The sequence below is a fragment of the Natator depressus genome, chromosome 4 (genome assembly GCF_965152275.1).
Source record: "Natator depressus isolate rNatDep1 chromosome 4, rNatDep2.hap1, whole genome shotgun sequence".
Lineage (NCBI taxonomy): Eukaryota > Metazoa > Chordata > Testudines > Cheloniidae > Natator > Natator depressus.
The window spans coordinates 44,031,130-44,175,308 of record NC_134237.1 but is presented as its reverse complement, the minus strand read 5'-3'; the positions used below and the strand labels follow the sequence as shown (position 1 = coordinate 44,175,308).

At 40.4% G+C, this 144,179-nt stretch overlaps 2 protein-coding genes across 5 annotated transcripts; both read right to left on the bottom strand.

Moving 5' to 3' along the window:
• Positions 1 to 5,555: 5,555 nt before the first annotated feature.
• Positions 5,556 to 19,855, bottom strand: SLC25A31 (solute carrier family 25 member 31). Its single transcript, XM_074950026.1, has 6 exons — positions 19,590 to 19,855; positions 15,946 to 16,073; positions 10,854 to 10,971; positions 8,212 to 8,366; positions 7,809 to 7,934; positions 5,556 to 5,756 (listed from the first exon to the last, which is right to left on the bottom strand). Exons 1-6 carry the CDS (start codon positions 19,804 to 19,806, stop codon positions 5,556 to 5,558), a joined length of 945 nt encoding a protein of 314 aa, XP_074806127.1. The 5' UTR covers positions 19,807 to 19,855.
• Positions 19,856 to 26,974: 7,119 nt separating this feature from the next.
• Positions 26,975 to 134,951, bottom strand: INTU (inturned planar cell polarity protein). 4 transcript variants are annotated; one of them, XM_074950837.1, is made up of 16 exons: positions 134,474 to 134,951; positions 121,474 to 122,066; positions 97,981 to 98,066; positions 87,414 to 87,617; positions 81,062 to 81,180; positions 71,775 to 71,864; positions 70,178 to 70,255; positions 66,507 to 66,696; positions 48,154 to 48,207; positions 46,444 to 46,506; positions 44,634 to 44,855; positions 43,508 to 43,999; positions 42,112 to 42,209; positions 38,531 to 38,720; positions 29,928 to 30,085; positions 26,975 to 27,925 (listed from the first exon to the last, which is right to left on the bottom strand). In XM_074950837.1, the coding sequence occupies exons 1-16, from the start codon at positions 134,584 to 134,586 to the stop codon at positions 27,814 to 27,816; spliced, it is 2,862 nt and encodes a 953-aa protein (XP_074806938.1). In that variant the 5' UTR covers positions 134,587 to 134,951; the 3' UTR covers positions 26,975 to 27,813. The 4 variants fall into 4 exon arrangements, with proteins under 4 accessions (XP_074806938.1, XP_074806937.1, XP_074806940.1 ...); XM_074950836.1 differs by lacking the exon at positions 134,474 to 134,951 and adding an exon at positions 126,875 to 127,014; XM_074950839.1 differs by lacking the exon at positions 134,474 to 134,951 and adding an exon at positions 126,875 to 127,008 and having other exon boundaries at positions 43,577 to 43,999.
• Between the last annotated feature and the right edge of the window lie 9,228 nt (positions 134,952 to 144,179).

Sequence of the window (144,179 nt, the reverse complement as noted above, 5' to 3'; positions counted from 1 at the left end):
CTCCCAGCTGGCTGCCTACACAAGGATTGGGGAGCTGAGGCCAGAATCAAACCCAAGTCTTCTGTGTAGCAGTCCAGAGCCCCCTATTGGGCCAACTCCAGAAAGAACCGTGCCTCCTGGCAGAAGGGAGTCAGGCATCACTGCAGAGGTGAAAGCACATCACACTTGCAGCTTCCTTTCTCCATTGATCCTCAGGGGAAAACTATCCCAACATCTTCTGACCTGTCCAAAAACTACCGAGCACACTCTTGTTTCTCTCTCTCTCTCTATATATATATATACACACACAAAATATTTAGATAATATAATTAATAACCTGACCCTCAACATGCCATCTAACACTGATGAAAGATGATCCTACTTGAGAGAAATTAGAAGGGTTTGGATAGACAATGAAAGTTGCTGTTTTTTAATTAATTAAACTTAATGGGCGAGCGCCCTCCGGCAGTCAAATCTGGAAGTAGGAGAGTTTCCAAAAAGCAAGAAAATGGAGCTATTGAGAAAAACCCAAGACAAGCTCAATTGTCAGGCCTGCCCGCCCCTGGGCCCTGCGGCCCATCGGCTTGAGAGTGACTAACACTCAGGGAATCCTGAACCATGCAGGTCATGACCTCAGACAGGTAGTCAGCTGGTGAAAAGGAACATTTAGGAAAGTATATAATTACAGGAAAACTTAAATTACACCGATTTTGGGAGGAGTAGCTAAATCCGGGCTTATGAAACTGAGTCATTTCAACATACATGTGTACCTGGTTGGATGGTCTCTAAACTATGCTGTTTAAGACCCTCTTTCAAGACTTTCCAGGGCTTGGCCTTTATACCTGGGCAGAGGAAGAGTTCTGATCTTAGGTTGAAATAATCCTGGGAAATGTAGTTCCGCAAGCAACTATAATAATTTTCATTTGCTGAATTGCAGCATTAAATCTGTGCCATTATCCTGAGCTACATTGTCTCCGACATTGTCTACCATAAAAGATCCCACATTCCTTCCGCCTTTGAAAAACATAATTAGGGCACTGACAAACACTTAGCATCAGATTTTCAAAAGACTAGACTATTGGGAGCTGGCAGGTAAGGCGAACTTTTGAAAGTCTGGCCACTTCACTAAAGCATCCAAATGGGAATTGAGATCTTGAAAATGTGGTAACAAGGGATTAGTTTTGCTACAGCACTCCTTTTAGTATCTTATTAGTCAAGTTTCCCACTGAAATCAGGGGGATGACTCATGGAATGAAAGTAGTGCTCAGTGAAAGTAAAGGAGAGAGGAAGCCAGCCCTTAATGCACAGAATGTGCCTTTTCTAGTTTGGAGTTTATTTATTGTTCCAAGGCAGCACAATCTATGTAGAGAAAAAAAAAACAAACAAAAAAAACCCCCACACACCACACAACCAAATTTGGGCTAGGCCAGGAGCTAAGTAAATTCAAATCTGAACAGTACAATGATTATATGACTTACCAGCAATACTTATCCCATCCAAAAAAGAAGTTTCAAGTGGGCAATCTTTGATTTCATTTTGTATGAAATTTGTTCCAAAGGACTTATGGAATATGGAAGTAAAGATTTTAAAATCAAATGCAACCTGGAGTGATTCTTCCCACCCCCTTAACCTTGTATCCGATATGGACGAAGTAAATCACTTCATGTTAATTTGCTGCGGAAAGAATCCCTTCTGCAGATAGGGGTCTGGCAGCACACGTACTCACGCAATAGAAAAGTGGCCAAGGACAGTCACTCATTTACTGTTTGCCAAAGGTACTATCATCAGTGAGACTGACTTTGAAGGAAGGAGCTGGATGTAGACTAAGGCTGAGATACAGTGGTTGACATGAGGTGTAGGAAAAGAGAGAGTGGACAAGGAAAACTACAAAAATATAGTTGTTTCAGACATGCTACAGTTAGAGTAATGTAAGAAAAAAGCATTGTAACAGGGTTTACTCACCACTCTGCACTTCCTCATGGCCAGGCATGGCATGAGGGTGTCCTTGTCAGGTAGCAGCCCTTGTCAACAGTAACTCTGGGGCTGTGGTGGTTTCTTTCAGAGAACTCATATCCCTCCAGCCAGGGCACAGTCTTTAGCCCATTCCTTCCAGGGTCAGCTATCCAAACTAAAGTTCAAAACTATCTTAACAGAAATAAAAAGCTTCCATCCACTCCACAAATCTTCTTCAGCAAGGTCACATTCAGCCTGCAGCCCCCTCGCTGGGGTCAGCTATCCTTTTACACCACTTCCTTGGGGCTGGTAGGGGAATCCAGTCCCAACCTCAATTCTAGGTTACAGTCCAGGGCCCTGTACGCACAGCTAAATCAAATCCTCTACCCATAGTGCAGTTTTCTTTCATCCCACCCTTCCTCAGCTGGGCCCACTCAATGGTTAAACCTGGAATCACCTAATTTCTCTCAGGTGGGGCCCATTCTGTAATCAGGGTTGGCTTAGTCAGTCAATCACCCCACTAGATATAAAATTGTTCTTTTGTGAAAGGAGTTGTGCTGAAGGATTGCCATGTTGTCAGAAGTTCAGATGAATATATTGAATAGCACAAGTCCCAGTACAGATCCATGAGGGGACCCCACCATTTACTTCCGTCCACTGTGAAAAATGACCATTTATTCCTACTCTTTGTTTCATATTTTTTAACCAGTAACTGATCCATGAGATCACCTTCCTTCTTATTTTATGACTGCTTACTTTGCTTTAGAGGCTTTGGTGAGGGACCTTGTCCAAGGCTTTCTGAAAATGCACACACACTATAGCCACTGGATCACCCTTGTCCACATGCATGTTGACACTCTCAGAGAATTCTAATAGATTGGTGAGGCATGATTTCCCTTTACAAAATCCATCTTGACCGTTTCCCAACAGATATGTTTGATTGGGTTATCTTTGTCATGTATTGAGGATTGACACTGAATTTATCTTTGTTGCTTGACTTGTGTTTTAAATTAGTGTTGAAAGCACGAAGTGCCTAGGATAAGTGCCTTTTTACTTTTTTTGTACATCTAAATAAGTAAATAAAATAGATGACTATGCCACAAATTTTCAAGTTTCAGCATAAAAAAAGAGTACTTCTTAAAACTGTTGCTTTTCTCTTTTAGAAATGAGAAAAGCCATACAAACTCTTAGCAGATCGTAAGATTTGACTCTTGATGTCTGAGATCTGAGTCTGTGTATGACCTATGAACCTTTTAAATGTATATTTTACAACAGCAGGATTTCAGCAGACACTCAGCTTTGTGTGAGATTATCATTATGTCAGTCTGGTTTATTTGATTTTGCCATTTCCAATAATTCACATGAGCAGTTTCTCGTCTTACTACTATGACAGTTCTTATTTCATCATCTCTGGATCAGTTTTCTTTGCTGGCAGCTCCACTAGTAAGAACTGGTTGTACCTTGTAATTCACAGCTATGGCATCATTTTACATATATTCTATTGTTTAAAATTCCAGTGGTATTTGGAACACGCCTTTTGTAACTATATTGCATCAAAAGCAAATCAACTTTGTCTGATTCACCTGTGCATAGGGTTCTGAAAGGAAAAGATAGAGGCAAAGCTCAGTAGAAAAGTGATGTGCTTGTGGCAACATTTGTCTGGGAGGCAACCATGTTTTTCCAAAGACATTGCTGCAGTGATCACAGAAAGTAGAATAGTGCTGGTTTACTTACAAGCAACTGGAGTTTTCTGAATATATTATCTCCACAAATCCCCGCTTTCGGTCACATGCTGTATCATGTATATTCAAAACCACAAAAATTCATAAAACTTATTACTGGAGCAGATACAGTTCTACATATGTTTCCTTTCCTTTTAAAGAAAAAGTGGAATTCAGTGCAAAAAGCCATTTTGTTAATGCAGTGTTATAGATGAGTGAGATTCATCCCTACTGAGGCAGAAAGGTCAATATAAGAGGACCTATAGTATTTCCAATTGATAAACTGAAGTCAATGGGATTATCCATCAACTTAAAGTTAGGCATGCACAGAAGTGCTGTGTGGCACCAGGCCATACAGTCAGACATTAATTATAATGCCATGCACAGTCATACACAATAAAACCATGTGCAAGAGAGAGTTACACTTGCAGAAATAATTATAACCTTCAATTTCTAGATTTCTTTGCATTCAAATTGTAAATCATAATATTGCATTCACATATTTTGCATTGACTCAGTTGTAGTGTGATCCTGCTGTTTCTTGCTGCTAAAGAAAGCCTAACAACTACATGGACATAATTCTTTTCATGAGCTGCAAAATAAACACTTTGGTCCAGATCACCTTCTGAAGATTCACATGCAGAGAGGTCATCTGGGTGAAAATTCCTCCTTTTCACATGGAAGAGGAGACTTCCCATTCCCTCCCTGGCCCTTCACAGACACTCCTACTCAGGAGCTCAAGGGATTTCTGGGGTCTGAGGGACTGGAGCAAGGGAGGAGGTGCTCTCCACAGCAAGCTCTATGCTCAGATTTCCATGTGGAAGTCACAGTCAGATTACCTATGAGATGAATCCCCTTCTAATTAGTCCTACATGAAATTTCTATTGAGCAGCAATTGGACTTAGATCAATTGGAGATCTAGGCAATGGCAGAGTGGCTCCTGTTGGAGGAGGGAGCCAACAGAGCAGTAGCCATTTCTGCAGGACTTTTCCTGGCTCAGAGGAGAAAGAAGGATTTCTAATGGAAACATGGGGATGAGGAAAAGGAAAGTTTGCCCTCCCTGCCAAGTTTTCTGACAAGTATGGTTAGAGTGTTTTTGCTCAAATAATGTACTCATTTATTTTTTCCTAATTTTTCTGATGTGATTATGCATAAACAAGAGATTATTTTAAAAAAATTGAACAGTAAAAGAAATCCAACTTTTTAAAAAAGTTAATGGGCTCAATTTGTCCTCACCATCTCACAGATATGATTTGCATTCCCCTGCACCACTGGAGAAACGCACCCAGAAGAGAAGGGCAGATTTAAGAGCAACACTGCCCTTCACCAAGGGAGAGCAGATTTCAGTTCTTTCAGAAGCTGTACAGAAAGGTGCTGTAAACTGCCTAGGAGAATGAACAGACACATCTCCTGTATGTCTCTCCACAATCCATTCCAGACAGCCCTGCCCACTTTGTTAGCTGTGCCAGCCAGCTCTGACACACAGGAGAGTATCAGATATAGGGCTATTTGCACTGATGCAAACCCACTCCTCCCTTGGCAATCTTTCCTTTATTGGAGGCCTACAAGCTGAACCAGGGAGGCAACTAAGCTCATTAAATGTAGCATTTAATCTCAGTAATTATTCTTTGATGACAAAGGGGCATCCTGAAATATCTATATTTCATAGGTGATTATCTTTTTTGTGTATCATGCATGTTTTATTTCTCATTATAAAAATTGAAAGTTCAGTATTTTAAACAAAAGAGCACAATATGCACAATGATTTGGGGGAAAACAAATAACTCTTCAGTTTTTATTACAGCATTAACGGGACAATAGTGAACTACTAACATGTAATCCAAATGATGAGACTTGAATCATTATATGTTATACAAGCAAAATAGATTCTTATCCATTAATTTAGTCAGATGATGAACTCTTCGAAACATCCAAATTGAAAAGTTCCTTAATTTTGTCATAAAGCACCAACACTAACGCACCTCCGGTTCCACGAAGGATATTGGAAAAGGCACCCCGAAAGAAAGCCTTAAGTCCCTCCTGTTTGTATATCTTGAAAAAGCAGTCAATGGTTCCTTTATATTGACGTTCAGCCTCTCCACTCTGCATGCAAATAATAAAAACAAAACATTCATGCAATACAGTGAGAAAAATGTTTATGCTTAGCACACTGCAAATGTGTTTTTTTCTTCCCTCAATAGTAATGAACGTTTAGGTATGATAGTTTGGGAACACCTTTTCCTCAGTTTGCTTCCTGTCAAATGCGAGAACTTGAATTACTAAATACTTCTTTGATGTAATGCTCATTTAGCTAGTTCTCCAAAGCTACATTTAGAAAGGCTGCAATCCTTCTTGTGATGCTTCATTTCAGATTTAGTTGGCAAGTGGATAGCTTAGGAGTTAAATGAGGTCTCTCCTACCCTAAGGGTGCCTTGAACCACTCTGACACTATCAAAACTTCTGCATCACATCTTTTTTTCCTCCTTTAGTGCCACTGAATTCTTGTATAGCAAGAAGACCTCAATTCTCTATTAATTAACAGAGTTCATCCAGTGTATATATATTTACACAAAATTCCTTTAAAAGAGTGGTAAGGTTCTGACTCACATAAAAACCCAGAACCACAGGGCGGATGACGAGGAGTGGAATCTCTGCTGCTGTGGCTCAGTCTGTCAAAAGGTGGAGGATTGAGTCAATATATGTTCATCCTCCAACCCTACAAAAGTATGAGTACAAAAGTACTCAGTATGAGCAGGCTCCCATGAGTTTCAACGGGTGAGGGCATGGGTGGTGGAGCCAGAAAACAGCTGATTCAGTATCCCCTGAAAAGCCACAGGGATTTACTGGCCTAAGGGATAGACCCTATAGAGGCACAGTATTGGAAAAGTGTAATCTAAACATGAGTCATGCAGTACAGCTTCTTCTCTTCATAAAGGTGCTGTAACATATGAAAGTGAAGCAAAAAGGAAGACTTGTTAAAGGTTTGCAGAGGCCTCAGTGCCACATTCATTGGGGACAGTTATAAGTGATTACAGCTGAAGGAGAAAGCCTCTGAGCAGTGAAAGATTACATAAATTTGTCTGACTGCTTGTCCACCTGTCAGTAGTGACAAGCATAACTCTCTCTGTATCTTCTCTAAGTGTCGTCATAATGGAAAATCATAGAAGTTTACTGATCAAGAAAGCATACCATGCAGATGTTGTGCTTCTCCATCTGATTGAAATGTTAATATAAGTTGTGGACTGGCTGCTATTGTAGACTTGTATATTGCAATATGCAATATAATAGGTGTAGCAGGAGGCATAATAGAGTTGCAAACACTGTTACCCTATCTGTACAGGATCTGAATCTACTTCAATATATTCAAAGGATACTGGTGGAGGATATTGATGTTGAGGTAAAAATTCTTCTCATTTTTAATAAAACAACTAACTTGCATTGGAAGCAGTAATAGTACCGTCCCCTAGTTACTCCAGGAAGTTGCCTTCAGAGCCAAATTTATTACTGGCTGGAGAAACAGAAAGTATTGTATCAAATGCTTGGCATTAGTGGGGTATTCTGAAGTGCCCGAGCAGGTTAGGTGCCTAACTCCCATTGACTTTTGATGCATCAAAATTTTCTTTGATGCTATGAGAAGAGCAAGTACTTTTTAAACTTTTTGGAACTGCCATCCTCTGTTCTAATACCAGATGGTCAAAGCCTCCCCAAAGATCTAGGGAAGGAGTTCCTGTTTTGTCAGGAGCATATTTAACATTTTTACTTTTTGGTTGAGGCTAATTCCTGATAGTGAGGATTTGTTCTCTGAAGCATTCTTAAGACGTTACTTCAATATCTTAAAATACCTGGGCTCCAAGGAGGAAAGAGAACGAAGTTTACTAGAAAAAATTTAAAACTATCTCGAATGATAATATATATTTGCCTGGATAATCACAAGTACTTTGAAGGAATCAATCACTACATATCAGGTAAGCTGTCACTAAGAGGGAGTAGTCAGACTTTTTCTTCAGTTCTTTGGGAGCTGTCTCATTGATTGCAGCTGATGAGAGATTTTTTTACCTCAGATGAAGAGTGCGATAAAGTCATGTAATAGTGACATACCAGATTCTTTTAATCCAACATGATTTTCAAAAAATAATAGCAAAATATATTGCTTACTTGCATCATCATACGCCTTCTGACAGTGTCAAAGGGATAAGACAGTATCCCAGAGAATGTAGTCACCGCTTGGGCAATGAGAAAGGACAATACGAATGGTGTTTGTTTTGGATTTGGCAATAGCCCCTATAAAGAAAGAGAAAACCAACAGATGACCATGTAATTTCTGATCATCTAAAGTTAATGTCAAAATCAGTAGGTGTAAAGTGTCATTTTCCTAGATTTCTTTTGTAATTACTGGAGAAAGATTATTTGAAATTTTATACCTCCTTTGTAAATAAAAAATTAAATATAGTTTTGAGTATTTAAAATTAAAGACAAAGAAAGAAATTAACATTTTTATTAATTCCTGATGAATACTTAAAATATCTTATAAGCATGTGCTTTTATCCACAAGAGTTACCTTAATGGTGTCATAACATCCAAAATAGGAAGCTCGGTACACAATGATTCCCTGTACTGAAACACCAAACCCCTGGTACAGGCCAACAAGTCCGTCTGACTTTGCAATTTTAACAATACAGTCACCAAGGCCCTTGAACTGTCGCTCAGCAAGACCTAATATAAAATAAGTTTTCTATTAAACAACATGCATATTTGTGTCTTTGTCAGAACTGCTTTAAAAGAATAAAATTTTGCATCATTTTGGGCCAAAAGACATTGCTAGACATGAGAATCCATTAAATTTCTCTTTCACACAGTAGAAAAACAGAGTGCTGACAGGGGAAGGAAAAACTACTCCTCCTCTGCCGATATGCATCACTGTCCAGAAAATGGCACAATAATATCTTCAAATTATCCAAACTTCCCAATCATTAATTAAAGTTAGCTGATTCTGTTTCTTCCACAAATTCAACATTTGATCAGGGCACACAGAAGAATGAAACACAGACCCAGGGATGGATTTAAAGCAGCAAGCAACAACTTTATTAACTTTTAAATTTAATGGGAAGAGGGCTATCCATCCTCTCCAAAAAAATCAGACATTGACTAGGGTACCGTGCAGTGTTAAATGGTCTTCATGCCAAATATCCAATATTCAAGGTTGGCCCCTTTCAAGCTAACCCTTGAATTCAGCCCGCTCTGAATCCTCTTGCCCTTTCCCTGCAAAGGGGAATGAGGGTGTACCTGCAGGGTACCTCTCTTTGCAAAAACTTAAGGCTTCCTATTCTCCCTCCAGGCTAAAAGGGCCCATCAGTTATCTCCTGATACTCATATTTATCCTCAGAGCTTATCCCTTTCAGCCTTTAGCCTGCACTGGGTTATTGGATGTAGGTGGTGACAAAATGACAAACTCCGCTTTTTAATTCCTTCCTTCCTCCTAAAACCAGGCTCCCAGAATTCTGTAGGGAAGGTGAAAAACCCACCAGACAGGCCCACCATTCTCTCCTTAAGGAGAAAATTCCTTCCTGATCCCCAAAAACTCTCAATCTGGTCAGACCAACAGCTTCCTGATAACATACCTCAACTATGGGCAGGGAGGGCACAGCAGCAATCGGGGCAAGATGGCTGCTGCATGCCCAAGAACCCGGCACACAGCACGGGGATGGGGGGGAGGGGCAGGGGGCACAAAAACCCAGATTCCTCTGTCCTCCACAGCTTGGTCAATGGACAACAGAGAAACGTCTTTTCCTCTTATGTCCCCCAGGCCAGACACAATTTCCATATATGTTATGAGCAGGGAGGGCCCCCTAGAGTGGCTGAGCCTGCTCTCTCTTTCTCTGGACGCCAGTACTTGCCTATTCCATGATGATACAATCAAACATTCCTCCCATTCACCCCACTGAGACATGGAGAGGCATTTTCAGCAAGTATAGAAACATGAAGCTATTTTACGATATAATATGCCTAGGCCCTTCTTTAACATAACTCTATTGTGTTTGCCAATCATTTTCCAGCCTTCAGGATACTGAATCCTCAGACAATTAAAAATAGCAGTTTGGACATTACTGATGTTTATTCTTAGAAATCTCGTTCTTTTTCCAGCTTAAATGGGAGCTGCAACCATTTTGCTCTCCACCAAACTGTAACATTTCACACAGGCTGTCTACGCTGCCTTGCAGTTTGGACTCTATGGGGGTGTGAATAGCAGTGAACTCCCCCCTGTGGATGCGGCAGGTGTGAATTAAAAGATTCCTTGTTCACATTAAGGTAATACTCTTTAATGAGAATGAGGAACCTTTTAGTTCTCACCCACAGAGTCCACACGGAGGAGTTACAACTGTGCAGCACTTTTGGTGCGCACTGCTACTCACACTCCTGTAGTCATAACTGTGGAGGTTGGTAGACAAGCACATGGTCAGAACACCACTGCAGTCAATGGAGTGATGCTGATTTACATAAATTGTGAATCTGACCCTCTGATTCTAAGGGAACATTCTTGGCATTCTGTTGACCGTAGCCACATTACTGAAGAAAAGTAGCAATTTGGGACATAGTGATATGGCACCCCAGTGTCAGTTGTCCACTTTTCTTCTGGAGAATAAAATCTAAAGGGGTATGTGAGTATACATCAGAGCAAAACTTAAACATCTTTAATTTAGTCTTTTGAGAGACTTCTAAGACACATATCTAGGGACACATGCTACCTTTAATATATGTACAAAATTCCCATTGATATTCTTTGTATGGACCAGAGGTGCCCTGTGAAGTCTATGCCATTAGAGTCATAGGATTACAAAAATAAAATCCTACAATTGTTGACATTTATATCTGGCAAAATCCAGTGGAGTAGCTTAATGTGAATGTGAAAAATTAAGCAATATATAAAGGCAAAACTGTTGAAATTTAAGAATTATGCTCTGTAGTTGTCTCCAAAGATTTCCCTCTCCACACACTTTCTCTCCCTCATTTTCAATAAAGACCATACAACCCTTAAATATATTTTTATGACTTTTTAACTGTTTGGGGCATTTTTCTAAGTAATGCAAAGAACTGTAATGCACACAGCTGAATAATGATTTGGTTGTAATATACGGATATATATAAATAATCTGAAACGCATCTAGGGAAGAATTAGAAGGGTAATTTAAGAGAATACACTACCTTTCCCAATGTCAGCAGCTAATCGAGTTCGTGCAAAGTCTAGTGGATATACTACACACAAAGATGTTGCTCCAGCCGCTCCACCAGAAGCTAGGTTTGCAAAAAACCATTTCCAGAACTGAAATACAAAAATTACTGCATACAGTTATGAAAATATAGAATTACAACCCCATCATAGTGATCTCCCCTATGGCTATTTAAAGAATTAATGAAAATTATTAGGGCTGTCTGTGATGTTGCACTCCATATGAAAATGGAAGCTTTATGAAAATATACTTGTAATGTGAATATAATGTAACTGGAATATACTTTATGCAAAAGGTCTCTTGTAAGGTATCATTACAAATCTTATAATCTACTGAGTGTGTTCATCCTGTTTGTATGAATGTATCATTCTTGTATCTAAAACTAGAAATAAGAAGTGTTACTCTGAAGTCCTATTGTAATTATGCAAAGTGTGGGCCATTAATAGTGGTTTAGAATCTTGATGGCCTCCATTAACCAGGACAATTGGTTGTAAATGGCTCCGTTTACTTGTAAGCCTTCCTGTGTTCATGTGAGTCAGGCCAGAAAGAATGGAGGCTTAGGATCTCACAGAACATGTGACTGTGTCACCGGGTACTGGAATCCATCTCAAACCTGGTGCTTTTCCATTTAGAAGGAGGGGTGGGGACCCAGAGACAAAAGATTCTCGCCTTGTGCCAAAGCTATAAAAGGGGTTGGAACAGAACAAAGGCGGCTGCCAGTCATGAGAAATCCCCTAGTTACCACCTGAGCTGACACAAGGACTGTACCAGGGGAAAGGATTGGGCCCAGACTAAGAAGGAGTCTAGTCTGTGAAAGAAGCTTACTGGAACATCTCTGAGGGTGAGATTTACCTGTATTCAGTTTCTTAAATCTATTAGGCTTAGACTTACGTGCTTTGTTTTATTTTGCTTGGTAACTTACTTTGTCATGGGATAAGAGGGAAGATCCTTTCATGGACTGAGAAATGGTTAAAAGACAGGGAACAAAGGGTAGGAATAAATGGTAAATTTTCAGAATGGAGAGGAATAACTAGTGGTGTTCCCCAAGGGTCAGTCCTAGGACCAGTCCTATTCAACTTATTCATAAATGATCTGGAGAAAGGGGTAAACAGTGAGGTGGCAAAGTTTGTAGATGATAGTAAACTGCCCAAGATAGTCAAGACCAAAGCAGCCTGTGAAGAACTTCAAAAAGATCTCACAAAACTAAGTGATTGGGCAACAAAATGGAAAATGAAATTTAATGTGGATAAATGTAAAGTAATGCACACTGGAAAAAATAACCCCAACTATACATACAATATGATGGGGGCTAATTTAGCTACAACTAATCAGGAGAAAGATGTTGGAGTCATCATGGATAGTTCTCTGAAGATGTCCATGCAATGTGCAGCGGCAGTCAAAAAAGCAAACGGGATGTTAGGAATCATTAAAAAAGGGATAGAGAAAAAGACGGAGAATATCTTATTGCCCTTATATAAATCCATGGTATGCCCACATCTTGAATACTGCGTACAGATGTGGTCCCCTCATCTCAAAAAAGATATACTGGCATTGGAAAAGGTTCAGAGAAGGGCAACTAAAAGGATTAGGGGTTTGGAACGGGTCCCATATGAGGAGAGATTAAAGAGGATAGGACTTTTCAGCTTGGAAAAGAGGAGACTAAAGGAGGATATGATAGAGATATATAAAATCAGGAATGGTATGGAGAAAGTGAATAAGGAAAAGTTATTTACTTGTTCCCATAATACAAGAACTAGGGGGCCACCAAATGAAATTAATGGGTAGCAGGTTTAAAACAAATAAAAGGAAGTTCTTCTTCACTCAGCGCACAGTCAACCTGTGGAACTCCTTGCCTGAGGAGGTTGTGAAGGCTAGGACTATAACAGGGTTTAAAAGAGAACTGGATAAATTCATGGCGGTTAAGTCCATTAATGGCTATTAGCCAGGATGGGCAAGGAATGGTGTCCCTAGCCTCTGTTTGTCAGAGGGTGGACATGGATGACAGGAGAAAGATCATTTGATCATTACCTGTTAGGTTCACTCCCTCTGAGGCACCTGGCATTGGCCACTGTCGGTAGACAGGATACTGGGCTGGATGGACCTTTGGTCTGATCCAGTATGGCCATTCTTATGTTCTGTCTGTTATTATTTGAAACCACTTAAATCTTACTTTTTATACTTAATAAAATCACTTTTGTTTATTAATTAATCCAGAGTAAGTGATTAATACCTGGGGGAGCAAACAGCTGTGCATATCTCTATATCAGTGTTGTAGAGGGCAGACAACTCATGAGTTTACCCTGTATAAGCTTTATACAGCGTAAAACAGATTTATTTGGGGTTTGGATCCCGTTGGGAACTGGGTGTCTGGGTGGTGAAGATAGGTAACCCGCTGAGTGGTTTTTTGTCAAAGTCTTTAGCTTTGGGGGCATGGGCCAAACCTGGGTCTGTGTTGCAGCAGGCTAGCATGTCTGGCTCAACAAGGCAGGGTTCTGGAGTCCAAAGCTGGCAGGGAAAATGGGCTCAGAGGTAATTCCAGAACGTCAGGTGACAGTCCCAAGGGCATCTCTGTGACCAAACCCAGTTAATGAAAATTATTAGGGCTGTCAATTAATCACAGTTAACTCACGCGATTAACTCAAAAAAATTAATCGCAATTAAAAAAATTAACCATGATTAATCACACTTATAACAATAGAATACCAATTGAAATTTATTAAATATTTTTGGATGTTTTTCTACATTTTCAATATTGATTTCAATTACAACACAGAATACAAAGTGCACAGTGCTCACTTTATATTATTATATTTGATTACAAATATATGCACTGTAAAAATGATAAACAAAAGAAATAGTATTTTTTCAATTCACCTCATATAAGTACTGAAGTGCAATCTCTTTATCGTGAAAGTGTAACTTACAAATACAGATCTTTTTTGGTTACATAACTGTTCTCAAAAACAAAACGGTGTAAAACTTTAGAGCCTACAAGTCCACTCTGTCCTAATTCTTATTCTGCCAATCGCTAAGACAAACAAGTTTGTTTACATTGACGAGAGATACTGCTGCCTGCTTCTTATTTACAATGTCACCTGAAAGTGAAAACAGGCATTCACATGGCACTTTTTTGCAGCTGGCGTTGCAAGGTATTTACATGCCAGATATGCCAAACATTCGTATATCCCTTCCATGCTTCGGCCACCATTCCAGAGGACATGCTTCCATGCTGATGATACTCGTTAAAAAATAACGCGTCAATTAAATTTGTGACTCTACTCCTTGGGGGGAGAATTGTATGTCTCCTGCTCTGTTTTACCCGAATTCTGCGTATATTTCATGTTATAGCAGTCTCGGATGATGACCCAGCACATGTTGTTTAAGAACACTTTCACAGCAGATTTGACAAAACGCAAAGAAGGTACTGATGTGAGATTTCTAAAAATAGTTACAGCACTTGACCCAAGGTTTAAAAATCTGAAGTGCCGTCCAAAATCTGAGAGGGACGAGGTGTGGAGAATGCTTTTAGAAGTTTTAAAAGAGCAACACTCTGATGCGGAAACTACAGAACCCAAACCACCAAAAAAGAAAATGAACCTTCTGCTGGTGGCATCTGACTCAGATGATGAAAATGAAAATGCGTCAGTCCGCACTGATTTGGATCATTATCAAACAGAACCCATCATTAGCATGGAAGCCCTAAAAATTATCTAAAGAATCAGATAATGTTGCAAATTAACATATAATAAATGTTCATGCAAGGCTCAGAGAGTATGTGTAGTAGTATTTCATCCATATCGATTTGACAAGATTCCATTTCTGTCCTCCCATTCACTACAAAATATTTATCAGGTCTTCCCCTGATCTATTTTTAAATTTTAAAGAGCTTTTGTAATTCTCAAGAGCAAGCAAAAAAACACTTTATAATATATTAGAATACGGTTCTGGTCCATGATTCTCCAAACCCACATTACTGCTGGCCTGATGAGACTTTCTGATGACGGTACAACTGTGCACCAACTCCAGTGGTGCTCAGTTGGTACTACAACAGAAAAAAAGTCCCTATGTCTCATGGGCCAAATTGAAGTCAATGGACTTACATCAATCTGGTTCAGAAAATTTAAGAGGTGCAAGGAAAAAACTAACAGGAGGGGAACAGATTAAAACATTTTGCGTCAGATTGGTGAAAATTGGCTTAATTCCACTGATTTCTATGGAGCTACAGCTAACGATCTAGCACTTTAATTCCCACAACCTCTTTTATTGCTTTTAATAGATATATACATATTTTAACAGGTTTTAGCTCGCAAGGGAACTATAGCTTGTAGTTCCTCTTTAGGTTTTCCCACAACACAAAACATATACAAGGGCATCCCAATGGACTGAGCTTCAAAAAAAAAAAGAACACACTGATTGTTTAAAAATGTGCTAATTTTTAGAGAACTGAATCCTGAGCATTGTTTCATTTACAGAAATGTTTGTAAAATTTGAGTCCCAAAAACATGAAAATGCATCCCAGCTGGGTACATTTTTATGAGAAGGAAAAGAGATTTAAAGAATTGTGAATTCAATATAATTTACACCAAGCATAGCTCATTTTTTCCATTGTAAAAAGGTGAACTTGCAAACTGAAATTTCTTATATATTTATTCATTTTGAACAAAAGGGACCAGATTAAGAATTACCATGCAATACAAAGAGACGAATCAGAGAATAGTGCATGTCCAGAGTTCTTTCAGGTCAGTACCAACAGGAAAGCCTGAAGTTGGAATTGTTGCTGGCACTGAAGAAAAAGCTGCCAGGAAGAGAAGCAGAGAACACCATATTTTTTTGAAATTACAGAAACCCACTACAGAAATCCGAAAAAGATAATGTAAGACAGATACAGATAAAAGGGATGTTTGAGCTATTTTTTTCACATGAAACAAATTAGATAACTAATTTCCTGTCAAACATTTAGATTTAATCAAATCAGCATTTTCCATTGGAAAATTTTCAATCCGCTCTAGGCCATACCAAAACAGGTTTACTTATTAAAGTGATCAAATCTGCTAGAGCACATTCACCTGTTTGTCTTTATCCAGTCCAGATATGAAAATCTGTTTGTATTTGTCTTTAAAAGCAAAGTTTAGAGCCTGTGTTGGAAAGTATCGGATAACATTTGCCAAATTGCCACGCCAGAAGCTCAAAAATCCTGTAGGAGAAAACAGATTATTAAATTACATTTACAAAGTTTGTATTATATCACCCTGAATAGATTATATTACATTACTGTTGTTTCTAGTTTATGATGAGTTGTAAAAGTGGCCAAAAAAATTCCGATGGCACTGGAAATCTGAATTTTTTTCTAACATTAACCAACAGATGTCTGTATTAGTAGGCAACAATGAGAAATCTCAACTCTTGAGACCATAAGAGAAATGACAGTAACATTCAGAAATGCTGAAGGTTCCTAACTTCCTTACCTCATAAATAAAATTTGGGATACATATTTTTAATGTATTTGAAAAAAATCTCATAACTCTTTACTGGGATATATATACCAATCATGTTCTTTATCTCATTTAAGTGTGGCTGCATGTGTATTTTAATCACCACAGAAGGAGCTCAGGCTCCATGTACATGGAATGGTGAAATGTTTATGAAACATAGTGGGAACTCAGCATGTACAATGACCTTTTATCATTAGATTCCTGAAAACATTAAAAAAATGATCCCTTTGGACAATATAATTAAGTTGTTAAGGAGACAGGCAAGTATGTCAACTTACAGCACTACCAAGGTGCAAATCCTGTCTGGATGTGTGTAATTCTATTTGACATGTGGAGAAGTTTGCACGCAGTCTATTTGCACAACGAGTGCCTCTAACCAATGCTGTTATTTTTCTCAGGGCAATGCTGCCAAAATGACCCCCACAATACCAAGATAGTGTCCAGCAGAATGAAGTTTAACGCTTTCCAGGAGGGATGGGGGAGGAGCAGGGAGCTGCGTGCTCAGGGGAGGAGGCGGAGAAGAGGCGGGGCAGGGGTGGGGATTTGGGGAAGGGGTTGGAATAGGGGCACCGAGGGGACGGAGTTGGGGTGGGGACTTTGGGAAAGGGGTTGGAATGAGGGCAGGGGAAGGGGTGGAAAGAAGCTGGATGGGGTGGGGCCTCATGGAAGGGGTGGAGTGGGGGCGGGGCCGGGGGCAACAGGGGCAGGTGGTGTCAGCGACGCGGCCCTCGGGCCAACGTACTAGTCCTCATGTGGCCCTCCTGGTGATTTGAGTTTGAGATCCCTGTTTTAAGTTTCTACCTTCCAACGGTGAACTAAATGTCATTATTGTCTTGCTGGCAATCTGGATTACTCCTGACTGTTGCAGTTCCACAAAACACTTTAGGGTGGAATGGCACAAGCCATCACAGTATTGCCAGCTTCAAGCATTCAAAAATCATGAGTCAGGACCCAAAATTTCATGAGATTGGCTTAAAAATCATGAGAATTTAAAAAATAGTAAGTTTGGGATTCTTTTTATTAGCCTTTTCAAGTCTTTAGATTTCATGCTTTTGTGCTTCTCTCTCCAACGAGCAGGGCCAGGGACTTCCTTTTCAAATGAAAGTTGAGTCTCACATAATTACATGACTCCAGGAGACACGGTTTCAAGAAAAAAAACAACAACATGAGAGTTGATGATCAGTTGGTCTCAATATGAAGTCAAAGGGACTACATACATATTTAAAAGTTAACCGTGTTCTTAAGTACTTTGTTGGACTGGAGCAAGAGTGCTCAGCACAGAAATGAGCCATAAAATTGCAAGCAATATGGATATAGGGACTGACAAATTTATCAGAGATCTGCCTGCTAGAATCTGCTCGGAAATATGAGGAGGTTGTGAGAAGGCCACTAACAAGAATCAGGGCAAACCTTCAGTGCTTTAGCTGTTGCTCCTGGCTTTCTTAATCACCAGCTGAACAGTGAAACTGAGGCTACGTTTACAGTGCGCAATTTACAACAGCATGGTTGTGCCCCCCAGGTCTCCTGGCGACAAAAAAATCCTACCCCCGATGAAGGGTGGTAGTTTGTCGATGGGACAGCAGCTCCCACAGCCAAAACGCTGTCCACTCCGGTGCTCTTTGTCATTAAAAATTTTCTCATTCAGGGGTGTGTATTTTTCACACCCCTGAATGACAAAAGTTTTAACGACGAAAGTGCAGTGTAGACAAAGTCTGACATGCATCAATTCAGACTTGCCTCACTCATCTAGGTTGATTTGGGATGAGTATGAAAGTCCATTCACAAAGGGGAACCCTCAAAGTTTTAGGCTTCCCAAATCCCTTTTTTTAAACATTGTTTTTATGGGTATTAAGATTAGCATGCCAAATAGTTGCAACTATTGATAAGGGAAGAATATTAAAAATACCACCCAAACCTAAGATGTCTTATGCAACCCATATTTACGAACACACACTTTTGCTATCACACCATGTAAAGATGTGTCTGTAGATTAAATGAAGTGTCACTTCTGATTTTTTTATTACTTTTTTGATTTATAAAATACACTCAATTAAAATTGCTGAGCGTATGTACCTAATGTTATTAAAACACAACAGTGTTTCCTCAGAAAAATGCAATAGCAGTGATCAATTGAAAAAGAAGAGTCAGTTAGGGAATCCTCAACTTCATTCCAGCAAGAAAAACAAAAGTTAGGGTAGGACACGGTGAACTGAGGCCTGGTGGACAAGGAAGTGGGAGGGGGCGGCAACAAAATGGGGGTGGGTTTGGTGAAGAAGTACTTGGAGTGGGGGGATTGGTGGTGAAGTGGGTGAGGCGGACCCTGGAGCAGCAGGGAAGGACTGTCAGTGCTCTCTTCTTACCTTGTATTGTGGCTGCTACCTGCTCCTCTCCTGCTAGCTGCAAGCCAGCAGGGGAGCAGAGGGAGAGAAGGCAGCCTGCACACCAGGCCTCACATCATCATCTAGTGACAGGAGGCTGAGCTACAAGGGAAACCCTGCCAAATGTCTTCAACTATGCTGGATGCAGGAAATGCCAGTAATAGCATAATATGAGTGATAAAAGCAGGAGTGTAATGCGAGATGCATGACTCCTGCAAACCCTAGAATTGGAGGAGGGTGTGGATCGAACAAGATTGTGTGTGGGGAATCTACACAGTGCTCCATGTAGATTCACCCAAAGTAGAGCGCTCTGGGGGCAGAGGGGTGTACATACCCTGCTCACTGGGGAGGCGCACAAAACGGGGGGGGGCAGGGGTTGCTGGGGGTCCATACCCCGCTCCTTGGGGATGCGCACGAAGCAGGGGGCAGGGGTTGCTGGGCGTCCATACCCCGCTCCTTGGGGATGCGCACGAAGCAGGGGCAGGGGTTGCTGGGGGTCCATACCCCGCTCCTTGGGGATGCGCACGAAGCAGGGGGCAGGGGTTGCTGGGGGTCCATACCCCGCTCCTTGGGGATGCGCATGAAGCAGGGGGCAGGGGTTGCTGGGGGTCCATACCCCGCTCCTTGGGGATGCGCACGAAACAGGGGGCAGGGGTTGCTGGGGGTCCATACCCCGCTCCTTGGGGATGCGCACGAAGCAGGGGGCAGGGGTTGCTGGGGGTCCATACCCCGCTCCTTGGGGATGCGCACGAAGCAGGGGGCAGGGGTTGCTGGGGGTCCATACCCCGCTCCTTGGGGATGCGCACGAAGCAGGGGGCAGGGGTTGCTGGGGGTCCATACCCTGCTCCTTGGGGATGCGCACGAAGCAGTCTATCATGCCCTTGTACTGCTGGTCAGCGCGGATCTGCTTGGATGAGGCCTGCACCTGCAGCAGCAGCTTCACCCGCTCGATGGGCGCAACCGTGGTCTTGGAGACGGCGGCCGCGATGCCCCCAGCCATCAGGTCTGCCACGAAGGAGATGGGGTCGAAGAGCTGCTGGTTCTCCGAGGCCTGCATGGTGCAGAGAGGAGAGGGCAGCAGCACTGGCTGGGATGGGGCAGGAGCTCCAGACAGCAGGCTCCTCCCAGCAGGCCAAGGCCAACTGCCACAGCTCAGAACCCACCCCTGCAGGTCACATGAGCTAACCACACGGCGGCCAAGGGCTAGAGGCACAAAGGGAGGAGCCACGGCGAGGGGCTGGAGCTAGGTGGCTGGGCCTGAGACCTGGAGCCTGGAAGTGAGGAATTGGAGCTGGGTTGGCCGCAGGCTGGACTAGGCAACAAGGACTGACTAAGGAACCAGGGTTGGGGAGCTCCTGAAATCATCATAGTCGTGCTGGGAAAACCTTTTCCTGCCCAGCAGAGAAAGCTTCAACCAATGATCAAAGGTTCCCTGGACAGCACAATGCTTCTCATGTGAAGCTCCAGGAGCCAGGCATCATGTTAACTTGGAGATTTACAAAGATCAAGCACCCAAGGAACCTTAACTCTGCTCCTGAATTTGTGTTCCTGTTTTAGTGCCTGATCCAATTCCCATTAAAATCAATGACTTTGATTTTACACTACAGCAGTGTTTTTGTGGGGCACTCTGGAGCCTGCTGTGATAGTACAGTGACCTCACCAGCACCTAGATTAATAGAAAAACTCAGAAATAGATAGAGTGTAGGGAATTTGTCACCATTTTAAAAAGTTCTTAAATGCAGCAGAAGTGGAATCTGAAGCAGATTAAAGGGCAATTTGGGTGCCTATCTAGGTGCTCAAGTGGAAGCTGAACACACAGGAATTTTCAAAGCTGGTGTTTGTCTGCATCCATGTTGCCTGAGCAGAAGGGGCCAGATTTTTAAAGGTCCCTAAAGGTGCGGCTTTTGAAAACCCCATTAGGCACCTGTGTGCATTTTTAAGCACCTACATACCTTTTACAAATCTATCCCCTTGTGCTCAGTGGGCGTTTCAGAAGCACCCATGCAGATTTCCTGGATGCTCTGAGCTGAGGAGCAATGCCAATTAAATGCATTTTAGCATAGGTAAAATAGCACTTTTCATATGCTAATTAGACGTAGGTGCCCCGTAGTGAAAGGTGTAAAAGCAGGATATTTTCGGACACTATTGGGAGGTGAGCAAAGTCACCCTGTGAATATCAAGCATAATAATAATAATAATAATAATTGACTGCTGTTGGAGCCAGGGTACTAGACAAGCTGGTCAGAATCCACAATGTTTGTATCACATGCTATTCTGAAAGCTCAAGATCACTTTCTTAATGATCCCTAGGTTTTAGGCTTTTCAGATGTGATATTGTCACTATACCCACATGAAACCATAGTCCTTTCGTAGTGTTATAAATTTGCTCCTGAAAGGGCACCTATTTGTAAGGTACTTTCCTTGTGTTTCAAATGATAATTGGTTGGCTGCATTTTCATTGCAAGTCTCTGAATATAAGGGGCAGTTTGGGAGGCTTTATATAATTCCTGAGGTGTATGATCAATTTCTGTTTTGCTATCAGTTGGTTATAACTATGAAACTTCTTAGGCTTATGTGTACTATCATCATTTGCACAGCTTGTGTAATAGTAACTAAGCAACATTCTTAATGTTCTGAGGCTTTTCATGGAGGTATCCATAAGAGCTTTGAAGTTTATGACTGGATTAGAAAAATTCAAATTCTAATTCATCTTACATCCTAATTCACTGATTAAAATTTGCATTAACTGGATCCACCCATGTTATGAATTGTCACTTTCCATAGCTTAGCATTGGCATACCACTATATTATTCAATGAGCTTTAATTAACTAAGCCTTATGTTCTTGCTTACAACAGTCTCAAATAGCATTAACATATACTTAGATGCCTTCATATTTATACCTTTCAATAGCGTATCCTTCATTAGTTCTATGAAATATTTCAGGTGCAGCACTGACACCAAATGATAATCTGTGGGAGGAAAAAACGTAATCAAATGGTATTTTGAATGTGTAAATCTTGACCCTTTGATTATTGAGCTTCAACTGCTAAAGCCACACGTCTCTCTTTCAGAAGTAACAAGCACCTGCCATTCCATTCACGGGCAGTATGTCTACAGCATGGCATGCTTTACAGACAAAGAAGGCAGAGCTGTACCCCAAGCAATTTGCAGTCCAAAAGCAACTCCTGCAAGGAATCGAAATGTGGAAGTTGCACAGTAGTCAGTGAGAGTTCCTGTGTGGAAGCTTTGCAGAAGCAGGCATCCCATCAGACAGCAAGGACTACCTCAGTAAAAAACTCTTATGTGTCATGCTCCTGTTACTAATACACCTTGATATCTTGTGTGTGTTTAAAGAATATTTAGCTGTGGTAGTTTGAAATGTTAATATGTTTGTAGAAGGATTAGAGTCCAGTAAGAGGGTGAGAATGGGAGACAGGGCAGCAATGGAAAGTGAGCCTTGTGGATGGTCGAGAGTGAGGTTATATGGTACATAGGATGAGGATATGGTTAGTCCTGCACCTTAGGTATGTACATGAGCAGCTGTCATGGCTTCACTGCTATTGTTACTCACTCTAGCTTTGATCTAGCTAGATCAAAGATAGATCAGGTATGTCTATACAGGCTGCAATCACCCCCCTTGATTGCTGTGTAGACATACTCTATCTCTGCTCTTCTCCCTGCTACCCCTATGTGCTGATAATGTGACAGAAGACAAAGAAAATGGGCTCTCTCTCCCATCATGCCTCTGACCTGCTTGAAGTGAGGGTGGGGATGTAAGTAAATCCATTTATTCATGTCTGAACATTGGTGACATTATAACAGAATTTAACACTTTGCCTCTGTTCTGCCATAGTTCTCATGGGAGAAAAGAACAGAGGGTGGTTTCCCATTGCCTTCCTCCGGTTGGTGGCTGCTGTGTGTTAGATCCATTATTTAACTCTTTTGCCGTTTGATAGCATTTCCTCCATCAAGAGTTCCACTACCCTTCTCATCTGCCCAAAGCCATTGGCACTTCCTGAGGTTTGCTAAGTTACTTGAACACCACGCAGCCAGTTGCAGGTGGTACCCTCTACTACCATTACGGTAGCAAGCTTTAATGTAGCCTACCCTGATATGGAGAAAGAGAATGCCAAATCCTCTGCTTGGTGGGAGAGAGAGAAGACAGGGACATACTACTGCATTTCCTCTCTCTCCTTCCTTGTAGTAGCACAAAAGGGTTGGCAGTGATGAGAGTAGTGGTAGAAAGGCAGTCTTGGCAACAGGGTCAAGGGAACTAGAAAACTAGTACTTGGTGGCCCACTGATCTCTGCCGCAGAACTCTGCCCTATGAAGCATGCAAGAAAGAGAGACTGCAGTTGGGAACCTAAAGCTATAATTGAACAGGAAACAATGCAATGCTATGTGTATTGATCCACTAACAAATAATGCTGTGCTGAATAACGTGGAAGAAAGGCTGTTAAATCTCTCCCCCTATTCTTGGCTAGTCTATAATCATTTTAATCAGCAAGTGGACTTACCAGAAAGCAGGGAGTAACAGCCCAAAAAACTAATGTTGCTGTCTGAGCTGTTTCTCAGGTTCTTTCACAACAAGCTGCTCATATAAACATTGCTTCAATTATGTCTATTTCATTTACAAGCCAGACATATCTATTCCTCTTAGGTTTACTATTAGTAAAGCAAGATTTTTAAGTGATTTTTACTACCTTTTCCCCAAGTTCCTGAAACTATTCTGGCTGATGAAGGTATCAACCAAAGAGGAACCACCATGTTTTTTTTACAGTCAAACATTTTGCTTGTTTATGGATTTAAATACTATTTCTAAATGCTGACAATTTCTTTTCTACTTCCTATAATTTCTTGAAATCTAATCATTTAGACCCTGGCACTTCACCAAATATGTTGCATACCTGCTCCCCTGTAAAGTTTTCTATAAGAAATTGTATAAAGGCAATGAGGGAAGATCACATTTCTATTGTGGCATGAAACTTGAGTTCTGACTCCTTTAGTAGCTACTTTCCATTTCTTTTCCTTTTGTCATCAACTTCATGTACCCTGATTCATAGCTATAAATTTCCCCAAAGTTACAAAAGACAAGAGCTGCACTGAACATATCTGATAAAGATCTTCCCTGCTGTGTTCTATATTATATCCTCCCCTCCTTTAGGGCCCTCCTTAAAACATGCTTCTAAAAAAATCTACAAAACCTAGTTCTGTACTTTGAACAGTATTATCAAACAAGCAATAAAAACCCTCTAACAAAAATGGAGAATTTAACAAGTTCCATACTAATTTCAGCACTCAATCACATAATTGCTGTTGCTCCTCACCCCCCTTGTCTACGCAAGGTCTGTTTAGATTGTGCAGTCTTCAGAGCAGAAACTTTGTCTAAGTCTTGTTGAACACCTAGCATGCCTTGGGTGCTATGAAATTATAAACGCCATCCTTCATAAGGGAGAGATGTGATTAAATATCAGCAACAATTCCCTTGTTTAACTGCCATTTTCAGCTTCTTCTGAGTGTGCTGATGACTGAAAATGCCTTTTGACTTGTGATTGTACACAGGATGCTGGTTTTAATTTGTCAGATTCTTCACTGGTCCTGGAATAGGTAGAGATTTACTATCTGGTTCCGGTATGTTACCTAGGTAAACTATACTATTATCACCCTTACTTCTTTGCTGCAGAGACAAAGCTGAGTATTATCTACTGCAACATAGGAGGCACATCTATTCTTTAACTGGAATGTTGTAGCTAGGATTTATCCACTCTATTTCTTTTTGAATTTGTCTAAACGAGTTTGTAGGAAATGCCTATAACTAACTGGTATTTTCAAGAGGATAGACATTTTACATCAACAATTTACACCAACAGCTTAGGGGTATCATAGTGCAGTTAATTATTATGCAATTATTAACACAGTTCAGAGCTCCATATGGCTTTCACGCAGTTAATTATTATGCAATTATTAACACAGTTCAGAGCTCCATATGGCTTTCACTTCCATCTCCAACAGATACCAAAAGGCAATACATACCCCAACTTAAGCAAATTTTCATTCTAACAAAAAATCTTAACAAGTATTAAAGCAAAGTAACTTCCAAAATGCATGGAATGTGAAAAGCATATGAGGTCACAGTTAATGTTTCGCATTACAGTGCTCGGTTGCTGAAGCTGGGATATCTACTGCCTAGAAATATCTGTTGGGGATGGAAGTGAAAGCCTTATGGAACACTGGAGTTCGGTATTGACAGTGCTATACCTAATATGAAGGTGGAAAGGAATGCAGTAGTCTTTCCCCTTAACTTCTTATTTCCATGCTTCTAAATTATGGGTAGATGGGGTGTGTCCTGTTGAAGTCTTAACCTTAAATGTAGTTTTTGTTTGGTAATATGACATGGAACACACCACAAACGTGAACAGCAGTTTAAAAAGTTATTACATAGGCAGCCATCTAAAGGTAGCTCATTGTGTTGCTAAATGGAGATCAGATTGTGCTGTAAGCCTGGCTCTCTGTGCCTGGGCTAGCAGGGATTAGAAAGCAGCATGGCTAGCCTGAGGGTTTTTTTGGGAGTGACTTGCTTCATTTGTACAACTCTAACTATTATCCAAGTAATGGATTCCAAAGAGCTTTATGTCTAGTCTATGGCTGGACTGGGGAGGGATCCCCATGACATGGGTGGGGCTGGGTATATGGGGGGAACATCCCACACAGTAACTAAAAGGATAAGGCAAATGGAAACTGAGCTAATAGTTAAAAGGAGGCCTTTTCTGTTTACATAAGTTTTATATGCAGCTACAGTTTGCAATAATCAACCAGATACTGAAGACTAATAAACATTTTATGCACCTCTACAAAATGCTGAGATATGTATTATGAAGAATGTTTTATAGAAAAACACTGTTCCATTTTCCAGCAGGACCCACAATATCAGCACATTTGAAAGAGTATGGATTATCATCATACCAGATGAAGGATTATAGTTTAACTTTTATTTAGCTCAGGCACAGTCTTGTATACCAGCAAATAATTATGGAACTATTTGTCTTACTGAGCTAATACTTGAATTTTCCCTCTGTTTCCGTAGAGAGTATGTTTAAATTTATTCAGTACAATAAATGCAGCCAGATTTTAAAATGTATTTAGGTGCCTTTCTCCCATTGGTTTGGGAGTTAGGCACCTAAATACCTTTAAAAATTTTATGGATAGTCATCAACTGGGCTTCTTCAGCTGGAAGTAGTGCAGTAAAGATTGTTTTCCTTTTTTCTAAGCTCCTTCTTCCATGTGCAAAACAATCCCTCCAGTTTAACACTAAGTAGTTTTAAAGTAGTGTTGAAGCATTTTGCCTTTCCAAAATGCTGTACACACATCAATAATAGGACTATATGTACTTTATAAACAATAAAGTAGACCTCAGATCATGTCTGTGGCTATCATCATTCTGCAAATGGGGAACACAGATGCAGACAGATTAAGGCCAACATTTTCAAGATGGCCACTTTCATAAGTATCACCTGACTCTAGCAAAGACATGCTTCTGTTTGTACCCCTCCTTTTATTTCAGCATACAAGTGCCTTATCTTGCCTAATATGAATCGATTTAGTTAAATTGGTACAATTTTCTCACGCAGACAAGACCCAAGAAATATATTTGATAGTGATAGCCAACTGAAATTACCTTTGATTTCTTCAACATTTTTCTTCAGCTTGAGTTATCCAACTGTACTGCTTAAAATGCAACTTTAAGTTTCATCATACACTTTAATAGCTTGCATTCTCATGCTGGGCAAACCATGAAAAGCAACCAGCGATGACAGAACCAGAAAGAACAGTTCAACTGTTGACATGGAATGTGATGAGATGCTCCCCAAGAAGCCAGCACCAAGTGTTAGGGTTGGGGGAAAAAAAAAGAGAAAAGGGGACTAAAAATATACATTCTAAATAAAACCAGCTTTTAAGAAAACTGTTGAAAATAGCAGGCCTGTGAATTACAAAACTTCCAACAGTTTGTAGGAAATATGGGCTTTGTAGAAGACATCTTGATTTTGCAAGAGTTTTGTTTCCATTTGCCTCATAGAACCTTTTTTATAGGCTAGCCAATAGGTATATGAAGAAAAATATCCTACTGTAAACCATAACAAGGCTAACCAAACTAATATTGCCTAATGTGACAAACCAGAAAATGGATGAGTGTGTACAAGAAATATAGAAGGCACACTGTTTTCCCCCTACAAATATACAAATTTCTTTATTATAAAAGCATCAACATCATATAAAAATAGCTATGTTCGTGCCTAGCTTTCAGAAACAAAATTGCCAGTTAAAGTCTTTTTTCACATACTTTCGTACCTATTATACTTTCATAAGGATCAAAATTACTCTATAACAAATGTAGCACTTTGTTATTTACAATGCCATTCATGAAATCTATTAAAATATCAATATTATTATAGCCCTTGGCTGTATGAAAGATCACAATGGATAAAAAAGATAACATGCTAATTTTGTGTTTTGTAGCCCCTAATCCAGATGCTACTGGTTTCCCCTTCATTTTGATTAACAGAGGAGTACTAAAACCATCCAGCAATTGTTCATGCCATCAGCGCTTCATGTGCTTAATTACCAGGGAAAGTTATGTTTTTTCTACTGCTGACTGCCAAATATCTAGACAGTATATCAAGTGTAATATCTTGCAGTTGATATTAAATATTGGACATTACTGGAATGTACATGTTATGCTAATATTTTATGTAGTAAAGCTACACTCAGGATAAGTAATTCCATCTTTTTATTCATCATGATCCATTTGACTGTATCTAAAATTAATGTTTTTTGCTTCTCCCAAAAACATCATCTCCCGTACGTTGCTGCTGATGTAGTAAATCAGCAGTAACGTGTTACTTCAGTGTTTAACAGAGCTAGTCCACAAGGCAGATTTATTTTTTTAAAGCACTTCAAAAGAACACAGAGAAGGACATCATGATTTACTCAGTTTCTGTTTATATTTAAGTGCTTTAGATGGATTCCAGCACTGTTCAGGACTGCTGCTTAGTCAGGAAGCACATCTATGTAGCTAAGCCAAAGGACAGTTTAAAAGCCAGTTCAACAGCAACTTCTGTGACTGAATCATGAAAACAGACATAAAACTCCTGAGGTTTTGGATGTAGGAAGAGTCTCCTGGAGAAAAACAAAAATCCAGTGTCAGAGGGAGGTGGTCAATGTTCTAGAAATTCTATTTGTGTTTGACAAGGTTTCAATAGCAAGTTGAAAGTAATTGCAAACCAAGACTAATAGCAGATTTCCACAGTTCTCCTGGAAATCTTTTAGTTCCCATTTATTGGATATTTAAAACAATTTAAATTTCACCTCTACTCAGTTTTCTTCAAGACTCTGTCGGGCAAAAGTTCTTCATGTTCTCAATATTCATTCCCATGATACTGGGTTCTCTGCAGTATTTCAAATCTCAGTGCTCTCCAGCTACACTCACAAGAGTGCTTGAGAAGAAAACTATAGTATTCACATCCTTTTAAATTTAATATTGTTTTAATATTCCTACATGTCAGCTCTCTGGTTGCCTACCATGTGGGAACCAAAACCATGAAATTATTAATATGTGAGCACAGTAGTTTTCTCCACAAGTGGTACTGAGTTTCACTTGATGTCACACATTGAGCATGCTGAGACTGGAAAACTGAAGCTTTTCTCAACAGGGACAGCAACAGTTTAAACAGTACCCAAGATTTTAACCTGTTAAATCTTAATAGCATTTCAGCTGCTCACACACTGTAGTTACATACACTTATTTGTCTTCAGTAGTATATAGGAGTTTTTCTTTTTTTTGAATATTTGAGTTGAAGGAAAATTGGCAGTACTATAAATTGACATACTTTGTAATAAAGATGAGAGTGGTTCAGGAGATATTAAGAATTTCTAAAATTATGATTCCAGACCAAATCCATTATTTATTAATTATTATTAATTATTATTATTTGGTTACATTCACCATAAATGCTTTAGAAACAAGAGTTTGTGCCACATACTGAAATGCGGTGTTGGGAAGATTATTCAATGGTAAGCTGGTTTGTGGTCCTCTTCTCCCAAGCTAGCTGGGCAAAAGTCTTTACTACTGGCTTTATAGCTCCACAATTGAGGACACAAATTCAGTGAGTCAATCAACTACAGTAAATAAACTCCAAGCCAGCCCCTTGCCCTTAATTATTAGCTGCTGGCATGCTGAAAGTATGGCTCAATGGGAACCTCAGTCTTCCTTCTTCTTCTTCTTCTTTTTCTATCCTTCTAACAAGGACACCAAAGATAGAATGAAAGAGACAAAGAAGGAAAATTACTGTTGTTGATTAACAGATCGTGATCGTACTTTCTGATTACTGAAGCTATAATGCTGACAAGTAAAGGCTGTGGCCTGCTAGGGTGGGAGAAGAAGGATTTCGACAAGTGGTGGTTATAGAATATGGCCAAATGCCGAGGACCTAAACAATTATAAGATTTGCTATAGTCATAACTCTTTCAAGTTACACTATAATTATCTTCCCACTATAAAGTAGGTTTGATGTTTAATATTTACTTCACAAACTCTAGCACTGTGTGGTGCCAGGCTATACAAATAAGCATGAGACAGTTGCGCAATAAGGACCATACCCACCAGAACCCAACTGGAGATCAATTTGAAAAATCACTTAAGAAAAAATAATTAACACTTAATATAACCAACAACAGAAAAGTAATTATAATCCATTTATAATGATAATGGCAGAGTTTAATTTCACGTGTTTGTATTTGAAAGCACATTAAAATAAAGACTGCTTTACAAAATGTTGCAAGTCGATTGGTAGTTTAATATCTCAAATATGTTCTCCCCAGTAATAGTTAAATTTGTTCACTTCTCTTTTCATCCCCTCTGAATTTTGTGCATTTCCATCGTTCGTTCCCCCACACCACTGAATAAGAGTTGTGTGCTGGAATAGGAGCACAGGTATGATTCACTTGCAAAGTGGGGACAATGCAGAGGTCTGAGAGGTTAGGAAGAGAACAAAGAAAACACAAGATAGAGCAAGATACCAGAATATCAATACATAGCTACAATGGTGGTGGCTGCCATAGAAAACTCTACGATAGATAGATACATCTGAATTTAAACCTGAGTAAATTTCTTTCTACTTACCCTACAACCCAGTAAGTCATAGTTGGTGGTGGTTTCTTCTGGTCAGTCCAGTTATCAGGAGAACACTCAAACAAAACCCCATGTTCTCTCACTAGATTGAGGTCAGAACTTGCCTTTCTGGAATCTGAATTGCTCCCACTGTCTGCATTTTTCTTTTTCTGTAAAATAGTTTAAATGTTAATATAGTGTGAAATATTTTTTCTGCATAAACAGAAGGATAATGAACTGCAGTGTGATTCATTTGGGAGGAACAGGTAAGTTGCTGGTTCTGTGTAGGATGATCTTGATATCACAATTACTATATCCTGTAAAACAAGATTTGGAAGGTAAAATTAATTTCCTAATGTGTAATTTTATTTTCTCCAAGTGGCTACACACAGTTCTGTTAGCTTGATAGTGATAGTCTTTCAGACTTTGTTCCACATAGTGAGAAGGATACAAGCTCTGTTTTGTGATTGTTTTTCCTCTCGAAACTGAATGCTCACTCTCCCTGCTAGCGCATATGAGGTAATACAGCCACACTGAGAAGCAAGGCATGCTGCCAAAGCTAAGGAGAAGCAAGAATAACAACAAAAATGTGACAAAACAAATAATAAAACTAAATACTGCACCAGAAAAGGACATTTGAATGAACTTGCTTAGACAGGAGTTTCTTTTTTAAATAAACAATTGAAATAGGCAGCAGGTTTAAAAGGCAGCAGGTTTAAAACAAACAGGAAGTATTTTTTCACACAATGCACAGTCAACCTGTGGAATTCCTTGCCAGAGGATGTTGTGAAGGCCAAGACTATAATAGGGTTAAAAAAAGAACTAGATAAATTCATGGAGGATAGGTCCATCAATGGCTATTAGCCAGGATGGGCAGGGATTGTGTCCCTAGCCTCTGTTTGCCGGAAGCTGGGAATGAGCGACAGGGGATGGATCACTTGACGATTACCTGTTCTGTTCATTCCCTCTGGGGCACCTGGCATTGGCCACTGTCAGAAGACAGGATACTGGGCTAGATGGACCTTTGGTCTGACCCAGTATGGCCATTCTTATGTTCTTAATACCTTGCTAAAAGCACTTTTTCTCTCTTGTTCCAAACATTCCATCAAAAAAGGGTATTCCTGTGCTCTGCCAAGTCAGTAAGGATAAGAAAACCTTTGTAAAAGTGCAGGATGTTTTCTCATTGAACAGCTGGCACCCACATGGAGAAGATAAAATTATATGCAAGGAAACTAATTTTCTCTTTCTCCTGAGAGAAAGTACCCAGTGTCCTGTTATTCCAGTATAGATGATGGCTTCCCTCTCACAAAGGGGAGGCAAATCAGATCCCAGTAGGGATAAAACATTCAGGGTGGGAGTTTCAAAAGTGCTTAAAATGGCCTAACCCTGCTTCTGCTGAGGTTACTGGGAGTTTTTAATAAGTAAAACTAGCGCTTAGTAAAGGAGTGCCCAAGGAGTGACTGAAGATCAAATTGTTACATGGCAGATCTCACTGTAAGATGCTCTGAGCTGCAATGCCCGTTAGGTAGACAAGAATCTGGTGAGTGGGCCCTTACTGTTGCAAAGAGTTTTAACTAGACCAGGAATAGGCAACCTATGGCACACATGCCAAAGGCGGCACGCGAGCTGATTTTCAGTGGCATTCACACTGCCTGGGTCCTGGCCACTGGTCCCAGGGGCCCCGCTGCTGTCCTGGGGTACCTGCTGCCAGCCTGCTGCCGGCCGCGGGTTCTGGCCACCGGTCTGGAGGGCTCTGCTGCCCGCCTGGGGTCCTGGCCACCGGCCCGGGGCTCTGCAGCCACCCCCAGCTGTGGCCCACTGGCCCCAGCCTGGGGCAGTGAGGGGTGCAGACAGGGGAAAGAGGGGTCACAGCTCAGCACCCCCACCTTAAAAATTGTTCCAGAGCCACTGTACTGGGATATTTTTAAGTCCTGATTTGCTGCTTACATCACTATCATGCCATGTGGAACAGTGCACTGCGTATGACGTTGAGATTAGAAATGTACATGAAAGAACTGGAATCAGAATTTTCTGACAGATTTCAAGATTTCCAGTGATTTGGCCCAATGCTTCCTTTTCTAATTAAACCTGAAAAGTTAAACGAAAGTGACTTGGATTTGTCTGTATTTCAGTGGATGGGTGTTGAAGATTTTGAAATGCAGCTCATTCAGTTAAAAAGCTCAGAATTGTGAGCATCAAAGTTTGGAGATCTGCGGAGTGCACTTGAAGCTACCGAGAAAGATCATGGGGCCTCTATTCTGACCTGCTGGATGTGCCTGCCAGTGAAATTTTAAGTGTGAAGAAAATTGCGTTTGCAATGCTTTCAGCATTTGGATCCACATACCTGTGTGAACAGGTATTTTCACACATGAAATCTGTCTTCTGTCCCTCTCGGAGCTGGTTAACAACTGATCACTCAGAAGCCTGTGTGCAGCATAAGTATCCAAATACTTGCCAGACATTGGAAAACTCAGCAAGGAAAAGCAAGGGTAAGGATCACACTAAACTGATAAGATCTGCATTTTAATTTAATTTTAAATGAAGCTTCTTAAACATTTTAAAAACCTTATTTACTTTACATACAACAATAGTTTAGTTATATATTATAGACTTATAGAAAGATACCCTCTAAAAACGTTAAAATGTATTACGGGCACTCAAAACCTTAAATTAGAGTGAATAAATGAAGACTTGGCACACCACTTCTGAAAGGTTGCCGACCCCTGAACTAGGCCATCTGTAGGTCTTAAAATAAAAGTATAATGACATGAGGAGAAACTGAAGTGCATATTCCTCTGAACTGGGTTCTGCTTCAACAACCAAGTAGTGTGGAGGAAATGCTAAGCTGGGGGGAATTCCGCAGTTCCTCTGGAATCTTGCAAAGACCCCTTCTCCTTCAGAGCTGTTTCTATGTTGAAGGCAGAGGAAAAGAGGCCTCCCTGGAAAGGAAAATATACAGAGGAAGCCCTGAGGAACTTCTGTTTATCTTAGGCAGAAATAGATGACAGGACTTTCAACTTGGCTGTAGTACTGCAAGTCTGCCAACAGGGGTGGAAGACATTTAACTTGCTGGGTTGGGCGGGGCTGGGGGGAAAAAGATTGCTGATGGAAAATATCAGAAGAGGAACCTCATATCTACCAGCAAAGGGAGGGACAAAGATGTAAAGTCCATCAGTACTGGATTAACAGAACACTGGGTACCCATGTGGTCGAAAGGTTTTTAACTGCTCAGACTGTGCTGCTTTTCAAAGTTGATACAGTAAACTTCTGAAGCACTGCTCACTAATGCAATAGTGGAGAATGAAACAAAGAGTATGGGACTTCAGACGCAGCCCCTCCCTAGAGTGTCTACCATTACTGCAGAGAAGAGCTGCCTCTCACAGTCTGGTCATGCTGATGTTGCCACGTCGAAGACCTAAGGTCACTAAACAAGCTACAAATATATGTCATCTAGCATTCCAAATGCTTCTCTCAAATAAAAATGTGTAGTTGTCTTATCCAATTTTCCTTTTGACATTTGTCCACCATCCATAATTTGGCATCATTTACACTACTCATTCAGAAACTAACGAGGACAGGAAGAGCAGGGAACTTGTAAATCAGGAATAAGGTACACTGGCAGAGCTATGTAGGCTATTAGTCCTGTACTTTCATGAGCATTAAAATTCCTTCCCCTTCATATTTATACACAGATCAGAACTGTGACACACTATACCTCAAAGTAACACCCTAGAACCCCCATATTCAACACTGTGATATGATTATGATATGTTTTGTACAAAGTATGCCTTGTGAACCATCATTTAAGAAGTCTTGATTTGCTGAACATTAATACCCTGTTGGATTGTATGTACCATCATTGTATATGAAGTTATGAAGTATTGCTATATGTATTACTGAAATATGTTGTGAGGTTGGAAAACACCCAAAGCTGGTCTTTCAATTGCAACAAAGGAGCAGCTATCACTGGCCAGACAGGCATTAATGGCCCATCAAGAAGAATCCACTCTCCCAGAGGCTCCTTAGAGGGGGCACATATGCAACAGAGACTGCCTGACCAATGGGGACTGCCTGATCCCCACATCACAGCAAGGATCTTTCTAGCAGCTGGAAGAAGGTATAAAGAGGGACAGTGACATCATCACTTGGCCTCTCTCCCCTCCCATCTCAACACATGGAAGATTGACTCTAGAAGACAAAGATTTTGAGCTAGGGAGATTGGTCCAGGCGTAGAAGGGAGTCCAGTCTATGTGTTGAGGAACTGTGAGCTGCCTGTAATGTGTCTGTTAGGGTTAAGAGACTGCTTGATCCAAATCTTGCTTAAGGCAGGTCCACACTAGAGCCTAAGTTGATATAACGTGCGTCGTTCCGGGGTGTGAAAAAGCTCCCCCCACAAAGCAATGCAAATTTCACACTGTCCACACCAGCGCTATGTTGGCGGGGGACACTCTCCTGACAACATAGCTTCCGCTTCTCACTGAGGTGGAGTAATTATGACGACAGGAGAGCACTCTCCCGTTGGCATAGCATGTCTTCACCAGACGCGCAACAGAGGCGCAGCCTGTGCTGCTGTAGTGTAGACTTGCCCTAAGTCTGTTAAAGTCAGAATTTAGACTGCATTTCTGTTTTACTTCTTAGGTAACAAACTTTGATCACTATGCCTGCTGCTTATAATCACTTAAAATCTATCTTTCTGTAGTTAATAAATCTGTTTTATACTTTACCTAAAAGTGTGTTTTTAGTTGAAGTGCTTGTGGAATCTCAGCTCAGGTTAACAAGGGCTGTTTCACGTCCATTACCCTTTCGTCAGAGTGGCAAACTAGTTAATGAGTTTGTATTGCACAAGGGAGTCTTGAGCAGTGTAAGACAGTATATTTCTGGGGTGCAAGGCTGGGGTGATTGACTGGTGCCTATCTCTGTATGATTCATGAATGGCTCAGGGAGCATTCATGCAATTTTGCTGGGTGTGAGACAGCCCAGGCTGGAGAGTTAAGGGAGCACAGTGGTCCCCCAGTTCCAGGTTGTACCCCAGGGATCCTGTACAAGAACACATTCATTTCAGATGCTGAAGAAAAACATCAGAATCTAAGTTGCCTGTCACCTACTGTACAGTATGTAGGGTTTCTAGTTTTCAGTGCTTATTTTTCCCCGTTCCAGTGTTTATTTTGAATTTTTGCATACATTTAAAATAGTAAATATCAGTGATTTTTCAGTGTTTAGAAAATGGCCCAAAATTCATTATTAATCAATTTTATTACCATCATTTTGGTCCAATATTGTGCATATCTATAAAATTCCAAACCACAGCAATATTTTGTTGATCTAAAAATCATACAATGTGAATACATATTTCTGTGTATCTTAGTTATCCATTTATCATGCACTGTAAACTAAATAGTCCAAACTTGTCTTCTCGAGCCATAGCTTCCAAATGCCAAGCAGACAGCTACAGCGTATGTTGCTGGACCAAATGCACAAAAACTGTCTGTAAATTTTCTCACAGGAATAGTCCAGTCCCAAAATGTTATAAAACTGAGTTACACGTGTGCCTGATTCTCCTCAACAAGAAAATCTTTGTTCTCCATAGCATATTCATCAGTTCTTTTTGACCTACAGGGCGTTGGGAGCTCAGCTGGCGTCCACTGTAATGACATGTGGCTGAAACAGGCAGGAAGGGTGCATGCTGATGTCGCTGTGGCCATAACAGATGTTTTCACTTTCAGACGCATGTATCCAATTTTTATTGGTTACACCTGGAAATGCCTACGCATGTGTCAGTGGTTTCTTTATCCAGGTATTTTTGGTGTAAACTAACAATTGGAAACCTCATGTACTTGTTAGTTGTGACCAAAGGCAATCTGAACTTAAAAGAAAAGGTTTTTCAACTCATGTTATTTTAACTGCTTATATGCAAAACCAACATTCTCCTTTTTTCAGCTGCATTTTCTGCTTGCTTTTGGATTTCTGTACCTCCCTATAGAAGTGTCAAAGGTATAAACTAATTTTCAGCCAAGATTCCAGTCAACAGAGCATCAATTTATGTACAGTTGATGAAAAAATTCTCACTATTCAGGTATTTTTCTAAGTATTAAGCAATCCTAACAGACTTATGTCTGGGAAACAGTCCAATCTGAAAAGACCTCTTAGGTACACATGCCTCACACCTCCAAACTACAAACAAACTTGAAGGAAGATTTCACTGCTGTTTGCAAACTGCATTCATCCACTCTGTACAAGTGCTTTCCATTCCTCACCATTTGTGAGAATTAAAGTACAGTTTTGCCTACAGGCAGCATGGTGAGGAAATGCCACCTGGTCAATAGCTTGGGATTACTTCTTTCTCACTAACTGCTCTGTCTGCTACTTCTAAGAGCTTAAAAAAATGGTACACAACATCCATGTATATTTATGTCAAAATGTAAAGTTTTTGCCCCCAAAGGAGCTGGAGAGTTCAAGGAATTAGTCATGGATTATCAGCTATTTGGTTCAAATCAGTAATGACTGACAGTTGCTACAAACAAACCAGGACTGTAGAAAAAAATTGTACTGCACACACATCAGTGGATCTATTTATAATCCAAGTCTCTAAAGATGTGACATTCATTTATTTAGTTTTTTTGTGTGTGCATTGACTATTATCTTGCATCTAGGTGAATTACATACAAAGTAAAACTAGGACTGTCAAGCGATTGAAAATATTAATCACAATTGTGCGATTAATCTTATTAAAGAATAACAGAATACCATTTATTTTAAATATTTTTGGATGTTTACTATATTTTCAAATATATTAATTTCAATTAAAACACAAAATACAAAGTGTACAGTGCTCAGTTTTTATTTATTTATTACAAATATTTGCACTGTAAAAAACAAAAGAAATAATATTTTTCAATTTACCTCATACAAGTACTGTATATCAGTGACAAATTTAATTAGCGCATTATTTTTGTAACGAGCGTCATCAGCATGGAAGCATGTCCTCTGGAATGGTGGCCGAAGCATGAAGGGGCATACAAATGTTTAGGATATCTGGCATGTAAATACCTTGCAATGCCGACTAAAAAATGCCATGCAAACGCCTGTTCCCACTTTCAGGTGACATTGTAAATAAGAAGCAGGCAGCAGTATGTCCCATAAATGTAAACAAACTTGTTTGTCTTAGCGATTGGCTGAACAAGAAGTAGGACTGAGTGGACTTGTAGGCTCTAAAGTTTTACTCTGTTTTATTTTTTGTATACAGTTATGTAATAAAAAAAATCTACAGTTGTAAGTTGCACTTTCACGATAAAGAGATTGCAGTTGAGTACTTGTATTAGGTGAACTGAAAAATACTATTTCTTTGTTTATCATTTTTACAGTGCAAATATTTGTAATAAAAATAATAATATAAAGTGAGCACTGTACCCTTTGTATGCTGTGTTGTAATTGAAATCAGTATATTTGAAATTGTAAAAAAAATCCACAAATATTTAATAAATTGCAATTGGTATTCTATTGTTTAACAGTGCAATTAGAAGTGTGATTAATCAAGATACATTTTTTTAATCACGATTAATTTTTTTGAGTTAATTGTGTGAGTTAACTGCGATTAACTGACAACCCTAAGTAAAACAAATAATCTGGCATCAGATTCCACCCAGATAAAGCTTGCAGTGACTCAGATAATCACAACTGCCATGATTTCACAGGGCAGAGAGATAACGTCTCAAGTGGACGAGGCCCATATGCACACAATATGATCAATGACAGTTGGTGCAATGATATATAGATCTCTAGGAGTGTGTTAGAAAGTCTCATGAAGGGGAAAAAATCCTATTAGAGTTGTAATAAATGCTGCTTGCAAGAAATTGGAAGAGCATACCCCTTGTGTGCCTGTCTCACACCTAGAAGAGATTACTTGGCAACATGCCTGAAAGGAATTGGTAGTTGCAATGTGTTTTTTACTGGACAGATGTCCACATTAAAAACTCACCATTACAAACATTAGTGGCTGGCCAATTTGTTGGCAGTTTTAACAGGAAGGCCAAAGAGACTGAGAATGAGCTACCCTCTCACCTTCAGAGATAGTCTCTTCATATCAGGGTTGAAACACAGTGGCGGGGGGGGGAGGGAGGGAGCTTAAACTGTCACTGCACATGCCATACACTTTCTGTGAAGAAACAGAGAACTTAAATCTCCCGTGTTGTCAAGCTAGCATCCTTCAAAAGCACTACATTAACAACAAAAAAACCTGTTTTTGTAGAAGGCAGGAGAGGGTAAATGATTTTAGTTCCTCTCTTGCCATTCTCTCCTAGAGGCCTTCTGTGAAACTCTTTGCTAAATTATGGACAGTATAGGAGTCATAACACCACATCCCACAGAGCAATCTAATTCTCTGATTCTCAGAGCACTGTCTTGCGGAGGTGAAGCCCTTTTGATATGCATGATTGGTTGGACAGTCTGCCCATATAAGTAAAACACTTAGTAAATTAAAGAGAAAGCTCACAAAGAATCTTCTACTGGGGGACTATTTAAACGCTGAAGTGATAGTAGTCTTGAAAATATTAAGTAGGAGATTAAGTAAAGAAAAAAGTAGACGAAAACAATTCTGTTAGGAAGACAAAGTTTCTTACTTCTTTCATCACGGCCTGCTGGAAAATGGAGCGAATTGAAAGACAGCAACGATGAAAATTCTTGATTAGCTGAGGGTGGATGGAGCCACTAAGCTGTTGTACTTCTTTATGCGTTGGAGTAATAAAGATTCCTTGCATTGTTTCTAAAGAAATATAGTGGAAGAGGGTGTTCTCAGGACCAGACGTCAACCTTCAAAAATTAGAATAAGTGATTTTGAATTAAACCTTGTCTAGACAACACACTCTCTTACACTTGATTGCTTTCTGCTGGTGGTAACATGGTATGAGAATGGAAACAGACATTGTCAAGATTTTCCTATTTCTACACAAGATACATTTCCTTCTAATTAAAACTGTTAACACTGATTATTTAAAAAAAACAGTGATCATGGAGGTAAACTGGGGGTTACTGCCCTACTCCAAAGAGGTAGTATTATCCAAAACAAAAAAGAAAGCATAAATAAGTAGTTCACTCAAAATAGAAAAGACGTTTAAGAAGGACATATTAGTCACAAAGTCACCTCTGTGCTGTGGGTTATAAAGAACATAGCTGTTCTTTAAACCAAACTACTGTTCTTGTTCTGTTTTTAAAGCTTGAAGACAACTGCACTTCTAATGTTATTCTCTAATATCACTTCTAATGTTATTTTCCATTAAGTATTTTCCCCACTAATACCGTGGGCTAGCACCCATTTTATTTTCATATACAAGTTTCAGTTTTGGTAAGCGAGACCATAAGGACTAGTCATACTTTCCTTGTCATACTTTATTGACTGAAAACAGTGAGTTACTAGTATATATCCAACCATCTTAATTAAAAGAAACTGAGTGTGATATGTTTATATAAAATAATATTTATATATAAATGTGTACATTTGATGTTACAGTGGTTTTTTTAGTCATACAGAATAAAGGAGATGAATAGAATGTTGCAAACAGCCAGGAGGTTTCCAAGAACAAGTGAAAATGAATGAGGGAAGTGGGAGGATAGGATGGTAACATTTGAAAATAATCTGTTGACAGCGGTTATATTAAGCCTGAGGTAACATGGGAGACTAACAGAATAGGAGTTAAGAGACAAGACAGTGGTTACAAAGGAAAAATGTAATAGTTCCTCTGTCAGTCAGAACTTCTAACTCCTCAAGAGAGTCATCAGGAAGTGCCTTAATGGAAAAAATAAAATAAGATTAAAAAACCCCTCCAAAACCCGGAGGCTGAGGCTGGATTTCCAGACAGAAGGCCAGATCTTCAGTTGACATAAACTGATGTAAGTCCACTAACATGAATAAGAGCTACATTGATTTATGCCAACAGGGAGTATGATGCAGAGATTCAGTTATAGTTACATTGTTAATTAGTAAAAGTACACACACAATTTAAATTATTAAATACACTTGGTCAAATTCTCTAAGCACAGACACAAAATTGAAAATATTGTGTTAAACATACTGTTTCATATTTACATTAAAATTGAAGATTATTTTAGATGCAAAACATCACTTATGACTTTTTTGTTTTTTAAAGACTACATTTTCCTGATCTCCCCTTTTCATCAGGACACTCTTAGGCCAAAAGCATAGCACTAATGATATAGCATGGATTAAAAAATCATTGGAAGATGAGTAAATGGAATGTACACACTTCCTTGCAATTTTACATTTTACTGATGGACCTTCTTAACTAGAGTGGCAGAAGAGAGACGCTACCTGCAGTTTGGAGTTTGGACTCACCCATGGGATGGAATAATCATCACAGGAGAAATTAGTCTCTGTGGAAAAGGCCAGCACAAAGCCAGTGCACCACTTAAGTTTTATTTTTGAGGGTTGATGTGAGACTTAAGTGGGATACTGGCATTGTGCTTGGCCTCTGCACAGAGGTGAAATTCACTCTAACAAAGGCTAGTATTCAGACTGTAAAAAATTAATGTAAGAGGTGTGGCTAAATCCCCTGCACTGCTTTGAAAACTGGGGAGGGCTGTGATGAAATACACAAAAATTCAGAGATTCACAGAGTTTAAGGCCAGAGGGGACACTAGTCTGGTCTCCTGCATATCACAGGTCATTTAATTTAATCCAGTAACCCCTGCATTGAGCCCAGTAATTTGTGTGAACTCAGGCTTGTTTGTTCCACAGGCTTGATTTTTTTTGAGAAACTGTGCCAAATACCGGCATACAATAAGTAGCCCAATATTAATTTTGAAACATTCCTCTAGTGTGACAACTTGATTAGTTGACTCCAAAATCCCTCACAATAAGAATGCCCTCCTCACTTCTGCAGCTTCAGAGGTGGGGAGGCTTTGTCTGGGCCAGCAGGGAAAAGAAAACCTTGAGGTCTCTTTAAGGATTGTCCCCCTCTAGTGAGAACTCCATTTCCTCGTCAGTTTGAGGAGCAAGAGTGTGGAGGGAGAAGGGGAGCTTCCTAGCTCAGTGGCTGGATTGAAGGGTGCAGCAGGATTAGGGGAGGGTATCACCTAAAGAAGGTAGGGAGCTGGGCTGCAGCGCCTAATGTCTGGTAGGGGCCAACACCTCTCCCCCCATACCCTTAACCCTCAGGTGAGGCGAGGGAAGTGGGGTCACAGCAGTGGTGTTGGGACCAGTGTAAAGGTGTGGAACGAAGTGGTTAGGGCAGCCTTCCCCCAGATGGCAGGAATTACAGAAGGAAGAACAACCAGCACTAGATAAGTTATTGCCAGGTAATTTCTCAGAAATGTTAATAAAGTTGCAGCCTAGTTAAAATACATTCCTAGTGTCTTATCCCTCTATGTGTGGGGTTCAGAATAATGCATTATGGGAGAGGTAGTGTTCATCACTAAGCATATTTAGATATATTGTAGGAAGTAAGGAAAACTGGTTACACAGTAATGTAAAAAAACCCCCCAAACCTTGGCTCTTACTGCAACTGTTCTCCTGCTTGACCACAGTGACTGTGTGTCCTCTACATCTACGAATATGTCACAGAGGTCGCGGAAGTCATGGATTCTGTGACTTTCTGCAATCTCCATGGCATTGGGGCTCTGCAGCAGCCCGGCCGCCACAGCAGCAGAGGACCTCCATAGCTCCAAGCCACTGTGGTGCCCGCCCCCCCCACCCCACCCCAGCTCCCAGCCCTGCAGGGCAGCGGGGGATCCCCGAGACCTTCCCAGCTGGCAGCGGCAGCAGGGACCCTGCAGATCCCAGCCCTACTGGTGGCAGGAGATTCACAGTTCCCAGTCATTGCAGGCGGTGTGGGGACCCTTTCCCCAGCTCCCAGCCCTGCTGGGCGGCAGGGGATCCCTCGCAGGTCCTAGCCTTGCGGTCAGGGGTCCCTCTCAACTCCCTGCCACTGCATGCAGTGGGGCAGAGTGCTGGACCCTCCTTTCTCCCCATTTTGTCAGGGATGTTTTCAGTAAAAGTCAGGGATAGGTCACAGCTTCTGTGAATTTTTGGTCATTGCCCATGACCTGTCCATGACTTTTACTAAAAATATCCATGACAAAATTGTAGCCTTACATAGAACCTTTGGTGATTTGCATATGTCTTTGGACAAAAATGGTGAATGTGATCTGAAAAATAAAATATTTAATAAAACCAATAATCTCTTACTTGACAGCATTATAGAGTTCCATATCTTTCTCTGAAAGATTCTTTTTCAGGTTTCCTAAATGAAAAGGATTTGGAAGGGTATGTTTCTTTTTAGTGACCTAAAAAAAAAAAAATTGCACAGTAAACTAACATAATAAGGACATTTAATCAAGGACCAAAATCCAGCCAATGATATCATTTATTTAAAATGGAAGTATTAAAAAAAATTAAATAGTTTCAGCAATTTGTAGAATGTACTTTATAGGGTAAAGTCTATTTCAGGCTAAAACCAATCGGTAGCATTTGTTCAATGTATAACAAGTTTCCTTGGTCAATATTGCTTATGCTTTTATAATCTTTGAAAAAATTCTCCAATTACTTTTGTAGTTTTCAACACAGCTGTGCCCAATTTAGTCATCAGAAGGCCAAATATTTAGATGAGATGATGAGCCAGATGAAAGAAACAGGTGCTAATTGTGGTCCTAATCCAAAGCTCACTGAAGTCAAGGAGAGTCTTTCAACTGACTTCAGCATGCTTTGGATCAGGCCCTTAAGCCCCCAACTAAGCAAGGTGCTTAAGCGGCTGCCTAACTTTAAACATCTGAGTAGTCTCATTGATAATTTTAGTTCTAGTTTTAGTTAAGAACTGAAACTATCCTAATGAAACTCAGGAAAACCAACACTGACTTCTTAAGCACCAGGAGTTGCATTATATAAATCCAAAACAAATAAATACATAATTATAGCACTAAACTAACTTTAAAGTAATCAAGCATAATTTATAAAAAATATAAAGAATTATCCTGTTTCCATTTATACAGAAAAATAATTCCCAGTGAATGAGTGAAATGCGTCAGTTTTTGTTCATTTTTTCATAGCTATCTCCACGGTCACAGAATGCAACTAGAATCCGCAACCTTACCGTACATTTCTTAGGCTATGTCTACACTATGCACCTTTTAGTGACACAGCTCTGCCACTACAGCCATGCCGTTAAAAGGCACGCAGTGTAGCTGCTGTTTGTCAGCAGGAGAGAGCTCTCCCACCTACAAAATACTTCCGCCTCCAATGAGCGGCGGTAGCTTTGTCGGCAGGACAGCTCTCCTGCTGACAAAGCGCTGTTCACACTGGTGCTTTTAATCGGCAAAACTTTTGTCATTCGGGGTGTGTGTGTATGTTTTTTTTCACACCCCTGAATGACAAAAGTTTTGTGATTCAGGTTCCAGTATAGAAAAAGCCTTATTAATAACTTTTTTTTCCTCAGTGAATATCAGTCTGCCTCACATTTATTAAAACATTTACCATAAGAGGCAAACATCCAGAATAGCATTGGTTAATTTCTGAACATTCCGTTGGCTGTACCTACCTTCAAAAGTTAAACAGTTTAATACATAATACATTGTAATAACAATAATACCTTGAACAAGCTACCACTTCCCTCAGACCCGCCAAAACCTTGGGATTCTTTTCGTTCGTGCTTTCGGACCTGATCTAGTGTAGCAAGTGGGTTAAGGCCTCCACCTTCTTCAGGACCTTCACTGCCATTGTCAGATCCTCCACTGCTCCTTGAGGGACTGGGCTTACGTGTCCTTAAGGAGGAGTCAGTGAAGAGTGTTCTCTTGCTTGTTGTAGAGGTTGCGGATTTGGAAGTATTTTGCAGTTTACTAAGGATGGGTGGGGTTGTAAAGCTTTCCAGTTTGTCACGTGATGCAGGAAGGAACCAGTCAGCACAAGATAGACATGGTATGGAAGGAGATTCTAATCTTTCCTCTATGCTAGAATCTATGCCTTCCAACTGAAGTATAGTTGCTTTGATCTGATCAACGTATATACAATCTGGTCCTGGATTCCCAATGGCTTTGGAAGTGCAGCCCCCTGTCTCCAGCAAAACACACAGCATAAAGTGTCTCTGTAAAACAAATGGGTATAAAAAATTAATCTTTGATTTAAAATACTGCATACTGTAGAATCCATTCTATATTACACTCCTTATCAAATCTAATATGGTATCTCAGCAAATTACAAAGATTTGCAAAACTGGACAGGTCCCCTGCCCTCCAACAAGAGCCACTTTATGTCAAAATCATTCCTTAGGGCTTTTTTTCCCCCCCTATTACAATCCTCATGCAAATGAATGTTTATTTAATCATAAGTTATGAAAATTAAGTTACTGTGCATATGAGAAACTGCCTCTTAAATAGTTATTTGCTGGTTATTTTTAAAATAATTTCCGCTCAAAATGGATGAAGTATCTGAAAAACATCAGATTATAAAAGTAAATATTTCAACTTAAGTGAACAAAAGAGCATCAAAACCATGACAATTTTATTTATGCTTAATTTTATAAGCTTTATGAATATTAATAATAATTGTATTCCCCAGCTGAAAAATTCTACACCAATTCACAGCTGCAATAAGGATGTTTTTTAAATGATGAAATCAGTGTATGCTTAGTACTGGAAATATGTAATAACATTTTACAATGTAAAGGCAACAGCAGAACAGACAATCAAACCATGGGTGCTCTGGAAATTGTAACTTACCAAACCAACTATTAGTAAAAAGTATCTTGCTTCAGGCTCCCTGTATCCTGTAACACCTGAAGCTTCACTTGGTTGGAGGTGATGGTGTGGAAATACTTCTCGCCATATCACTAACTGACCAATCCTCTGTTCTGCTGCCAAGGGTAACAGGCAATATTGTCGACTATATAAAGCTATATCAATAAGATCCTCCTTTGGTAAGTGATTGCCAATCAAATAACCCTTAATTAAATCACAAAAAAGAATGCACACTCAATAAAAATAACAATACTTTTCACTATATAGTGTCTTTTAATCTAAAGATCTCAGTGTTTTACATATTAAAATCATGAGCTCTTTGGGGCAGGCAGTGGGGACTATCTTTTTATATTGTGTGTGTATAGTACCTAGCACAATGGGATCCTGGTCCATGACTGGGGTTTTTAGGTGCTATGATAAAACAAGAACAAACCAACAAATAAGCAACACTCCTGTAAATTATTATTCCAGTTTTACAGAGGTGTAAAACTGAGGCATACAGAAGTGAAGTGGCTTGCCAAACACCTAGTTGCAGAATCAGTAATGAACCAAAGAGTTTTAATTCCCAGTCCCCTGTGTAACTACCAAAAAACACTAGCTCTTTGACTGAAATTAATGTGTTTCCCAGACAAGGACAAGAACTGAATATACCAAAACAAGGATTTAAAATATGACCCTCATAACTGTACATCATAAAAATTACATAGTATTAATTAAGTCCTGCTATATTTCCCTTTAGAACAACAGCTTAAAAGTATTGCCGTCTGAAGGCTTTATTCTGCTAGCTACTGAGCATTTCCTGCAAGGTACTGAATATCTCAACTCCTAGGTGCCTATCACCTCATGAGATTGGACTGGTGTTTGAATGGTCACTAGCTTTTCACCCAAAACAGAATTGAGATTTGTTGGCAGGCGAAGTCTTCTGCTAACACTGCCCTTTCTGTACCTCTTTTGATTTTCCACATTACATTAAAAAACACGCACACAGGAGACCAGCTGCATGAGTTTTTCTAGAGCAGGTCTGGATGACATGATGGTAAAAATGCCAATGGATGGTCTGCACTAGAGTTTCCATTATTGCTAGCATTTTGCTGGTATTGCACTGTTACACCAGTCTCAGTGTAGACAGGACTTAGCCTTGTACTTTAGTCATGCAAGTAGACTTAATCCATGGGACTGCCTGCATAAGTAAGGATTGGATGACTGAGACCTTAGAACATAAGCTCTGTAGAGTAGGAGTTGTAATTTACTTTTTGTTTTGTATGGTTCTGAATATACTGACAATGCTCAATAACTAACATGTTTACAAATACCAGAGGCCAAGCTGAAAGAAAGTTATTGATTCAGTTTCTCAAGTCTTAATCTGGATAACAGTTACAACCAGAGGCCTTCAGTTAGTGACAGGGATGGGCAAAGAACAATGGTATCAGAATACCACACAGTAATTCTCTTATCAATTAATGTGGTAATTCATCACTGACTCCTGTACCTCTTCATTCATCTCTTCACACACCACATTTTGCAAGATTGTTGTTGTTACTGGTTTCATAAAGATATTTTAGTGCTACAGATCATACAGTAAGAATTGTTTTAAGACTTTAAATATTTTATTTGCATCTGTGAAGTAAATGGTTTTGTTCTATTCTTTGAGTTCAATTATGTCTGTTAAACAGACAAAATGACCACACATTGTTCATATTTGTCAAGCTCAGGCAAGTGTCAATTCATGCTTGGCTTATGTTTCTGCTTGGTGCATTTTTCAAAACTCCATGCTGTACTCAAACGGTCTCACCTTATAGAAGAGACAAGATCCCAGAATCATATACAACCGTCTCATGTCATAGTAATCTTCAGACTGCAAACAAAAATATAGTACATTTATAACTCCTGATTGTTACATGACTGAGTGAAGGCAAGTGAAACTAATTTTAATAAATAACAGTCAGTGTTATTTAATACTTCAATTTTTCAGAGTGCCTTCTTTAAATATTAATTTATTAGCAGCTGAGCATCAGAGAGGTGAAGTTAGAACAAACAGCTAAATAAAATATGACACTTAGACTTTATTGTTGGTTTTCAAGTCACTGCAGAGTCATTTTTATAGTTATTTCCAGCACAGCATAATAGGTACTCAGATTTCCTACTCAGTTCTAATCTATCTGTAAAGCAGATGGCTTTTTTATAGGGTTCTCTAAGTTTCACAGGTCATAACAGCCAGCTAGCTGTTGCATAGCTCTTGCCACCAGAGGGACCTCATATAGCAAATCTAGGAAGACATACCAGTCCTTTTTCACAGTACCCGGAAATACGTTACCCAACATTAACTCGTTCCATTCACCTTTTAATTTAATTGACAAATGCTCTCACAATCACAACACAGATCTCAGCTGGGCAGCTTTAATTTTAAATGTAGTGGATACATATAGCTCTGCTCAATAAAACAGTATTTATAAATATAATTTTCAATAATCACTAGGAAATGATTTTATTTAAGAAACAAATGGCTTGGTTCCTATTAGACACAAACAGTAAAGTTTAACAAGAAGTGAGACTATAGACATCCATCTGCCTTGTATTTATAGTCCCGGACATTTTATTAGTTAAAAAAAAAAGACATAAACCCCAAAATGTTCAGTATTATATATATTCAATAATATTTTCTTTGCATGTGCGCATAACAGATCCAGTTATGACTTCATTTTTAAAAAAGTTTCTTCTGAAGCAAGAATTTAAAGAGGGACTTTCATACTGAGGAGAAAACTTTCAAAAGTATAAACATATTTACCTCTCACCATTTGATATGTAGTAAAGGAAATATACAAAAAATGATGCTTGAATGACTTGCTTCTTTCAAGTTTGTTCCAAGATAAAACTTATTGAAAACTGTGAATGTGTATAATTGTACTGTGTAGAGAAAAGCAGCCAGTTCTGTACACACAATTTTATGCCAATGATATATCATCATTCTCTAACAAGTATTAGGCTTACATCATTAAGTGTTAACACAAATGTGGTAAGAACAATGTCTTATATTGCACCACATAGCCTTCTAGACTTTCTGTTACTGAGACTTTTAGTTGCTTTCTTATGATTGGTGAGTTTTGTTCTTAATGCTGTACAGCAATTTTAAGGACTATCCATAACTACTTGAAAGAAAGAGAAAAAGGTGATTTTTACTATTAATTGAAAAAGAAAATATCCCTGTTACAGCAAAGAGTGGCTTTTTAGCTGAGCTAAGCATCAGTCAAGCTTGCAATTATATCAGATCTAGTTTCCACTCAGTGTCCCTATAATTACTGGTGTAACTGCAAAAAGAAATTCATGAAAAAAGGAAAGTTCTTTAAACTTTTACTACAAATCAAGAAAAAATAACACCATTGTGACATAGCTTGCTTTGACTTTCAGTTGGTTAAGAAAACTTACGGGCTTTGATCCAAGATTTCTTCAAACTACTGAATGTGAACAGCACAAAGCGCCTGCCCTATAAAAACATGCTCCTTACCAGCTCTGCAAAATCAGCTGCCTCCAAATCACTCAGTGCTGTGTCAATTTCCATCTGAAATATTGAAATGGTGGATACGAACATATTTTTCCAAAAAATATACTGACAATTACAATAACATATATGACATAGTACTAGTAGCCTCACAAGATTAAGAGTCATTATTCGTTACTTTATAGGGAAATGGTAAAAAATTGTACATACTTTTTGCATTAATAATATCAAACATCACGAACATCTGAATTCTCCAAAAGATTAAAGAAAAATCTTTTCCAATTTCTGCATATTTCCCTCACTCTGTTTGTCTGTCTCCTGAACCCACTGTTTTATATAAAGGAGATGTCAATCTTACTTTCTTCATGGAATAAAACTTGAAGGCAGGAGGCTCCCCTGAAAGCTGGCAAAGCTTTAGTATCCAACTGAGTTATTAGAAAAATCTTTTTCACTTTGGATTTACTTTTTGTCTCTATGGAAGTTTCCAAAACTTTCTCACACTTTACCTTTGTTCTACTCAAACAGCAATAAGCTTGCATATTTTTTAGCTTCAGGAGCTGTTGATTAATGTAAGTTTTACTAAAAATACTTTTAGTTAAAGAACATAATAGCAGCCACCCAGGTTCATGACAAATATGCTACTTAATGAAAAGAATTTTTAAAAGGCCATGGCACCCCTTTTGGGCTCTGTAAACAAGCTACCTCTTACTGAGATAAAGTAAATTTTTCAGATTTATAGAAATGTTAACCATGCTGTTGTCAGTCAACAAATAATCATGCCTCTCAACTTCTCCCTTGGTTTAGAACTAAATTATACATCTATCCCACACAGAACTGATATTCTTATTTTTATTATTAAGGAGGATTGCCAGTCCTTCCCTAATTAAGGTTGAAACTAGCTTCCAAATATAAACCCAATTTTTAACCCACTCCCAACTTCACCAAAACCAATCCCCCAGAAATTTCAACTTGTTACACAGTATCACTTTTCTGAAAAATGTGGGCACAAAGAATTTCAGAAGCATGGGGGTTTAAAAATGTCCTTATATACTTTTGAAAGATTTTCCTGCTACTTTCTTGGCTCTCTCTCTCCAGAACAGAGTCACATAGAAAGTTCATATTTCACTTCCCCAAGAGTGTCAAACTCACAGAAATGCCTTTCATATATTTTCTTCAGGGGGACAGATGTCAGAATTAGAGATTAACATGAGAATAAAAAAACCACAGCTATATATACAGTGCTTGAAAAGTCTGTGGTAAGTAGAAAGCTTTCCCAGGTAAGCGCCTTCATTTCTGCAGAATCCAAGCTTTTGTTTAAAAAACAAAACAAAACAAAATAAAACCCCAACAAACTCAAATTTCTAGCCCTTACAGTTGCAAAGATAACTTTCCAAATATGAACTGAATGTAAGTACTGCTGTCTTCCTTAATTTTCAGACAGAGAACTACACAATATGTCTGCTGCTAGTCAGAGGTTTCACAAGTTGCAGGAGAAAGAAAACTGACCAGTATATTGCCAGTTTTCACTACTGATAATGGGAACCCAACCGGTAGCAGTGAAATTGGGAAGAATCAGGTCAGGTAAATTTCATTCTATTGCTACAGAGGCTGGCACTGAGCTTTTCACAGTGGAGGAGTACTGTCATAAATATAAAGGGAAGGGTAAACACCTTTAAATCCCTCCTGGCCAGAGGCAAAACCCTTTCACCTGTAAAGGGTTAAGAAGCTAAGATAACCTCGCTGGCACCTGACCAAAATGACTAATGAGGAGACAAGATATTTTCAAAGGGGGGGGGGGGGGACAAAGGGTTCTCTCTGTCTGTGTGATGCTTTTGCTGGGACCAGAGCAGGAATGCAGGTCAGAACTCCTGTAAAAAGTCAGTAAGCAATCTAGGTAGATATGCGTTAGATTCTGTTTAAATGGCTGATAAAATAAGTTGTGCTGAATGGAATGTATATTCCTGATTTGTATCTTTTTGTAACTTAAGGTTTTGCCTAGAAGGATTCTCTATGTTTTGAATCTGATTACCCTGCAAGATATTTACCATCCTGATTTTACAGAGGTGATTCTTTTACTTTTTCTTTAATTAAAATTCTTCTTTTAAGAACCTGATTGCTTTTCATTGTTCTTAAGATCCAAGGGTTTGGGTCTGTGTTCACCTATGCAAATTGGTGAGGATTTTTATCAAGCCTTCCCCAGAAAAGGGGGTGTAGTACTTGGGGGGATTTTGGAGGGGAGACATTTCCAAGTGGGCACTTCCCCTGTTCTTTGTGTAACACTTTGGTGGTGGAAGCCTTTAACCTAAGCTGGAAAGAATAAGTTTAGGCGGTTTTCATGCAGGTCCCCACATCTGTACCCTAGAGTTCAGAGTGGGGAAGGAACAAGTAGAGAGGCTGCGGGAGAGGTTGAATACTGGAGACACTCCTTCCAGGAGCCAAGAGAAAAGTAATAGAAATGCCCCCCACAACTGCAGCAGTCAGGACTAGCAGAAACATCCCACCTTGGCTGCAGCCAGAAGGCTCTTGGGTGGGAGGGAGGAGGCAAACAGAGACGTCTCCCTTTCAGAACCCATGGAGTCTTAGGTAGGAATTCCAGCAACTGGAAAGTGGTGGAGATTGGCTTTTTACTTAAATGTTGCTCCTGGATGGTGGATCTCCCTACTCTTTTATCAGTCTTAACTAGTAGGTTTAGTCCTCTGAGTTTTAGATGTCTGATACATTTCCAACCCTTATGTATTTCTAAGGGGGTGGTTGAGAGAGTTGATGCAGGTGTGTGTTTGGGTTATGAGGATGGGAGAGAGAGAGACTGATGGGAGACATGAGGAAAGAAGAAAGGAAGAGAGATTTTTGGGGAGAAGAAGGAGATAAGATATAAGGGGATGCAGAGAACACAGTGAAGAGAAAGAAAAAAGAGTAAACAGGCCCTGAAAACAGCAGAAAAAATACATCTTTGTTTATTAGAGAGACAAAGTGGGTGAGGTAGTATTTTTTAGGCTACGTCTACACTCGAAACCTTACAGCAGCAAATCTGCACTGATGCAGCTGTGGTCTATAAGGTCTCCTGTCTAGCTGCTCTATGCAGATGGGAGAGAGCTCTCTCGTCAGCATAATTAAACCACCTACAACGAGCAGCAACAGCTATGTCAGTGGGAAAGTGTCTCCCACTGACATGGCGCAATCCACACCGTTATGTCAGTCAGGGTGTATTTTATTGACAAAAGTGCAAGTTGTAAACACAGCCTTATTGACTAAACTTCTGTAAATGAAAGAGACAAGCTTTCACGCTTCACAGAGTTGTTCTTCAGGTCTGGTAAATGTACTCAGAGTGACACAGCTAAATAGTGAGTGGAACAGATAAGGAGTAACTATTCAATGTGAAGTGGGCAGTTAACACCTATATAGTTATGGATCACTTCATTCACAGATCTAGTAACCACCCCAAACACATCAAGAAATCTGTTATCTACAGACAGGCACTCAGACATCACAGAACATCCTCTGAGGAGAAAATCTGCGTTACACACCTTAACACACTTAAAGTTACCTTCACCAAACAAAGACACTCCACTGAAGACGGAGATTGCATATGCCAGGAGTGGCCAAATTTACTGACCCTCCGAGCTGCATACAACAATCTTCAGAAGTTTGAGAGCTCGGGCACACTTGCCAGGACTCTGGCTTCAGCCCTGTGGGAGGCGCCTGACAGGGCTTGGGGTTTCATACCTGCTCCTGCTGAAGCCCCGATCCCCAGCAGGTGTGCCCCACAGAGCTGAAGCCCTGAGATCCCCCCACTCCACGCTGGGCAGAAGCTCCAAGGCCTGTGCTCCCCACTGAGCAGAAGCCCCTACCCGACCACCCTGCTGCATGGCAGAGGTCACAAGCTCTCTTCCCTCCCATCAATCTGGTAAGTGGAGAATGGGGGGGAGGTTTAGGGGGCTTCGCAAGCCGCACTTTAACGGTAAAAGAGCTGCATGTGGCTCACAAGCCACAGTTTGGCCACCCTGGCATATGCAATGGGTCACCCAAATACTATGAGAGACCCTGCTTCAAAAAAGGGGGGAAAAAAACCCCTAAGACCATACACCCCTCATTGTCACCTACCACTCATACTGGAACCCATATGTATCGTTAAACAGTTTCAACCCATACTCAGTAGAGACCACATCTTGCAAGAAGTCTTTCCTGAACCCCCTTTTCTGGTCTTCAAACAACCCCCCAACCTCTCTAAGCTCACTGTCAGAAGCAAGCTGCCCACAGACCAAGACACATCAACTCAAAGAGGCTCCAGCCCCTACCAGAACAACAGATGCAAAACCTGCAGACATATCTTCAGTGCTACAATGATCAATACGCGCCCCAACGTGCCCTTCAAGATCCATGGGTCCTACATATGCCTATCACAACATGGGGTGCACCTCATCCGGTGCACTAAATGCCCCAACAACAACTATGTGGGTGAAACAGAACAATCACTACACTTTTGAATGAACTCTGTACCAAAAATGATAAGACAAAGACCACCATATTACACGTGGTTTTCATCTTGCAACATGTGTTAACACCTTATTGGTTCCACCCTTGTATTGTATCGGTTCCACTCTTGTGACACATTTGAGTGCCTTTCCCAGACCTGAACAAGAGCTTTGTGTAAGCTTGAATGATTGTGTCTTTCACCAACAGAAGCTAGTTCAATAAAAAGACATTACCTCACCCACCTTGTCTCTCCAATATCCTGGGACCAACAGGGCTACAACAACACTGCAAATAACCATTATTTATTACAGAAAAGAAAGAAAAAGTGGTGTGAAGCCCGGAAAGGAAAGATTATAAAAACAAAAGAGATTCAATAAATTACCTTTCAAAATGTGTATTAGGTCACTGATTGACCATGTGCTAGACCTGAATATACTACACTGTCCAGCATATAACTATTCTTTCCCTTTAAATTACAGGGGCATGGCTTTCGGAAGTGGGGTAGAGGGCAAAGGTGTGCAGCAGCACATGTATTTTTCATTCTGGTTAACACGTATAGTTCTTGGTGTAGAACGTGTCAGATAAATTTTTCATGACCTGTATATATACACACTTCAAAAGATAACCCTGTATATATTATGTGAAGTGAAATGAACAAAAAAAGGGGGAAAAAATCAAATAGGTCCACTAAGCCTTACAGCTGTGCTTGGCTCATGGTATCAGACACTTCTTAAATCAAAATACAATGTAAAAATTATTACAGCATACCAAGTCCAGTAAAATGTGCACATTGATGAAGGTTATTTCAAGATTTTTTTCAACTGGAAATTGAACAGAGATAATTTTTCTACTAGCTGTAAAAAGACTGCTCCAAATTCGAGTTATTTTACTTAAAAATTGTGTCTGTCTTTTAAAAAAACATTTAATTTATTTAATAGCCAGCTGCTTATGTGGCCATATTTTTGACTCCCTGGGTCTTGACATTCTTCCTACCAAAACAAAACCTTCAAGGTTTGCTTGTAAAAGTTAAGAATTTTTAAATAGGTGCTAAAAGAGGATGAGTGGGCTAGAAATATGCCCTGTTGTAAACATCAGAACAGGAGTTTTATTGAATTCACGCAATAAAGACCAAAAACAACAATCTTGATCTTTTGAAGTCAACATGCCATTTTCCAAGGTAGCAAGCACCCTTCATTCTCCATTACAAAGGCTCTGTTTTGTCAGTCTGATTCAGTGCAAGCTGCTGATTTCTTGTGGGCAGCTACAATGTTTAGGATCCTACAGGGATTCAGTGTTTTTAGAGCTTCATCCTAGAACCACAGTAAATATTCACATTTAAGCCTTCAATTCATTTCCCTAACAACATTTTTGGAAATTAGTGTCCAGTTGTATAAACTGAAACCCCCCACTCCAAGTTCACATAAGATTGTGTACGTGCGGCTGGTACACATCTGATCTATAAGAGCAGTTCTAATAGGTAAGTTCAAGTCATAATAAATTTTAAGGCCAGAAGGGATTATTATGAACAAATGCAGTATATAGTGGTAATAATATCTCCCTATTTCTACTTCATATTCCCCTGCTTATCCATCCACGGATCACATTTTTATTTGTTAGCCACTGCATCGTACAGGTAGTGCATATTTGGCTGGTTATTCATCATGACCCCTATGTCTCTGATTTCCAAAATACAGTCCCCATCCTATACGTGTGACCTGCATTCTTGGTTCCTGGATGAACAACCTTGCAGTTAGCTGTATTAAAGCACATGTTGTTCCAATGAGCCTAGATCATGTGATCTAGAAAGATCACTCTGTAGAACAGATATGTCCTAATTAACTCTACCAATGTTAGTAGCACTGGCAAACTACCAGTAAAGATTTTTTATTTCCTTACGGATAACTGATAAAGATTTTGATATTGCATTTGTTCAAGAACAGATTCCTGTAGGATCCCATCAGAAATGCCCCACAGTATGATGACTCTCTATTTACAATTACTTTGAGATCTATCAGTTAACTAAGTTTGACTTCATTTTATACGAAGTATACTGATTTTTTGCAGTGACAGCTTTTTAATCAGAATTTTGTATGGTACTAAATCTTATGAACAGCACAAGCTACAAGATACACCTTAAGATCAGCCTCTTTAGTCTATGTCCCAGGCAGTGACTTGTGGATCTGCTTCTTGACCCAGGTAGGGACTGACAACTCCTCTCTTCCTTCTCAACCAGGGAACTTAAGCATGTGTCCTGGTGGATGGGGATAAAAGACTGGCAGCTCTCAGCCTCATTTGTACACTGATCCCCTGACTCCAACAAAAAGCTGCCTTTAAATTTTGGCATAAGTTCCACTGCACATAAACAAGAAAGTGGTATATTAAAAATAATAAGGATATATCTCATTCAAATTTTCCCTACTACTTTTTCCTTTGTTTTCATAAGCCTATGGCTAAGTGGTAAAATAATATGCTTAATGGTTCCTGACATGTGTCTACTGCTGAATTAATTCCATGGTCCAAAGCCTGTCAACTAATCAGATTCTCCTTTAATCTAGGTTATTTTAGAAATGCTTATAATATATATGGTAGATAGTGGAAATAATTGTTGAATAAGACATCCTGGAAGCCATAATCAAGGGGTTTAATACTATAATTCCATTGATCTGACATCAGACTGGATTACAATTTTTTTTAAACTGAGTAGGATTTTCAAAATCAAAACAATTAAAAGTCATAGCAATAATAATGCTCAGCATGATCAAGAATAAAGCCATTGAATGCATGAGTGTGTTAGTAAAGCTACATGTCTGGTACAGTACTCCTGCAGCCCTCATTGTTCAATTAAATAGACATTTGTTCAGTTTAACATGTCAGATAAAAGGTTAAAATACTAAATTAGATGAAGTGCTTTTAAAAATTAATGAGTTTCCCTGCTCTCAGGGATACTGCTTTATAGGCTAGCAATGTTATAGATGACATATAGGAACTGAGATGCTTTAAGAGGTTATATGGTATAGTATGCAATTTTCACAGGTTTAAACAAGACTAAATTTATTGCTAAAAGTATCTCTATCATTTGGCATCATTATACTAAAAGAGAATCCGTATTACTTCATCCACCAAGCCATAAAATCCCCTACAGCACAGGTGGGCTGTAAGCATCCTTATCAGAAGTTAGGGGTTAATGACTTGTGTAGAGCAGGAATGTCTTTATGACACAGGATCATTTTAGACCACAACGTAGGATCATTTTAGACCATGTTCAATACAAGAAGTGTTCCTGTAGGTGGCAATGTACTGAAACACGAAAAAGATCTGCTTCTTCTCACTTGCATTCACGATGTGATAACTGCTCCAAAATAGCCTGCTTTTGGTCATGTAATAAGAATCTTTTAAAGTGTTTGATTATGTATTTCTGTATAATGAGTTTCTTCATATTTTAAGGATATACAGTCTAAACTGGCTTTATTTTGGAGATGCAAGTTATTTGACTGAAGATTTAGTAAATATTACATACACAAAAATCAGTGAAACAAGACATTTTAAACTAAAGTGGAGACAGTCTCTTCTGTAAAGCAAATGTTTTAGTTTGTATTAAATTGTATTAATTGTTTTTAATACTTTAGTTCATAGATAGTAGTGTGTGAAGGAGCGCAAAGGAAAGAGGCTATAGCCCGCAGAATATACGCATGTATTGCCATTACAGCACACCTATTTGATTGGATACAAAAGCGTTACATATTTAAAAATAAACATTTCCTACTTTACATATCTAGATATTCATTATTCAGGCTCTGAATTTGGTAGATATTTGTAGTTCATCTATACAATATTGGATTTTTTCTTCTTACAATTGGAATCTCTCCTTTGCATAACAGAATCTAAGAAAAGGTACAAAATATGAGAAAAAAGTGCAGCAGGCTGAAGGGGGACAGGACATGACATATCTCTTCAGGGAGAGAGGCTGGGATTAGTGCTGGCAGGGAAAATGCAGTGGCTGTGCCTCTTAACTATGTAGAACCCAGTGATTCAAGGGAAATCTTGTCACCAACCCCACAGATGCTGGGGCATTATATGCAGTCTGCTAGCTCCTTGCACATTGTCCGGATCTCCCTCTAGTCCTGTGGTAGCATGACTGGCTCTATGGACAGGGTGACATTGGTTCTTTGTCTGCTGATACATGCTATCACCTATACCTTCTTGCTTGGAGTAGAAACCATACACTGCAAATTTATGCTACAAGGAGCAGATTTAACTCAATGGGGACATAGATAGATTTCCAAGGGGAGCATGTGATCTCTAGAGTAACTTTTCCTCAGCTCTGCCAGGCCATCCCATCCCTGCCATTGAATCATGTATAATCTGGAATACCCTGTGGTCATGCAGAGGAACTGCTGCCATTCCAGGAGGAAGGAGAAGAATGACATATGGGCTTGTCTTTTCCATTATTGCTGCTCCATTGGCTTCTCTCCTCACTAGGCATGGGCAGTGGGTAGAGCCCCCCTTTGGGGAGGCTAGCCCCTGGCTCTACCCCTTCCACCCGCGCCCTCCCCACAGCTGGAGCCCCGAGACCCCCTGCCACCCCTCCAGCAGATCCACAAGCCTGCCCCCCACCGGGAGTCTCCCCCCGGAGCGCCCCCCCCTTGGCTGGTGAAGCCAGGGCTAGCCACAGCTCAGAGCACCCCCCCGCCCTAGCTGGCCGAAGTCCTCAGCCCCGCCAGGAGCCCCAGGCTGGCCAAAGCCACGCCGTGCCTCCCTCCTCTCCCCAGACCCAACCCACCCTGGGGAAAAGCTTCTGTTACCTAAAAGACGCTTTTGATATGCCCCATGCAGGTTCCGGGGTGGCTGAGGAAGCGGTATGTGCCTCCTAAACCATCCTGGAACTTGCATGGGGCATATTAAAACAAAAACTTCACCGCCAAACCCTGCAGCCGGAGGTCCGGGTGCCGCGGCTGCGCCAGGGGAGGCAAAGCCTCCCCTGGCCTACTATACCCACTGCCCAGGTCACTAGACATGAGAGGCCCCCTGTTTATTAGTAATATATTCTTTCTATTGGTGCCTTTTTCTCTACTTGTTAAATTTAACCCCGTCTCCTGCCCCACACCTGTAGAATCAACAAGGCGCAATAGTGAATGTCTTCCAGCAGAAGCACTGCACTCTGCATTGCATAGGTGCTGGAACTAGGGGTGCTACCGCACCCCCTGGCTTGAAGTGGTTTATATCATGTACAGGGTTTAGTTTAGTTCAATGGCTCTCAGCACCTCCACTATACAAATTGTTCCAGCACCCCAGCTACATTGACTTGCTAAGGTAGCAGGGGGAAAAAACAGAACAGAGCCATGATCTTGGGACCTCTGCTCCTAGCAGAAACTAACAAGAATTCCTGGAGTTAAGATTCTTAAAGCCACTGAGACTGATTCCCCAGCAGGGAGTACAACATATCACCCATTTCGTGAAACTACATGGGTCTCTTACCATCAGCTTCTTTTGAGTGAATATACAAAAATACAGCCAAATCAAGCTTTACAACTCCATGAGGTAATTAGGTAGGTGAGCATGGATCTGTAATTAAATACCTTCACGGGGGCAGACTGATAAGGGACTTTATTTTTCCAAATATGTAGTCAACATGTAGTCAAGCTCACTACTGTAGGGAAATGTGCTCTAGCAGGGGAGAGTGTACAGGGTTGAAAGTCAGAATACCTGTGTTCCATACCCAGCTTTGCCATTTAGTTGCTGTATAACCATTTGGCATTCATTTAACCGCTCTCTGTTTCCATGTTCCCATTTACAGATTGGGTATAATCATGCTTACCCAGCTTTCAAAAACATTTTGAGGTCTGTGGAAGAAGAGAGGAATGTGCAAAATATTTTATTATTTATTATCTTCACAATGCTACCCCAAGCTGATTAGCAACACAACCATTTTATCCAGATTAATCTTAAACCATCTGTTTTAGGGCTTGCTGGCAAAGTGCATTAGAGGGGTGTGATTTGTAAAGTGCTCTAATTGGCCTGTGTAGACCCTCTTGGCACATTCTAAAATGTGTTAACAGGACAATCAGAGTGCAACATGTTAGGGTATGTTACAAATCACACCCCTCTGGCGTGCTTTGCTGTGCCATGTAGACAAGCCCATAGAATCAAAAGCTCCAGGAATGCTGCTGTGCGAAAGAGGAGCAGATACTAAAAAAACCTTTGAAGAAGGTAGAAAGAAGCAGCTATTGATCCAATAAAGTGAGGCAGCACCTTGCATTGAAGCTAAAAAATAATTAGAAAAAAACAATACAAACTCTAAAGGAAGGAAAAATAGGAAGCATTATCAAAAAACACCAAGCTAACCTAAGAAGAAGGAAAAAAGACACCCACGGGCCATAGAATTAGGGCATTTTCTGTAACACCAGTAAGCCACATTTAGGGTATGTCTACACTGCAATGTAAGCCTGGGCTCAGAGTCAGGCTCCTTCTGTCTATACACAAATCTCTCAGACTCAGGCTTGCACTGAGAGATCTAGGGCCTCACAGAGGTGGAGGGTCTGAGCTCAAGTCCAGCCAGTACCCCAAGCTCAAGCCCTATTGTTTTGCCGTGTGGATGCAGCCACATTGGACTCGGGCCCTGGGAGTCTACCAATGCTATCCCACAATCCCACAGGATGGTGTTCTGTGTCCTCTCTATCCCACTTCCTATTCCAGGAAATGCAGACAACCTGCCTTTATTCAAGTACAGCTCAGTGTTTAGGCACTTCCATTTTATTTTGGCAGCTGAGCTGCAAACATTTTGAGATCTGTGGAAGAAGAGAGGCATGTGCAAAACATTTTATTATTTATTATCCTCAGAATGCCTCTCTATGCTGATGAGCAACACAACCATTTTATCCAGATTAATCTTAAACTGACTGTTATAGGGTTTGTTTGAACCTTTTCCTGAGTTTGCAATGGCCACTGACCAGAAGTCCTTTGCCAAGCATACAGCTTCCTGGTTGAGGGAGCATAATGCGATTTTGGTGACTCTCTGGTGTGAGGTGAGCAAAACATTTGATATTAGTAAGAGTGCCATGAATGATTATGCCTAACAGCAAATAGAGAAGAAACTGGTAGCACTGGAAATTTACCAGACTAGTGACCAGTGCAGGGAGCAATTAAGTGGCTCAAGACAGAAAGCTGCAAAGCCAGGGACCAGAACTGCATTTCTGGGAACTCATCATCATCAAGCCAGTTTTACAAGGACTTTGGCAGTGCTGGGTACTGCACCTCACATGGAGCCAAGAGCGGTGTATGATGACCTAGTCAGCCAGGATGGTGACCTGCTGACCCCAGAATCTAACATGGGAAGAGATGGGATCCAGCAGCAAGAGCCGGATGAGGCCACCAAAGTGACTCTGGTGATGAAACTGGTCCCTGAGGAGGCTTTGCTGCACGAACAGCTGCAGCACATCCTGGGCCATACTTGAAGGAACTTTCTGATGGCTCACTGGAAGAGCAGTGCACCGTGGAACTGGCAGCAGAAAAGGAAGAGGCAGAAGTTTCCCTGGATCTGGTAAGTTTTTGGCTCAGTTTTTGTGTTTATTAATATAGTTACAGTATGAACCAATGCAAAAAGTTATTACAAGCCCTAGGTAGCAATGTGTATCTGCTAATGGCAGCTGCACACCAGCGCCTTGGTGTTCCCTCCCCGACCCACCAAGTGGAATTCAATATGGAAACACGCGAACAGTGAAATAAGCCTCTAAAAGTGAAGTTTTACTTGAAAAGCACAATTTTAGCAAGGAGATTCCGGTTTGTTAAAAATAAGAACCTTATATTGCCTTTCCTGTTAGCACGGTGCGCCGTACCTACTTAATGGTGTAATAAGCCACCAGTGAACTGGGGGAGGGAGGTTGAAATGTAGTCCATTTATAACTGTACAGTAGTCCATTTCAGTTAACTGTAGTCCATGTGGTTGATGTGTGATGAAATCATTTGTCTGAAATACAGTCCAGAAATGTGCCAGAAATGGGGGCTTGGGGACGGGGGGAGGAAGGGAGTTGCCAGCGGAGTTCTATATGTTTGCATGCAGTCATAACAGTATATATCAGAAGCTGTGCAGAGGCACCAACCCACATGGATGCTAAAGCAACATCCTGTTGATTCCCTCATGAATTTTGCCCCAATCCCAGGTGCTGATAGCTGCAAACTTTTCCTGTAGCGGAACCTCCACATAAGTAGTCACATTTCAGAGAAGGGCATATTTTTCAGGGCCACCTCGGTAGCTGACCAGCTCTCTCCACTCATAGCAGTGCTGTTCACTCACCACATGTTTGAATGTTTCAGTGGCATACCTGGCTGTCTTCCTACTGGCAGATTTGAATAAAACCTCTTTTTGTCAATTGGGAACCCAAGAACTGTTACATCTTCCAAAATGTGGAATGCCTGAAATGATAGAGGAGGCTTATGTAGAACACCACGGCAACCGCTCTCCCCCAAATCCCAAATTGGACTGCAATTAAAAAAAAGAGAAAAAAAAGCAGCTGTGATTTTTAACTTACCATTATCTGTGCATGTCTTTGACTGCTATTAACTCGATAGTGTCCAGGGAACTTCTGTGGTTTGACGCGTACCTCTAACCATATAAAGTACATTTTTACAAAAGTAATGTTCTGTGTCCTTGAAGTTTCAAAAGGAATTTTTCTGTGCTCATCCACTGAGACAATAACCTTCTGTGTCTTGTCTGCTTCCAGGACCATTGACTTTTACAGACCATAGTACCCTGACAGCTTACCCATGCTCCAGTAGAAGCCTGAGTCATTGTACTGTTGTGGATTGGTCCTAGAGGAAGTGTTTCCATGATGAACTTATGGTTGACATTCTGGACAGAGCCAAGAAGCAGGTCCAATACCGAAGAGCAAGGGACTTACAGCAAGTGGAAAGGAAAGAGAGGCAAGCAGAAAGGCTCAGGCTGGCTGCACAGGATTTCAGTACAGGAGCAGACACTTGCTTGACAATTCCTAGAATAGGAATGACAGATGAGGAAGGAAGATAGAGCACAGCAGAAAGAACTGTTTGAGGGGATGCTTTTGCTAACAGTCACAATGACCTCCTGCTGTGCCCACCCCAAGGGCCTGAGTCTCCTCCTCTGTACAAAGTGCTACAGACGAGGAACAGTTTGGACAGTTCTATGGGTGGGCCATGCAATCAAGCCCTAACAGCAGACAGATAGGCCAAATGTACCCCATGCAGTCCCACACACTGAACCCCTCCACCCTGCTGCTCTGGTGCACAGAGTGCGGTAAAATGTGTAAGGAAGGGAAAGGAGAATGGGAGGCCAGGGGACACGCAACAGTAGGGGATTTCCATCTTGGAAACTGTTTCACTGTTTGCTCTTGTTCATGCACTTTGTTTATGATTTTGTTAAAAGTTTTGGTGTTATTGGTGTGTTTTGGTGTCCTAATAGCAGGTGACTTGCCTGGCAATGGTTTAATATTGTGGTTTTCTAATAAATGTTTGAAAACAAAGGTTTTTATTCTAATACAAAATGTTATTACCACCACAGCATCACTTCATATGTGTATTTCAAATAATAAAGATAAACACATGATAAGGGACAACTTGGAAGTTGTATGCAAACACTATTTATTTCTCAATACAGATATCTACATGAATCCGTAAGTGTAAATCCAAAGTTCTTCCCCCCTCCTGCCCCCATTTCATAAATGGTCATGTCTTTCAGAAGAACAATGTATGACAATCAACCCCCCACATCTTTTCTAATGCAAGCATTGCACAAAGCACATTCATAAACATACTATTCTCCCTCTGCCATTGGCCCATGGATATCCATGATGTGGGAGCACAAAGCATCTGTAATTTGTGTTGCCTGGGTACTTTCTGGCTGAGTGTACCAGTTCAGCAGTCCATCACTATCACAGGTTAATCTGGAGGAAAATGGCTCACCTTTGGCTTCATAAAGATTGTGAAGAGCAGAGCAAGCCATAGTAATGCGGACAGCATTGATGACATGGGAATCCAAACTGTCAGTAGGCAGTGCCAGCAGGATTTCAATCTGCCAAACACACATTCAGCCAGCATTCTACTCCCACTTAGAGTGTAATTAAACCTTCTTTTGTTTCTGAGATCATAAGCCAAGGCAAAAGGGAGTACATGAGGTCTCCAAAAACAACAGTGGGTGGGAACAGTAACTCCATTTATGAACAACGTGATTTGGTGGAAGACAGTCCCAGCCTGTCCATTAATATAGACTTCTGACTGGCAGAAAATCCTGGTATCATGAACTTCTCCAGTGCAGCCTCTGTGGTCCTCTAGGGCCTGCATCACAATGGAGTAGTTTATGTACTCACATGCTCTTTGAGGAGGACAACCAATGGGCATGAATCCCATTGATGGCTCAGGCACCGTTTGGAAACCTCATTCTCTCAAAGCCAGCAATTACTTCAGGTATATCTTTTATGCCTGCCACCTTGGGGTAAACTGCACACCTGATTGCCTCAGAAGCCTCTGCCATTACTTTACCCACAGATGATTTTACAGCACCAAACTGGTTGGCAATGGACCTGTATCAGTCTGCGGTAACCACTTCCTGATGGCTATAGTAACCTGCATGGCCACCCTCATGCGTGTCTTGTTGCTGCAGGGTCAGGACAAGCTGCTCACAAAGCTCTGGAAATGTAGCTTTCTTCATGCAAAAGTTCTGGACCCGCTGGTGGCCATTCCAGGTCTGCATGACTATATGGTCCCAGCAGTCTGTTCTTGTGGCCCTGCTCAAGAAGCACCTGTCTATTCAGGGGGCATCAGCGGCTGGACTGTGTCATGAGCAGCACCAGCCAGTTCGAGTCTACCATGTCTGTGTCCTCCCCCATCATTAGTTCTGTCAGGTGTCATTGGTGGGTCAGCAAACACAGCTGGAACGTCTACCAGCGACTCATGGAAGCTTTGCCTGTTTCCTCAAACAAGAGTGAAAGTGCAAGCAAGGCAAGCTCTTCTACTCGCAACGCCTCCAGGTTGCTGGCTCCGGTTGCTTGGAGCATGCAGACCAAAATGACGGCTTGGCAGGATGTGCTGGTGGGCTGCTCAAACTTCCTGTGACGCACGGGGATGGACAGTCAAGTTTTCCCACACTGTGCCATGAATAAAGGGCAGCAGCAGTCACATTTTGGGAGGGTGCTTGGAAGTCTGAGATATGATTGGTTGGACTTGGATGTGTATACTGTGGTGTGGATGTTGGTACCCGGCGTTGAAAATTTCTCAACCTAGGGTCAGCAATCAGTGTAGACACTCAAGCCCTGGGTTCTCAAACCCAAGGTTTGCTGACTTAAGTTCCAATAATCCTGGGCTTTCATTGCAATGTGGATATACACTTAGACTCTTGCTTTAATGCTTTGTCAAAGAACTTCTTGTGGCTGCCCTTCATACCTTCAGGACAGGAACAGAGCAGTGTCTGGCCACAGCTACTGACATTCATTTGACAGAATATGCCTTATCAGGACCTTGGGGTTGTAGGCCTGATAGATAGCAGCAATGAAAGATGAAGTCCAACAGTCACAGTGCATATATATATACATATAATCAATGGATATGTCAGTCAAGAAAATCCAAATTTACACAGGACATAAAGATCAAAACATATTGTAGTACTGCCTGAGATGGGATACTTAGACTTCTGTAAGGCATTTGACTTAGTATTGGATAACATTTTGATTAACAAAAATAGAATGATATAAAATTAACAGGGCACACCTGAAATGGATTAAAAGCTGGCTAGCTGATAGGTCTCAACATGTAATTGCAAATGGGGAATCAATCTTGAGTTGAGTGTTTACTTGTGGATTCCTGCAGGAATCTATTCTTGGCCCTATGCTATTTACATTTTTATCAATGACCTGGAAGAAAACATAAAATCATCACTGATAAAGTTTGCAGATGACAACAAAAATTGGGGAATGGTAAATAATGAAAATGACAAGTTACTAATGCACAGCAATCTGGATTGCTTGCTAAACTGGGAATTAGCAAACAATATGTAGTTTATTATAGCTAAATGTAAATGTTTACATCTAGAAACAAATATGTAGGCCATATTTACAGGATGGGAGACTCTATCCTGGGAAACAATTTACCTAGGGTTGTGGTGGATTCTCTATCACTAACAATTTTTAAATCAAGATTGGACGTTTTTCTAAAAGATATTCTCTAGGAATTATTTTGGGGAAGTTCTATGGCCTGTGGTATGCAGGAGATCAGACTAGATGATCACAATGTTCCCTTCTGGCCTTGCAATCTACAAAACCAAATAAAGATGAAGAAGAAAAAGATGGAAAGTGGTAGCCCGAATAAGGAACATTTGTTTTTGTTTTTTTGTTTTTAAAGACCCACTCTACTGTTTTCTTTTAACAAATATTTTTATTTTATACCCTAATTAGTCAGACCCTTGCCTGCTTTTAGAGGCTTAAAGAAAGGTTGCTCATAACAAAGGAAATTGGTCTTTTACTTTTAGAGAGAAAATGTAATAAAATGTATACTACCATCAAACAGGGGTTATTTCATTTGTATTTAGTGCTCAGATATAAAGTTGGGCTTCTTGACCTCTGTAAACTCAGATTAGAATGTTCCTCTCCTTCCTTAGTTACAGTTCCATAGTTAACAGCGGACGCAAGATGAGGTAAAACAGAAACAAATTAGTTAGTCTAATGTAAAACTATGAGCTAAGTTTATACAAAAACAAGTGTTTATTAAAAAACCAAAACAAGAGCTGACCTATATACACACAATATAAAGAAAAACATATGTCAGGAATATCTTTTGTCACCAAAACACAATTACTCGTCTTTACCCTAAATGCGCTTCCATAAAATGTCTTCCCATAACTCTCTCCAAATATTAAGTTCTTTCTACACTGCAAAATTTACTATGTTGGGGCAAGATTGTGTGCCAACTACATTACAGCACAGTTTCGACTTCATATGTGGGAAGAACCAAATCATGTTGGGACCATACTACAGAACCTGCGCACCACAAAGGCGAGACAATGCTGTATTATAAAACGGTTGTGTCCCTGACGTATTATAACACATTGCTCCAGCACAGTAAATTCTGCAGTGTAGACAGGAGGCAAGCTGTAGAAAAGGTGATGGTAGGAAAGCTTATGGAAATAGATTAAGGTCAAGTAACTGGCTTTTGATTACAAAGTTATTCTTGAAGTTCTTTTTCTTTACATAGTGATTTTCCTTCTGTTTTGGGGGAATTTCCAATATTCCCCACTTAAATCTTTCAGATCATTTCAGGAAGAAGAGGTTCAGATGTAAGACTCCAAGCTCTCTAAGCTATACAGAATATTTCACCTTTTCTCTTCAAACCCTCCACCACCTTGGTTTTCTGCACTAAACTGCAAACATCCTTTCTGTGTAGCTCTCGGCTCCTGCCTGAATCTGGGGGGAATTAGATACAGAAAAATGATGCATGGAAGCTGCACCAGTATGTTGCCACACAAATGTCATGTGGCCATCTCTTCAGATTCTACAGCAGCTGGCTGCAACTCTCCTGCAACACAAGCTGCTCAAATAAAAATATGACTTTAAAGATTAGAAGACTGCCTACTGGAAAAATGTTTAAATGGTAGAACGAAACAAACACATATACCATCAATTGTTTTTTCTACTATAATTGCTACATATTGAAGATGTTTTTGTTAAACAAGGCCTTAATTCCTTTTTAGTTCATCTTCTCTTCCTACGTGATTCGAGTGAAGACACTAAGCTGTATTTACAGCAGCATGCTGTTGATTATGAAAATGTATGTGGGGTTCCAAAAAAATGTATGTGTAAATAAATTGTTTTTGTCAAATGTTTACCCTGTCACGTAAAAGTCCTTCTTAAGAGATTTGTAAAGGAGATTACCTTGATTTCTTGTGGCAGCGTTAACCAGCGTACCCCTGGGAGATTGTCTAAAAGCAATGCACTGCAGCCATCATAGTGCTGAGCACTGGGGCTGGCGTTCGAGTTGAGTCTGGCAGGCTGAATTGCTCGCTGGAAGAACAGGTTGAAAAAATGATCCAAGCGGGAAATGTTTTCCACCTGGCAAAAAGCACTGAACAAATATGAACTGGAAGTTAGAATAACATCAAGAGACTGGTACCTTGTTTGTATAATTGTCTATGTTATAGCAGATGCTTCAAAGCAGGATACTCCATTTGGATTAAAACAAAACAAACAAACAAAAACCACTCAGTGTTAAACAACAAAAAACACAAGGTTGTTACCCAGAATAAAAATAGGTTTGCTTGGAAAACAACTGGTACTTCTTAATACCAATAGTTCTGCAGTTTACACCTTACAGCAAATTGCAGATTTTGAAATAAGGCTCTAAAATACATTCATCTCTTTGGTGACCTGGATGACTCTACCTGCTCCTTTTCTTTAGACATTTAATTATTTTTAGTGTACCTGCCATTGTTGACTATTGTTTAATTGATGTCAACCAAAACAATTTTAAATAAAAAAGATTATACTATAGCATGTTCTTCATATTACCTTCAGAAAATGAGAAAAAAATTCTACTATTCCAAATGTCTACTAAAGTTGTACCAAAATAAACTGATTTATCCATCATATTCAGTGTTTGATTCTTTTCGGAGATACATGTACATAGCTGCCAGTATATCTTTGAAAATTGCCAATGTATAAGAAGTGGTGCGTACATGCTTATTGGAGTAAACAGGAGACCCGATGTCATGTCAAATTATTCTGCCTAGAACACAACACATATATTTTTTTGCTATTTAACACAGGAATAGACATAACTATTATGATTTTCACACTGAAATTAATACAGTTATACTAACATTGGCCCTTGGCATTTTTATTGAAAACTGAAGTAGTATTCAAAATGTGCTAGATGATTTCTGAACACAGAGGAAGACAGTCCCTGCCTCAAATAAAGTTAAAAATTATGGACTGTACATTATAACAATCTAATAATGTAATCCACCTAAAAGTCTAGAAGAATAGGTCCCAGTGGCTTCAATGGACCTTCTGACATGCCTAAAGTTAAGCACACGTGTAAGTCTTTGCATGATCGGGACCAAAGCTGTTTAAAAAAAAATACTGCTTATCAAAGAAGGTTAAAAGAATTGTATTAGTGTAAGGTTGAAACAAAAACAGACAACAACATACAGACATCAGGCTTCCAGTGCAATAGAATCCAGTGCAAAGCCATGTAAATACAAAAAGCAAAACACTTGGTGTAAAAGCTTGCTCTGTCTGAGACCTCAGCTCTTGCCTCCTAATGCCCCTACTCTACTTGTGCTACATTGATGACACCTTCATCATCTGGACTCATGGAAAAGAAGCCCTTAAGGAATTCCACCATGATTTCAACAATTTCCATCCCACCATCAACCTCAGCCTGGACCAGTCCACACAAGAGTTCCACTTCCTGGACACTACGGTGCTGTCAAGGTTCCTCCCCCACTCTGAACTCTAGGGTACAGATGTGGGGACCTGCACGAAAACCTCCTAAGCTTACTTTCACCAGCTTAGGTTAAAACTTCCCCAAGGTACAAATTAATTTTATCTTTTGTCCTTGGAATAACCACTGCCACCACCAAACTCTAACTGGGTTTACTGGGAAACATAGTTTGGACACGTCTTTCCCCCCAAAATCCTCCCAACCCTTGCACCCCACTTCCTGGGGAAGGTTTGGTAAAAATCCTCACCAATTTGCATAGGTGACCACAGACCCAAACCCTTGGATCTGAGAACAATGAAAAAGCATTCAGTTTTCTTACAAGAAGACTTTTAATAGAAATAGAAGTAAATAGGAGTAAAGGAATCACCCCTGTAAAATCAGGATGGTAGGTACCTTACAGGGTAATTAGATTCAAAACATAGAGAATCCCTCTAGGCAAAACCTTAAGTTACAAAAAAGACACACAGACAGACATAGTCATTCTATTCAGCACAATTCTTTTCTCAGCCATTTAAAGAAATCATAATCTAACGCATACCTAGCTAGATTACTCACTAAAAGTTCTATGACTCCATTCCTGTTCTATCCCCGGCAAAGCAGCATACCAACAGACAGACACAGACCCTTTATTTCTCTCCCTCCTCCCAGCTTTTGAAAGTATCTTGTCTCCTCATTGGTCATTTTGGTCAGGTGCCAGAGAGGTTACCTTTAGCTTCTTAACCCTTTACAGGTGAGAGGATTTTTCCTCTGACCAGGAGGGATTTTAAAAGGGTTTACCCTTCCCTTTATATGTATGACAGGTGCTAATAAGCGATGGTCACATAAACACCACCCTATACCGGAAACCTACTGACCGCTATACTTACCTACATGCCTCAGCTTTCATCCAGACCACACCACATGATCCATTGTCTACAGCCAAGCTCTACGATACAACCGCATTTGCTCCAACCCCTCAGACAGAGACAAACATCTACAAGATCTCTATCAAGCATTCTTACAACTACAATACCCACCTGCTGAAGTGAAGAAACAGACTGACAGAGCCAGAAGAGTACCCGGATATTACCTACTACAGGACAGGCCCAACAAAGAAAATAACAAAACACCACTAGCCATCACCTTCAGCCCCCAACTAAAACCTCTCCAGCGCATCATCAAGGATCTACAACCTATCCTGAAGGACGACCCATCACTCTCACAGCTCTTGGGAGACAGGCCAGCCCTTGCTTACAGACAGCCCCCCCAACCTGAAGCAAATACTCACCAGCAACCACACGCCACACAACAAAAATAGTAACCCAGGAACCTATCTTTGCAACAAAGCCCATTGCCAACTGTGTCCACATATCTATTCAAGGCACACCATCATAGGGCCTAATCACATTAGCCACACTATCAGAGGCTCGTTCACCTGCACATCTACCAATGTGATATATGCCATCATGTGCCAGCAATGCCCCTCTGCCCTGTACATTGGCCAAACCGGACAGTCTCTACATAAAAGAATAAATGGACACAAATCAGACATCAGGAATTATAACATTCAAAAACCAGTCGGAGAACACTTCAATCTCTCTGGTCACTTGATTACAGACCTAAAAGGTGCAATTCTTCAACAAAAAAACTTCAAAAACAGACTCCAACGAGAGACTGCTGAATTGGAATTAATTTGCAAACTGGACACCATTACATTAGGCTTCAATAATGACTGGGAGTGGATGTGTCATTACACAAAGTAAAACTATTTCCCCATGTTTATTTCCCCCCCCCACTGTTCCTCACACGTTCTTGTCAACTGCAGGAAATGGCCCACCTTGATTATCACTACAAAAGGTTTTTTTTCCTCTCCTGCTGGTAACAGCTCACCTTACCTGATCACTCTCGTTACAGTGTGTATGGTAACACCCACTGTTTCATGTTCTCTGTGTATATAAAATCTCCCCACTGTATTTTCCACTGTATGCACCCGATGAAGTGAGCTGTAGCTCACGAAAGCTTACGCTCAAATAAATTTGCCAGTCTCTAAGGTGCCACAAGTACTCCTTCTCTTTTAACCTCAAAATTAGTTATTAAAAATAAATCCTTTGGAAGCACTTACCTGTCCAAAGAACCATACATAAATTTTAAGGTTCTGACAACATCTGTAATCATGTTCCTTAGCTGAGAAAGAGGCACACTAGCAAAACAAAACAAAATAAAAAAACAGTTTAAGCTGTGTTTACAATATGATGAAATGCATCACGGATAAAGAGAGGGTGAATTTCTTTTTTGCTGCTGGCCTCACTGATTCACAATTTCTAATCCGCACACAAAATAGAATAGCAGGGTCTGCTCCGGGAGCAGGGTCAGACCCACCTCCGGGAACCTCTCCTGGTTGCAGGAAGCTCTGCTGCTTTTGTCTGGGACAGACCCTGTCCCTGGCAGGAGGCTGCAACCCCAATTGTCATCCCCTCCCCAGCACATGGAGAGGCTGCGGCCCCAGCTATCAGCCCCTAACCCAGGCGGAAAGGCTGCGACCCCAGCTGTCACACCCCCATTCTCCCAAGTGGAGAGGCTGCAGCCCCAGCTGTCAGCCCCCAGCCTGGGTGGAGAGGCTGCGGCCCCTTCCCCTGCACAAAGAGACTACAGCTCACACTGTCGCCCCTCCCTCCAATGCATAGAGGCTGCGGCTTGAGCTGTCACCCCTACCCCGCGTGGAAAGACCGTGGCTCGAGCTGTCACCCCACATTGCGGAGAGGCTGAGGGCCTAATTGTCAGTCCCGGACCCAGGTGGGAAGCTTCCAGGAAAACATGGACCTATGGTAACCCACCTTCCCATACCCCCTGAGACCTTCACTTCTGCACAGCTGCTGGTGGTGGCGCTGACTTTAAAGCTTGGTGCCCAGCCAGCAGCCACTGCTCTCTGGCTGCCCAGCTCTGAAGGCAGTGCCCTAGCCAGCAGCAGCGCAGAAGTAGGTATGGCAATCCCACAATCCCCCTACAATAACCTTACAACACCCCAAAACCCCTCTTTTGGGTCGGGACCCCCATGGTTATGACACTGTGAAACATCTGAAACTGTGAAACGGACTATTTTAAAAATTCTATGACCATGAAATTGACCAAAATGGACTGTGAATTTAGTAGGGCCCTACACATACGCTACATACTTAAATAGTAATATACAGTAGTTTTCCTTTAAGTGGCTTACTCCTGGTCACACAGAGATCGGTGGTGGAGCTGGGAAAAAGACCTTGGGAGTTCCTGCCTCCCAGACAATGCACTCACTGTTACTGTTATTTGTATAGCAGTAGCATCTACAGACCCCAATCAGGATTGCAGCCCCTTTGTGCTAAACTCTGTATACTCAGATAAAGAATAGAATCCCTGCTGCAAAGAGATTACAATCCAAATCAGATACATCACATTAACTATAATTTTTTTCCACACAAATAGCAGTTTTGGTCAGGGGATTTCAAATATTCATAAAAGTCACAATTTTTTTCAGTGACAAACTAGTTCTGTCAAGTTCTTGGCAGTGATTTTCCATACACTGCAAGCTGAATAATTCCTACATAGGTGCAGAGTTACCAGCCATACAACTGAAAACATAGCTCTATACATATATTAAAGTGATATAAGAAAGTTACTATTCCCAGGTCTTTGCACATTTCAATAATCTTCTAAAAAATAAACATGCTATGTTTAAAACTCACCTTTCTGCAGGAAGGCCAATCACAAGCAACTTGTCAGATTCTTTCCAGTAAACCACCTGAACCAGTTTCCCACACAAAAAAAGGGATGAGCTAGAATAATAAAGCCAGAAAAAATGTTTACTTAGGCTTTACGAAGGGTCATCATTTATTCTGAATGTTAATATATAAAGCTTTATGCTCACTTAAATACAGAGTATTCAGCTGGGTCACACAATTGCATTTATAATTATGGAATTTGAAGTGCACACTCTACAAGTTATTTGTAAGGTAATCATCTACTGTACAATAGATTTTTTAAACAAATTGATAGGGATAATGGGAAAACATAACAATAAGATCTATTTCTTAACATTTCCACAAACGGTTACCGAAAAAACTGCTAGATATCTTTCCTTTTTTTCCTAAATACAGCAGAATACTGGAACACACTAAAGAAAAGGCAGCGAAAAAAATTTCTGGAGAGTGCAAACAAATTAGAAATATTGTCCAGTTTTAAATTAAGATGTATTTATACCAATGATTTTTATAAAACACACCCAGATTAGTCCGGTGAGCACTGGGAACAGTGAAAATTCTCTACCACGTGGGAGCTCCAAAAGGCTCTGTCCCCTCTTAGGTTAGAAAAATGCATTCTGGAACTACAAGGAGAGCATCCACTGAACCACCCTTTAACAGCTTTCCTCCGGTCCTTGCCTCTTTATTGCCTTTTCCTGATTTCTTTGGAGTGGCTACTGATAAGAGGGATGCTAGCTTTGCACTGCCAAACTGGGCCAGGAATAGACCACCAGATCTGGCACCAAGAGTATAAATATCTGAAGAAAATGTGTCACTGCACACTAAGATGCAGAGCATGCTGTTAATAGTAATGAGCTTACAGACAGCAGCACTTCACATCCAACATATCTTATAAACTTCCATATAAACCATAACTTTGTATGAGCTGTATGTACAGGGATTGGTTCTTCAACCACTGAAATACAGTCATTTGTATTTAATGGTACAAAGCAATACTACAGTACGTAAAAGAGTGTCAGATAAGAAATGCAGAATATTTTTTCCAGTGGAAACTACAGGGAGAATTTAGCCAGGCCAAGTATAATGTCCAAGACACCAGGGTTAAAGCCCCTATTGTTACAAAATGGGCCTTGGGACAAACTACCACAAAGGAGAGGACTTGCTTTATGTTCCAACCAAAAGACTCCTGAAGTAACTCCATGCCCCATGTGGGAATCAAGTACTATGTCACAGAGATGAATGCAACCATCTCTTTCTGAGCCATTAAGGTGTTCTTTAGAGGTCTTCCACTTAGCTTACAAAATTAACAGGATTTCAGCAGAAAGTGGTACGGCTATAGACTCTAGGCAACATTTTCAGTGGTCAAACCCTTGGTTATATTCTCATATGAGAGACCCCACAAGTGACTTTGGCTCCTCAGTCTCTTTTGAAAATAGGACTTCAGCACTTTCAAATTTTTTTACCTGAAATAATGACAAAGGTAAGCCTGAATTGTTACAGTATTCAGTGTGTTAATCACAGAAATATATGGAGAATGTACATATTTTAAATGGAGAGTGAAGTGGGACAAAAAAAGAGGGTTGGAATCCAATAATCTAGCTACCAGACTATCTCAGATTAAATATAAAACCAACAGATTGAGTTTGTTGGTTGCTGCTAAACTTCAAGATGTTTTAGAAGACTATAAATATCTCTCCACCTAAATCAAAAAGACTGAGGAAGGTGGTCTTTGTGATTAAAGTACTATTGTATTGGGACTCAAGAAGTCTGGATTCAATTTCTGGCTCTGCCACAGACTTGCTGTGCAACTTTAAGCAAGTTATTTAATCTCCCTCTGCCTCAGTTCCTGATCTGTAAAATTTGAGTAACAATATTTTCTAAATCATGCAATTGTTGTGACAATTAATTCATTAACGTTTATGAGATGCTGAAATACTACCCTAATGGGGGACATGAAGCCATAAACAGTGAGTACTAGTGGGTGTAACATCCTGCAGTCATAATGGTACTGAAATTTTCACAGACCACAGTTTCCAAGTATTACTTTCCCCACCATTCCTATTACAGCCTTAGACATTTTAAACAGCAACTTAAGATATCACTGTATCAAAGTGAAATAAAGTTATAAAGAGTTTAGTTTAAAATTTAAAAAAGCAAATAATTTCAGTTTTCAAGCTCTCTTTCTATGATTAAATCACTCTATTTGGTTCCAATATTTATATTGTATAATAGTCAGTAATGAGTTATTATAGAATTAAAGATCTTTGCCATTCACCAGCACAAGAGTGACCACCTTAGTCTTATCCAACTTAAGGTATTCTAATGTTCTTTACAAACAAAAAGTTAGACACTAGCAGTGAAGTAAATATGTATAGAAAATAGAAAACACAGCAATTCATTATATACTCAGCAACGATTCATACATGTACAGAGGTGAAAATCAAAAGCTACTTTTCTGACTGAGGAAATGTCGGACAGAATACTGGTATTTTCTATTACATTTTTCAAACAATATGTAACAGCCTCTAGAAGCCATAAGAAATGATTTTACACTTTAATTTTTCATCTAAATTTGGGAAATATAGTTCTTTACCAGCAAAAGTCAGTCTAAGTGTTCATGGATTTTGTAACCTTTTCTTGAGGGTACAAGAATAGAGAATGTGTAGGACATCTAGAAATAGGTTGCCTTGTTTTAAGATATTTTTTAGACAGTTTGGAGCTGTCAGAAAATGCCTCTGTGGGAGAATCTCCATTCAGCATCCATAAGGATTTACAAGAAAATCATATAATTACTGGCTATGACTGATGAAGTGTGAGTCAAAGTACTGATACCTATATGGAATGTAAGAGGATGCAAGGGAGAACATATGTGCAAGTGCAAGAATTAGTGGTAAGTGTCTGGTGCCTAAAATATGCAGACTAGGTATATGCTAATGGTTTGTGAATAAATGAAGCAAGAAAGCAGCGTACACTAGAAAAGAGAAGCTATAGTAAAGGGAGAAGCATTTTCACAACTTTTATAGGCTAGACTGTTATATCATGGTTAGAGCAGGAGGCTGCAATTCCTCAACTCAATGGCAGAACACCCAGTTGCATCAAGGAAGCAAGATCGGAACTGAAAAAACCCAACAAATATTAAATCAATCAAAACTAGCAAATATTAACTGTTTTGTAAGCACGAAGTGCCAGAAGCACTTTTAACAACATAAGACAGGAGGAAAACTTAATCTAGATGTGCTGAGATTGCCTCATAAAAGGAAAGAGGGTTTCATTATTATTTATCGCTTGTATTGTGCTAGTGCTAGACACTGCACAAACACAGAACAAAAAGACCTTTCCTGCCCCAAAGAGCTTACATTGCAGGACATAATCTTCATGTTGCTTTAAAAAGCAAAAACAACTCTCCTCCTCCCTTAGCTCCAAACAAATTAACTTTAAAGAAATTCTGTTAAGTAAATTAAGATTTTAAGTGGAGGACTTAGTCTCAGTCTGGCACATGCTGCTGATGTTCAGCGTGAATAAACTATACTTCAATTGAATCAATAATTGCCAGAGCATTAGAATGCATTCACACAATGTAGGGAGACAGAAAGAAGAGGCAGTGAAGATCAAGTAACATAAAAATATTAAAAACAATGCTAGCTTTTCTCCGCAGTTTAATGTTATGATGCTTAAAAAAAAAAAAGCACTCTAAAATACTTAGAGCAAAATGGAAGGGTACAGTGCCCAATATCATTACTATTTACACTACATCAACGACAAAGTGATGGCTGTAGTCAATGTATTTACATTTTTATATGTTTCAGAGTAGCAGCCGTGTTAGTCTGTACTCGCACAGACACACCCCTGGAACCCCGACCTGGGATATTCTATCTACTACCCAAGATCCATAAACCTGGAAATCCTGGGTGCCCCATCATCTCAGGCATTGGCACCCTGACAGCAGGATTGTCTGGTTATGTAGATTCCCTCCTCAGGCCCTACGCTACCAGCACTCCCAGCTATCTTCGAGACACCACTGACTTCCTGAGGAAACTACAATCCATCGGTGATCTTCCTGAAAATACCATCCTGGCCACTATGGATGTAGAAGCCCTCTACACCAACATTCCACAGAAAGATGGACTACAAGCTGTCAGGAACACTATCCCCAGTAATGTCACGGCAAACCTGGTGGCTGAACTTTGTGACTTTGTCTTCACCCATAACTATTTCACATTTGGGGACAATGTATACCTTCAAATCAGCAGCACTGCTATGGGTACCGGCATGGCCGCACAGTATGCCAACATTTTTATGGCTGACTTAGAACAACGCTTCCTCAGCTCTCGTCCCCTAATGCTCCTACTCTACTTGCGCTATATTGATGACATCTTCATCATCTGGACCCATGGAAAAGAAGCCCTTGAGGAATTCCACCATGATTTCAACAATTTCCATCCCACCATCAACCTCAGCCTGGACCAGTCCACACAAGAGATCCACTTCCTGGACACTACGGTGCTAATTAGCGATGGTCACATAAACACCACCCTATACCGGAAACCTACTGACCGCTATTCCTACCTACATGCCTCTAGCTTTCACCCTGACCACACCACACGATCCATTGTCTACAGCCAAGCTCTACGATACAACTGCATTTGCTCCAACCCCTCAGACAGAGACAAACACCTACAAGATCTCTATCAAGCATTCTTACAACTACAATACCCACCTGCTGAAGTGAAGAAACAGATTGACAGGGCCAGCAGAGTACCTAGAAGTCACCTACTACAGGACAGGCCTAACAAAGAAAATAACAGAAAGCCACTAGCCGTCACCTTCAGCCCCCAACTAAAACCCCTCCAACACATTATCAAGGATCTACAACCTATCCTGAAGGACGACCCATCACTCTCACAAATCTTGGGAGACAGGCCAGCCCTTGCCTACAGACAGCCCCCCAACCTGAAGCAAATACTCACCAGCAACTACATACCACACAACAGAACCGCTAACCCAGGAACCTATCCTTGCAACAAAGCCCGTTGCCAACTGTGCCCACATATCTATTCAGGGGACACCATCACAGGGCCTAATAACATCAGCCACACTATCAGAGGCTCGTTCACCTGCACATCTACCAATGTGATATATGCCTTCATGTGCAAGCAATGCCCCTCTGCCATGTACATTGGTCAAACTGGACAGTCTCTATGTAAAAGAATAAATGGACACAAATCAGACGTCAAGAATTATAACATTCATAAACTAGTCGGAGAACACTTCAATCTCTCTGGTCACGTGATTACAGACATGAAAGTTGCGATATTACAACAGAAAAACTTCAAAACGAGACTCCAGCAAGAGACTGCTGAATTGGAATTCATTTGCAAATTGGATACAATTAACTTAGGCTTGAATAGAGACTGGGAGTGGCTAAGTCATTATGCAAGGTAACCTATTTCCCCCTGTTTTTTCCTACCCTCCTTCCCCCACTGTTCCTCAGACGTTCTTGTTAAACCCTGGATTTGTGCTGGAAATGGCCCACCTTGATTATCATACACATTGTAAGGAGAGTGATCACTTTAGATAAGCTATTACCAGCAGGAGAGTGGGGTGGGGGGAGAGAAAACCTTTTGAAGTGATAAACACCCATTTTTTCATGGTCTGTGTGTATAAAACATCCTCACTGCATTTTCCACTTTATGCATCCGATGAAGTGAGCTGTAGCTCACAAAAGCTTATGCTCAAATAAACTGGTTAGTCTCTAAGGTGCCACAAGTACTCCTTTTATTTTTATATGCGTATATCAACACAAATACAAAGCACCAGTAGTAGCTCCAAAGATAAGGCTCACAGCACAATTTACTTTCATATCTATTTTCTATGAAGAAGATTTTTGATATGAATAAGTTACCTATTTTAGTATCAGGTCAATACAGAAACTAATGCTTTCCACAATTTCTCTAACAATGACCCATGACAACCTGATAAAATAGAAACCAATATTTAAATAAAGTAAAATGAAGAAGGGCAATTAGCATTATGTTAAATGCTCCATCTTAGGTACTGAAGTTCACGTCTCGTTGAAGAAACGACCTTTATTTCTATTTTTTTGGCAGGAGTCAGTTTTCTGTAAGACTTAACAAGGTATCAGCATATCTATTTTTAGGTAGCTGTGCCTAGTCTACTGAAAAAGGTAGAAACCTACATTTTTTATTAAATGAAATCTTAGAATTTTCAGAATGTAGTAAACACTTTGGAGTCCCTATAAAATCACTAATTCTACCAGTTTTGTATTTAAACAACAACAAGACTTTCTCCTTTTGGTGCTAAGGGCAGGTGGCGTGTTGTTGTTGTGATTTTTGAGCACTCCATTGTGGGTTTTCAGTTAGGCCTTTACAGTCTCCACCATGGAAGATGTTCCAGAAGTGACTTGAGACTAACAGCCCACTATCCGTGTCCAGCTCTCTGTGCTGGAAGAGCTGTAGTCTGCATCTGTCAAATTGGGCAAGGGGATATAGACTGCATAGTCAGAAATGAATTATTTTCAGACACTTCCACCTTCTTAAAAACAAAAATTACCGTTTAGTTTAGACCAAGCATAGAACATTTCAACCCAAAAGGAGAATTTTTCAGAATTCAGAGTGACTGCGGTCACAGAGGATGCTCCCTCACCCTGGATTTCTCTTTGCAAGTAGACTTCACACCCTCTTACCTAAGTTCACCACAATGTACTTTATTTACCATAAGGTTTTCCCCAAATTTCAGTGTAACTCTAGGCACAGGGGAAGAGGGTGGAGAGAGAGATCTCAACCTCTCTGAAATCCTAGGTTTCTTTGCCTTTCCTTCCAGCCTTCCTTTCTCCCTTCCTATCTTCCATTTAACAGTCCCCAGCTGATGAGCTGAATCTCTTTGTTAACTGGTTAATTACCTAGTCCTAATCAATTATCTCCCAGTTTGGCCCATGCGGGGACTGTTACAAAGTGCTAGCCCTAAGCTACCCCAACTCTGTCACACCCTCACTTAGGTACATCAAGCATCTGACATGGACATCCAATGTCAGGAAGGCCACTGTACATGATGCATACCTCTTAAACCTGGCTCTCTTTGGATTCCCTATGAAGCTGGTAGATGAGTTTGACTGCTAAGCATACAAACAATAAAAACAATATCCTAAACAACTAGATTATTTTATTCTAATTATGCTATCTATACTAACTATATTACTTGTTAAACTAAGGCACTCAATATTTATTTTGAGAGAAGGATCCGGAGAGGTTCACATCCATGGGCTGCAGCAGATGGAAGGAACTAAGGTGGCAGAGGGCCCCATGCCCCCTTTAATAGCTTTGCCCTCATAATGTTTGGGAATGCTGAGGAAAGAGGTAAGTGGGACGTACCAGTGCTCTAATGGGCACTGCTAGGAGAAGGTTCCAGCATCTGAACTGTACCAGCTGGTGCTTCCCTGGAGTGGGAATATGCAGAGGACACTCAAAGAAGTAATAATGAGTTGCATAAACTGGAAAAGGTCATAGCCTTTCCATCACACTTAAATCTTATCTACATAGGAAAGATTTTTCTGTGTAACATCAGGTGTAAATTTCAATGAATGTAGTTACACTAGCATAACCATCCCCCCACCCCAAGAAGATACATTTATTTTGGTACAACAGTGCCTTTTTTCAATTTAGCTTATGTTGCTTTGGAAGGGTTTTAACGGGAACTAGAAAAAGGCACTCACACCAGAATAAGAGTATCCACACTGGGGATTATATGAGTATAACTATATACCTGTATAGCTGGTAAAACTTTCCAATGCTTCCTTAGAAAATGGCTGACAACAGCAGCTCTTGTGCTAAATGCTTTTTTTGTGCACACGTGGATATATTGTACCATCCAGTACATATCCATGTTATAGACCAGGAACATCAGTCACTGAAGATTACCACTTATCACCAGTTCACTGTGACAGGCTTGATACTTAGACACTTATGGACTGATGTGACTGGCACAGAACATATAAATCAGGGGTCAGGAGGGAGTAACATGAAGTAAAAATGGAACCTACTTCTAGTTTGTGAAGATGGCTGATCCTCATTATCCCTCCTTTTCCTTCACTGGCTTCCTATTCCCAAAGATTTCTTCTTCCCATTTTTATACAGCTTCATTAACGTCTCTCTACCTTACATATAACCAGGGCCCCATGTATTCTCTGGCCACATCTACATTTGGAGATAGGGGTGTGATTCCCAGCTCATGTAGACATACTTTCAGTAGCTCTCATTGAACTAGCGGGATAACAGTAATAGTGCAGTCATGGTAGCATTGGCAGCAGTGGCATGGGCCAACCACCCTGAGTATGTACCCAAGAGGTCCAGGCTGATTTGTACTTAGGGTAGTTAGCTCATGCTGCTGCTTGCCATGGCTGGTGCTACCATGACTATACGACTATTTTTAGCTATGTAAGCTAGTGTGAGTATGTCTATGTGAGCCAGGAATCACACCCTCAGTTCCAAGTGTAGACATACTCTCAGATTCTAAGGCTGTGGAATTTGCCAAGCAAACGTGTTCTACAGTTTAAGCTTTCAGTTTTTAAAACTATTATGCCTCAGATTTTATGGCTGAGAAGAAAACCTTGAACTTGAAATGTGAACTAAGTTTAAAACTGTTGCAATCTCGTCTTCCTGAGTCTGCAAACAGACTTAAAATAATGGGTGAGATTCTGTGCTGCACCTCTAAAGATGATGTAGTTACGTGCTGAGAATACAAAAATCTTTGACAAATCAAAAACACACAAAAATTTGGGAAATAAAATAAATTTAATATCAAAATTAATAAATAGGAGTTTATGTACCGACTATCACTCATTTTCATATGTAACTGAGTTAAAATCTTAGTTTTTTAATTTAAATTAAGCTGCTACAGAATATCCAGTCTACCTTACTAAAATGATAAAGAATCCAGGAATCTTGCTAAAGAATTTAGATCAAGCTTGACTGGGAGTTCATAAGACCAGATTCTGTGATACGTTACATATTATACTAAATTTCTAGCCACCGAGACCTAAAGCAAAGAAACAGACCAGTATCACATTACCATTCACAGTACAGCCACATTAGGCAGACCAAATAAAACAGTACTGATTAAAAGGTATTACTGATTCTTGTTTGACTAGGCATAATAACAAAGCCTTATGTACAGATGTTTTCTTCAGTATAAATAAAAAGAAAGGGAAGTTAAAAAATAAATAAAAAGGTTTTGTATTAAATTGAAAATACTGTTACCTGATAATGTGGGCTCCAGTCACATTTTCCAGCATATCACAGAGAGTGAGAAATATTCCTCTCACACTTTTCAGCTTTTGGGATGCTTCTGATATGGGGTATTGGTAAAGAATTTCTTGCTGTCAGGATACCAAATTATTAGTCAGTTAAGCAAAGGAAAAGATTGCTAAAGAAAAAGTATATCCGCAACATCAGTTATTTTAGACCTGAAAACTTTTATCACATACCTTCCCAGTATATTATCTAGCACTGGTTTGTCAGGGCATTTCCAGACCTTGCTACAAACTTGCAAAGTTTTTAAGCATGTGCATATATATGTTTGGAAAAAAGGTTTTTGTAAAACTTTACTATGAGGGAAAATATATTCAAAAATTAAAAACAACATTTTGCAGAATTTCACATCTTAAAAATATTTTTGTCATTTTAAAAGACGACAGTCCCGTGGAATCTGATTTGTTCGTGTTTGTACAGCAATCTGAACATGTAATCTATCCCCTAAATGGAAATCTGTGAACCCCTTACTCACAATGGCAAGCATTTACTCACACTAATAGAACCACGGTGTTCTTCATTTTTCAATTATGAGTTGTGGGTTCACAGCCCCTCTAAATATCAGGCCCTAAACTACAACATAAATACACAGCCTTTCTACACATACATCACTGATGATATATTTACATATAAACCAGGATATTAGTCGGTACATACTGAAAAAATTCATAGGTCATTAACAAATATGGTGTTGAGCATGCAATTGTTTACACATGGGTGCACAGGAGCAGAAGTCTGCCTGAGGGCAAGAAATTGCAGAATCAGTAATTGTAGGGGTAATAAATCTTTAGGTAAATTATTTTACCTGATTCTTTCCAGTCTTTTAAATTCCTAGGTTCTTTAAGGGAAATCCTGTAGTTACCTATTTTACATAACAGTTATATTAATTACTTCAGAAACCTTTAACTTAAAGCATTTTTGTGTGGGAATAATAAACTAAATAAAGGATAATGTCCACATACTTGGTGCAGTTTGTCAACCCATGAAATGTACGGAGCTAATAACTGATACCTATAGAGATACTGCAACCTATACAGTGTTTTCAATCTTTACTAGATGGCCTGGAAATAATCTAATTGAAATAGCAAGTCTACCCAAGATAGAGAGGCCAGGAGATACTATTAAAAATTAAATTATCTTTCTTAACAAATAAAAGCAACAGTGAAGTCATTTTTCAGAGTAACAGCCGTGTTAGTCTGTATTCGTAAAAAGAAAAAAGAAAAGGAGTACTTGTGGCACCTTAGAGACTAACCAGTTTATTTGAGCATGAGCTTTCGTGAGCTACAGCTCACTTCATCGGATGCATAGCAGTTTCCACGATATGCTATGCATCCGATGAAGTGAGCTGTAGCTCACGAAAGCTCATGCTCAAATAAACTGGTTAGTCTCTAAGGTGCCACAAGTACTCCTTTTCTTTTTTCTTTTTAGTGAAGTCATTAACTTTTTTATTTCATATGACAAAGCACATCCAGACAGCGCCAAAAGTTGGTTGGGAAATTTTATTTTCAATCAGACTAAAAGAATTTCAAGTCTCACTGTTGAGAGAACTGGCAAGCTCTGCCACTCTCATTCAATTTAATTTGCTCTATTTTTAAATACTTGTTTGCAACAAGGATTTTCTGCATCAACCTCTCATCAAGAAAAAAAGCCTTTTCTAATTACAGCATTGCAATGAGTTAGAAAAAAACGTCTTTTCTTTCCCAATGAACAGGGACCTTTACACTGTTCATTTGAGAAATAACTATACACTTTCCCAGGGAAAGAAAAGACAAACATAACAAAAGATCCCAGCAGCACCATCTATATATTAATGAGTTAGTAAGGTTTAGTACCTATCACCACACAAGCAGATCAGTTGTCTTCCAAGCAAGTTGAAAAGTGTCATTTTGTCTAAATGGTGCAAAGGCCAAGGACAATTGAATTAATAAATTACAAAGTAGTTAATCTTAAAAGAATACAATATTTTGTGAACCGAACACTAAAATATTGCGTGGAAATATTTTTTTGTCAGTAAATCCCACCTCTTCTATTTCCAGTATCCTTACTTCTCATATAATGAACTGCAAAGAAACAGTTTGCTTTAATCAGAACAGTCTTGGCACCAAGAAAGATGGCTGAAAGGACTCCTGTCAAAATAGAGCTGACCACCTAAAAACCTCCCACAACCTTCAAACACAGGACACTGACAAAGAATGTTTTAAGTTGTCCTTACACCGCAGTGAAAGGAGACAACAGTCTTCTACTTTGCTGTACACAAGAAGACTGTGAGCCCTGCAAGATTCATTCAAAAGCTATTAAAATAGGAACTATTACCGCCAAATTTACATGGTAAGTATTTGTAAAGGCCAATAGGGTCTCATTAATTGCTCAATAATGCTTGCTTTACATAGAAACTAAACAAATTCTTCCAATACTGATATCAACCATTTAGAAAAGACATGAATAACATTATTCTCTTAAAACATGACATCACTGGAAGACTGTCCAAGTACAGAAATCTGTTACAGTGGAATAAAATATTTACTCTGTTCTAAAAAGCCCAACTGAGACCCAGCCTGCCAGCTGAATCCGTGATTACATGGAAGACTAATTTCCTTGTAGGGAGATGACTTTTACATTATGATACAACAGCCAGAGCTCTGTGAGGCTTAGGATTCTTTAATTCTGCTTTTGAGTGCCCAGGGCTCATAACTGGGAGAACCTAGTATAAATTGCCATTATTTACTAATGAGGCTAAGATGTGATCTGCACACCAAACCAGCCATAAGATAGAGATAAAAAGCCCAGTAACGGATCACTTATAGAAGACAGATAGACAAGTTTCTTCAATTCTAATCCAAACTACTATAAACTCTGGAGTCTGGAACAGCATATCCTTATTCATTCATTGTTAAAAGGATAACATTAAGGACAATTTTCTCCAAAAGGCATGGTGTTCTTTTGGTAAAGTTTGTGTTTTTAGGAGCTCAATTGTGCCATTTAAGCACAGGACGGCATTAGTGGCTGTTTAAGATTGCACTGCCTCTGGGGTTCCTCAGAGAAGAATTTATCCCTGGAATGTAGGGGGAGCAGGCCAGCTGCAACCTCTTCTTCAAAGGTGTAGTGTACTACTCCTTATGCTGTGCCAGTCCTGCATCACAGAAAAGTGTGGAGAAGGGATAGGACAATGGTGCCATGTGGGGTAGCGAGGGAGTGGCCCTCACATACCCAAGTGCAGGGACTGTAACTGTGCCATATCTAACAACCTCCTAATGAGGAAACTAGTAGCTCTGAAACCAGATAAGCCTTGGTTATCCTTGTATTTTTCACTATTTTAGTAATATTAAGTTTATGTTTTTCACCTAGACAATGCTGCCTCTTTCTTTATAAGACAACCGTCTCTAGCCTTATCATATTGCATGTACGGGGACAAGGAGCTGCAGCATAAGATTTTGAAAAGAAAAATTAACCATTTGCAATATGTTATAAGTGAACTTTGATTAAGCTTCTTATTTTTATTTCATTGCCAGTTGAGAGTACCTTATACATTCTTATTGTGGGAAAATACCAAAGTGAGAAATGTTCAGAAATTTTCTGTACATTAATGGGAGAAGTCTTAGGTTGCAAAAAACAGAAGAAAGTGAACTAGAGTGGTCCTGAGGATTTATAAAAGACATTTGTATAAACTACTTTGTACCATAGCCACCTCTGATAGTGAAAGTGTAGTCCCCTAAATGATATGATAGAGGCTTGAAAAGCAAAGCTTACAGCAGGGGCTCTCAAACTTCATTGCACCACGACCCCCCTTCTGACAATAAAGTTACGACATGACCCTGGGGCGGGGGAGTGAGGGGAGGGTGCATCGGAGCTTGAGCTGTGCCGCTCCGGGTGGGGAGAAAGGATGCCACAGGCCAAGCCCTGCTGCCCCTGGTGGGAGGAGAGGGGGCTGTAGCCTGAGGTAGGGATGGAGCTCAGGCTTCAGCTCCAGCCCTGGGTCCCAACAAGTCTAATGCTGGCCCTGGCGACCCCATTAAAATCCTGACCCACAGTTTGACAACTGCTGGCTTACAGTATTATAATGTAGCCTTTATCCCAATGCGGGGTGGGATGGTAAGAGTGTGTGTGTTTTCAAAGAACATTACTAGGGTTGAAAAGTTAGGAAATGCCAGATTTATAGTTGCCTGTGTAGCGTTAATTCTGCCCCCTGTCTGTCCATCCTGAACACTGACTGAAGCAGGAGTCCTGCAGAAAAAAATAATATGAGACAGTATCATAAGGCATACACAAGGGGCTGAATTAAGTAGTTGTAAATCTGACATATCCTAACTTTCAAGAGTTTGATTTTGCAAACTAAACAATATTCTTTAATGTAGGAGGAAGGAACAGCGGTTAAAGTAATTTCTTAAGTTACCTTCCTCTCCCTCACAAAGAAAAACGGTAAAAACAAATTCCTTTATGTGCACCTGTAACACTCTCCACTCCATAATGCATTATCAGAAGAGTTTGAACCCTAACCATCATCATTGCAGTGAAGACATCTGCCACTTAAACTACAGGACAAATTGCATTAGTTGGCAACTGGAGAAAGTTGTTATCCCAGCAGAGGGATGGAACACTAGAGATTAGTCAGCAGCAGGAGAGGAAAGGAACATAGCCCGTCCCAGCTCTTTCTCTTACGTGCTACCCTGGGAGTTTGGAAAGCTCCTGCTCTATATAGTGCCCCAGAGTGAGTGAGGGGAAATAGGCTCCTTGGATCAAGTGTTGAGTCCAGGGGCAATTTAGGGTAGGGAGCCTGGTTGCTGCCCCATGTGATGCTCCTAAAGCAGCCCTAGAGTCATGTTGGGTCCAGGGCAGGGATAGAAGCCCAGCCCAGCTCAACTATCTCTCCCTTCCTGCTACAGCTGTTCTGATAATTCCCAGTCATTCCTCAGACGGTGTGTGCTGCGGCTGCTTTGTCTACAGAATGAACTCAACCTTAGAATGTTCGTGTCTTCAGTTATACTTGCACTCTGAAAACATATTCCTGACAAACGTAAGTGAGAGAAAGGAAATAGCAATTCTCAACAGTTAATATTTCAGCAAAAACTGAATGGAATTTCATAGGACAAAGAAAGGGCATTTCTGGAGCATGAGGGTGTTGTCTGTGCCTAATATCAATGGCCTGCTACAAACAATGGAAATGTTAATGTTTCTCAAAGAAAAGGTCCCATTAATCCTTTATAGTGGAAAGTGCTAGGCAACTTAAATATAGGGTTTGCTACCAGCTTCTCCCATAAAAAAAATTCTGATGAGTTGGAATGCTTTGTACTTGTATAATGCTTTACATTTATAAAGTGATGTTCAAAGCAGCATGATAAGAATATGGCAGGTAATTGTTAAAACCTGAAGATAATCCTTCTCACTTTATTTCTATGGGCCTATGGTAATGTTCTTTATCGAGGGACCGTCAGCAGTGCTTCAAAATGCAATTAAAGATTGTAAGATGGACTCCTAACTTTTTCCTGGAATTTCAGGCCTGATTTCTATAATAGACATAATAATTTTGCAGACACTTTGACCATAAGAGGGAATCACTTACAAAAGTATAAGTAAACATGAGGTACCTTTATTTAAAGTCACAGCAGTTGACATCATTATAATTAGACTCAGCAGAATCTAATTTTTAACTTTTTGCAATTTAGACTAATATCAATTTGTATTTTTAACTTTTTATTTTTTAAGTATTTTAATTTTTAGTTGCAGGAAATTAAGATGAGGTAGGGTAGGGGTTAGGGCAGCGCTGACAGTGGGTATGCAGCGGCTGTGCAAGGGGCTCTCTCAGCAAAGCAGAGACCCCTACCCAGGTCTACAAGGAGGAGGAAGAGCCCCCACCTGGGGAGGCCACCTTGTTACTGTACATTTCCTACACAGGACAGACCTTTTCAGAAGTGGAGTGGCCTCCCCTGCAACTGAGAGCTTGTCCTCCTTCTCCTCTTCCTCCTCGCAGCCCTGGCCAGGGGTCTTCAGCTCTGCCACACCAGAACTGCAGCCTTCCCAGCACCTTGCACCCACATGGATCCAGCATCTTTGGCTCTATGGCTGCACCCTCTGTGGCTCCACTGTCACGGCTCAGCTCACTCAATCCCATGACAGCAGAGCTGCAGAGGGCGTTCTGCACTGCTACCGGGCTGGTGACACCACATCCCTGCAGGTGCTGCACTGACTGTTATCGATGGGTTTTTTTAATCGATTTCAGTGTGTTATCTGAAATCAACATTTACTGACATCTATTGATTTAAATTGAATCCTGCCTGTCTTTTGCTTCATTTGGTTGACCACATACCTCATCCTTAGATGTTTCAGAATCCAATTTTAGTGTGAGGTACAGAACAATATGAGGCATGCCTTGGATAGCCAGCTGAAGGTCCATATTATCTTCTCCCCATAGAAGCTTGACGAGATTGTTCATAGCTGACTGTGCCTGTTTATACCTTTGTTGAGATGTTCCTTCATTCTCAAAGACTGAAGTTTCAAATGTAAGTTTCACCTATTAAAATAGTTAAATATATTATAAAAATGGTGCTGTTCTTAAAGTCATGTTTAATGTCAAATAAATAAAAATATATTTTGGCTTTAAGAAGAGCTGTAATCTCCTCTATCCTTTTTTATGGTTGAGAGAGTTCTCTAAAAAGAAATTTTTAAACACATATAAAAGACATAAGCATTGAAAAACCCCTGTGGTTTGAAGAAAGCCACTTATACATTCAACATTATAAAACCATGTATTACCAATGACAAAGCCAGCTATTAAATGCTTTATCAAACGTGTGAACTAGGCATGTGGCCTGATATGTTTTCATACTTGAGTTTTATGGTTCTAAAAACAGAAAAATACAGTTCCTGCTCTGGATTTATTTGAGCACCCAATCTAGCACCACCATTTTGAAACATTATTACATAACTTGTTTCAAAATGGCATCATTTACACATTTACATGTTCTTAAGGTTCTTTTTCAAAAGTATTTCCTTAACATTTTAAACTCATCAGTTTAGAAAGGTACATTAGTACAATGTAACCTACCTTGGTTGGACCATAAACCACTAACAACCTTTTAGTAAATTTTTAGAACTCAGTGGCCACTGAATTCTTCACCACAAACTAACTTGCCAGTACATTTTCATTGTTCCTTGCCATATCAATTTTTTAAAAAATTAACCAGGAAAAGAAGTGCTGTGCTGATTTATGATTGGATGTTAACAACTGTCTTTTATATACCATCAGTAGAAAGCACAAACATATGTTGTGTTACCTGCTGTTCCAATTCTTCCAACAATCAAAGCACTACCAAACTTGCTCTCGAGAGCACGTGACACTCATTTATAAAAAGACAAAATGATTAAATTCATTTTACAAAAAATTGTACAGTTGACAACTATTTTAGACTACTTTCTTTAAAAATAAGTATAATTTTTAGCTTTGGGTATATACATTGGAATTTTAAACAACATAAAATCCAAGCGTAAGTTTGGTTTGGAACTGGATTCTTCATTTTTCAAAATTTATTTTTAAATCTGCATCTTTATGTACAGTAGGCTTCTGAAAGTAATTTTAATTATTTTAAAAATGATGAAATTAATGAATAAAATTCTTACTTTTAATGACAACTGCACATTAAGTATGGGAGAGGGAAAACAAAGGAATTTTTATTTCTTGTCTGAGCCTAAAATTGTACCTTTCAGAAAGGGGAAATAAAATGTTTTACCTTCTTGGATGAAGACTTGTTTGCCCATTTGGAAATTAACTTCAAAATATCTGATCAGACAAATGTTCCAAAGGCCTATACTACATGCTAAAACGCTGTCTCCATTTAAAGCCAATGGGAGCTTTGTCATTGACTTTACTGGAACCTTGATTCTGTCCAGTGAACTAGAGTAACTGATGTGAGAAAAAACGCTTATGCTTCCCCAATAGCAATTAAGCTTAAGAAGCCTGAACAAAAGCAAGTAGTGTGTGTGAAAAAAAAAATTCAAAAGAAAATCTAGCAAGCGATATGGACAGTATACAATATTCATGCTTGTCAACAAAGAGCAGAAAAGAAGACTATCAGGTACTGCAACCATTTCTACATCTGACCCTCCACCTCCCCATCCCAGCTTACTCCCTTCCCACCTGATGAGCTTCTCTTCTCCCATTCCTGCCACTTCCAACCTCTTCCTCTTTCCCCTTGCCCCTTTCTCCTTTTTTGAGCAGCACTGCATCCAACTCTTCTTCCTTCTCCCCCTCCATGCTGCTGTCAATTCCTACCCATCAAGCTCCTCCCCATCACTCTTCCTTTCTCTCTGATTTCAACTCATGGCTCTCCCTCTTCCTCTCAATATCCCACTGATATCTTCAGTGGCTTCAAAGTTCCATTTTGATGACCCACCCACCCTTTACTGACCCATCTTCTCACCCTGACTTCCTCATTTGACCTTCAGCCTTGGTTCAACTCACCCACTCACCAAATGAACATTCACTTGAATAATCTTCATCAAGCACTACTTTCATCTCTGATCCATCACTGAGTTCCCCCTCTCTGACCATCTGACCATCACCCATCTGCCCCTCCCTCTCACAGACCCTTCAGTTACTTCAGTTACTTCTAGTACAGGAATGGTGATGACTTCTCTTCTGCTCTCTATGTCTCTTCCCTTTCTCCCATTGATATGGTTGTTGATTCTCTCCACACTTAACTATCCTTCACCTTTGTCTCTTTTGCCCTCTGTTCTGTCACTGCCACCCACAGCTCTGGCTCACCCCTAACACCTGCTTCCTTCACTCCTGCTAAGTGTGTCTTGTGGAAAACCTGTGCCCATGCTAACAACCTTCACTCCTCTTTCAGTTCTGCCATTTTCCTAGCCAACGGATACTCCCACCCTACCTATCCTCTCTCAAACACTGAGATGTTGACTCTCGCCTCCACTCTGCCAGCGATGCCACCCTCCAGCAACCATTTGTTGTATTTTCAAATAACACTGTGATTTCTCCAGTGCTGCCCCTCATACATGTGAGCTCCGCATAAACATCCACAAAACCACCTCATTGTCCTCCTTCAAATCTCCCATTTAAAACTCCCCTTTGCTGTGAGGTCTACAATAAACTTGATAACAGAGATGCAGCTGATGTGCTGTGACCACTGTTTATCATGCTCTCATTGTTTCTCTGGACTGCCCCATTTGTCTGTGTCTACCTCTCATCTCTTATCATACATAGAATGTACATTCTTTGGGACATGGACAATTTTTTTGTTCAGCATCTAGCACAATGGGGCCCTCATTCATGACTGGGGCTCCTGGATGCTACAAGTAATACAAAAACAACATGGAGTCTGGGGACAGGACAAAATGATGCCACAAAGTTGGTGGTTGTGCATGATCTTCCCATCCTTCCATATGGGAAAGGGGAAAATCCTATAAGACACTCTTGGCCATTCCCTTTTCCAGCTCCAGTAGAGTTTCTGGTTAAAGAAGACACAGCTGTCATGAAAAAATCATATTAAGAAAAGGATAAGCTGAATACCAAGAATGCCAAATATCCAAAAAGATGGCTTTTATTATGGGCAGAGATGGCAGTGTCACCTAGTTAAAGTTGCCTGACACCTCCCTGTTATAAAACCCTGTTTTCAGTAGCTTATAACTTGCCAAACTTTAACTGTTCAGGCTGAAATTTTCCATGCCAGGTGTCTGCCTCTGACTGAATATTTTTGGAAAGTTTCAGCTAAAATGGTTCAGTGATTTCCAAGAATGCAGTTAGGGAAAAATATGTTGTTTTGCCCACTTTAAAAATTCTTACAACTATTTCATTGAGAAACTCTAGAATTTCTATGCTGTTGGAGCAGGGACTATGCCTTTTGCTTTTCTAATGAAAAGCCATCCAAATTTGGCCAAGTTATAAGACTCTGAAAATCACAGTTTGCACAAAGTAGAAGTTTATTAGACGCTGGCAACATTCTCCAAAGAGTCCATCTGTACTGAGCATGCACCACCCCAAGGATGCAGGCATTGAGTAGAACTTTCCCTATAATTGCTCCACCCAGCTGCCAGGGGCCGCTGTGGTGCTGGGCAGCGGAACTGAGGGAGACAATCTTTTTTGGAAAAAAGAAAAGGAGTACTTGTGGCACATTAGAGACTAACAAATTTATTTGTCTCTAAGGGGCCACAAGTACTCCTTTTCTTTTTGCAGATACTCCTTTTCTTTTTTCTTTGGCTGCTACTCTGAAATCTTTTTTTGTGCTCTCAATGCTCCTGCTGCTGGTGTCCAGGCAGCATGCAGGAGGAGGATGAAGACCTCTAACTCAAATGCAGAGGGGTGAGATGCAGAAATGGGGATAGGAGCACAAGCCAGACACAGCAGGTTAATGGGAGCAAAGGGGGCAGGGAGAGGAGGATTCATAATCACTCCAGCACTACTCCACTCCAGCACTGAACTCACGATTCCTAAGACTTAAGAAATATGAATTCATCCAGCTCATTCAGTGAGCACCATTCATCCTGTGCACTGAATGAGGCAAGAGTCCTGTGGAAAAATGGTATGTGATCAATTACAGTCTGTATCAAAATGCACAAGGGGACCACATTAAAGTTGCACAGGCAACCTCCATTATGGCCTTTCCTAACTTTTGAGCGCTTGACTTTGCAACCTAAATAATATTTTTTTCACATAGTTTATTTGTATGTAATATCTACATATGGTGATAATCACTTACTTTGAAATCATTCATATATACAGTACTCTAAGCAGCTGGTAGTACCATGCATCCAAAATTCTGCATCATCAATTCTATATACCAGTTACAGGGACAAATTCACTGCTCGTGTACAACAGGTGTGTTGTATTCTTTTGTGAGAACATGGCTGTAAGCCTCAGGTCATGGCTAAATTCTGACATTCTGTCTACTTAAGATTTCTCTGTCATTTCAAATATTCTTCACTCTCTCCTGAGTGGAGGAAAGCTGCCTTTACCTTAGAAGTGGTTACATGACATAATCTCCAGCAGTGGTGAAATGACTGGTGGACCCCTACCTCCACAAGCACAACTTCAAACTGGCCCTCCACTACACAAGCTGGAAGTGGCCTTCTTCCCATGTCTTGAACCACCTTTTGTCATCCACAATTGCCCCTTTACCTTCAATCATTAGCTTTCCTATCATCCTGTCATCTGGGAATGGGGAACAGACTAGAAGTTTAGCTGCTCCTAACTCTGGGTTGTAAGGATATAGGTGGTCCAAAAGCAGGACTGGAACATGTGGGACTACAACATCAGTGCTGTGGGTTACAGGCAGCTCAGGGAATCATCCATTTAAAAAAAGGTCATTTTAATGGTCACCCATTTAAAAAACAACAATACTTTTTCTTACTTCTCCCACTTAAATCAGGGTGAAGGAAGCCCAAAGTCTGTATATATATTCTGTAAAGTTTGCCAAGTGCTTTGGGATCTTTGGCTGAAAGACACTCCAGAAATGTCAGTTACATTCACTTAACTGAATGTTTTCAAAGTATTTGGTTAAAATAGATCCTGGAGAAAGTAAGAGATTTTTTTCTTATTGTTATCCTTATGACTAGGGTATGGTAGAGCCTGTGTCTTGCAATAATTTCATGGGGCATGAAGAAACATAGTCAGCCAAGCTGAACTCAATTAAGTAAATCACTGTATTTACTTAAGCCTGTTCTAATATAGGGTCTGGTTTTCTTTTCTAAACAGTGGTAAAAGAAAAGAAACCTTGGGTCCAGACTCATCAATATTCTTATGAGCAAAGCTAAGCAGAAGTGGGTAAACACTAGCAGTGATCTGTGCCAAATTAAGTAGCAGTTGATTTGGTTACAGCAAGTTAAAATGTAGGTCCTGTATGGAACTAACAATGTCAGGATTCTCTCAAATCCTTCTGAGGCTGGGGTACTCTGTAGTCTCTAGATCATGTTCAAAGACTGCTATAAAACCTTCAGATATTCAATGATAATCTGGTTTGTTAAAATGAGGATATTTTTGTTTAGTTTTTTATTTACTTCTGCATCTCTCTACCTATTTTATTATTTGCATTGTGGTAGTACCCAAACGCTTAAGAATCAGGGCATGATTGTGCTAGGTGCTGTGGAAGCAGACAGGTAGATGTGGTTCTTGCCTTGAAAAAATACAGTCTGATGTAGCAACTGTTTGTGGTGCTGGGTGGGCATATTTTACAAATATGCTAAACTGGGCGTTATCTATCCAAAAATTGATATTTGTGTAAGATAAGCACAATCTTAGAAGTATTGCTTGCGGCCAAGATAAACTATATTCACATTCACTGGGGCTAAGAGAAGTTAAAGAATTTTTTTCTGAAAAGGCAGATAGCAAAAAGTTATGTATATTTTTTGTATGTATAAGTTATGTATACTCACAAAAGAGCAGTGGCAACTTATTATGGAAATAACTGACTTAGAACATTACAGTTTGTCTTACGCAGCTGCAAACTTCTTATATCCAATGTCTTTTGCAATGCTTAGTGAATGATAATACTCTAACTACTCAGTTTGGGAACAAGCAATCTTTCTTACTAAAGCTTGCAAGCAACGAAACTTCTGTTTCTGCTGCGGCATGAACAGAATGTTTTCAATTGCAAAAAACCAGAACTATATATTAAAATTCTCCAACGGTCTATTTAGGTAATCACTCTTCTGGCTTGATTTAAGCTGGTTCGGTTACTAGGGAATAATTGCACTTTAATAAAAGGTTTTGGAAAGCCAACATGAGAAACAGTTATACATTTCAAGCAATCACTGTCTGCTTGACAGATTAACCGACAAATGGGAATGTTAAGGCTGCATTAACATTAACTACTATAAAAAAGTATATATGGGATGTTTGAGCAACAATATATATGCTCTAATTGAACAAGGATACAGTTAATTAAGCAACATTTTCTGCTTTTCACATTCAGTAAACAATAGTAGCTACAGCAACTACTTATTTGGTCAAAGGCAGAATGCAACAGGATTCTTCTACAGTGGAGTTCTGCCAATACTTGACCACAACTTCACTAGTTTAGTCAAGCTCCATGGTGTCAGATATCTTGGAAACCTTCCTAAACTGACACACTAGCACTTAGACTTACTGCAACTGCAGATATACAACCCACAAACACTAGCACCAACTTTGCTGTAAATGGCAGTGTGTTCATCTGAGTGTAATGACCTAGAAATCAAAAATTCTAGTTGCTGTTCACCTTCTGAATGGTAAACATATCTTCACTATTATTACTTATTTTTGTATAGCATTAGAAGAAAACAGTCAGGTTCCCAATACACTAGAAAAGTTTATTTTATAGGAAATGTTTATCTGTAGGAGTTGGATTAAATCTTGAACTATTTGATCAGCATTAAGAATAGTGTACACACACTGGGACATATTCTGTGATGAGAAAAAAGTTTAGCTTTTAATTTCCATCTCTCATCTCACATTATAAATATGTACAATGTCCCTTTTGAGGTAGATTTAACAAAGTAACTTGAAATATTTAATTATCTGGAACATGGTAGCATGAAAATTAACAATTTCTAAGATAAAATAATTGTTTTAATAGTATATACATTTGTATCGGCTCAGTGGCTCCTAGAAACATGGTCAATTTCAACAGTCTCAGAAGTAATGCATACTGCTTGTTGTTTTGGGGAAAGCTATCTTTGTCAAAACAGCATGCAAGGGTTCATCACACATTAGAAAATTACGGTGTGCACATGTAACTGGGGTGCTATTCACTGCTGTAAACCCTAACTAACTATAGTGTGTCAGACAAGAGTTATAGTTTACAATTTGAACATAAACACTAATGTTAATGTTAAAAAATTAACCTTAAAATGAAAAAAATAAGGCTTGCAATATTGTTGTTAGAAAGATTTACAAAAACAAATAAATACAGATCAATGCATCCAGTGCACAACATTAAAAGGGAAATGCAAACTGCACTGTGACAACATCACTTCACCACTGCGAGACCACAGCAAAATTTTGTTAGCTGTGGATAAAAGCCTAGGGAGGCGGGTGGGCCAAAACTGAACACCCTTGCCCCATCCCCTTCCCTTCCCTGAGGCCCCACCTTACTCCGCCCCTTCTCCAAGGCCCCACCTCCCTCGCACTCCTTCCCCCCCCCTTTGTCACTCGCTCTCCCCCACCCTCACTCACTTTCGCCAGGATGGGGCAGGGGGTTGGGGTGCAGGAGGAGCTGATAGCTTTGGCTGGGAGTGCTGGCTCTGGGTGGGCCAGAAATGAGGGGTTCAGGGTGTGGGAGGGTGCTCTGAGCTGGGGCAGGGGGTTGGGGTGCGGGAGGGGGTGAGGGCTCCGGCTGTGGGAGCGGGCTGTGGGGTGAGGCTGGGGATGAGGGGGTTGAGGTGCAGGAGGGGGCTCCGGGCTGCAGCAGGGGTTAGGGTGTGCGAGGGGGTGCGGGCTCCGGCTGGCGGTGTGGGCTCTGAGGTGGGGCCGGATGAGGGGTTTGGGGTGTGGAAGAGGTGCAGGGTGCAGGCTCTGGGAGGGAGTTAGTTTGCGGGAGAGGGCTCCGACATGGGGCAGGGTGTTGGGGTGTAGGATGGGGTGAGGGATGTGGGCTTTGGGGGACGCTTACACCTCAGGCGGCTCCCAGAAGCGGCCGCCATGTCCGGCTCCCACGTGGAGGGGCGGCCAGGGGGATCTGCATGCTGCCCACGCCCATAGGTGCCACTCCCACAGCTCCCATTGGCTGCAGTTCCCAAATAATGAGAGCTGCGGAGCTGGTGCTTGGGCCGGGGGCGTGCAGAGCCCCTGTGGCCGCCCCTGTGTCTAGGAGCCAGATATGCCAGCTGCTTCTGGGAGCTGCGTGGAGCCAGGGCAAGTAAGGAGTCTGCCTTAGCCCTGCTGTGCCACCAACCAGACTTTTAGCATCTCAGTCAGCAGTGCTGAGCGAAGCCGTCAGGGTCCCATTTCGACCAGGCGCTCCAGTCAAAAAACGGACGCCTGGCAACCCTAGTGGGCTTCAGAGCCTGAGCTCCAGCCTGACCCAGAAGTCTACACGGCTATTTTTAATGCTGCAGTGTGAGCCCCACAAGCCCAAGTCTGTAGCACTAGGCTCTGAGACTCACTGCCATGTTTTTTTGTTTGTTTGTTTTGCAGTGTAGACATATCCTTAGCCTCAAACATAAGGCCAGATTCTCTGTGCTCTGTACCACACCACCAACACAGTCAGGCCTAAAACTGGCATACGAAGCCCAAGGAAGATTACCCAGTACAAAGGTAATCCCTGATGACATAGAGCTGATGTAAGGGCTCTTACGCCACCTTCTCTCCCTGTTGCCGGTACAGTAGGGGAAAGGGGGCATGGCTGGGGTGCCCCTAAATCATTCTGATCCTTAGTTGTAATTTCATTCCCTTCGGGGGAATCTGCAGAGAACATAAATTAAAGTAATCCTCGGAAAACTCTAATTCAGTTCAAAGGGGATGGCATTGGGATCATGGAAATGCATATGTGAACTTTAAGCCACCTTTTTACCATTCCTGATTGTGCTGGTCAGTCACACTCCAGAAACTGGCCCCAAGTCCATATGAAGCCACTCACTTAACCACTGATTTAAAAATAGAGATACAGAGCACATGGAATCAAATGTTTGTATAGAGATTTTCCAGCAGCAAAACCGAGTGCCATAAGGGAATAGAAATAAACCATAATAGACCACATATGTAACATTACAGTATGTAAGCAAACTACAGAAATTTAACAGATATATATATATAATAAATAACATTGGTACAGGAAAGGAATATCAGTAAAGTCTGAGAGGTTTTCCAGAGCTCTCACTGCCTCAATCTTGTCTAACTATTTACAGATACAGTAATTTTTATTCTCCTCAAACCTTAACTTCACTGAGTAAAGGAAGATGCTTTCAGATTGTTAGTTATGAACTCTTTTTTCTGCTTACCAGAGAAAAACAGACCCAGATTGGGATAGATATAATTGAACTGTTATGTCTATAGATCTCTGTTGTAGGCAGCATAGAGGCTGTATGTCAGAGGTCGAAAAGTCTACTTGCTGTTTTCCCAGTACCAGAATCTATAAACTTGTTATCTTGACTCCAGGATCCTTGTTCAGCTAGAAGAGCAAGTATGGGGGGGAAAGGATGACATCCTCCATCTTAATCAGGGGCAATAACTTTAATATATATTTTAAACAAAAAGTTGTTGGATTTGTCATTTGTGCCTTCTGGGAGTCCAAGATCTCAATTTGATTTCACAGAGATCTCAACAGCGTTCCACCTAAATGCTCTTATGGTTAACAGGGAAGTTGTTTTTCCCCAGATGTGACTTTGTGGCCATCATTTAGATTGACAAAAATTATTTTAAGTTATCTATCTAGATACTTACTTGATTCCCATTACCACAATAAAGAGCATCTTGCCAAAACAGCCTATAATTAAAAAATCCTCTTCATCACTCTTCATCATATATATGCCCAATGTGGATTACAAACAAACAAACTCCCCATTATTCATCCACCACTTCTGATCAATAGTTTACTTGTCCATTATCATTAGCAAGACAGTGATATTTTGCCTCATACCTAACATCTATAGACCAGACACTCAATCTTCCCCATCTCAACTAACCAGTATGATCAAGACACCACAACATTTCATATATTATCCTCTATTTACACAGATCATAGAGTTCAGAGTTGCAATTTTCACAGCAACTATAACTTGCTTCTTTGCATACAGGTAATATTTATTGCTGTGATATTAATGGTTAAAAGTTAATGTGTTCCAATGATGAGTTAAGACCCTGTCATCAGCAGGGAGAATAAAATTAATATTGATGGGCAGTGGTAAATATATCAAAAACACAGTATACATTTCTTGCAAAAGTACTATACCTGCATAGGGCCTGGAATGCAAGACAAAACCCTTTCTATATTCTCAGTGTTCACATCAACATCATTTACAGCAACAAGGGCATCTCCTGGAAACAAAAACAAAAAACAAATAAATACAGGGTGTATGCAAACACCATACAAAATTCAACAGTATGTTCTCTTCAAATATAAAATATCATTCAGTACTCTCAGATGATTTTCCTTAAATATAAGTAGGCTCCTCTTAAATACATCATTTACACAAGCCTAAGAAAAGCCAAAGATTAATAGCCTGATCCTCTAAGCCTTTACTACTAATCTAGGGTTTACTACTGCATATTGATGTCACTTTTCATAGACAAACTCAAAGCTCTTTCTCTTTATCCAGGCTTATATCATTGCATGTCTTTTGATGTCTCATCATGGATGTCCCATAATTTCTTCAAATCAAACATGTCCAAAACTGAACTTTTTCCTGAACCATCTCTGCTCATCTTCAGCTCCCTCTCCACTAACAAATGCACACTACTCCTCTCTGCTATCCTCTTAGTCATGCAACCCTGCAACCTCAGAATCTTGGACTCCTACCTCTTCTTAGACCAGGCTCTTGACAAATTGTGAGGCTGCTTCGACAAGGTCTTCAAAATTCACTTCTGTATACCTACTGCCAAAACTGAAGCCAATCACCTCATTATCTGCAATCTCCTCCTGTCCAGTTTGCTGCCTTTCCACTCTCCAACCTATTCAATATGCTGCAACTAAAGGTATGTTTCTTGCTGCTGCTTCAGTCATATTATGCCCACCTCATTTCAGTCCCCACATTTGCTTTTAATCTCATTCCACCTCAAGGTTTAACTCATCATTCTTTTTTTCAAGGCCCTGCATAATGCTGTCTTGCCTACCTCACTTATTTCTTACTACACTCCCCATCATGCGCTAATCTACTAACTCCTCCTACCTAACCACATGCTTTATTTCTTCCCACTTCTGACTTGCCTAGTCCCACTCCACTCCCCACTCCTGGAACAGCCAAATATACCCTCAAGTTCCTAGTAAAGACTCTTTTTTTTATCCTTTAGTCTATATGCCACAACATCTTTTCACTCTCTCCCCACATCCTCCTTTCAGAAGATTCTTTCTGTAAATGGAAAATAAATTAGAATTACAAGTTCAGCTCCTAAAAAGGTTTTTGTTTTTTAAAAAGGAAGAAGCTGGAAATAACAAAAACCCTCACACTAGACAACTTTTCCAAATTAGTTGGACCAGTGTGTGCTGTCTGCCTGGAGCCAAGACATTATAGATAGTCTGCAGAGGCTCATTTGTCCCTCTGACCACTATTCCATGCTGCTCATCCACATGGGCACTAATGATATCGCCAGGTATGGCCCTGAGCAAATCAGCAGTGACTACAAAGGTTTGGGAGCAAGCGTCAAGGGCACAAATTATGAGTGGAATAGAGAAAGTAAATAAGGAAGTGTTATTTATTCCTTCTCATAATACAAGAACAAGGGGTCCCCAAATGAAATTAATAGGTAGCAGGTTTAAAACAAACACAAGAAAGTATTTTTTCACGCAGTGCACTGTCAACCTCTGGAACTCCTTGCCAGAGGGTGTTGTGAAGGCCAATACTACAACAGGGTTCAAAACGGAGCTAGATAGATTCTTGGAAGATAGTTCCATCAATGGCTATTAGCCAGGATGCGCAGGAATGATGTCCCTAGCCTCTGTTTGCCAGAAGCTGGGATTGGGTGACAGGGCATGGATCACTTGATGATAACTTGTCTGTTCATTCCCTTTGGAGCACCTGCCATTGGCCACTGTCAGAGGACAGGACACTGGGCTTGATGGACCTTTGGTCTGACCCAGTATGGCCGTTCTTATGTAAATTGTCCTCTCATTTATTCTCCCATTGAGGATAAGGGCCCAGGCAGGGACATCCACCTCCTGGAGATGAATGCATGGCTGTGCTGATAGTGTCAAGAGGAGGGCTTCGGCTTCCTTGACCATGAGATGCTGTTCCAGGAAGAAGAACTGTTGGGAAGAGATAGGGCCTGCCTGACTAAGAAGGGGAAGAGCATCTTTGGGCACTGACTTGCCAACCTAGTGAGGAAGCCTTTAAACTAGGTTCAAAGGGGGGCAGGTGACAAAAGACTACAGGTAAGCATCAAATAACAGAGGGCTAGGTGGGGTGAGGGGAAGACATGGAAATTTACAATAGGGACATAGAAGCAACAACAAGAAAATCAGTAGAAGAATCTGCTCAATGTCTATATGCAACTGCAAGGAGTATGGGGAATAAACAGGAAGAAATGGAAGTATTAGTACATAAGCTAAATTATGAATTCATGAGATAAGTTGCATGACCGTAATATTGGTACAGAGGATACAGCTTGTTCAGGAGGGACAGGCAGGGTAAATAGGGAGGAGGTGTTGCATTATACATCAAGAATATATACACTTGTTCTGAGGTCCAGAAGATGTGAGGCAGACCAGATGAGAGTCCCTGGATAAAGATAAAAGGGGTAAAAATAGGGTTAATGTCATGGTAGGTATCTACTATAGACCACTAAATCAGGAAGAAGAGGCATTTCTAAAACAAATAACAGAAATATCCAAAACACAAGACTTGGTAGTAATGGGGGACTTTAACTACCCAGATACATATTGGAAGAGCAATACAGCAAAACACAACATTTCCAGAAAGTTCTTGGAATGTATTGGGTACAATTTTTTTGTTTCAGAAAGAGGAGGAAGTAACAAGGGGGACAGATATTTTAGACTTGATTGTGTCTAACAGGGAGAAACTGGTGGCAAACATGAAGGTGGAAGGCAAGTTGGGTGAAAGTGATCATGAAATGACAGATTTTGTCATTCAAAGGAAAGGAGAGAGAGAGCAGCAAAATAAGGATAATGGACTTCGAAAAAGCATACTTTAACAGACCCAGAGAACTGGTAGGTAAGGTCCCATGGGAAGAAAATCTAAGGGAAAAAATTTCAGGAGAGCTGGCAGTTTCCAAAGAGACAATATTAAAGGCAAAACTGTAAACTACCCTGAAGTGAAGAAAAGATTGGAAGACTAGTAAGAGGCCCATATGGCTCCATCAGGAGTGCTTTTAATTACCTGAAAATCAAAAAGGAATTCTACAAAAAGTGGAAACATGAACTATTTGTTACGAAGGAGCACCAAAGAATAGCATAAGCATGTAGAAAAAAATCAGAAAGGCTAACAAAATGAGTTAAACTTAGAATGGGACATAAAATGCAATGAGAAGAGGTTCTTCAAATAAATTAGGAGCAAGAAAAAGACGAAGGAAAGCATAGGTCCTTTACTAAGCATGGAAGGAGAGCTAATAACTGATGACATCACAAAGGCTGAGACGTTTAATACTTATTTTGCTTCGAACTTCTCTAAAAAGGTTAATGGTGACCAGATACTCAACACAGTTATTATTAACAACAAGCGGCAAGGAATTCAAGCCGAAATGGAGGAGAACAAGTTAAAGGATATTTACACAAGTTAAATGTATTCAAATCAGCAAGGTCTGATGAAATTCATCCTAGAATACTTAGGGAACTAGTTGAAGCAATCTCAGAACTATTAACAATTATCGTCAAGAACTCATGGAGGATGGGTTACATCCCAGAGGACTGGAGAAGGGCCTATCTTTAAAAAGGGGAACAAAGAGGACCCAGGGAATTATAGACCAGTCAGCCTAACTTTGATAGTTGGAAAGATACTGGAACAAATTAACAACCAATTAATTTTTAAGCACCTAGAGCAGTGGTTCCCAAATTGTAGGTCACAACCCCAAGGGCAGTCTCTCCATTAGCAGATGGGGTTGCAGAAATCCCATGTGTGCGAAGGATGCTATTTTACAAAATGACATCCTCCAGATAGCATGACTTCACATTCACTGCATGTGTACAAGGTTATGCTGTGTGGAGGATGCCATTTTGTAAAGCAAAATAGCATCCTCCATGCAGCATGACCTTGCACATATGGTGCATGTGAGGTCACGCTGCATAGAGGATCCATTTTTCAAAGGTTGTCTGGGGTCACAGGAAGCAATATATCTAAAACTGAGGTCATGTATGGGAAATGTTTGGGAACTGCTAACCTAGAGGATAATAGGGTTATAAGGAATAGCTGGCATGGATATGTCAAGAATAAATCATGGCAAATCAAATTAAATTTCCTTCTTTGAAAGGGCCACTGGCTTAGTGGATGCGGGGAAGAAGTAGACATGATAAGCTTGATTTTAGTAAGACTTTTGACACATGACATTCTCATAAGCAAACTAGAGAAATGCAGTCTAAATGAAGTTACTATAAGTGGGTGCACAACTGGCTGAAAGACCATACTGAAAGAGTAGTTATCAATAGTTCACTGTCAAACTGGGAGGGTGTATCCACTAGTGGGGTCCCAGAATGGCCAGTCATGGGTCTGGTACTATTCCATATTTTTATTAATTACTTGGATATTGGAATAAAGATTATGCTTAATAAAATTTGCAGATGACACCAATCTTGGAGGGGTTGCAAGGACTTTGAAGGACATGATTAGAATTCAAAATGACCCTGAATTGGAGAACTGGTCTGAATTCAACAAGATGAAACTCAATAAAGAAAAGTGCAAAGTATTTCACATAGAAGGAAAAATCAAATGCACAACTACAAAATGGAAATAACTGGCTAGGTGGCAGTACTGCCGAAAAGGATCCGTGGGTTATGGTAGATCACAAATTGAATCTGAGTCAACCGTGTGATGCAATTGCAAAAATGGCTAATATTCTGGCGTGTTGTATGTAAGATACAGCAGGTAATTGTCTTGCTCTACCTGGCATTGATGAGGCCTCAGCGGGAGTACTTTGTCCAACTCTGGGTGCCACAGTTTAGGAAATATGTGGACAAATTAGAGTGTTTTAGAAAATTGCAAAGATTTAGAAAATCTGATCTACGAGGAAAGATTAAAAAAACTGGGCATGTTTAGTCTTGAGCAAAGAAGACCTGATAGCAGTCTTCAAGAGTGTTAAGGGCTGTAATAAAGAGGATGGTGATCAATTGTTCTCTATGTCCACCGAAGGTAGGACAAGAAATAATAGGACTCAATATGAAGCAAGGTATATTTAAGTTAGAACATTTTTCGTAATATCTAACTATAAAGGTGGTTAAACTCTGGAATAGGTTTCCAAGGGAAGCCATGGAATCCCCATCACTGTAGGTTTTTAAGAACAGGTTGAATAAACACCTATCATAGATGGTCTAAGTTTACTTGGTTCTGCCACAGCGCAAGGAGCTGCACTTTTTTGCTTCTTGAGGTCCCTTTCTGCCTTACATTTCTATGATCCTATATCTTAGTATTTATGTTACCACCATGTTACCTTGGTATCAGTGTGCCCCCTAAGTATTCAAAAACAGAAAACAATAGGATTCATATATTTTAAGACCAGACAAAAAAAGTATAATGATCTACAGCTAGATTTATAAAATAACTTGTGCATCTGAGTCCAATATTTAGGTGCCATTGAGATCCTCAAAATCACTACTGAGTTGCTGCCTAAGTCTGTGGGTGCTTAAATTTCTATCAGTAACCATGTACACTGCCATCTCAGTGTTGGCTGCCTGCCTCATACATAAGCCCCAGGAGGATTCTCAATCCAGACATTCCCTCTCCTATCTTGCCTGCGGGGTGTGGTCCAGAATGTGTGCTCAGAGCATGCTCAAACCCACACAAAATGGCCAGAGGAAGTGGTGGTTATTCCCCATAACACCTTATCATTTTAGGGCACTGGTTAGAACACTCACCAGGATGTGGAATACCTGGGTTCAATTCTCCCCTCCGCCTCATATGGAGAGGGGATTTGAACTCATGTCTCCTACCTTTCAGGTGAGTGCCCTAACCACTGGGCTATTCAGAAGCACGTCTTTCATAAGCTCTCCTGTTGAAGTCATTCCATTGTGGAATGTGTATAAATGTATACAAATAATTAAATTAGACCACTCTTTCGGGGCTAGAAATTAGATGGGCGGGTGGTACTGCCACCCACTTCCTCTTCTGTTTCTTGCCTAGGCACCTAACTCCAGAAGAGAGTTCACAACTGAGAATACCAAGCAGAGATAAGTGCCTAACTTCCTTTGGGGAGCAAGCTGTAGGCCACACCTCCCTTCCGGGCATTTCCTAATGGCTAGTTTAGGGCTTGTTTATACAAACACTTAGTTCATGGCAAGCTAGAATGTAAATTTACTGCCCTGCACAGTAGGTGTCTGTGTGGACCATGCTGCTGCACACTAAAAATTCCTTAGTGTGGTTTAATCTACCTCTATTTCAAAATGGGCTAGATCAAAGACCTGTTAGCTTACAACAGCAGAATTCATATGGTGTGGGATTTAACCTCATAGTTCCTACCTCTCAGGAGAGTGCCCTAACCACTGGGCTATGAGGTATTCAGACACAGGGCTTTCTCAAACTCTCCTGTTGAAGTCATTCCATTGTGGAATGTGTATAAATGTATGGGACAGGGTAACATGGAGTGGATTTACACCCTGGTTTGCCTCAAACAAAGTGTTTGTATATACAAGTCCTTAGGCAGCTCCCCACTCAGCTTGCTGGCTTTTGTGGATCCCATCCTTAGATGCCCTTCTCTCCACATACATTGTACAGGGAGCGTAAGCATGTATCTTGGGGCTGTAGATTGCACTGGGTGGCATGACCTCTAAAAGTTAGGCATTGCAACACCTAATTCTCTTTGCAGATTTAGTCCCTTGTCTGACCACTTCTATAACAGAGGCTACTGAACTGGATCAAGTAATGCCAGCTTTGAAGCCTGTAACTTGTGGCTGAACTAGATCCCTTTGGGAAAGATGTGCTTGATTTAAAATTATCTTCTCTATTTAAAGCCGTCAAGTGATGGGGAGTCCTCTACAAGCTGTTCCACTGGCTAATTATCCTCCCTTAAAAAATCTGTGCTTTATTTCCAGTTTCAATTTTTCAGGCTATGGTTCTGATAACACTTTCTTTCAACAGACAGGAAAAATAGCTCAATTAGTTGATAATTTACATGGTTGTCTATGCTTTCTGTCTATAGAAAATGAAGGCAAACTATGATGAAAAAATTAGTTTCTCGTTTAATTTTCAAAGTGATTAGCTGCATGGCCATTCTTATTTCTTGTGGGAGTGAGTTGAAAATCCTAAATTCTGCACTTAATAATCACGTTGAAAAGCAAGAGAAATTTCCTTGTGCCTTATATAGCACCTCTATGATGTATAAAGATTATCTCAAAAAAGTTCACACATATCACCGGCAAAATGAACTAATGCCCAGCCAAAGTCAATGGAGAGAGCATGTCTATTATTGATCAGAATTGTTAATGTCTTTGAGACACTAAGATGCCTAGCAAGAGATAATTATATCTTCTTTACAGAGAAGAACTGGTTTACAAATCTTCCAGTTTTAAACTAAGCATTTTCTTCTGAGCACATTTGAGGCAGATAAGCTCATGCTTAATAGGTCAAATCTTCTCATTAGCATTCTCAATTTTTGTTCTGTCTTTTATTTAACCTTCCCTTTTATTTATTTATTGAGAAGAATAGAGTAAATCAACGTCAATAACAGTGACAACTTCTACTTTTGAGGCTCTTTATCGGTAAACAAACTCTGTGATTCTCTAGAGTAGCTGCATTCTTTACTTTTTGGGAGGACCTTGGAGGATCTGGGCAAATTTTCATCTCAGGAGCTTCCTCAGTTTTCGGTCCTGGGGCCGGTTTTGTTCAATATCTTCATTAATGATATGGAAGATGGCGTGGATTGCACCCTCAGCAAGTTTGCAGATGACACTAAACTGGGAGGAATAGATACGCTGGAGGGTAGAGATAAGATACAGAGGTACCTAGACAAATTAGAGGATTGGGCCAAAAGATATCTGATGAGGTTCAACAAGGACAAGTGCACAGTCCTGCGCTTAGGACGGAAGAATCCCATGCACTGCTACTGTCATAAATATAAAGGGAAGGGTAAACCCCTTTAAAATCCCTCCTGGCCAGAGGAAAAATCCTCTCACCTGTAAAGGGTTAAGAAGCTAAAGGTAACCTCGCTGACACCTGACCAAAATGACCAATGAGGAGACAAGATACTTTCAAAAGCTGGGAGGAGGGAGAGAAACAAAGGGTCTGTGTCTGTCTGTATGCTGCTTTTGCTGGGGATAGACCAGGAATGGAGTCTTAGAACTTTAGTAAGTAATCTAGCTAGGTATGTGTTAGATTAGGATTTCTTTAAATGGCTGAGAAAAGAACTGTGCTGAATAGAATGACTATTCCTGTCTGTGTGTCCTTTTTGTAACTTAAGGTTTTGCCTAGAGGGATTCTCTATTTTTTGAATCTAATTACCCTGTAAGGTATCTATCATCCTGATTTTACAGAGGTGATTTCTTTACTTCTATTAAAAGTCTTCTTGTAAGAAAACTGAATGCTTTTTCATTGTTCTCAGATCCAAGGGTTTGGGTCTGTGGTCACCTATGCAAATTGGTGAGGATTTTTACCAAACCTTCCCCAGGAAGTGGGGTGCAAGGGTTGGGAGGATTTTGGGGGGAAAGACATGTCCAAACTATGTTTCCCAGTAAACCCAGTTAGAGTTTGGTGGTGGCAGTGGTTATTCCCAGGACAAAGGATAAAATTAATTTGTACCTTGGGGAAGTTTTAACCTAAGCTGGTGAAAGTAAGCTTAGGAGGTTTTCATGCAAGTCCCCACATCTGTACCCTAGAATTCAGAGTGGGGGAGGAACCTTGACAGCTACAGACTAGGGACCAAGTGGCTAGGTAGAATTTCTGTGGAAAAGGACATAGGGGTTACAGTGGACGAGAATGAGAGTCAATAGTGTGCCCTTGTTGCCAAAAAGGCTAACAGCATTTTGGGCTGTATAAGTAGGAGCGTTGCCAGCAGATCGAGGGACATGATCATTCCTCTCTATTCGGCATTGGTGTGGCCTCATCTGGAGTACTGTGATCAGTTTTGGGCCCTACACTACAAGAAGGATGTGGAAAAATTGGAAAGAGTCCAGCAGAGGGCAACAAAAATGATTAGGGGGCTGGAGCACATGACTTATGAGAAGAGGCTGAGGGAACTGGGATTGTTTAGTCTACAGAAGAATGAGGGGGGATTTGATAGCTGCTTTCAACTACCTGAAAAGGGGTTCCAAAGAGGATGGATCTAGACTGTTCTAAGTGGTACCATATGACAGAACAAGGAGTAATGGTCTCAAGTTGCAATGGGGGAGGTTTAGGTTGGATATTGGGAAAAACTTTTTCACTAGGAAAGTGGTGAAGCACTGGAATGGGTTACCTAGGGAGGTAGTGGAATCGCCTTCCTTAGAGGTTTTTAAGATCAGGCTTGACAAAGCCCTGGCTGGGATGATTTAGTTGGGGATTGGTCCTGCTTTGAGCAGGGGGTTGGACAAGATGACCTCCTGAGGTCCCTTCCAACCCTGAGATTCTATGATTCTAATAGGGTTCAGGCTTCACAACCCTCCTATTAAGTGCACATGCAAACTGTCTAGGGAGATTGTGAGATGTTTTGAGCTAGGCAACACCTCAAGATACTAATGATATTCAACTTTACTTCTCATTTCCACATAACCTAGATTCTGCTCTCTCTTTGTTCTCTCATTAGCTAACAGAGATAGCAGTTCTCCCATAATGCTGGGTTCATATGAGTCCAAAGAAAGCTGAAATAATTTTGGTAGGAAGTAGAATAAATTTGGAGAGGATTGTAAATGTTCCCACAGTGGTGGGGTATATTTCTACCCTTCAGTTCAGTGGTTTAAAGATCTTGGAATCTGATTGAAACCCTTCCCCTTTGACAGTGGCACGCTTATCATTTTTGGCTAGATGTTTATTTAAAGTAATTGAAAAGGAAACAGAAAGGGACTGAAGATTATATAAAAGATTGTCTTTATTCCATAGAACAGGGACCTCAAACTTTCTTAGTAACACTTGATAGATTTTGAAGCACAATCCCCTCTAATTAATACCCCCCAAAAAGGAAGTGAGTTACAAACAACAGCACTGATAAAATCCCTTTTTATTATAATAGCAAAATGTCATGGGTTTCCTTAGGATAACATCCCACAGAAAACCCTTCCTTTCAAATAATGGTCTCTACCATTCTCTCTCCAGTCTGTATTTCTTTTGATTTACACCACAGGAAAGTCTTTGGCCTGCTCAGTCTTTGACACGAGCACCACTTCTTCCCAATGAACAAAAAAATCTCTCCCCCACATTCAGGCTGCAACATATGGTCCCTTAGTTTTGTCCCCTTCTAACTCCAAAGGTTCATCTCACCTACCCATTTAATGTGATGCACATATGGACTTTTCTTTTATGGGATTTAGTGATTATACCAGCTGTGCACTATTGGGCTCTGGTATGCAGAATTGGACTTTAGCCAATCACAGCTTAATTTTCCAGAGGTGTTGAGCACTTGCAGCTGCCCCTGAAGTCAATGGAACCTGTGGGTATTCAGCAGCTCCCTAAAACCCACCCAACAGTTTCTAGGGGTAGAAGTAATTACATTTATTTTATTTCACATTTTTAATGTTTTAAAATTACATAAGATGTTCTCATCAGCACCACAGGTATTGTATATATTACCCCTCTTTTTAAAGATGGGGACATTGAGGCAGAGTTAAATGGCTTGCCCAAAGCGACCAAGGGGAATCCATACCAGCCAACAGAAATCTTGGGTTCCTGAATCTGGATGCAGTGTCCACACTACGATAGTACAGACAGACATCACCAACATTGTATGTTAAGAGGTTATGTTATCAAGAAATGTTTTTTTGTGTGAACATAGTTGGCAGAATAGAATTAGCGAAGTGCCATGCTATGCAATACTTTAGTACTGGATGTTTAAGACTATCATTTAGCAGGGGTTCTCAAACTGGGGGTTATGACCTCTGAGGGGGTTGCGAGGTTATTGCATGGGGGGGCAGGGGGCGCAAGCTGTCAGCCTCCACCCCCCAAACCTCACTTCACCTCCAGCATTTATAATGGTGTTAAATATATAAATGTTTTTAATTTATAGGGGCGGGGGGTCGCACTCAGAGGCTTGCTGTGTGAAAGGGGTCACCAGTACAAAAGTTTGAGAACCCCTGAATTACAGGCACTAGAGGAAATATAGAAACTTGTTCCAGATTACTGGCATTGCTTAATAAAACAAATTTGTTTACTAGGGAATTCAAAATTTTTAGACCACTGTCTGCACAACAGTAATCGTTTAATCCTCTGCCAAGTGAGAAAGTTCAAACCAGCTGCACACATTTTTAGTGGGAAAGTAAACACCTTAATATTTTGAAGTGAAAGGAAGACTTTCATACTTCCCATGTGATGTTTAAATTTCCTGAAGCGGAAAATTTTCAACTGCCTTTTAAAAGCAATATTTACGCTTCATGTACTCAAAGTGTTTTATCATTTGATGCCTAACAGTTCATATATTTAAAACTTCCATTCTTGCAGTAAATATTTATTCTATTCAATTTGTAAAAATGTAAGCATACACTATAAATAAGTGAGCTTTTCAGAGACTCCAAGCAGTCCTACAGGTGGTTCCCATTTTTCAAAAATGCCTTATCTTTATAGATCACCCATGGTATAGTTGAGAAAAGCTACATTTATCAGAGTGATCCTCCAAGGATATACGGAAAGCATAAGAGCAACCAAATGGACAGAGAACCTTAATCCAGTAAATGAAAATAATAATCATTGGGGGAGAAGAGGTTACTAAATCTGGTATGAACATGGACTTATTTAGTAAATATGACTACCATTTCTTAAAAAGACAATGTCACTTTGAAATCTAGTCCATTTAAAAAAATATGAATTAAGAATAGTGGATGGATATAAGACCTGCAAAAGGTCCCCTACCAATTTTTTTGTGGTTTTACAACCACATTTGCCTATTTAAGGTAATATCCCCTCCCCTTTGTTGCATAGGAAACACTCAAAAAACAACAGAAATTGACTAACTAGTATAGGGTCTGAAATATAAGGTGGGCTGTATGTACCTCTCTAGCACCCCTAGGGCCCGGAGTGTAGAAAATTGTCTGCTGCTGGTGCATATGTATTCTTGCTGCTCTAGATGCACAGAGATGGTGGAGTGCTGTGCTGAGGAAGGAGGGCACAAGAGACATAACAGGCAGGCAGGAGAAAAGGTGAGAGGGAATAACAGAAAGCAGCCAGAGCTGCAGGGAGAGAGAAGAGGAGGAGCCTCTTATGTACCTCTCTAACACCCCCAGGAGCCTGGACTGATTAACAGCAGCTTCTCAGGGAGCTTCCTGCTGCTTCCCTGAACCCACTTGAGGAGAACAGGCAGTCAACTGAAGTCGTAGGAGCCAGTTAGGCCCTTAAGATGCCGATATCTTCCCTCACTTAGGCCCTGCTACCAGCCTGCTTATTTGTCCACTTCAACTGAGTGAGAGCCACTATAGCTGGCACAGAACAGCAATCATGAGTGAAAGAAGAAAAAGCCCCTCTGGGGCAGCATTCAGAAGAAAGAAAGCAAGCAAAGGAAGCTTTTATATCTAAGCAGGAAGCAGCTCTCCTGAGATACAGAGACACAAATGTTCACAGTAAACCTTCTGGGCCCAATGAGGATGTGAGTGGTGAAGAGATGCCTGATCTTCCAATTAGTCAGAGTGCAGGTGACCTGGCAGGTACTGCAGCATCCAGATCTCCATCTCAAATGGATGTAACCATGCACTTTCCTGAAGAAAAGTTTAGATCAGAGAAGAGTGTGGTGGAGGCGCAAGAAACAGCTGCTGCTGAGTTTGGTTCCTTAAGTCTAGATGATCCAGGACTGTGGACCCACTTGAGCAGTAGCCTGAGGGACTTCCTTGTACTGCATGGGCCACAGCAAGTGAAAAACTTCCCCAAAGACAAAATAGAAGTTTCCATCCAACACATTACTGGCGTGAAATCCCCAATGGTGACAAAGTGGAGAGGCCATGGCTTATGTACTCAAAAACCCAGAATGCCGCATACTGGTTTTGTTGCAAACTTTTCCAGTCTAATGTTCCAACCACATTGGGTTCTACAGGAACAAAGGACTGAAAAAATCTGGCTGGAAATCTGGCATGCCGTGAGAGGGCAGCAAATAACCAGAGAGCATTCCATAGGTGGAAAGAGCTTGAGATGAGACTAAGGTTAAAGGCCACCATAGATGATCAGCATCAAGAGAAGATTGCATCAGAGTCTCTTTACTGGCAAAATGTTCTGAAAAGCCTCATGGACATTGTGAGAATGCTTGCTACCCAAAACCTTGCACTGTGTAGCACGTCAGATCAGCTGTATGTGCCAAGCAATGGAAGCTTCCTTAAAATTGTGGAGCTGATGGCTAAGTTTGATGCTGTACTCCAGGAGATCTAAGAAGAGTCACCACCCAAGAAATGGAGGACTTGTGGCACCTTAAAGACAAGTCATTGCATCTGATGAAGTGAGCTGTAGCTCAAGAAAGCTTATGCTCAAATAAATTTGTTAGTCTCTAAGGTGCCACAAGTCCTCCTTTTCTTTTTGCGGATACAGACTAACACAGCTGCTACTCTGACACCCAAGAAATGTACACACACCACTACCTTGGAAAAACAATTCAAAATAAGATCATACAGTTACTGTCAACAAAAGTCAAACAGAAGATTGTGGCAGATCTCAAGTCAGCAAGATATTACTCAGTTATTCTGGACTGCACACCTGACATCAGCCATATGGAACAAATGACTTTAATGGTGTGTTTTGTAACAACAGAACCTAGTGAAAATGTCCCTGCAATAGTGATGGTCAGAGAGCATTTTCTAGAATTTGACATTGATGATACTACAGGAGCTAGTATGACAAATGTGCTTCTTAAAAAGCTGGAAGATACGGGAATTGCGATAGCTGACATGAGTGGTCAGGGCTACAATAATGGTGCTAACATGAGAGGAAAGAACAGAAGAGTGCAGACACTGATCCGAGAGTTAAACCCTCGAGCTTTTTTTGTCCCATGCAGTTCTCACGCATTGAACTTGGTGGTCAGTAATGTAGCGTCAGCTTCTAGTGAGGCTGCTGAATTTTCATGTAATTCAAAGCATCTATGTATTTTTCTCTGCATCAACTCATCGATGGCAAATTTTGAAGCAACATCTGGGAACATCCTCGCTGACACAAACCACTGAGTGCCACACGACGGCTAAGTTGAGTGGTGACAATAAAACCTATCAAACACCAAATTGGGAAGACAGATGATGTCATTGTGGGGCATAAGGCTATGGCAGGAACTGTTCATGGGAGAACAGTGGCAGAGGGAAATGGAATTACCAGAAACATACATAACTTCAAATTTCTGTGTGGCTTAGTGTTGTGGCATGACATAGTGTTTGAAATAAATGTTGTAAGCTAGAGACTCCAAGGCGTTGACCTTGGTATATCTGGAGAAATGAAACTGCACAAAGCAAAGTCATACCTACAGTCCTACTGGCCAGATGAGGGATTTCAAAACATTCTGAAGAGTGCACAGAAGTTGGCAGAGGAACTTCACACTGAAGATATTTTCCCACCCATTCAAGAATACAAGTCACCGAAGACGACATTTTGATTACGAGGCACGGGATAATCCCATAAGAGACCCCAAAAAACAATTCAAAGTTGAATTCTTTAACCGGGTACTAGATTGTGCAATACAGTCAGTTGAAGAACATTTCATGCAGCTCAAGGAACACAGCAGTATATTTGGGATGTTGTATGATATTCCAAAACTCCTCACGATACCTGAAGAAGACCTACACCAGCAATGCAGGGCACTAGAGGCAGTGTTGACACATGATGACATGCGCGATATTGATGCGAGTGATTTAGGCGATGAACTGAAAGCCCTTTCAAGATACATTTCAGCAGGATCAACTCCAAAGGCTGTTCTGGAATATATGTGCATAAATAAGATCACCCTCTTGCCAAATGCTTTTGTTACTCTGCGCATACTTCTAACACTTCCTGTAACAGCTGCTAGTGGAGAATGCAGCTTCTCCAAGCTGAAGTTAATAAAAACACATCTACGCTCCACAATGACACAGGAGAGGCTGGTCGACCTTGCAACCATCTCAGTAAAGCATGAGCTAGCCCAGACTGTGGACCTTCAGCAGGAAGCAGTTCAAATCTTTGCAACCAAGAAGGCACGAAAAGCACCACTTTCATTATTCAAACAGATAAAAGTGCCAGTGTTTATTATGCAGACAAGAAAAGTTACATTTGCTGTTCAGGCATTTGAAAGTTAAGTGTTACTTAAAATTTTTGAACAAGGCATTTTCAGTTGTTAGCTCTCCTTTATTGGGGTAGGTAGTAGAGCAGTATTATGAGAGGAATAGAACAAGAAGAAGGCAGAATTGAGACCTTTCAAAGTTTTGGCCCAAGCAAGGGAGTATGGGGGTGTCATTTGAGCTCCCCGCCTCAGGTGCCAAAATGTTGTGGGCCGGCCCTGAAGAGGAGGCTGAAATATAAGCTGCATCTCAAACTCCATAACGAAAATTGAGACATGGCAATGCTTATGCAAATACCCTATCGCTAGCTCTGGCTTCTAAACTTTTTCTAGTTTACATAACCTTTCACTGAGTACAATCTCGCTCTCGGGAAGAAAAAAATATCAGATCCCTTAAAGTACGTTGGAGCTCTCAAAGGAATTCTTTCATTGACAGGAATCCTAGCTGTGTGTTAGTTCCATTATGACAGACACAGATAGCTGCCTTGTAGGTACGTGCCTCTGAGTCACCTGTCTTTATGCAATGGTTACTGTTTGACAACTAGTGAAAGTTAGGCAGATTCCATGTTTGGTATTATCCTCTGGTATGGCCCTGTCTCTTTCAATAACTGTCCATACCCATGGATTGGTGAAGTTTTAGGATTGTATATTTATTTTTAAAATATTACACATAACTTGACATGAGGATCTCCACCAATGATGTTTTTATTAGGGCTGTCAAATGATTAAAAAAATTAATTGTGCAATTAAATCAATTAATTGCACTGCAATTGTTAAACAATAAAACATTTCAATATTTTTGATTTCTATATTTTCAAATTGATTTCAATTGGAACAGAATAAAAGTGTACAGCCCTCACTTTATATTGTTATAACAAATTTTTGCACTGTAAAAAATATTTTTCAATTCACCTCATAAATTTTGTAGTGTAGTTTAATCTCTTTATTGTGAAAGTACAACTTCAGAATGTAGAATTTTTTACACAACTGCACTCAAAATAAAACAATGCTAAGCTTTAGAGCCTACAGCTCCACTGTGTCTTACTACTTATTCAGCTAATTGCTAAGACAAACATGTTTGTTTACATCTGAGAGATAATGCTGCCCGCTTATTTACAATGTCACCTGAAAGTGAGAACAGGCGTTCCCATGACACTGTTGTACCCAGCATTGCAAGGTATTGACGCGCCAGATATGCTAAACATTTGTATGCCCCTTTGACCACCATTCCACTGTACACTTTGACATAAATATTTGAAAAATCCAGAAAAACATCCAAAAATATTTATAATAAATTTAAATTGGTAGTCTATTATTGTTTAACAGTGCAATTAAAATGGCAATTTTTTTTAATTGAGTTAATTTGTTGAGTTAACCATCAACTGCGATTAATTGACAGCCCTAGCTTTTATTGTTCAAATGCAGGAGGAAATTAATTGTTTCATAAGTATGATGGACCATATTTTCTCTACAATAGAAATTCTCTGTGCAAGGAAACCAACACCATCCTTCATTGGTTCTCGGGAGTGAGAGGCAGAAATAAGATGAAGTTTCCCTTCCTTAGAGGACAAAACCTTAAAGATCAGTTTGCCATTAAAAGAGGACACAGGATTGTCTTCCAGCATAGCTTCTAGTGTTCATTCAGGCTTGGATAGGGACTGAGCACCTGCAATGTTACATGCAACTGATAATTATGACCCAGCTTTGCACTCTTTAGAATTACAGTAATCCTGAATGTACTTAGGCTATGTCTACACTACAGCCTTGCTGCTAAAAGGCATGCAGTGTAGCCATTGTTTGTCAGCAGGAGAGAGCTCTCCTGCCAACAAAATACTTCCACCCACAAAGAGTAGTGTTTGCTTTGTCGGCAGGAGAGTGCTCCTGCCGACAAAGTACTGTTCATTCCAGAGCTTGTTGTCAGCAAAACCTTTGTCTGTCCGGGGTGTGTGTGTTTTTTTTAAAAACACCCCTGAAAGACAAAAGTTTTGTCATTCAGTTGCCAGTGTAGACTTAGCCTTAGTCTCTCTCAAGTTCTTATATCGTGTTACGAGACAAAAGTACCTTGTGTTCTCTGAGGGAGTAAAGGAAGCCATAAATGTCAATCAGATACCATGGTGATGAGTGCAGTAACAGAACGAATGGAAGTAAATAGGTGGATCAATATTGGAATGATTGTGTAGCTATAGCACAGAAAGCACTGTGTAGTACTAAGAAACTAGGATGCCACAGTGTTAATCTTTCAGTCTCTGCAAGGATTTCCCTCCCCATGCATGCTTCTTCTAACCTTTCGGCCATTGTGAGACTTCCAGTAGCATCACTTAAGTAACACCCTTCCCACAAGATAGGGACACAGTTCTCTCCTCTCTCTAATCAACTCAATTTGAAGAGAAGGAACCAATGATACTGGCATCTCCTATCACAAGCCTCATCTGCCTTTAGAGGCCAGTTTTTTCTTCAACTTGTTTTGGTGGGCCTTTTAAAATCTGTATTAGCTCTTTTACAAGAACAGAAAAAACTGGAACAAGAAAAACTCAGCACTGGAGAAAAGAGAACGATGTACAGTTTTATAAAAAATGAATAATTAGACCACTTATCAGAAAATTTTATAAAATACTGAACATGTTCAAAGTTCCAAGTTTTGATCATCTTTACTAGAATTTTTGCAGGATCACGTCAATGTACAAAAGTCTACTTTAAAATGAGCTTTGTTTTGAAAGTACAGATTTGCATCTTTGCACCTCATGGACCTGCTCAAAACAAAAAGCTGAGTGTATGAGGTTTCCTTTTGTATCTTGAGAAAAGTGAAAGATTGAGACTCAGTAACAAACACATGTTTCAACCAGCATCTCCAGTAGAAAAGGAGACTCTTTACCTTATATCTCTACCTTCTTTACACATGCAACCAATAGGCATCCTAGACACAGAAATTAAGGAATGATGAGTCAGGCAGCAACTACTGAGTGTTTATGAAGAGTGCCATCAAACTAACTTACTCCATTACCCCCATCGAATACTAGAGAAGACCTATACTCATATGTCTCAACAAAGGTAGCAAAGAATAGGGAAATGTTAGAAAGAGTGACGCTGAACAGATACTAAATGGAGAATATAGTTAATAGTTTCTTGGAATGACTGATAAAGCAGAAAAAGTAGAACAAGATTATTCATGATCCTTAAGAATGAAGGTGGGCAAGCAAAAGTGGTTTTGCAAAAATATGAAAGGGCTTACATTTGCAAAGAGGATCTCAAATAAGAGCCATTACAAACACAATATACCTAGCTACTTGTTACTTTGAGCAGAAAAATAAAAAGTACATTCAGAGCAACAATGAAAAAAACCCCACAACTTTTTTGGACCAATGAAGACTGGAGGGGTTTGTTTGTTTGAATTCTGTCTGGGATGGTGAACTATGACATACCTCTGTGATGATTTGGGGATCTGTCTTTACAATTAGCGAATTCTGTGTGAGATTACGAACTTTGTATGTATCCTTATCAAGCTGCAAATTCCATTTTTAGTGTGGAAGCTAGTTGCTTTCTCTGTGCACTTTGGTATTTCAGTCCAGCCTGGAGCAAAAGGGCAAACCAAAAAGGGTTGTTGACTTGAGTGCTCGATCATTGTAGAGTAACAGCTGTAGACAAGAGTAACTCCCAGCTAGGAGAATTGGTTTGTCAGGGGAGAGGTGACCTGACAATGAAGTCACCAGATCGGACTCAGCAGTCAACTGTTGAGGCTGACTAGGAAGTCATCTGACAAAGGAGAAAGGAAGGCTACAAAGGGCAGAAACTGCTCTATTCCTCTCTCTTTGGCCACTTCTCACCAACTTAAGATGAGAGAAGCTGCTGCAGGAGACGAATGAGACAGAGGGGTGGACCCTATGTATTTGAACATAGATTGTCCCCCCCAAGACTGCCAAGGTGAGGGAAAATGCATGTAGTAGTAGTTTTTTTTTTTTTTTTTTTAAATAGATGGGTGTATTTCCTAGGTTATTAAATAAAGAGCAAAGCGTCACAGAACAAAAGTGTCTGTTATATGCTACACCTACCACGTGCCTCTTGAGAGAATCTGCAGCCCAGAAAGATCAGACCTTTGCTGGGATTCTAGGAGAAGGGTTTATATAAGCTACTGGGGTATCCTGGGGGTGCTGGAAGTTGGGGCCTACACAAGTAGCTTGAAGGGCTTCATTTCCATGAAGGAGTAAGAGTTAGTGCCCTGGAAATGTGCCAGACAGAGCACAAGGGAAGAAACAGTGCTGCAGCCTGCTAAGACCCAGGAAGGCTTAAAACACTTGGAGATCCAGATGTGCTAAGTGGCCAACTGAGGACTAGTCAACTGGAGCTGTCACAATATACAGAAAGATTTAGTTTTAGAACATCTTTTAGTAAATAGCTTAACAGACTTGGATAAAGTATTTTTGTTTTGGAAAACACACAGGGCTATTAGACAGCAAATTTTTGGTGCCAAAAATGGTGTATTTCTTCTCAGAATATAAAATGTAACCATGATTCTGACCATCTATATGGTCAAGTATTGCAAGAAAACTTATGAATTCCATATGCAACCTTTGATATTTTTAAATGTGTGGTGCACAAATAGATAAATGTTCAATCTTAAGTGTTAAGATATAGTGATACAAATTTCAGAAGGAACAGGACAAGATACCTTAAGGCACTATTTTAAGGAACTATATAAAAAATTTCCATTAAAAAAGTTAAGTAAGTAACTGCCTTGTCCACCTTTTTTGTTAGCCCATTTGGTTGTAAAACAAAGTGCTTAATTTGCAGTATTAATCTGCAATATTATTAAACATTGACAGCTATTGAAATAGCTACCATACTTCTCATTGAGAATGGAATCTCAGAGCTGTATGAGATTACTTTAAATCATCAGGTATTCTGTCTGCCAGGGATACAAAACTAAAATCTACAGAGTTCTTATTTAGAAATCAAATTAGAAAATTAGATATTCCAAGTGTCCCAAGACTGTTACTAATATAGCCAAAGAACAGCACTTCAAAATGTTCATGTTCAGAGGGAAGAGTTGTTTAATGCCTGGTTCTCGAGGTTAAGACGACCAGCAAGATCACACCATGTTATACAGAGTAACAAATGCATATAGGCAAAGTAGTGTATTGTTCTGCAGGCCCTTATTGGTAAGAGATGAGAGAAGTAGAATTCTAGCAACATTGGTTAGCCTGAACCATACCATGTTGATTAGCTTAACAACTGATAAACTAGTAATTCTCGTGAGTATTTAGATCAACTTAAACTTGAAGTACATCTTAATAAAGAACTGCTCAATTCAGGACAGGATTCTTGAATCTCACCACTTAAAAGAAAAAGCTTAAGATATTTTAGACCATAAGAAACTTGTATTTTTCTATTCTCTTCATATTAGTACCATCTATGTATCTAAAATTAAACTGCACTTCTGGTTTTAACCGGAGAGTTTGGGTGTACACTCAAAAGGCCTGGCTATCTTGCCGTCTGATATACAATACAGCAACGCTAAACCAGAAGGGTTTCTGACTGGAACAAACTAAATTAAAAGTGGTTTACAAAAAAAATTTAAGTGTTTGGGTTTTTAACTGTATATCCCTTATGCCAACTGCATTAAAATCCAAACATTTAGTTTATGCAAAATATCCCTGGTGCTAGATACCACATTCAGATTTCAGAGTACCCAATGTTCACTGCACATATATAATTTAGAGTATTTTTATATGTAAATTATACTTTTTATGCCACTTGGCACAGGATGTAGCACATTTTCCCTGTTCAAAGCAGAATGATGGCAGTATGCTTTAAAGTATTTTGTTTCCAACATGTAAAAATAAGGTTACATTGGTTGATGGTAGCTCAGGACATGTAATAAACTACCAGCCTCTGAGGTTTAAGTAACTGTCCCCATTTAAAACAAAACAAAGATTTCATTTCTCCACATCCTCTTAACATACTATTGCCTCCTTAGCTCTGTTAAGGATAAATGCAATACTGCTATACCTGCCATGGAAACAGAAACAGTTAAAGAGTTAATCTAATCTCCTAGGCCTGCTACTTGTCATAGTGATCTGCCTGTGTGCCCATTCTTGTAGACAAAAATCAGGAGAGAAAAGAATACTACTTTAACTGAGGACTAGTGGGACCAGATGTCCCAATTTTATAGACAGTCCTGATATTCAGGGTTTGTGTCTCATATAGGCGGCTATTACCCTTTACCGCCTGTCCCTCTTTTTCACACTTGCTCTCTGGTCACCTTAACTGTGACCCAAGCGAAGGAATTACATTGTTAGTGTGGTGGTAGGCATTTACAAAAACTGTTTGTTAATGAAATTTATGCATATAAACTGGGGCCTATCAAGCTGAAGATACAGCCAGAATCTCCCTTCAAACTTATTTATATATTAACCCTTTCCCCTTTTGTGGAACAACTTGAAGGTTATTCATTTTTTACAAGGGAATATTATTTAATACTCTTATCCAAATCATGCACTCGTGAGTCATGTGTGATCTGTCTTTATGTATACAATGTGGAATTTTCAAGAGTGCTTATGTGATTTGACTTTCAAATGGGACTTGTGCTCCTAAATTCAGGAGTTTTTGAAGATCCCATCCAGAGCATACATCTTCACTCTCTTCTCTCCAGAGAACAATCTTAAGGCTAATATCACCAGTCCTTTACAGATAAACAGTAGAGGCTTTGTGCAATATGTATCTTTTCTTAAAATACATTTAGACCTTTATACTTACCTTAAATGCTCAAGGGGAAACAATCTGTAACTGCAGAGTTTCTACCAAGACCCTGTAAAATGGTGGCCTAAGACTTTCATTTCCACACCTCCCCCTAATGCTTCCCTTACCCAACATGCTTCCCTCCTACACTTTAATTTAGTTTCAGAACACACACACACATTTCAAAGCTTCATACTTTGGAGCACACAGTGATTGTCTTATTGGATTACCCCAAAATGGCCATGGGGATAACTGCATCTCTGATCCCTTTTTAGTCTCCTTGAGGGCACTCTTACTCAGATCTCAGGTCCCTGTTTCAGAGTGGGAATTCATGTCCTTCTCCCTCCAGACTGTGGATTTAGGCTGTAATTTCCTTGCAAGTTACAGTTAGGGTTGCCAGTCCTCCAGAACTGTCCTGGAGTCTCCAGGAATAAAAGATTAGTCTTTAATTAAAGACTATGTCGTGCAATGAAACCTCCAGGAATACATCCAACGAAAATTGGGAACCCTAATTACAGTGCTTCTCCAAGCAAGTCTCACTTTAGTCCAGCACCTGCAGTTCTACTATCTACCAGAAACTATGACAGGTTTACCAGTGACCAATCAATTTTCAAACACCACAGTACATTTATGTAGGACAAAAAGATTACACAGAAAAAACGTATTACAAAACCAAAAGTCGACATGCAGGCTAATTTCACCAGGCATGGTGAAATTATCATACTTATCTGCATGGAATTCTCATAGGCCCATACACTAGTTTATTAGTTCTTTTTTTCCACAGTACCTCACTCTGAATCAGCTCAGGCTGATCCTTCACACAGTTTGGGGCCTTTGTTTGCTGCTCCTCTTGAACCCAGTCAAAACTAGTATATACAGGCCCACTCCTGCCCCCTCCAATCATGTTACGCCTACAGACTTCTTCAACTGCTTAGAGAGTTGCATTAATTTCCCCCAGTGATCCAAGACCCAACAGAAAACCACAGCAGCACGCCAGGAAAGATACATTCATTGCTTGTTGGTAATCTATGAATAGCCTATGTGCCTGTAGCTCAGTGTGGATAAAAATTTTAATAAAAACATTGGATTTTTTTAATTGAAATCCACTTTTTTTTTTCGAGTTACAATGTTTTTCTTTTAGAAGATAAACCTGTTTAAAATGAAAGCTGAATTTAATATAAATTTGTTGGGTCCTAAACTTATTATAAGATAGCTGTAAATGTGAATCATATTTTGATAAGAGAAGTTTATGTATCCAAAACATATGGCTTTTTTAATAAAAATAAGTTATATACGCCGTTTTGTGTTCAACTAAATTCCAGTTACAGTAGAACCTCAGTTATGAGCTGACCAGCTCAAATAGATTTAAAATCTCAGAAATATTTAAGTTATCCCTCTACTGAAAATGCTTGTTAGTCTAGGTTTTGCTACAGTTTGAAGAGTAAATTAGTATCTGTATTGGTTTTAATGGGAGTAAGCACATGTCAGTGTTCATTGGATTACTTACCAATCAAGATTTGACCTGTTTTTATGGCTGAGCTGCCTGGGACCAAGCCATGAACTACAAGCTTCTCTTCATTGATCTCTTTGTTGCTTCTGTCTTGTTCTCCTTGCTTTTCAGCTCTTCTGCTGCTCCATGAAGACTGATGAACAATCCCTACCAATGCCTCCAGAAGCTTGAGTTTTCCCCCTGCTCCAGCATTGGGTAGTCTTTTTGGATTTACATAGACACAAACATCTTTGTACCGTTGCTGGACTATGACTCCCACCTTCTGAGTGGATTGGTGTTTCAGTATGGAGGTTGGGCCGGAAGGATGCCCATCACTACCACCAGTTCCTTTCTTACCAGAATGCTTTGGTAAAAGGCTTTTCTTTTTTAAAATTTTGGTGATTTTTTTCAGTCTGGGTTCATTCTTTCTTTCTTTTCGTGATCCCTCTTGAATAACCTCAGCTTCATTTTCACGGAACCTGACATGATTCCCTGCAGGCACCTCCGAAGAGATGTCTTGAAGAAGAGTTTCTTCTTCACCTTCACTCAGTTCTAGATAAAATAATTCCCCATTTTTCTGCACACTGTCCAACCATTCAGGCTCAAGGTCGCTGAGAGAGAGAGAGAGAGAGAGAGAGAGAGAATTAAATGCTAACGCAGACAAGGAAGACAGCAATACCAACTACATTTGTTTACTTCGGGGAGGGGGTGAGAAAATGTCTGCCTCTTGAAATTCTATGGTGTTGGTGCTCTAGATCATGTTGAATATAAAAATCCTTACAGGGAGAAAGGAATAAAAAAAAGTGGGCAGTGGGGGGCAGAAAACCACAACTGCCCTTCTAGAGTCTGAAGTAGCCTTTCATAGTGTCTTACTGTTCATCCATTGCAAAAGCATCATTCACAGAAGCCAATTTCATTGAACTGTTCCTTTCAAAGCCATGTCTGAATAAGTAACCATTATCCATCAGAGTGAGGGATTTTCTTTTAGTCAAACAAGAATGACATCCTGTCCATTCTCTCCCATGTTCATCCCTTAAGCCATCAGAAAGAACAGTTGTATTGATGGCATTTATGAACAGCATACAAATAAAAACTGAGTTAGTAAAGTGTACTTTAGCAATAACAGACTATTAATGCTTTGTTTATGGGTAGATTTCCACCTCCCTTCCCTATCCCAACTGGGTTTATTTTTAAGTGTCAATAAAATAAGCTTCCATTTAGAACTGATAACAGTACAATCTTAGTTCCACAGTCAGTCTAAATTAAGAGTACTTTTATGGTAATATAGGTTTCCATGGGTTTAGGTGAGTAAAGCACATTATATACAGTCAGCTATATAACTGAAGGTTTAAGGGACAATTGAGGTGACTCCATCTGGACAGATTTCCGATAGAATGCTTATGAAGGAACTCCATGATACTGTTTTTCCTTCCTGAGACCCCATGAGAGCCATTCTGAGGGAGATTCACAGTTTTGGTTACTTAGGGCTAGTCTACACTGGCAACGCTAAAGCGCTGCCATGGCAGCGCTTTAACATGGCTTGTATAGTCACAGCAGAGCGCTGGGAGAGAGAGAGAGAGAGCTCTCCCAGCAGTCTAAAAAACTCACCTCCACGAGAGACGTAGCTCCCAGTGCTGGTGCACTGTTTACATTGGCACTTTACAGTGCTGAAATTTGCTGCGCTCAGGGTGGCGTTTTTTCACCCCCCTGAGCGAGAAAGTTGCAGCGCTGTGAAGTGCCAGCGTAGACAAGCCCTTAGATTGTAACGTCTTGGAAGCAGGGAATATATTTTTTCTATGTTTGTACAGCCCCCTACCCTAATGGGGTCCTAGCCCATAGCTGGACTCCTAATTGCTAATATAAATAACTTGGTGGCAGAAGGAGTCATTCTGCACAGCATTCGCCATCTGTAGTCAAACAAACATCTGCACACAAGTTCATGCTGCTTGGGGGAAAAATTAACTGAGTCTCCATGTCTTTCCCACCCTCATACCCCCAGCTTCCACAGGAACACTGCAACTGGGGAGGGAGTAGCAAGCAGAGCAGCAGCAGCAGAGGGATCAAATTTGTATAGGCCTGGGAGTTTCCTTCCCCATGGATCTGCAAGATGATGGGGCCACACGACCTACACAGCCTCACCCATCCACTAAGGTTCTTCCTTCCTGGGTAAAGATTTGAAAGAAATTGTATAAGCTGAACATAGGAAGTTATTCTTCCTCCCCCGCAATATAATATGGCCTCAAGAAATGAAATTTGTTAGAGAAGTAGGCATGAACATGAATGTCCTTGGTTCATTAGTAGGGATTTTGACACTGAAGTAGTTGGGACAATATACTGATTAGAGCAGGATATCAGTTTTCATACAAATTTACACTTTGAAACCTATGAATTACATCTAACTAGCACTGCTGTGCTTTCAGAGTCAGCTACAAAACGTCTGTCCAGGTTTCTTGGTAAAAATATGAATAAAGATGTACTTGGATGGATGGATGTATAATCCGTGCTCTGATCTTACAGCCAAACAAAAAACTTTGAAAACAATAGAGGCAGACAGAAATAGGACTGCTTTTAAAAATAGTCTGTATTCTAAAATTACAAATTAAGAACATAGGTCAGCTATGCAACATAGTGAAGTACTTCAACCTCCAACCATTAGTCCACATGATACTGTGCAAAAACTAACTTTATCTTCACTAGTTGTTCTCTTCTCCCTCTGCTGAAACCAAATCTAGAACTATTATAGTAATATTTCCAATAATTGTCTAGCCACACACATATTTGTTACTTTCTAAACAAAAAGAAATCTATACTAACAGATTAAGGTTTTAACAGAATTTTACCCACACAATGACAAATGGGGAAAGGAGAAAAGAGGTCCCAGAGGTTTTTAGTGCATATGAATCACAACCAAAACATGGCAACTACAGCTGGTATGGAATTTCCTGATGAAACAGGTTTTTGGCAGAAAATGCCAATTTGTTGAAATGTTTTGTGGAAATGTGTTGTTTTTGATAAACTTCTTATGAAACAGACAGGGTTTCCTCAGAACCCTGCCTGGTTTTCTGCCAGCTTGCCTGGTGGGCTGCTGGGGAGACCAGTACCCAGGGCTTTTAGGATCTATGCTGAAGAGCTGGGGAGCCCTGGCTCTGCAGCAGGGAGCCTGGAAGCTCCAAGAACTCCAGCTTGAAAAAGGCTCTCAGTGCTTCCAGGCTGATTGCCGCCGAGCCATGAGCTCTGGCTCCCAAACTCTGATGTGGCCTGTTGCGGAGATGGATTAACTAAGCTGATGGGAGAGGCTCGCTCCTGTTGGCTCAGAGCAGTGGTGGGCTGTGTGCAGGCCGCAGGTTGCCCACCAGTGGCTTATAGCATCTTCATTAAAGCGCTATGGGGCACAACTACATCAGCGAAGCTGCACTGATGCAGCACTTTAAGCTTAGACCTGCCCTTAGTTACAAGATGGTCATCTGCAGGGAACAGGATTTGCCTCCAGAAGAAGCATACACTGCTTCTATGCATCTCATTAGAGTGTTAACTGTGAATCTTACTGATGTTTCTGGAAGAGAAGAAATCCTACACATACTTCCAGACTATACTGTAGTAGCAGAACTACTCTGAGGCTGCTACTCCAGCCTTAAGCTAAAATAGTCACTAAAACAGAGGCTGGAGTAGTATAATCAAAAGGAAGGTTAGACAACAGTAGCAAGGATATTTCAGGATTCTGATGCCAGGGAAAGGATCAGGACGCAGGTTAGCTGTGCAGAAGTAACAGGTTTCTGTAGATTTCAAGGTGTTTGCTACTTTTGTGGACTGAGGCCCTTACTCATTCCACCAAACATAGCAAGGAGTCACAGAAAACTCAAGCCACATTTACACTACGGAACTGTACAGGCACATCATGTCTACACTACAAATTTATGTTGACCTAACTTATGTCAGCATACAGCCATCACAGTTATTAAATCGCTTGTGCGCACGCACACGTGGCTCCTTGTGTTCATGGTGTGCATCCTCACCAGAAGTGCTTGTATCAACTGTATTGTCAGTGTGGGACATTATGAGGCGGCTCCTCAAAGCCAGTAACAGTCGACGTAAGCCACGAAGTGTCTACACTGACATTGCATTGACCATGACTGTATGTCACTCAGGAAGGTGAGGTTACTAAATCCAGCACTCACTTACATCACCGGGAGTCAAATTAAGTGAAGACACTCTCACAGCTAAGTTGATGCAAGGCAGCTTAAATCGACCTAACCTTGTAGTGTACACTAGGCCACAGTCTACATCAAACAATAGTAGCTAAGTCAACAGAGGCATTTTTCATCAATCTAGCTGCATCTACATTGGGGTTAGGTCAGCATGGCTACAGAGTTCAGACATGTGGATTTTTCACATACCTGTGATGTAGCTACGTCGACCTAAATTTTAAGTGTAGACCGGGCTTTACCTTACCACCAGCACAAAATGAACAATGTTTTGGAAACAGAGTAAAAAATAAATAAATCCGTTTTCTGCCCAAAACTTGGGGAAGGGGGGAATCAACATATTTTATGTTTTAGCTAGGGGAACGGACAACTGTGTAACCCTAAAATAACAAAAGCTGTAGCCATCTGAAATTAACAGAAGCTCCTAGGAGCAAATTACACCACTGCAGTTTCCACGATATGCTATGCATCCGATGAAGTGAGCTGTAGCTCACGAAAGCTCATGCTCAAATAAACTGGTTAGTCTCTAAGGTGCCACAAGTACTCCTTTTCTTTTTTCTTTTTACCACTTATCTAGGTATCTAAATATGGACTTAAGAGCCTAACTTTAGGTTTTCAGATCCCAGCTGCCACAATCTACGGAAATGCATAATACTTAGCACATCCATATTTATGCATGAATAGTTATTTTAAACGTAATATTTGTAACAGTTTTGTTATTACAGTTAAACAGCCAACTCCCCTTCTGGGAGCTATTTAAATTATTAATAAGACTAACAGAAATTGACTAACTGAACCTCCCTATATTGACTCAAATATAAGTCAATGAGACCATTTCCCCTTTTACAGTACCTTCCGCCCCAAAGTACTTTCTGACAGGACACCAGTGCAGGAGGTCTTTCCTATCCCTTTTCTACGGTGGGAAACAGAGGCACAGAGAGTGAAGCTATTTGCCCGAGTTCTCACAACTGAAGAGTGGAAAAGGGGAGCGTGAAATCCAAGCTCTCCTGAATGGAGCTGGGCGTCAGGAGCCTTAGGATGCCGAGGTGCGCTGTCTCACACCTGGCGCCCTGGACGCCAGCCAGCCTGGCTGGCTGGCTGCAGCGCCTGACCCCAGGGGACGGCGCACGCTGGCCAGATCTGAGTCCTTCCCTCCCGAGGGCCAGAGAGCACGGTCACTCTCTGCCCCAGGCCCATGGGGGTGGGGGCGCCCTTACTCAGAGCCCCCGGAGAACGATGCAGAGCAGGAGCCGGTCTCGCTGCTGCTGTCGTCGTCGCCGCCGCCGCCCGCAGCTTCTTCCCCCTCCTGCCGCGGCGCCAGCTCCCGGGGCATCTCGAGGGACAGCGGCTCTTCCATGCCTGGGGGGGGGGGGGGGGGCGATGTCACCTCACCACTACGGAGCCCAGCAGCCCCCGGCCGCCATGATACCAACCCCCGGAAGCACGAGGGGGGCACGTGATGCCCGCCCCGCCCTTCTATTGGTGCCGCCGGCCGGGTGCCATGGAGACGGGAGAAGCCCTGGTGAGAGAGAGAGGCCGGTGGCGGCGAGGCAGCTCCTGCTGCAGCAGCGACCGGGTAGCGCCGGCGGGTTCAGGCTCCTACCTGGGTATTATTTCCAGTAGTGATTCCCCATTACACCTGCTATCCCAAAAGCAAGCATGTGTTCAAATACAACCAATATCTGGGATTAACTGATGGCTTGCTTATTGCTAGAAGGCACATAATACATCAATATGGTTGACTCAGTAGAAGCAAATGTTTACATGGAATCAGCTTTAATTTTACAAATTGCTTCATGTGAAATTATAGTTTTCAAAAAACAAACAAACAAAATGAAAAGGGTCACTTTGGGACGTTCATGTGGCCTGTAATAGTTTTCAAACATTTTTGGGATCCAGCTCATTTTTAAGGAACTCTAAACCTTTCCCAAACCATAGATCTTGTTCCAGTAATAAAAAAAAAAAAAAGCAGATGTTAAAACCTTGAAATTATTTTCAATTCAGATCTAATGCAATTACTAGTTAATAATGTACTTTAAAGCCCTTTCCACACTACAGCTTTGAATTTTCTTTGTAACACATTACTGGTATGGGGAGTCCGGTGGCACGTTAAAGACAAACAGATTTATTTGGGCATGGGTTTTTTTACCCACGAACTGAAGAAGTGGGTTTTTACCCATGAAAGCTTATACCCAAATAAATCTGTTTGTCTTTAACGTGCCACCGGACTCCTTGTTGTTTTTGTGGATACAGACTAACATGGCTACCCCTCTGATTACTGGTATGGTTAGCTGTAAACATGGTTCAGGTCTACACACTACAAGGTTAAAGCTTATTGATTAGTTGCCACAGCAGCAGTTTAATCTTTGGCAAAGGCTTTGGCTGGTTCATGGTAGTTTTTCATTATGGCCTTATCTAGATTAGAATTTAAGAAGTGTAGACAAAACTACTGCCTTTAACCTGCTAGATTGGCTGAGTTGAAGCCTTGGGGAAATCCTAGGCTTTGAATTGACCAATTTAGCACCTGTTAAAAGCAGTGTGCCATTACAGTATACTTAAAATGTACTAGTTAGCTAGTTAGCATGTGAAAGTTAACATGTTAATATCACAACTTTAAATCCCAGTCCAGACAATGCATGAGACCTTTTATTAGGAGGGGAAAAAAGGGTGTTTTTAACATGTTAGCTAATTGTTGAAATTCCATTGCAGACAAGGCAAGTTGTAGTTTTAACATGTTATCTGGCTGAGTTTCAGTAATCTAAAATTCTCTGAACACATCAGTATAGTAGTGGATAAAGGAGAACTAGCTGACAATTTATTGAGAATTCCAAAAGGCCTTTGACAAGGTCCTGCACAAGAGGCTCCTAAAGAAGCTAAGTAGGCACTTGGTGAGAAGCAAAATCATCACCATATATCAAAAACTGGCTTGGAGACAGAAAGTGTGGGATTAAATAGACAGTTTCCACCATGGCAAAAAAAGGTTAACAGCAGAGTGCCTCAAGGTTTCATACATTTATTAAATGATCTGAAAGGCGGGTGAGTAGTGAGGTAGTAAGTTTGCAAATGACACAAAGTTATTTAGGTTAGTCTGAACCACAGAGGAGTGAAGAACTTCAGAGACCTAAATGAGCAACACATTGTAAATGAAATTCAATGTCAACAAGTGCAGAGTAATACACATCAGAGGAAAAAAATTAAGGCATCCAACAGGGTTCTATCAACTCAAAACCTGGGTGTCACAGTAGACAGTTCAATGAAAACCTATGCTGGATGCACAGCTACAGTCAATAAATGCAACAGGATGTTAGGGTACATGCAGAATGGGATGGAAAATACTTGTTGGAACATTTCTAAAACTGTGGAATTGATCTGTGTTCTGAAGATCTAGACGTTACACTGCTGGATCTTGTTGCAGTAGGTGTAAGATTCTAGTGTGAAACTTCTGTACTTGAGACAGTCTCAGAAAATGTTAACTAAGTGAACAAAGGATTCCAAGTGAATTAACAGACAAAGGAGTGCTTTGGACACGTCTCCTTAGCTACACAACTAACTTTTCAACTGGAACTGTTACAGAAATCTCGGACTAGAATTTTGTGGTCCCTCTGAAGTAGGCTCTAGGCAAGAGTTGTGCTTTTGCTCCTAAAAGTAAAAGCCTGTTATCTACTGAATGCAAGTATATGGGTTTAGTCATACAACTCCATCCACATATAGGGAAGGATACATGTATATATGCTCTTATGGAAGAAAATAAGAGAAAATTAAGAAAACATAGTAGTACAAAAACCCCTAATTGTTCCATTCAGCTTCAGGATAGGAAGTGATAGGCTTTTCCTATCTTAGGTGACATAAAAATTTCACTCAAAGTATACCAATCTTAATGGTGGAGAATTCTTAAACAAATTCAGACCTCTGACTTCTATTTTAGACTAGCAATTGGTAATTTTAAGACATGGCATAAAGGCAAGATATACTCTGACTTGCCTTCTTTTATTACTTCCAAAGAAGCAGGAGGGGAAACTCTCCCACCCCAACTCCTCAAGCAATTCACCTCATCAAAACAAAACAGTTTGGATAAACAGGAGACACACGAACGCCTCCAAATTACCCAATGTCTAGTGATTTTCTAAATGGAATATTACACAAGAAATCAGGATTTAATAATGAGATGGAGGTGAGATATTCAATCCCTCCCTGCTTAATTCCATTTATATTTGCTAGCACCTTTAATGCAGTGAACAGCACATGAAAATGTCTCTGTTGAGAAGTGATAGTCTATGCCAGATGGTTCCGTTATGTTAAATTTCACTGAGTTCAAGGGTCGGTTAATTGTTTCCAGTTGTTAATTCAACAAGTGAGAAGTACAGGCTTCCCCCTGCAAAAGAAGGAAAGCCCATGTTCTGCTGTTTTACAGGGTTAACCGTATTAGGGAGCAAAGCACCATAGAACATTGGTCTACTGAAAGCAGTAGTGGCAAATCTCCCAAGTATGTTTTCTGAAACATTTATGACTTTTGCTGCTGTGGAAACAACCAAGGAAAGGCACTGTCTCTCACAGCAGGATGTTTTTTGAATAAAGACAGAATTTCCCATAAGATCTCTGTAGAAGGGAAAACCCTGCCACCATTCCCTATACAGAAAAATTATAAGCAGCTTTGAAATAATCATTCATATGGAAGACCCTTTATATTTAACATGATTAGCTGGACTGGAACTCTTGACTTGGAAGTCTAGTGAACCTTCTCTCCAGTGCTTCCTGCATTAACAACAAACGGATGGCAAGAGTTCTGCCACAGGCTGTCATTGGTACTGATATAATAACTATCTCCTATTAGACAACTGGTTAATGCATTACTTTATATAAATGAAAATAGAGATAGTTATTGACTAAATTGAAAATTAAACTATTCCTTTTGAGTATTATTTTCTCCACTAAGAAAAGGAGTACTTGTGGCACCTTAGATACTAACAAATTTATTTTCTCCACTGTTATTCATTGGTAATTGGCTCTTCCAATGGGAAGTTGCAAAAGGAAAGTCTGGCATTTGCAGAATATGTGTTCTCTTTTGTAGTAGAAGGATAAAGACTCGTTGTTTTGCTTTTATAAATATGGAAGTGCCCTCACTCTCTTATAGCACAGTCTGGTCTTGTTGTGTCAAAAGGCCCAATCTTAACACCTTATCTAGGAACCATGATTAAACATAATTTGCTAGAAAGATGCCAGCATGATTTCTTTGGCTACTGTAGACAAGACACAGGCCTGGGTCTTGGGTGTGGCTGAATTCCGCTCCATGCAGGACTGAAAGTGATGACATGGTGGCTGCATGCCACCTTTGCACCGCCTGTATTTGGGGCCAGCCAGGGTTGCTTTAACTCATGGCTGTTACCTATGAGCCTGAAGGACCATTGCAGGAATAGCTAGAGCTCAGAGAGTTTTCAGCTACACCCTTTCCTCTCCATCTACACCCCCAATGTCAGAGGCTGGGGGGGATTGAGGGGGGGAAATGTTGCATAGATCTGTTGTGCTGCTGGCTCTATACCATGTAGAGATTCCCTCAAGCCAGGACAATTTCCTGGTGGCTGGATCTGCCAGCTCTATGTCCCCTTTACATAGTATAGCCAGCATAAATAGACCATAGCAAACAATGAATGTGCTTTGACTACAACAGAATGTGCCTTTCTTAACTGCCAACACTTAACAACATTTTATATGGTCCCCAGCTTTCTCCCTCTCCCCCATTTTCCACTGGACTTTGAAGTTACAAATTTTGTTTCTTTAAAGATAAGGGAGAAGACATAAATAAAAGCAGCAAAAAAATCTTGTAACATCTGAAATTCAGGTCTGTTCTACTTGTTTTTCTCCTGGAAGACTCTATGGTCAACTAGAGAACTAGTAGGAATATGATATTATAAATACCAAGCAAGTAAAACCACAGTGGAGCAGGGAAGTGATTTTCATTTTAGTTTAAGATTCTGTTTGTTTTTGTTAACGCCTACTTTGCTCAAATAACTGAAACAAAGTTGGAAGAAAAAACAACAACCCTCTTTTGTTAAAGTTTCACTACCCTGGCCCTTTCAATGTAGGGGTACATTTGTGTTCTCCAAGGGACATCTTCAGCAAAACAGGAAAGGGAAGACATACAAATTTGAAAAAAAATGTAAGGTTAAAAACAAACAGAAAAAAAGCTTGTGTTTGAAAGGTGAGTGGCATGGACTTTCAGGTCTTTAATACTTTATAAAAGCAAAGAAACAAGCATCATAAAACCTTTTGTTCACAACTTTGCTGCAAGTATTGTGTGGGGACAGTTTACTGCAAGGCAAGGTGAATTTAACAGGGGAACTGTGTTCATTTTAAATTAGTGTATTTAAATTAAGATAACCTAAAGCCAGAGTGAAGGCTGCCTTTGTGACAGAAAATAATAGAAAGTTTGAGGAAAACGCCTTCAGGTTTGCAAATACCACATACAAAATAAGTAAATGCAGATTTCACCTTTTTTTTTTGCCTCTTTCCCTTTCCTCTCTCATTGGTGTCCTCAGTGAAGTAAGAGGTAAGAAGAACAACAAAATATTGGAAGACAGATATGAAAAAAAATCAGGAAGACCACACCAACCTATGTGACTCCTTTGGGGGAGTATTTTATCGAGACACCAACTACTTTAATTTCCAGCAACCATTGCCTATTAGCATTTAAAGTAGTAATAATTTGAAATAGTTATTTTCCAAAACTTGCTTTTTTTTTTTTGGTTAAATTCCACAGCCTTTATTAGGATCACTTAGTTATGGTATATAGGTTAAGCACAAAGAATATAGTGATTCTTTGCAGTCAGTCAAAATGCAAATGTAAGTACAAATAGTACTCCAGTGCATGGAAAGTAAATTAAAATAAGAAATACTACTGGGCAGCATTTTGCTACTGTGGCTTAAAAAAACCCACAACACCCACTCAGCTTTACAGTCATTGACAAATGCATCCATACCGTTCAGATTTCAGAGGGTCCCCAGTCGCATATGGGAGCATTTATCTGTAATTCAGATAAAGTTGCTTCACAATGCGATATGAGGGCAGATCTATTCCAGAATTCCCTATCTACTTATTTCCAGGGTAGTATTTGTCTCTATTTTCATAGCTACAATTTTGTAGATATTGATTTTAAACTTTTTTCAGTTGCATAGATTTGTCTTTTGGGCTACAGAGCTGCTGTATTAATAATTAGGTTTCAGTAGCTATATCTATTTGGAGCTGGCACTGTCATGACAGATTGCAGCATTTCATTTGCAATAGCAAATAAAGTCATTGAGCAGAAAGTGTGTTTTGAGAAACAGATGCTCTATTAGACACAGGCTACTTATGAGCTTTTATTAAATACTGCTCAATAGAATCATTTTCCTATTGTAACGTGTGGTTTAGTCAAGAGCCTTTTCTAGTTAGTGCTGGGAAATGGTCTTTGGAATCTCTTTTAGCGTCCTTTCTTTACGGGCCCCTTTGATAAGGTCTCATTGTGAGTGCTTCTTTCGGGAAAACTGGAAAATCGCATGTTAGGGATGGTGAGAGCGGGGGGCGGGGAAGGGGGAAAAGAAGCAATTTCTTTTCAACGTTCCTCCTGCACTCTCACTTAAAAGGTGCAGACGATTTCCCATCTGGCATAGCTTTGTGTTTTTTTTTTTTTTTAAAGCAAAAAAATTCAAGATGATCATGTAAGTGATTCCTCTTGTCCCCCGCCCCGCCAACATTTCTATTAAGTGTAAGCCTGTATATTGCCCCGGAATCCCTTCAATTGTATTGCTTAGATTTTTATAGTACCCTTACAAAGTGTATCAATACAGCATTCCTTCCATCTCTATGTGGCAACTACAGGAAATGCCAGTACCCTTAAAACAGGGAGCTAAACAAAAGAATGATTAATTATTCTAAAATCAGCCAGCCCTTTTATTTAGTTTTAGCATTAAGAAAGTAAAAATTCTTCCCATCCTCTTGCTTACCCGACACAAACAGCCCCGGCTCAATATTCTCTGCATCCAATCCATTTTACCCCCATGTCTCCGAATCGCACAGCTCCTATAATGCTTAGAAAGTTTGGGTTTCTTATCGAGCATGTTTCTTTTGTATGTCAGACATTAAACATTTCCCCACCCTCGACTGAATAACAGAAAAAAGGGGAAACAGCACATTCTCATTTCCTGTCTGAACAACAAAAGACTCTCTGCCCACAAATCACCCTCCTGGAGAAAGCGGAAAGTTAATAACTGCATCTCCCAGTTTTAATGTTTTCCTTGTTCTGAGAGCGGTAGTAGTTACTGCACTGAACTGCTGCCTCTTGTAAGTATCAAGTGTCTGTTACAGCACAGCCAGAGCGTGCCATGCACAGGAGTAGGGTCTGTAAACTAAGCAATGAGCACAGTGAGAGATGATCTCTTTCTTTACCTTTCTCTATAACGGAAGCTCGTTGCTCAGTGGCTGAGGGTGTCACACAGTAGTTCTTAGCCCTTCCAGATTTTTTTTAAGTTTAGCATACACCCCTTTCCGGAGTGCCTACAGAGCTGGGGTTGGAGAAGTTCCCTTTATCACAGCATATTAGTGGAATTACAGGAGATCCTATTGCCTGTGTGTGTACGGGGGTCAGAGGGGACTTCAGATCCGGCTGCTCCTGTCCCAGAGGAAGCAGCTAGAAAAAAAGTGGAAAACAAGAATTGCCAATGCCTTTTAATTGCATTAAAAACCAAAACAGCTCTTCACCAGTCTGAACTGAGTGCCTGGTGGGAAAGGGAGGGTCTGTGAGCTCCCTCGCCTGCCTTTCAGCTCCCCTCCCCCTCACACTAACCTGTGCAGCAGGATACTTTGCACTGAGTCCAGATCCTCCAGATTCCTGGTGACAGGTCTCGGGATGCTGTACCTGCCAACGCTGAACATGCTGCACAGGAAAGGCCACTTCATTGCAGACACAGAACTGCCCGCCAGGTTTCACGCAAGCCCCTCTCCCCAAGTGCTAGTGATCAATTGCATGACTGCACCGGTACGGGTTAGCTATTTCAGAGCAATGAGCAAGCTTGTCATTTCAGGAGAAGCAGAGAGGAAGGATTGAATGTTCCCTCAGAGCAATTCTTCTGTGATCCAAAGAAAACATGAGTCGAACAGCTTCTGCCTCCAGAGAGCAGGAGAATCTCTCCTCCTTCTCCCAAAAGCCGATGCTTGCAGATACCAGCGCTCACTTAAGAGCTTTCCTGAATGTTTCGAGGAAGGGCCCGGTGTCTACCTGAAGGAGAGAGTCACTTGCGGCTGACGCTACTGCTCCAACCTCCAAGGCAAACTTTTAATCTGCAGATGAAACTTCGAAGGCAATTCAAACCGAGCAGGTGGGAGCTGTTCAATTCTCCTGCTTCCTCTCGGACTTCCCCTGGTCCTAAAGTCCTCCACGCATCGTCTGCTAGGGATCAAGGTGACTTTTGAGGGTCAAAGTCCAAAACGGCTGGGCTGGAATCAATTATTTGTTCCATGAAAAAAAGGGTACTAACTTTTAGGTTCTAAGGACATAATGACCCCTTATCTTCCGAATCCTGTGAATCTAAAAGGAACTGAAATTATGAACTGCTTCACAGTCTGTTGTCAGCTATAGCAACAGGCCTCCCTTGTAAAGTAGCCAGGAATTGAAGAATGCTGTTAATATGATATGATGCTGCTGTCAGTCTATCCCCCCCAAACGAAAAAATAGATATGGGCCTGTGGAAATGAACTCAAGTTTTGTATAAAGGAAAACAATTCTTTACTGGCCGCTCTAGATCCTTCAGGTAACAACTTTTTCAACTCAGCCAGGGCTCCTGCAATGTCAGAAAATCTTTTTTTGACATATTTTACTAGCAGTTGCAATAGTGAATACTCTTACACCCACCAGTTTTATTCTTCCTCATTACAAATTTATATGAAAAATGAAAAATAATAGAAGATACAGAATCTCATCCAACCTAGGGTGTTGTTGGCTGTGTTGTGAATACAAAAACAAACAAAAAATTAAAAAACTGAATACTCCTCAATATCTTCATTCATGATCTGGAGGATGGCGTGGATTGCACCCTCAGTAAGTTTGCAGTTGTCACTAAACTGGGAGGAGTGGTAGATGCACTGGAGAGTAGGGATAGGATACAGAGGGACCTAGACAAATTAGAGGATTGGGCCAAAAGAAAGCTGATGAGGTTCAACAAGGACAAGTGCAGAGTCCTGCACTTAGGACGGAAAATCCCATGCACTACTACAGACTAGGGACCAAGCAGCTGGGCAGCAGTTCTGCAGAAAAGGACCTAGAAGTTACAGTGGACGAGAAGCTGGATATGAGTCAACAGTGTGCCCTTGTTGCCAAGAAGGCTAACGGCATTTTGGGCTGTAAAAGTAGGAGCATTGCCAGCATATCGAGGGACATGATCATTCCCCTCTATTCGGGATTGGTGAGGCCTTATCTAGAGTACTGTGTCCAGTTTTGGGTCCCACACTACAAGAAGGATGTGGAAAAATTGGAAAGAGTCCAACAAAAATGGTTAGGGGGCTGGAGCACATGATTTATGAGGAGATGCTGAGGGAACTGGGATTATTTAGTCTTTTTTTGACAGCCGCTTTCAACTACCTGAAAGGGGGTTCCAAAGAGGATGGATCTAGACTGTTCTAAGTGGTACCAGATGACCGAACAAGGAGTAATGGTCTCAAGTTGCAGTGGGGGAGGTTTAGGTTGGATATTAGGAAAATCTTTTTCACTAGGAGTGTGGTGAAGCACTGGAATGGGTTACCTAGGGAGGTGGTGGAATCTCCTTCCTTAGGGGTTTTTAAGGTCAGGCTTGTCAAAGCCCTGGCAGGGATGATTTAGTTGGGGATTGGTCCTGCTTTGAGCAGGGGGTTGGACTAGATTGCCTCCTGAGGTCCCTTCCAATGATTCTATGAAAGAATCTAGTTGCTTTTACATGGTTATTGAATCACAGAATGCAATGCTTCCTTTACATCAAACACAGCTCCATTTAAGTAAATTGTGTAAATCTGGATTGAGGACCATCTCCTCTGCCATTCTCATTTCCTGCTTATAAATTATAGTCTTTCATATGATGGAAGCCAGGTTTTTCTTCTGCTTAATTCTTTGCAAAATGTCTTCATGAGGAGATGAGTTTTGCATCATTTCTAGAACTTAACAAGACTTGGGTTTATCCTGATTTCCAGTGATAGGTAGTTCCACAGTTTGTGACCATGAGCTGATAAGATCCTTGCTATTGTCTCTTTAGTCTCTCTCAGCCATAGTATGCAAGATAATCATAGTAAATACAGCACAGCACTGAAAAAGGAGTGATTCCTAAGACAGTCCAGTAGGTCCTTAAAGACCAGGACTACTACCATGAAACAGATCTGATAATGAACAGGAACTCAGTGAAAGTTGTGGAGAACTGATGTTAGCTGCTCTGCTGTCTTCAACATGGCCTCTTGGGAGGTAGGCCATCATGTAGTGGAAAAGCTGTACTTTTCTTGGAGTCTTTGCCTTCAGCTCCAGACTGATTGAGTAGCAATAGTCCAGCCTGGAGGTGATGAATGCAGAATCACTATTGCTAGGTGGTTAGAGTTAATGTCATATTAATTTGGAGTGAGATATCTCTAATGTCTGAGTGCCTAACTTCTTTCTCTGGTAAGGGTCAGAAATTCTGACAGAGAGACAGTCTCCTCAGAATTCTACTATTACAAAGTATGTAATTAGATATTTTTGTATATGTATCTTTCATCTTCATGCCCATAAAGGCTTTATTGTGATCTTTAAAGCCAGGTCTGTATTGTTAGGGAGGTGGAGGGTTATGCAGAAGTGTGGTGCCCAAGTAGCAGTTGCTGGAGGCATGATGAATGTATGGTACTAACTTCCAGGGCTACTTAGCTGAGCACACTTAGAAGAGACTCTTGCACTCCCCACCACACTGGCTTTGGAAGGTGTGCAGGGCAGAGCACTGGTCACATCCCTATCTTGCCAAGACACACCCACTTTAAGGTGTAGCACACCTGGTTGCACTATGGTGTCTCCTGCACTAGGTGTGCATCAGGGAGAAATGGAAAGGTCATGAGTTTTGTTCCCCTCTTTCATGTAGCTGCTTCAGTCTCCTTACAAAATATTTGCCACAGCCAAGGGGCTGTTCAGAAAAAGAGAGTAGGAAGGAGTTGGGAAATAGCTGTTCTAAGTGGTACATTCCATCTCCTGTGTGGATTACAATGGACAGAAAAAACAGAGATTAACTAATACTGCTCAGAGCAGCAGCATCTAATCCTAAAACATTTTGTTACTCTCCTTAAAGGAGTCAAAGAGCACAACCAGTGCTTAGTTGCCAATGGCAGCATAAGCAGGAGCCAGCCATGCTGCCATTGTATGTATAAGCTCTGAGGAGCGCTGAGGGAATAGTCCCTTCGTAAGACAAGATAGGATCTAAAAAGTTTAGAATAGGATATCTTTTGGATTCTCGGCTTCAGCAGTTTATCTGGCCTTGCCTCCAGTCTGCCCTCCCTACATTCCTACTGGCCTTGCAAAGTGGAGGTATGGGAACAATACTGCATAATAGCAACACATAAAAAGCTGCAGAAGTTTTGTATTTCTTTGTTCCCTTCCATTTTTTATGCCTTACGGAAACATAGGTGTTACAGTCATTTTGGATTCAGAAGGCTGTGTATTTTCCCAATTTACTTAGGACAATGTAAAACCTAGTTCTGGTACTAGCGTTTGCTGGTGAAGCACAACAGCAGAGTGACACATTGAACATTAAAATCAGATTGTGTTGCTAGTAGACTTTCCATGCAACTTGTTAGCTTTTCTCCATCCTTCAGCTACTTCTCCCAAGAGACCATTTATTACTTTTCCTGTAGTTATGCACCTAATTCTATTCTTAATGATATTATCTGCTGTGAGAAATATTACATTTTGAACACACTCATTAAAAAACGTGTGTGAAAAATCTTTGTTAGAATCTTTTATGCCTCAGGAAAAAAAGAGCTTGTAAAATAAATTAAAAAATTTTAAAGCCCCAAAGCTTGCCAAAATGTGAAAATGTAAAATATTTGGTTTAGGATTACTTTGAATTATGAGGCACAATAACAAAAGATCCAACAGGGCCTTGCTGTTGACAAACTGATAAAATCACAAAGTTTAAAGGCCAATAAAATGTATTGCTACACACTAATTTGTACATTTTTCAAGGTCACTACACCTCAGATCAATACATCCAGATAACAGAAGTGGCAAAAAGAAAGAAGAGGAACAATCCAACCGTGATGCAGTGAATACATTCAAGAAAGTATATTTTCTTTCCTGGATCTATTTGTGTTCCTGCAGTTGTAGACAAGTTCCTCACAGCTAAAGAGAAAGCTCCAAGCAAGTGGGACTAATCCTCAAACATGATTTCTGCAAATCCTTAACCTTTGACATTTACAAGAATTATTTTAGTTGAGTCTTGAGCATGTAAGTTTGAGATCAGTAAGCTACAGAGAGCTATTTTATTGTAATTAATAAAATACAGGATTTTACAGAGTACCCCAGAAGTAGCTATTTATATATGTTAGGGAGGAAAGGATGTTAGGGATCACTATATTTGAAATCTGTCCACTTTTATTACTTAGCTCTTATTACAAGAAACAGTTTTGAAAGGGATGGGGTTTCAAGATCCAGGATGTATCTTTAACCTATTGAAACACATTGGGCTAGAGAGAGTTTATGGAAGAACCGAAATGTATCATTAAAAAAATTAAGGGGACAAGGAAAAAGAAGCAAACTCTTTAAAGTGGCACCCTGCCTGACAGAAAAATTCTAGTGCATCTGGTCCCACTCTCCACCTGAAAAGCTTTACTACCAGATCCTTTAAAAGGGCTCCCCACTTTTGACTGTGTTGATTATTGTTTATAATGTAAGAGAGATTGGGAAGGATTGTTATGTTATGTTTATGAAAGAAATTTTTGCCTAAGACTGTACACTGTGTAAGGTTATTAGCACTTGTCCTTGGCCTGACATGCTATCCTGACCTCTGTGGTACATCCAGTTGGCCCTCTGAAGTGCATGATCCAGTGGAGCTAGGGAGTAATATCATGAGGAGATTTTCAATCCCTAAGCTTTGAAGGAAATGTTGATGACTTCTTTTAAAGACACAGTTATTAGGCCCTTGCTCAAGAAACTCTCTCTTGACAGTGTTTCTGTAACCTTCCTTTCTGGAGGAAGATCAGGAAGAAGGTGGTATTGAATCAACTTTTGCCATATCTGGAGTATTCAGATTTCCTTGACTGGCTGATTGGGTTTTTAGGCCTGGATATGGCCAAAAACTACATTGCTTTAACTGGTTATTGATCTCCTTCTGGCAATGGATTAAAATCAACTGATCATTCTTTTAGATCTATTGCTTGCCATTGATACCTTAATCACAAGGTGTTAATACTGTTATAGATCTTGGTAGGGACAGATCAAGTCATACTCAAGTGGCTCTGTTCTTGTCTTTCAGAGAGTATGCAAAGGGAAATGTAGGATAATTGCTTATTGGCCATAAATGTTTTATAATGGGAGGTTTATTCTGTCACTCCTCCTGAGGGAGCATGGACTGGTGCATATGTCCAATATTGAGATGATAAACAACTTTACATTTCTATTTCATTGGACCTGGCTAATGTGGTTGACTGACTAACCCACTCACTATGTTGCTGGGATCTGGGCTTGGATGAGAGTGAGATGGCTGTCATTCCATCTGGCTAAGACTGAACTTATGATGGTAGTTTGAAGGAATTCAATAGGATTTGAGGAGTTAGCAGAAACCTTTTTTTTTTTTAAAAGGATCAGCCCTTTAGGTCAGATTTTTGATTTATAGTTATAGTGACAAGCAAATCCACAACAGCAGCTTTTTGCCTATATTAAGTGGATTTTAGTTACAGCCCTGAGTATGGGTTTACCTGCTTGGTTGTTATAACCAGGTTAGTAACCAATTCTCAGCAGGCACTGACAATAGAGAGATTTTCTTTTCTGATTATGTCACCTGTACACCCTTTCTTTTTTTTAATCTGAGGAATAGATTCCTCAGTTGTAGATGCTAAGCAGGAGCTCTACATTACCACATGAATGCAGAAAACTGCTAAACTAGCACTGTTGTGTTATCCATCTATTTAGAATGTGACTGTTTTCCTCAATCTCTTCATACAGAGTGCCAAATATTCTACCAGTGCTTAATAAACAGTCATAACAATTCTGCAGCTGTGGCAATTGCTGCACAATTAAGGGGTGGCTGCATAAATTAGTATAAAATTAGCCATTTTCATCAGTGAAGTTAGCCTTGCAGTATCTCAAGCTACAAAGCAGGTCCTTGTAGAAAATTGTCCTTCTTTGGGCTAGGACTGTGCCTCAATCCTAAACTGCAGGATAGTTTGGTTTCCATGTGTGTTCAGTCCATGACCAGTTAGTAGTCATGGTGGTTTTGTGATGTGGACATCTGTTCTCTAAGAATTGGACAGACTATTGAACAGCCATAACAAGGTAATAACTGGACTGAATTTGTAACTTAAAGATGAAAGGTTCAATATCCCTTTAAACTAGAGGTCTTCCAGGAGGTACATCATCTAGATATTTGCCTAGTTTTACAACAGGCTACATAAAAAGTACTACTGTGTAAGTACCATATTTATATTACAATTGATTTATTTTATATTCTATGGAAAAAATGCATTTTTATGTCTGATTTTGTAAGCAAGTAGTTTTTAAGTGAGGTGAAACTTGAGGGTATGCAAGACAAATCAGATTCCTGAAAGGGGTACAGTAGTCTGGAAAAATTCAGAGCCACGGCTCTAAACCGTTCAGACAATTTGTCTACTATCCTATGTTACGTCTCTAAATTTTTCATCTTTCTTTTGTTTGTTTTTGAGATTCTGGTTAATGACCTCAGTGGCTCCACACCGACATGATGGTCGCACACCCCATTAGAGGAGAGGGGGCTTTTAAAAGGCAGAGGTAGCAGCATGCCCTTTCCTTCCCCCAACAGAAAATATAAACACCCACCTCAGGAGCAGCTAGGATTCTCTCTCCCCCTACTGAGGAAGCCAGGGGTAGCTTACCCCTGCAGGTGTATCTGCTTGGGACAGGTTGGGTCAGGTTCATTACCCTTTTTTCCTCTTACTACATACAGAGTTCTCTGTTGGGCTTGTATCTGATGGGACTCCCAGAGCAGCAGGTCTTGGCACTAACATCCCACTGAAATTTATGAGACAGTTCATACCTCTGAGACTTATGTCAGACTCCCTGCAGATTCAGCTAGATGTCACTGCAGTGGTCCTGTTCGGTTCATAGCTTATTTGCAACCATTAAGGCTTGAGACTTTATTTTAAAATGAAAGTTGAAGTTTTGATGTCATCACCTGACTCTAGAAACTGTACCTGTATTGCCTATACCTTAATCCAACTCTGGTTAATGCATATTGATGAGCATCTTCAAAAGAAAGGCATAGATTGAAGGAAGGGAGAAGTAGAGTGAGACCAGTAGGAGGAAAGATGGGGAAGAGAAATGGTGTGGTTTTTTTCTATTCCTTTTTATGTGTCCCTTGTCCGTCCGTCCTTTCTTTCTGTATCATGTCATAATTACATTTATTTAATATTTGGGTATCTTCATCTTTTCTTCCCTCTCTTTGATGCGTTTCTAACCTCCAGTTCCTCCATCCTTTCCCCCTACACACACACAATAAGCACTGTCTACTCTGAACTAAAATAAAAATGCAGGCAGCCATTTGCATAAAGCCTGTTCCTGGTTGTAGTATATACAGAGATGGAAAATATACTGGGTCAAATTATTCCTTGGTGTAATATGACTGAAATCAATGGTGTTGCATTAGGGGTGAATTTGGGACATTATTTCATTCAGAGTGTGATGGTGTGCCTACCCTGTGGAGGAGAACAAAAGGTTAACAGGAGTTTGAGACCTCAGTTGCTGCACCTGGAGGGTGTGTAAAACTTGATTTGTTATTAGACTCAAGTGTTAAGGAGCTGGGGCTTTATAAAAGAAGGAAGTGACAGCTACAGGTGAGGTTTAGGGAAGACAGAGAAACCACTGAGAGCTGGAGTCATGTGGTCTGGTTTCTGTCTTTCATCTCTGTGGTGGGCCTTAGAAAAGGAGCAGGTCACAGACAGCTAGTTCTCAGGGAGCAGTGTTCCAGCAGAGAAAGGAGGAGCTGGGAGAAGCTGGCAGATTGGGAACCAGAGGAGAGCCTGTGTTAAACACAAACTGAAGAGAGGTAGGAAGTGGCTACAGGAAACAAGAATATGCAAATTAACTGTTTAAACTAGGGTCCCTAGGTCATGGTTCAGAGCCTGGATTCCCCTACCAGCTCTGAGGAAAAGGGTTTATAAGTCTGATATAAGGAGTATCGATGGCAGGGTAAGGTGGAAGACTGAACCTAACTGACACCCTGAGGAAAAAGCCCCAAAGGTGGCAGAAGGCTGTCTTGTGTTGTATTCTTGTTCACCTGGGAAGGGTGGAATTAAATTGTGACCTGTCTGGAGGGCTGTCACAAGAAGAGGTAAACCACCACAGGACTAGAGAGGCTGTTGGTGAGGAATGCTAGAGAGGAGATGGTCTTCTTTGCTCAGCCCAGCTACAAGAGAGTACTTCAGCGGTGAGTCTGCATAGAGCAACAATCAGTAAAATGACTAGGTCTTTATAGTCCCTGTGCTCTTTTGTGTCAGCCCTCCTCAGCTAGGTCAATGTGATGGGATACGTTGACCAGGATAGTGGTTAGGGTTATAAAAATGGAAAAGAATGGTAGATTATTTTAACATTTCTCTCGGACTTTTATTTTTACTCTAGCAACATATGCACACTAGAAAATTGTAGCTGTTTTTTGGTTGTCCTGGTACTAGCAAAGTTACAAACTCTGGTGTAGACAGGACTCAATTTTCAGCATTGTCATTGCTCTGAATCTCTGAGAGATTACAAATATTTTCCAGGTTGAGTTTTGCTATTTGATCCCTTCTGTGTTTACCATTTACTCAGTGAAAGAGTATCTCTGATATACACTCTTCCTATAAAGCCAGACTTAGCTTGTAAATCTCAAAGTTGTGTTTAGTTGAATAACTGTTCTATGCAGAATTACTTCTGCAACTTCTAGAGGCTAGAGAATAAGACCGGGATCAAGATTCCTTTTGGGCTGCTCTGATTTACGCTAAAGACCAGACTGGTTTCCAGCTGGTCCCAGGATCCAGCAGCTCCAAAGGTGGTTACTGTTGCCTCTTGTGTGGCTGTATGCTGAGTGCAGCTTGGCCAGATCAGAAAACCTGGTTCAGGAAGTTTAAAGTATTCAGTATTCCTAGCCCACAGAGTTCACTGATCAGAACTTAAAACCCCCAAAATCATGGACTTAAAAACTTAGATTTTTTCTTTTAAATGGTTTTTGGTCTGTCTTCTGTTTTTTAGCTTCCTCCTGAGAACCCCCCCCATGTGTGTGACAACTACAGACTGAAATCCAAACTTCTACACATAATTACACAAACCCACACACAGCGACCTGTGCTTCCCC

Bases quoted from the DNA above. Each gene is read 5' to 3' on its own strand.
- SLC25A31 (XM_074950026.1), bottom strand. From the start codon at position 19,806: ATGCAGGCCTCGGAGAACCAGCAGCTCTTCGACCCCATCTCCTTCGTG. The intron at 8,367-10,853 runs GTAGTGTATTCT...ATTTTATATTAG, and splicing joins AGCTGCTGACATTGGGAAAG to GTCTTGCTGAGCGACAGTTC. The intron at 7,935-8,211 runs GTAACTCTTGTG...CTTTCTTTATAG, and splicing joins GATGTTATGACACCATTAAG to GGGCTATTGCCAAATCCAAA.
- INTU (XM_074950836.1), bottom strand. From the start codon at position 127,014: ATGGAAGAGCCGCTGTCCCTCGAGATGCCCCGGGAGCTGGCGCCGCGG. The intron at 44,000-44,633 runs GTAAGTTACAAT...TTTGTTTTACAG, and splicing joins TTTTACTAATAGTTGGTTTG to AGACACTTTATGCTGTGTGT. The intron at 27,926-29,927 runs GTAAGTAGAAAG...GTTTTTCTCCAG, and splicing joins ATGACTTACTGGGTTGTAGG to GAGACTCTTCCTACATCCAA.